Raw genomic sequence first — 117672 nt, 5'->3', positions numbered from 1 at the left:
AATTAGAAAAGACGTCAATTTTTTGCAGAGTTCTTCGCGAAATCCGGGTATATCAACCTGCAAGGAGAGATTGTAAAGTAGAACCAATAGACATGCACTTAATCCCCAATAACAGAGACCAAGAAATGGCATACAGCGTCGAAACAGGGTTCTGCACCATTGTATATCGCTTCAATGTACTTCATTATAAATACGCCGCAATCAACGCCATTATCGTGTAAAGAAGCATGGTATGTCGTGCGATAGATCCACTCGCTAACATCGACTCCCAAAATGACTTTGAGGAAACCGATCTGAGAATAATGCGACCGACAGTAAATTCATGACCCCAGTACATGACATGATACTCATATAGATGGAATCTTACGAGATTAGATATGTCTAGCCGTAAACCACTGTCAACTTCCAACGAATTGTAAAACCATAGTTGTTTTTCGTGTAAATCCATCACGTATAAGACCCAATGCTTTTCAGATTGCCAGAGTGTAGGAATCAATATCTGCAAATAGATCGAAAGAATGTTGTTAGCACTGTTATGTTGTAACCTTGCAAGCTAGGTTTGTTTGCTTACCTTTTCACATGACAAAAGGTCTCTGCAATGATTACTGTTAACCTAATAAAATAGGTCATCTTTGAATCCACTAGAGTATGGCAAACGCTGTAAGATCGTCTGCATACCGAAACATTGCTAACATTAACGTTAACATACGAATCAATTGGACTAAATCAATAACCAAAAGCAACATAAAATATAACTGAGATACCATGAAATACGGGCTGACGATGCTAATAGTCTGGCTTGGTGCGTTGCTTTTAATATAACTGACGAAATCGGCTATAGTCTGTTTGCAGCAAATATGGTGTTGTTAACACACCTACACATGGCTTACGAATATAGAAAACTCCTACTGGTTTCATACGAACAAAATTACTGATCATGTTGCTTTGTGAGAATTCATTGTGCATTCATTTCAGGTCCTCCAGGAGTGATTCACTAAGTTTGCGCCCAACTTCGTCGATGGATGTTCTACTGAAATGAATAAGGACATTAAAATTACGGGATTGAAATTAAATTATATAGTACACAACACAAATCGCAAAAAACGGAATGAAAGAGACGATGTGTAGACAATATACGCATGATTCGCCATTGTTGGTCGTGTAGCTGTCTTCGCCTGCCTCACTATCCACAATTTTCTATGTGGGAGCGAGGAACTCCAGGTTTATGACGAAACCGTCGGTTTGATTGTTGCTGGTTCACGAAGTATAAAATAATCACACCGTCCAGTACCTGTGCGACTATTTATGACCCAAAAGATCTACTGCTCAACCAACATGATCAATGAATAATGTACGGCAACTAAAAATTTTATGGTTATCCATTGGAACTTCATAATTCGACTACATATTCGGTGCATAGCGAGTTGTGGGTATCGCGGGAAAGCGATTTGTGCTGTAATACTCGACCTTTGTAAACGGTGTTAGTCAACACCGAATCGCGCTGTCAAACGATAGTAGTATAAAACGCGATTGTTAGAAATTGTGGAGTACCACTCATACTTGCACTTTCACTGTTAAAGCGAACAAAGCTCCCCTTGTAACAGATCAAGAGGTTTACTTACCGCTTAAGAAATGAAGTGAGGAAGAGAAAAGAGACATTGATTAGCCTTTTATTTATAATATATGGCTACATGTTTTCACAAGATAACAATAATGATTTCAAAAGGCAATCAGTGGTGTTGGAGAAGAAGTTGAATCGACGCTACGTCATAGCTTTACCAACTAACGTCGGTAAATTGATCGGAATTCCTTCTTTGTTCCATGGTAGAACTCTCTTCGTCCAGGCATGGCGCCGAAGAAGTGTAAGCTTCGATTAGTGCTTATCGCTTGGAGCTGTGTAAGTTGACTTCGTATTTGTTGCATAGCCAATTGTGGAAGTCGATTCCTGACATCACTGAAAGGCGATTTGTGGTTATTGTTGAATAGCGATTTGTGGCATCGCAGCATAGTGATTTGAGGGTATTGTTCGACTGTCAATCTAAGCGGGATGAGAAACGTTGTTCAAGTAAGATTTTTTGGGGCATTGATCAAGGTTGCGCTTCATTTTATGATCTAAGTAGGCTATCACCTGCGCGGTGATAGCTTACTCAGATCATAAAATTAATCACAACCTTTATCAATGCCATAAAAAAACTTACTTGAACAACCTTTCTCAGCCCGCTTAGCTTGACATTCGAACAATACCCTCAAATTACTATGATGCGATGCCACAAATCGCTATTCAGCGATAACCACAAATCGCCGTTCAATGATGTCAGGAATCGACTTCCAGCGGAAGCCACAAATCGCTATCTCTCGATTTAAGCAAACCCAACAACGGACCGCAAGTCGTCAATGACAAATCGCTATAAACTCTTAACAAATTTGACACTGTTGACTTCGGGTCATGCAAAGACGCATGACAACTACATTAATAGCCCACACGGGATTCCTACATCCCATACCTATATGTCGAATGCATCAGAGCATGTCATGAAAGAGAAAATATAAGACATTGTATTAAGTTTCACAACAAAAGCATACCTCCTCACAACATTGATTACATACCAAAAGACTTGTAAAACTCAAGCGATCTTTGCCGGAAATCTGGTCGGGAGGAATGGAGGTTTCAACGTTTGATGGTACTTCTGTAGGGTATTGCTGCATGTTGGACATTACACGAGTTAGATATTGACAAGCTTCACGTAATGGGAAGCAATATAATGTCTTACATATTTGTTCATTCGAAGGGCTTTGTTGTTTTTTATTACAGGTTGGTTGTTTCTTAGTCCTTTTCTTGCCAACCAATTCTAGTGCACCCTTTGCCCTCCGACGATTGCGATCAGAGGCATGTTTTCTTTTGATGCCCTTCGCTTCATGAATATGTCCATCATAATCAACAACGTTCACTACTGACTTGTTGAAGATAATGTTTACGCTTCAGTGCAACTTCTTGGGAGTGCCAAGAGAAACATTATCTTCACCTACGATGTTAGTTCCCATTATCTTCGGCTGGTATTCATTCGCTGCAACGGACTTAAGGTGAATTAACTCCACGTTTTCAAGTAACTGCATTGCAGCTTTTCTCACACATATATAGCCTTCTTCACTTCTTGATGCCAAATCTGCAACATGCACGAATGACCTATACAGTTGTTGGTAACGAGAGGCTATGCGGCACTTCTCGTCAACACCAGATTTGCTCTTATTGTCCATAACGAGCATTTCAATCTTTGCGCGTCTCTTCCATCTTCGCATTACTTAAGACTCAGGTATTTCTTGTATCTTCTCTTGATTGAGTGTCTTTAATGCATGACAGCATAGAATACCTTTGAATTCATACATTTTGCACAAACATGCAACTCTTCTGTTGTCAACATTGTATGTGACATGTGCTTCTTGCCTTTCGTGATGCTTTTCGCCCTGCCATAAAATATGGTATTTGTGCATATTATCGGTTTGCACGAGTCCTTCTATTTTGCAATTCATGATATATAACACCTTTTTCTTGATCCATTCAAATACAGTTAGTGTATACAGAGCTGCAGGTCACCTCAATATCTTCATGTCAAAAGTTAGAAGTTGTGTATTGAAGCATTTCACGTCTTGTTCAAGCTCAATCTGTCTTAGACCGTCTACAAATAATTCATATTGTTCCATGAAACGAAACATTGTTAAACATGAATACAGGGTTTTCTTCAACGTGGCATGCATAGATTCAGCTCTTTATGTGCTTATCATACATGCACAAAAGTATTGTCTTCCATATGCCAATGCCCACTTCTTTTTTTCTGCATATAAATTTTGTAACCACAGATAGTCAATAGGGTTGTATGTCTTAATCATTTGCTCCCAATCTGGCTTAAAGGTGACCTCGTCTACGCTATGAAGTACACACCTTGTAAACTTTTTGTCAAACTCTGTATTCTGATTAAATATGTGTCCTATGTTCTTTGCTGCATTTTGAAAGATATGCTACAAACATAGGCGATGATGTGCATCTGGCCACACCTGAAGCACTGCAGCCGCAATTGCGTGATCACCATCTGTAAGTACAGTTTCAGGATGCTTCCTATTCATTGCCTGTGTAAATACTCTGAATAAACACTCAAAGCTTTGCTTGGTCTGGTCCTACAAAAACGCACCGCCTAATATACAACTATGAGCGTGATGGTTCACTCCGACAAACTGCGCAAATGGCCACTGTTCAATATTAATCTTTATTGTGGTATCAAACACAAGCACATCATTGAAGCATTCATAATCAACTCTTGACTTTGAATCTGCCCAAAACATATTCACAGCATATCCATCTTCGTCCACTTGCATTGCACTAAAGAAACCATGTTCATTGCTTGATTTATTTTGTAAGTAATGAACCAAAGAACATATTTCTCTGTTCTTCATGTTATCTGTCATATTCCTTCTCAAGTGGTTTCTTAGATCCAAAGGTGTGAATGACACATTTTCGCGACCACCATCTATGCGGGTAAACAAATTGTATGTCTTCCTTGGTGCAATGCCGGCGCTATCGGCTATTTCAGCCATTGCAGCATGCGCTACAGTTACTTTGCGATGTGACCTTAGCATAGGAGTCATAAATGATGCAGATAAATCATGATTATGATCACTAATTAAAGTGCGCACGACAAATTTCCCATTCGGATGTCTTCTCAAAACCATTCTCGCTTGACATCCACATCTTGATTCTGGCATGCTCCTTGTTGGATTTCCCATTGATTTCTTCCAACCTTGCTTGGAACAAACATATGTCTTTCTAACCAAGACACCCTTTGCATTTTTTAACCAAGAAAACCTTCTAACACTGAAGCCAACTTTTAAGGCATAATCATTGTAAATTTTATATGCAGCTTCCTCATTATTAAACTGCATTCCTTCTACGGGAATAGAGTCAAGTGTAATTCCATGTGAATTCCCAGTTCCTATGCTTTTATTGTGTGTACTGACATCAAAATCTACCTCATTATTGACTTACATTTCTTCTGCTGGAACATTCAAGTCAAGTGTACTTCCATGTACATTACTGGTGCCTAAACTGGAATAATTGTAGTCTACCTCACTATTGAATTGCATTTCTTCTATTGGAACATTCAAGTCAATAGTGGGTCTAATGCCTGCACCATTCTTTTCATGTGCATTGTTAGTGCAGATGTTCAATTCTTCAGTTGCATCATTAGTATAGATATTCAATTCTCCAAATCTTTCCATTGATTAAGCTACATCATCTTCATTATAACCTGATGATAAGCTCAACAATGTTTTAAGCAATATATCAATTTGTGTTTGCAGCAAAATAGCAAACAAATCGATATTAACTACCAAAAATGTGTCTCACAAAAACGGGAGTCTGTTATTAATACAGGGGTTTGACATACAATGCATATAATGAGTGAATGTAGGATACCTGATGGGATAGATGCCCTTCCTAGCATTTGTAAACAAGCATTCTTGTCAACAGGTCCCAGCGTCTTACAAATATCGATAAGTTTTCAACCATCGTAAGGAGAAGATCTACCTGCAATAAACAAACAATGCCTTAATGGCACACAACACGACATGCCTTCTTCCTCGATAGCATGATGAGATGGAAAGCTACTCACGCCGCCTTAATGGCATTGGTTGGAATGTTTGTGCATCATTGCTTTCTTCCATAATGCCTAACAACAACGAAAAAGAAGAGAAGATAGTGGAATGTTTTGTAACCAATATATCAATTTGCGTTAGCAAGCACATACGTTTACTACGATTTAATCAGGATGCATGTAACAACGGATACCGATAAGGTTAAGCAAGTCAAAACAACGATTTAATGAATGACAGTATGCGATTTGATGTTTGCTTATAATGAGCATCGAGTTGTCGCTTACCATGCCAATAGAATACTCATGTCGTACATGTGTGTTGACGATAACGCTCTCATTATATCCACGAGGCTATAACGCGAGTTCAATAGAAGTCACTGAGAGAGCAGCGATATGCATGCGAAAATCACCCCCCAATGCGTGTAACGATGTGTTTCTGCACGCACATGTTTTCAAAGTCTATGTACAAATATCTTACAAATACATATTACAAAACATATAATATTGAATAAATTGATATACTAATCGATTTGTAAGATATTGAAAATCAATACGACAGTTCAGCATAATAACTTACAACTCGACAATACAAAACCATATTGTTTAAAAGGTGGATAAATATATCGCACAATAAATTACAAATCGATAAGGAAGAAATTGAGCATAATAGCAAACAAATCGATATTAACTAACAAAAATGTGTCTCACAAAAATGGGAGTATGTTACTAATACAGGGGTTTGACATACAATGTAGGATACCTGATGGGGTAAAGGCCCTTCCTAGCATTTGTAAACAAGCATTCTTGTCAACAGGTCCCAGCGTCTTACAAATATCGATAAGTTTCCAACCATCGTAAGGAGAAAATCTACCTGCAATAAACAAACAATGCCTTAATGGCACACAACATGACATGCCTTCTTCATCGATAGCATGATGAGATGAAAAGCTACTCACGTTGCCTTAATGGCACTGGTTGGAATGTTTGTGCATCATTGCTTTCTTCCATGATGCCTAACGACGGCAAAAATGAAGAGAAGACACGGGAATGTTTTGTAACACAAGGCAGGCACGAGAAGGAAACAATGTGTTGTAAAACAGGGTAAAAAACAAGGCGGAAAACTCGACTGGAGACGAAGGCAAAGTTTGGGTTGATAATGGGAGCTACTGTTACAGCAGATGGCGCAGGAGTTTAATGAATAGGGAACGTCTCCACTTTAAATAGTTAACATCAAACTTTCTGGATGGAGGACTTTTTTGTTTGCTTCTCGAACCGTCGTTTGACAACTTTTGAATGGAGGATATTTTTGTCATTTCCTCGAACCGTCGTTTCAGGGCATGATAAGCAAGTAAGGGTGATTAGGTCTTTGCAACAACACCAGAGTCTGATGCAAAGTTATGTCAACTTACACGGGAATACGAGACCCATGTGCATGAATACGTGGCGCTTATTCGACCCCCCAAACACAGACGTGGGATTTAGTGAATCATCGGGGGCGAACATAGAAAGGTGTAACATGTTCATAACTGAGAGGAAGAAGATAGATTTCAAATCAAGGGATTTAGTACCAGACCTTGGCAGGCTTGTCAAAGGTTCTATAGAACCTGTTAAAGATTTGGTTGCAAATTTGAATCAGGCATCTAGGGTTCTTAGTGTTTTATTGTCTTATATGGATCTGCTGGCAGGTAAAAGCAATTATGGTAATTATACTCTGCATCCATTTCAGCCTCTACCACACTATACTTTTTTTATATATAGCATCCACTGTATTCCCCCACTCCAAACACCATGTCACAAATCCTCTGTTGTCACCCCAGTGCACTCCATGTATATCACAAGTTCCCCTCTGCACCAACAATGCTTCATTCTTTGTATATACCTTTGCACCATCACCTTATTTCACAGTACCTCCAACACTCAGCTCACCTTAGCAACAACATTTGTCCTCCCATTGCTCCATTGTCATCCATTTGAATTTGCTAATACACGCGGAAGTTGTTTATTGGAATTGAATAATGTTTGAGATTTACTTGAAATATGATGTAGACACCTTGTTCGTTTGTTTGTGTTATTATAAATTGTTGATTTTCCTCCATCAAGATGGCTGATGGAAGAGATAAACTTGCATTCAGGGATGGCTCGTCAATGGGTGATAGGTACCAGAATGATTCCATATACATTCAATTTACTGACAAACTCTCTGATAAAATTTTTGGTTTTCTATACATGGCCTGCTATGAGTTAGATCCATCATGAATTTTTTTTTTCTTTCTTTTTTTGCTAGATGTTCTCTCCTGCATATGTGTCGATATTTAGTCTCGTATAAGTTATGAGCAATTAACCTGTTGTATGTCCTATTGTCCCTCTTATCTGATGTTCTCATTTGATGGGTTATAGATTTCTCGTTTTGACTTGTTGTAAAGACTGGTTGTTATCACCAGAATATTGTGTGACAATGTCTCTTGGACATAGCCTTGCTAGAAATTTTTTATTGCAGTTTGGTGGTTTTTCCTCTTGAAGAATAGATTGGCACCTTCATCACGCTTTTCCTGCCATTCCAATTCCACCATCTAAGTATTACCCACAGCTGCTGACCTTAGAGCTTCGTTGCAGTTCTAATCCGTGGATATGTATACCATGTTGAATGTCTTGAAAGCACAACGGAATTGACAGGTACGACCACTACTATTTGGTCCACACAAGTGAGTAGTTGCCTCTGAAAACACCTCCAGGAAAGGCATTGAGGGTTATGTTAGATTCAAAGGGGTAGATATAAGCCCTCAAGGATTGGAGTCGCAGATGGTGATCTTGAATAAGTCCCTTTTTTCTGGGCCTATCAAAGGCTCAAGGCATGAAGATCCATTGATGCCAATGAAATATTGTATCACCAGGGCCTGTAATCCTTCTTGACTACACTAGTTCATTAAGAACTACTATAGTAGTTTTTCTTTCACAGTGGTTCACAATGAACCACTAGATCCCTTCTTTCCTATGGTGGATCATCAGAAACTACCATATTTCATGTTGGACCGCCCTGGTTCTTGACTTCACCCATTGTATATGCCTTTCTCATTCAGCATAAACATAGCATCTGGCATTACAATCAGTACAATCACATGCAATTTTGCTATCAACAAAGAATTTTCTTCTGCATTATGCTGACTCATTTCTTTGCAGGGAAGTCATGTAAAATTTTCTCAATGAGAATTTACATTTTCAGCTTTTAGATAGAATGACTAAGCATTGTTAATCTCATAAAATCGCTTATTTTCATACATTCATTTTCCAAAATCTCACGATGGTGAAACACGAATGGCACGTGCACCATTTCGTAAGAGATAATTAATCCTAAGTTGATGATTTACATTAATGGCCATAGTCAGGATGTAAACAAAACTTGGTATTTTTATCTTTTACAAAATAACACTGGATCCACACCGAATCCTTTTCAAAATTCATCATGTTTTCTTTAAATATTTTCCTCTTTTATCAGAGTTCAGTTTAAAATTAATTCAATACGTATATCAATGGCCATAGTCAAGGTATATTGAGAGTTAATTTCATTCTAAATAAAAGCACCAAAATATGTTTGATTCTTCACTTGAATTTAAATATGGTTATTATATAATACATTCAATGACCATAGTCAAGGATGTATTATATCTTCAACCTCATTCTTAATTCATTTAAGGAATGAAATATGCTTTTCAAAATCCAATTTTAAATTCTTTAAATTCATTCATCATTTAGGATAGAATTGCATCATATTTTCAAAAATTCCCTTTTTAAAATTCCAAGTGATTCTTTTCTTCATTTCTCAGATCAAATCTTATTTATAGATTCAAATTCAAATCTATCTCATTTCAAGATTCAAAAATTCAAAATCCCATTTGACTTTGAAATTTTAAAAGATCATTTTGTATTCAAATCTCAATTTCCAAATCAAACATCCAAACTTCAAAGTTCAATTTAACTTTGAAGTCATCTTCTGTTTCACAATCAAGTTTATTTTTCTCATCTCCAAATTCAAAATCAAAAGTTTGAGATTGATTTTTGAATCTCCAAACTTGACTCTTCTTAAATTTTAAATTCAATCTGGGTTTTCAAAACCCAAATCCATCTTTAAAAGTCCTATTTGGACTTTTCAGAATCCAAATCAAAAGTTAGACCCTAATCCTAACTTGGATCCAGATTTCCAAGTATAATCTCCACTTTTGGATCTCAGACTTCATATTCAATCCCCATTGTGGGATCCAGAGTCCAATCTCATCTCGAATCTCAGATTTCGGATCCAAACTCCATTCTAGGATCCAGAATCCAATATCATCTTGGACCTCAGACCTTCATATCCAAAATCCCTTTTTAGGATTCAGAATCCAAATCCATCTTGGATCTTAGACTTCAGATCCAAATTCATTTAGGATTCAGAATCCAATTTCATCTTGGATCTCAGATTTCAGATCCAAATTCCATTTAGGATCTAGAATTCAATTCCATTTCGGATCTCAGATTTCAGATCCAATTCCCATTTAGGATTCTAAATCCAGAATTCAATTTTGATCTCAATTCTATTTAGGATCCAGACTTTGGATTCAAAATTCCATCTTGAATTCTAGATTTCAAATCAAACTTCTATTCTCCATTCCAATTCTTAAATCCAATTCCATTTTCATCCCAGATTTCAAAATCCAAGTTTTGATTCCCAAAATTCCAAAAACCAATCCCGTCTATCAAATCTATTTGGATTTCTTAAACCTTACTCTGATTTCAAACTTTAAAACTGAAATTCAAATCACATTTTCATCTCTATTCTAATTCCAAAATTCTAATTCAAAATCCATTTATGACTTTGAATTTTCCTTTCTTCTCCCCTTATCTCAACTTCAAAATCATTCATTTCGAAGTTCAGATTTAGTTTCCTAAGCTCTGATTATTCTAAAAACTTAGAACTTTAAATCTTAAGTTCTAAGTTAGAAACCATTTCTTCACTTTATTATCAAATTCATCTCAGAAACACTTGAGAGATTTTCAAAAAAATCATTTTTAAAAAAAAGGAGCATACATCCTTGCATTGCACAAGCATGATTCTTTGTGCATTTAGACTTAGGATAAAATTCTTAGATAATCTCTTAGAAAAAGCAAAGAGGCATAAATTCGACCCTTGGTTCGATTGCCCCTGGTAAAGGCGCCAGGAATGATCAAACCTCGTACCGACGAGCGAATCCCGTCTCCCGATTTTCCCACAAATATTTCAAAACAGAGGCGAGTTATTTTCTTAAATACTTTCAAAATTAAGGTCATGTGAGACCCCGCAAAAGAGTTCCTTTTTTCTCTTCTTTCTTTTCTTTTCTCTTCTCTCTTTCTTTCTGTCTTTTATTTCCTCCCTTCAAAAAGGAGGAAATAGAGGTTAGAAAGGAAAAAGAGAAGGAAGAGAGAGAATAATACAAGAGAGGAAAAATTTTGCGATGATCACACATACTCATGTAGAGAATACCTTCTAGAAAGTTGTGACTCTTTGGAAGATCTTTTCAGCTGGGGTTCTGGAGGAGGTTGTTCTTCAACTTCTTCCTACTCAACATGGCCTGCAGGTAAATCAATATCAGCCTCTGCATCATCTTCTTGCACTGCTCTTTCTTCAACTTGTGCCACTGAAGAAGTAACTGGATCCAAGTGGATAGATCCACCTGCAAAAGTCTGAATTGGCACATCTTTTTTGATATCTTCAAGTGTCTGGTTTTTAAAGAATACCACGTCTTTGGATCTGAATACCTTTTGCTTCTTTGGATCCCATAGCCTGTAACCGAATTCAGCATCACCATATCCTAGAAAAATGAATTGCCTCGTCTTATCATCAAGCTTGGATTTCTCCTCCTTGGGGATATGTGCAAATGCTCTGCATCCAAATACCCTCAGGTACTTATAGGACACATCTTTTCCTGACCACACCCTATCTGCAACATCATTTGCTAAGGCATGAGCAGGAAACAAGTTGATCACATCAACTGTTGTCCTTAAAGCCTCGCCCTAGAATTTCTTTGGTAGCTTGGATTGTGCAAGCATACACCTGATTCTCTCTGCAATTATACAGTTCATCCTTTCTGCAACTGTATTATGTTGTGGGGTACCTGGAACTGTGAACTCATGGCGAATTTCATGAATTTTACAATATTCATGGAATGGACCTATGTACTCGCTATCATTATCTGACCTGATGCATTTCAATTGTTTTCCTGTTTTCCTATTTTCCTCTCAACCATAGCATGAAATTGCTTGAATACATCAAGAACCTGATCCTTGGTTTTTAGAGGGTATGCCCAAACCTTCTTGGAGGTCATCTATAAAAGTAACAAAATAAAGTGCATCACTGAAAGTTTTCACATCAGTAAAACCATTAACAGTTTTTGTTCTCAGAGCACCATAAACATCAGTATAAACTCGTTTCAGAATGTGAGATTTTCTATGGAAGGCATTTCTAACAAAAGATACTCTATGTTGCTTACCAAATAAGCAATGAACACACGGGTTTAGATGTGTACCTTTTAACTCTGGAAGTTGTTCCCCCTTAGCAAAAATCTACAAGCCCTTCTCACTCATGTGGCCTAATCGACTGTGCCACAAATCAATAAAAAAGTCCTCAGCTGTATTTAACTGTTCCTTACATACCTTACCTTGCATCTTGTAAAGAGTACAACATCTCTTTCCTCTGGCCTGAACCAATGACCCGCTGCTAAGTTTTCACTGTCCTTGGCTAAAAACACTACTTCTGCTATCTTCATCAAGCTTTCCTACTGAAAGCAAATTCAACCTCAAGTCTGAAACATGTCTGACATCCTTGAGCACCAACATGTACTCAAGACTGGTTTGAAGATGAATATCTTCAATCCCTATAATTTTTAACATTTATGTATTTTTCATTCGGACAACACCAAAATTACTAGTCTTGTATGTACTGAAATACTCTCTCCGTGGTGTGGCATGGTACGAGGTTCCAGTGTCTATGACCCAATCTGTATCCTGGCACACACAGATACATGGATTATTAGTAGTAGACAAAATCACAAGCTCATCTTCAATTGTGGTTGTGACATCTTCTTTGGCTTCTGATGATTCTGTCTCTTTTCCCTTTTTCTGATTTTTCTTTAAGTCTTTGCACTGATTCTGGAAGTGCCCTTTCTTTCCATAATTGTAGCAAGTGTTGTCCTTCCTTGATCTGGACTTGCTCCTATATCTGCGGTCATTTTTTTGTCCTTTGACCGACCCCTACCTTTGGATGAACTCACCATCAATCCTTCACCAGAATCCTCATTTGGTGGTGGTCTTCTCCTAATTTCATTTGAAATGAGTATACCTGTGACCTCTTCCATATCCAATATTTTTTTAATAAATTATGATTGTCACAAGATGCTCATAGGACGGAGACAATGAGGTTAGTAACAACAAAGCTTTATCCTCATCTTCAAGTTTAACATCCAAACTAAACAGACCAGCAATAATCTTATTAAACACACTGAGATGGTCAAGAATGGAAGTACCTTCCTTCATACAAAGACTATAAAGTTGTTTTTTGAGGTGTAACTTGTTGGACAAGTTCTTGGTCATATAGAGGCTCTCTAGCTGCAACCACAATCCCGTCGTTGTTCTCTCTTCCATCACATTACACATGACTTCATCTGATAGACATAACTCAATCACATCAGCGGCCCTCAAGTCAAGATCATCACATTCATCATCGGTCATGGTATCTGGCTTATTCGCCTTCCCAACAAGAGCCTTGTGCAACCCTTGCTATACAAGTAGAGCCTTCACCCTTCTTTGCCATAAAGAGAAGTTTCTTTTGCCATCAAACCTCTTTGCCTCAAACTTGGAGCATACTGACTTAGAAGACATGACTTTCTACAAACTAGCTCTGATACTACTTATAGAGAAATGAAGATAACAAAAATATTCACGCAAAAGCAATATAAGATCTAATAAAGGCACAATCAAATCACAACACAAGGGTTTACGTAGTTCAGTCAACACGACCTACATCCACGGGGCACAGAGAGAATAATCTACTATAATAAGAGTAGGGAGTACAATATAGAGAATACAATGTTTAATAGCATTCCCAAAGCTAAAGAGTATAATAACAAAAGAATCAAAGGAAGAGAGTGATACAAGATTACCTCTCGGGTGCGTAACCCGAGTCAAAACCCACACCACAACCAACACCTCTCTTTGAGGATCAATGCGTAGTGATGAACCTTCTTCCTTCCTCTTCTTCTTTCTACTCTCTCTTGCTTCTTTTCTCTCTGCACACTGCACACAATCACTCTGCTCACAACACTCTTCTCTTCTCACCCTAGCATACAGCCTTTGCACCCCTATTTATAGATGGTATAGAGCCTTCTAGATATGAGTCTTCTAGACTCATTTCAGAAATCGAAGGGGTTTTGGCACTTCAACTTCTCATGCATTAATGAGAAGCAGTGGGTGGCTATTCCACTTCCCCATATCATTAACGAGGGATAGAGCTGGACCCAATCCGTGCCTTGATGAACCACATCAAAGTAAGTCTGGGCAGTATCTGCATTCCTTTCTAGATGCAGATGCACTGCAATCTATTCATTTTTCATGGAAATTGTCTGACGGAAACTCCCATTCTTTGATGATGGTTTAGATGGCTCTATGACGTCCTCCCTCGTCTTCATCTTGCTCGCTTCTCCTTCCAAATTTACTCTTGTTCCCCGAACTTTCACAATGAACTCACAGTTCACATATTTGTCACTGGATATCGGCCATTAAGTCAGTGGTTTTTCGGCAAGCATGACCACCAGAGTTGAATTCCACCTACAATTTGTCAGGAAGCAGCCAACTGCTTCACTTTCCAGTACCTCTATATATCTGTGGAGCCCAGTCCACCACCTTCTCCCTGCATCCGACACTCTCTACGAACCCATTTGGCAGAATTGCTTGCCATATTGCTCGTAACATCCGCATAAACGGCTTACTCAATGCTTCCAATGCCATTTCTAACTCAAGTACATGGTGTTGTGCTGAGAGGCTAACCCAACTTCCAAATGAGAGAGAAGTCACTGAAACAGTACTCTGCTTGGTCAACCAACCAATGCAACTGTCATCTTTAATTTGCATATGTCAGGATTGTCCTTGCTGTGCCTTGTTTCTGGCCCTACATGGCATAGATGTGGAGCTGGTGAAAGCATTGTGTCCACAAGAGTGATTGAAGGTTGTTGGTAACCTTAGTTTTCTTTCGGAAACGAGTCACTAGGATCCACTGTAGGGATGATGCCCTTTGAATGGTACCTAACCAAAAACTTAAATCTGAAGAGTCAGGAAGTTGCATTCCCAACTAACCACGGTAGGTACGTAGGCTGAGTTCAACATTGGTAGATAATAAGGTATCTGACCATCCCTTCTATTATAATATAGGTGCACCTTAATGGAATAGACAAACACACAAGTGGGTTTTCACTTTCTTAAATTCATACAAGAAACTTATTTCATACAAATCAATCGCATCTGCTGTGTTTTTTTTTTTTAAGAAAATCACATCTATGCGTTTCAACTCATTGACACAATACATATGTTCACATAAGAGACTTATCTGAGCAGTAATAATTTTTTTCTTTGGTTCAAAAAAAAAAAAGGTGCCGATGATGCAAAGTACAGCTATGATTTCATTTAGGCATCCACCTCTACACATGATTAGATTCAACAAATGAACTACGACAAAATCCTATAGACAAGAAGCTACACTCTAAACTTATTCTAAGAGTTAAACTTATAGCACGTGAGTGGGCCGGTTTTGGGTTCAACTCGACCCAAAACCCCATCAGAACTTCTAAAAAATGCTTGGAAAAGTTTTTGAAAAATTAAAATTATTGAGAAATGACTCTGAAAATCATTCAAAATCCTGAAAAACTCGAAATTCTAAATAAAAAACTCTAAATGACTTGAAAAATCTTTTGGCATAATAGGATGAGTTCAACATTGGCAGTTTAATTTTTTTTTTTTTTTGACAAATCCCAATAGTAGGTTAAGAAAACTTACCTTGGTTTTTCCCTTTTGCCTTATAGCAATATTTTAAAGAAGAATTCACAAGAGAAGAGGATGTATACTCGGGCTTTTGACAAGACCTAACCCCTCCTTGTGGCAGAAATTAGATAGAGTTTCCTTGCATGAGTGTTGAGGATGTCAAAATGATTTGATTTTTATCTTTACTCAAAAGCTAAAACCTTTTAGTTTTTTATGAAAAAACTTGAGGATGTCATTTCATGGGTCGAAATCTAATTAAAACCAAATCTTAGCTTAAAAGGAATGCACTAGGATGAGCACCTTCCTTCCAAAAATATTTCGAATACAAGTGCTTGAAATATTTCAAATTCACACTTGAATCGTCTAGAATGTGAGCAAGCATCTCAAATTTCGACCTGTCATCTATGTGACTTGGTGTTGAGGCCAACAAGCTGTCGGTTGAAAAACCCAAAAAAAAAAAAAAATCGGGTGTCTAAAATACTAAACTTTTCCTTTATGCTATGATGTCAGTATTTCTCATTCTTTTTAAACCATATTCGATCATGATTTGATGCTTTTGTCATCAAGCCCTTATCTTGCCAAAACACTTTGGCTAGTCTTATCAAGCAACTCATCAATTTTGTAGTTACATTATCAAATTTGATACAATCTTTCTTATAAAAAGGATCATTTTCAAAACTAGAGATTTATCGTCTTGTCTAAATATCACATCCATTTTAAAATCCCACTCACCATTTTGTTTGTTGATCAACAGGCTACTACTTTTTATATTCAAATCATAGAGTTGTTGCTTCCAATAAAGCTCAAGAGATTTTAACATATAGGCTCTCTAGCTTTTTCACAAGTCTTTCGCATTCTCTACCTCAAACACGTTATACACCACTTAATTCGTAAGGCATAACAGGCTCGAGCTCGAACTCATAGAACGTTTTTGACTTTAAAGGAAGAAATGTGAAATATATAGAGGTGGGATGAGACAACGTTGCTCCATGGTGATACGTACGGACTCGACCTGCTCCTACCCCGACCCCGGGGAACCATAGGGTGTAGGGGATATACTGGACGTAACAACCCCCTTGGCAGCTGTGCCTCTAGGGGTGGCAATGGGGTCGGGTTGGCGGGTCAGCATACCTCAACACCAACCCGACCCATTTATTAAACGGGTAACCCGACACGACACGGTTAACCCGACAGGACACGGTTAACCCGTTTAATAAACGGGTCGGGCCGGGTAAACGGGCTGGCGGGTCGGGTTCGTGTTATCTGGCGGGTCAGGGTCGGGTTGACCCGCTCGCCTAACCCATTTATTAATTAAACGGGTCAGGCGGGGTGACATACCCCTAACACGAACCCGGCCCGTTTAATAAACGGGTTAGGCGGGTCGACCTGTTTACGACACGAACTCGTTTAAGCCAAACCCGAACCTGCCTAAGAAGCGGGTTGGCAGGTCGGGTTGGCGGGTCGTGTCAGAAATTGCCACCCCTACGTGCCTCCCTGTGGAGTCTATGTTCCCAAGGCTCCACTTGACAGCTTTTACTTTTTCATTGTTTCATAATCCCCTCGATTCTTTAGCATAGTCCGTGGGCCATCCACAGCAGAGCATGGCAGCGTTCTCGTCTGGCGCCATTCCCGGACCTAGCAGCAGATGGTCAAGCCAGGCCTGAGAATTCAGACAGACCGGACCAACCGTCCCTAGCAGCTTCGGGAAACTTGTAAGGTGGGAGGAGAAACGTATATGTTGATTCGTGCCTACACATTCACTACATATTGGTGAAAATGTGGAGGGCCACACAAAACACCTGTGAAGAGTAAAATGGTAAAAATCAACATTTTTGGATAGGTGGAGAATTTTAGCAAATTAAAAGGTCTTTATGCGAGCAGGCCAACAATACCATCATTTTCTATTGCCTTTATATATATATATATATATATATATATATATATATATAGAATGAAAACATATGTCTCTTTCTTTCTTTCTCCGTTAATATTCTCAATTGCAACCTTGCATGACCTACCAAAGGTCACACCCGTCTTACTTTTTTGCCATTAAATTAATGATAAGTTACCTTCTTCAATTACAAGTGGTAAAAAAAAAGTTTTTTTTGGCTTTAATATTTTTTCATAATACATTTTTAACAAAATTTATTTTGTTTTGGATGATTACCTATTTATTAATTATATATTTTTCCATAATAAAAAAATTAATCTAAACTTATTTATTTAGAGCCGGAACACATGTACGGGCTGCTGGAAAATGATGTTTTACTGGCGCAATAGTCATGCTGCGTCAGTAAAACATAAGATTTCACTGTCCGTATCTCCGAATATGATAATAGGCCAACGTCATAAATTACGTGAAACTGTGAATCCAATAGGAATCAATGAACAAAAGTAAATAGGGAAACCCATATGCGTATAGGATCGATGAAGCCATACATACATCAGAACGGCACTGCCGTTCTTTTATTTGTTCAAGTCTCAGAGAAACAGCACAAGCATAGAAGCAAAAGAAAAGAGTTGGATGCCAAGATTGCAGTACAAAAGAACGATTCTGGTTGCTTTATTCCTTGCAGGCCAAGATGGTTACGTAAGAACGATCTACCAAGCTTAAAACTTAACAGGGCTTTGTGCAGATGCACTTTCTTAGGAAGGCACTGCAAGCTCCACCCTCGAAGTTTTCGTAGCGGCAGATGCTTGCACAGTTGTTGCTACTGATACACAGCCCAGTGAATCTTTCGCTTCTTGCTGAGCAGTAGTGATCTTCATTGATTGCTGCCCGGCCTGTTTAAAAGTTTGGGAAAAGAAAAGTTCATATGTTTATATGTAAATTAAGCAAAACAAACAGGTGCAATATAGCCTTGCACATTCCAATTGTGAATCAGAATGGGATGGGGCCTAGGCCGTTTGACGAGGCGCAGTCTAGGCTCAAATCCCATGAGCGTCACCTTCCTGGGTAACCTGAAGCTTGGCGACTATCTGGAGCTAGTCGAAGGGGGGTAAGCTTTCGGAGTTTTACACTGACAGAATAATAAGTACGACTGGCTGAGCCAGCGCGGCTAGGTCTCTGCGGCCTGGGACAGTTTCTCAGAGTAAATTTTTTTTTTTAAAAAATGGCCAGCTTATTACTCTTTTAACAAATTAAGTAGAGAGAGAGAGAGAGAGAGAGAGAGTACCAAAGGCCGGTAGCAGCAAGAAGAGCAAGAGGAGAGCAGGGAGGAAGCTTTGGTTCTTGAAAACCGCCATTGATTTTGATGAATGTGATGGATCAAATCCCACCTTCTTACCCTTGTTTTATAGGTAGAGGAGAGCCATGTGCAGATCAACACAAGTGGTAAATTACGAAACTATCTTATCTCATTTACCAAATTTATCACCAACTTATAAACAACCTGTATATTTGTTAACATCTTACGCGGTTTCCAAATTCTTCCCTATCTTATTAATGGTTCTCATTCCATCCTACCTTATCCTTTTTTCTTATTCATCCTTGAAGGAAAAATGGTCATTTTATGAATTCCGATGGTTTCAGCTCGCGACAGTAACCTCACGCATGATTCATCCTTGAAGGCATGATTCTGTAATGACTGATGAAGAACCAGACATGAATATGGAAATTACTATAAGGAAGGGATGGATTTATCAGTATCTCAAAAGTTTTGAGTGAAAAAACGGTTTGCATTATTTCAATTTTCACAAAAATTAAAAAGTAAATGTTGGGGATCAAAGAGTAAATGTCCCATGCTGACTTCAGCATGACATCACATCACATCACAAGAGAGAATTCTCTCTCTCTACGTCGATGGGGGTGGCCAGCTCTTTTACAGGCCCTAGCTTCCACCGACAACAGAATTGTCCATTGTCGATGAAAGCCATGGAAAAATTATAGAAAAGTTTACAAAAAGATCTTCAACTTTGGACTTATTTTACAAAAACATGCTTAATACTTGAAATTTTACAAATGCCTGCCTGAATTAGCAAATTAATTTTCAAAGACACACTTCCCTAACTCAAGTCTCAAGTAGGTTCGGTCATAGTTAAGCTTAGTAAAAGTACTTGACAACCCCCGCACTCTCTTTTACCATCTACTTACAAATGATATTGTCAAACATAGGGTTTACTCTCTCTCTCTCTCTCTCTCTCTCTCTCCATTCAGACGCGTCAGTGGATCAGTGGGCAGTCAATTGGTGTCGTCTGAGTCGTCGGCTACAATCCGGGATCGCTCCCTCCTACTTCTCCTCCTCGCCCCCCTCCTTTGGGTCTTCTCTCTCTGGTGTGCTCTGCTGCCCCACCCACCGCTCGTTGGCACCACCTCGTCGGCGTTCATCTGGCCCGCCGCTTCTTGCTGGTGTGCCCTGCTGCCCCACCCTTGCTCGTTGGTGTCCCCTGCTGCCCCACCCATAGCTTGGCAGCACCACCTCGTCAGCGTTCAACTAGCTTGCCCCACCCACCGACCGTCGATGCCATCTCATTGGCATTCAATCGGACCACCTTTTGCTTGGTGTTAGAAGGACAACAGGACCCTGATCATCACGTGTTGGCGGTTTTGGGGATCAACGGAATGGGTTGCTTCTGCTGCTCCCTGAGCTTCTTCTCCTTGTCGTCTGGATGACCCTCTCCATCACCAGCTTGTACTTGTACTTCTCGTAGCGGTGCCTCTTGCTCTCGCACTTTCAAGGGAGGTAGATCTCTTTGACCCTGCTTTTGTTGAGGGGGATGAGGAGGTGGGCACTCTAGTCTTTGTAGGGGATAGGGACCCTGGCCTCCACCATCTCTTCCTGAGTTGTGATCATCTTCTTTGATTATCTCTCCACCTCCATTCTCTCTCTCTCTCTCTCTCTCTCTCTCTCTCTCTCTCTCTCTCTCTATGTGCCCCTCGGCGGCCTGTTTATGGGGCCTCACTCCAAATCGCTCGTTGGGCTCGAACCAGTGAGCCATTCATTTCATCCAGGTTGCTATCAATGACTGGGGGGTTGCCTTTGCTCTCCGTCGGTGGAGTATCAACGTTGTACTCCCTTTTAGGCTCAAATATAGATTTTTCTCTTTGCTTTCGACGTCGTTGTGCTCCTGCCTTGCCGTGAGCTCGCTTCTCATCTCGGTCGTTCAACATTTTCTACGTGGGGTAAGGCTGGAGCCTCTCATCGCATGCTCTGCTCAGGCAACACTGGTTTCGCCATTCTTCTTCTGTGTGCCATCGGTTCGGGCGACGAATAAGTCATGGCAGTAGGTTCCCTCTTCCTGGCAGCGTTCCTTCCATGCCCTTCGCTCTAGATCTCAGTTAAGCCTTGCTAGGTCGGGGGATTCGTGGTGTGTTGCTTGTTTCTCCCTGAATTTTCATAAGTGTCTTCACTGCCACAAGTGTGATTCCGCTTTTTTATCTCGACGTCACCCAGTTTAGATGTGCAGGCATTCTGCCTTCTCGCCTCCGCTCTCGGTGGGGTCATCATTTCCTTCCCAAGCCCCCGCTGGGTTGGGGCATTTTCATGCTCGTCGGAGTAATCTTCGGCCAATCAGACACCTATCTTTCTCATCGTGGGTGCAAATCAGTGATCTTCAGCAGCCGACGGATTCCTTTCTCGCAGTCAAGATTGGGTCTATCTGGGTCCCAGTCCGGCTGCCGCCCATTGCTAAGGATTCTCAGTCCTCATCTTTGGCTTCTTCTGCCTCTTCGTCGATGAAGGATACCCTCATTTTGACCTAGCTTCTCGATACATGTGTCTCCTAATCGTCGGTTGTTTCACGCAAGTCTGGTTTTTCTGGCACTCTTTACCGAGTCTCTTTGGCAGCTCTTCTAGGTATGCTTGAATGCAATGGGGAATCAGACCTTCATCATTCAACGCCATCGCTTGTGCTGCCTGGTATGGGCTCGCATGCCTATGACCCGACCTACATTGATTTCTCTGATGCAGCTCATACAGTCAATTTGTCTCCTTCTTGGGACCTGACACCTTTTTCATCCCTCTCCAGGACGTCGGTCGTTCCGCATGGGGAAGGCCCCATGCTGTCTGACCCTTTCAATGATTTCTCTTCTCGAGACCTGACACTTTTTTCTTCTTTTAGGCACACTACAAGAAAATCATGGATTAGTGACGGCCTCTATCCATCGCTTATCCGTCGCTAAGCCGTCACTAAACTGTTTAGCGATGGATAGAGGCCATCACGAATTTTTGCTCCCTGATTAGCGAAAAAACTTATCTGTTGTTAATTCTGTCGCTAATTTGCGACAACTTAACGACGAATATTATCCGTCGCTAATCTGTCGCTAAATTTAAAAATAAAAATAAAAATAAAAATAAAAATTTGATCCCTGTCGAGCGGTATTCTGGCAGCAATAAGCCAGACTTATACCGCGCTCAACAGGCATTGCACAGAATGAACGCATTGCCTCGTCGTCGGACTTGTATCGTCCTCCGTGAACTGGTGCTCTCCAGCGTCGCCGTCCTCCGTGAACTGGCGTCGTCGTCCTCCATGAACTGGCGGCGTTGTCCTCCGTGAATCGGCATCGCCGTCCTCCGTGAACTGATGCTCTCTGGCGTCACTGTCCTCCATGAATCAGCGTCGTCATCCTTCATGAATCGGCATCGCCGTCCTCCGTGAACCGACGTCGTCATTTTCCGTGAACCGGCGTCATCGTCCTCTGTGAACCGGCATCGCCATCCTCCGTGAACTGGCATGCTCTCCGGCGTCGCCGTCCTCTGTGAACTGGCATGCTCTTTGGCATCGGCGTCCTTCGTGAACCGGCGTTGTCATCTTCCGTGAATCGGCATCGCCGTCCTCCGTGAACCAGCGTCGTCGTCCTTCGTGAACCGGCATCGCCGTCCTCCAGCGATCACTCTGCATCATCGCTGGTTGATATTTTGAAATGATCTTTTTAAAACAATTATTTTCAATAAAACTTTGGAAAATCGTCAACCAAAAATATAAAAACCGACTTTCCACAAAGTGGTAAGTACGGGTCGAATCCTCAGGGAACAGGAATTAATCAAGATATTTCTAGAAAATTTGATTTATTAATTACAAATATCAATCTACAATTATAAAGTTACTACAATTACAATTAATCACTAAAATGAAAATGAAAAAGCAACTAAATCTTCTGCTCCACACCAAGGGTATTTCTGTCTTTTCGTCAATTAGACAATCTTCGCACTTGAACAATAACCCTGGAAATTAAATATGCTTTTCAACCTAAAAATGCAGAAAAATATAGAGTTAGTATTCTATTCTAACAATGCAAACCATAACTAAAACTAATTCTAGTTTTACGAAAATAATAAAACAAATGCTAATTATCAATCAATAATTAAATAAAATACTAAACTAAGTCTAAAATTAACTAAGTTAATTCTAATAATGCTGTATGATGATTATGCAACTCCTAAAATGCAGAAACTACTGAAAACAGGTCTAAATGCCGAAATTAAGAAAATTACGAAACTGCCCCTAACTAGTGTAAAATAGAATTCTGATAGGTTATCGGAAAACCACTGTTTGACATGGCAAACGAGGTCCGATTTTCCCGAAATTTGTTCTGTTCTGCAACTGACAGATTAAACAAACTGACAGTTTTTACAGAATGGAAAAACAGTATCTGGAACTCTAGATATAAGCGTTTCAAATCTGGGAAAATCAAGATATCGAAAGCCCTGTAATTTGAAATCCAGAAAAAGCGGTTTTCGCAAAACGCTTAAAAATCAGACCAAAACAACTCCGAAAGAGCTGAAATTTGGTATGAAGTCAAATAACACATCAATAAAGTGAATAGAATAATTTTTTTTGGAAAACACAGAATTTTTTCACAGAAAATAATGTTGGTGCGACAGGGCAAAAATCGGGTTTTTATTTGAGTGCACTATTCACTTTATAAATCTATTTAAACACTAGAAAATGTAAATTAAACCTAATGCAGTCTAAATGACCATGTATAACAGTGAATATGCAGATGAATATTACGATTATGCTAAATGCATGACGAATGAAATACACTAAGCAAGTTATGACTAAAACTACGTTAAATAACGATGCAAATGCAACTATGCTACGCGATAAAATGCAATTCGACTACTAAGTTAAAGAATAACTAACGACCCATCAAACAATCACCAAACACATCTCACACACCCGAAACAAATACGATATACGCACACACACTTCTACACTATACCAAATCAAATAACTAAACTACTTAACCTAAAATCAAAATAAATAACATCTAAATGACATCAAATCCACTAAAGAACAAAGGCTTGGGATAGGGTTCACTCGGTTAATTCAACTAGGCTCGGTTTGGACTTGGGTAGGTTCGAGCTATGTTTGACTCGACTCGGACTAATGTGGACTCGACTAGGCTTGACCTAACTAGTTGGGTTCGGTTGGCTTAAGATTGGGTTCGGTTTTGAGTTGACTTAGTCAACTAGATTCGGTTGACTTAGGTGGACTCGGTTTAGCCTTAGCTAAGGTTGGGTTGACTTGGCTAAGGTTAACTCGACCTCGGTTTGGTTTTGACTTTGACTTAGGTTAGGCTTGGTCTTGACTCACCTTAGGTTGGACTTGGACTTGACTAGGGTTAACTTAGTCAACTAAGGTTCGGGTGGACTCACTAGGTTCGGCTTTGGTTAAGTAGGGTGAGATAGAGTAGGTTGACCTAAACTTAGGTTAGGTTTGACTCGACTAGGCTTGGCTAGGATTTGGTCTTAGTCTTGGACATAAGCTAGACTCGGTTTTGGCTAGGTTAGGTTGGATTTAGACTAGGGTTAACTTAGTCAACTAAGGTCGGTTGACTCAAGCTAAGGGTTGACTTGACTAGACTCAAGTGGGTTTAGACTAGGGTTTGACTCGACCTAGGCTTGACTAGGGTTGGGCCTTGGTCTTAGACTCGACCTAGGTTTGGTCTAAGTTTTGACTTAGACTAGCTAGGTTTTGACTAGGTTAGGTTTAGACTAAAGTAATAACCTCTTAATTCCTACAATTAATTCAAAGTTAACGATTTTAATGGAGAGGGTTGGAAAAGGAATGTAATAATTACCAATGTCCAAACTTTGAAATGCTTTGGATTCTCAAAAATCGCCCCATTTAAAGAGGGGGTTACACTCCTTAATTGCCTTTAAAACTCATTTTGGAAAAATGAAAAGGCCAATCTAGAAATCCACGATTTTTGCTTTTCAAGATGGAATTAAAGTGCTTTTAATGCTCTATGGAAATCGTGGAGCCTAGATTGGAATTTTTGTTTAATTCTAAAAACACTTTCCAAAGTTAAGGAGTAACTCCTTCTTTAATGCCCATTCAAAATTCAAATCTTCCTTAAATGCTTCACACGATTTTTGAAGAACCTCCTTTTTCCAAAATCGCCAACTTCAATTGGTGCTACTTTCTAAACTAATAGAATTAAATCTACCTAGGGAATAAAATAACTTAAATGGAAAATTGATTTCCTAGGAGTTAATACTAACCTAATTCCCAAAACCTACTTAATTGACCCCTAAAAACGGCTAGGAGAGAAAAGCCTAATACATTGAACCTAGACACCTTCCTAACTCAACTAATAGCAATTAAGACTTTCTAAAAAAATCGACCTAGAGCTCAATAGGAGCTCTAATGGCTGCCGCCCCACCTTGGGGAAGAAGAAGATCCACACAAAAATTAAAAATAAAAATATAAATTAACAAAAAAACAATAAAACTAAATAACCACTATTTTGATAAAACTAAATTAGAAAATAATAAAAAGGACTCCTAATTACACAAAAGCAAACATGAACAGCAATATGCTGGAATTTATTAAAAACATAAAGAAAATAAAAATTCGACTTTTGAATTTTTGTTTTTCAATAGATCCAAAACACCAAAAACACAAAATGCTAAAAGCGATTATTTAGAACTATCCTAAACGAATGAAATGAATTAACACAACTTTATACTGTTGTTAACACCCAAAACACACAGCAACCACACGATTTACCAACATCAACACACACATTTAACGAAAATACAAAGATCGGCTAGAATAATCCTAGCCGATTTTTTTTTCTTTTTCAAAAATAAAATCAAAACAAGACGAGCAAAACCCACGAATAAAATGAATTAAAATGAACTTTTATAATGAGATTTTCAGCAAAACAACTCAATACACATGCTGGACATAAAAAAAATCAAAACAAAAAGTTATTTTTGTAAAAATCAAGAATCGACTAGAATAAGTCTAGCCGATTTTTGGATTTTGCTTTTCAATTGAACAAAAAAATCACAACACACAAACAACCGACTAAGGTGAATCAAAATGAACACTTTTTTATTGGATTTTCTGTAAAACAACACCAAGAACACCTATGACAAACAGGAAGAATCGGCTAGATGAAGATCTAGCCGATTTTAATGAAAAGGATGAAAAATCAACAAAAACTCGATTCAAATGAATCAATCAAACAAATAAACCTAAGCTAACGTGCTGGCCTATGCACGAACTCTATTCTAAGGTTGAAAACAAAAAGAAAACAAGAAACACTCAGAAAATAAAATAAAAAGAAAACCAACACCCAATTCGGTTTTAGCTAGAAGAGAAGGAAGAAGAAGACCTACCTTTTGGAAGATCCGACGACCGGGGGGATGAAGAAGAGCGGACCGTGGCTGGAGATGGACGTCCTACACAGTTCGAGAATGCTGGACTTCACCAAAAAATGGCACCTTTGCAGCTGCTACACGTTGGAGATCCACCGAAGATGGATTATGCGCCGATTCTCGATCGGAGGGGGTAGAAAGCCGGATGGAGGTAGGGTCGGCTCACCTTGTTGGTGTGTTTCGCACTCCCGCACAAGGTTAATGGTCTCCACCTCTGCTACACCTGCAAAAATACAGAAAAGTAGTGAAAATACAGCAAGGAGAAAGAAAGAAATGGAAAGGAACACAAGAGAGATCGAAATTATGCTTAAAAATCAAGCATAGACTGGTCTTCAATGGCCAAAACATGGGGGAGATGGAGAGGAAGGAGCTGCTGGAGTAGAATCACTGCAAGGGGCGTCCAAACACAGCCAAAGACGCCTAGGGTTTGCTAAAAAAACTATTTATAGTTTTGCCATTTTTCAGAAAGAGGTTTAAAAAATAAAATATTGCTAGGCGCCACTTTCTGGGGGGTTTTCTGCAAAACTTTTTGAATTGGGTATGGATAGGCGTGTGGGCTGGGTTTTGGGCTTTCTAAGGGTTGATCCAAAGTCCAAAGAACCTAATTGGGTCGGATATGGATTCGATCCACCTCGAAATCCGTGCCCAAACACTAAAATAGCCATAACTCTCCCATTTTAACTCCGGTTTTTCTGAAATTCGAACCATAACCCCTTAATATCAAAACACATCTAAATATGGGTTTAAAACCTTAAACTCATTACAAAATGCATGAAAAACTTGTTAACATGATGTGCATTTCATGCATCATCAATCGTCGTCCACCATGAACTGACTTGCACAGCGATCACTCTGCATCATCGAAGTCAGTTTAAATCGAGCACGATCGATTTAAATTTCGAATGGGGAGAGAGGGAAAATTTCGCGCTCGGTTTAAATCGAAAATTAGTGAGGGATTTAGCGACAGATTTTTTTCGTCGCTAATTAGCGACAGAATAGCGACGGAAAAAAATCCCTTGCTAAAATGTTTTCTTGTATTGAGAATTAGCGACGAAAAAATCATTGTCGTTAATCCGTCGCTAATTAGCAACGGATTAGCGATGAAACAACTTTCATCGCTAATCCGTCCTACTTAGCGAAGGATTCATTAAGAAAGTTTTCTCTAGCTAATCTGTCGCAAATTTGCGACAGAAAAAATCTGTCGCTAATTAACAGTTTTCTTGTAGTGGTGGGGCCCTTAGCCTGCTTATTCTTTCATGCCTTCCCAAGTCTCGTTGGTGACGCCTTCAAGTTTGCTTGCTCGAGGTGGGATTGTGGTGCTTCTGCCTTCTCCTTTGCCCCTTGTGCCATCAAGTTTGGGCTCGCAGTCCCATGCCAAGGCCTGCTCTCATTTCTATTCTCAAGGTCAGTCGGTCATTTCTTCGCATCCTTGGGACCTGGCATTTTCTTCGACCTTCTCCCTTTCTAGTTATTGCTCGGTGGCGCGGGTGAACAATCTTGCTCATGGTGGCCTTAGTTCAATCTCTTCCTTTATTCTCTTTACATTCCGGAATTCTGCTTACCCTGTTATCCATATTATGGTGATTCATGCAATCTCCAACCAGGCCAGCAACTGCATGGTGATTGATTTCTCAATTTCTCATCCTTGCCCTTTTCCTATCGTGCCCCAGAGATTATCTCATATTTCCTGCAGCCAATTTTTTCTCCTATCATTGGCCCCGACGGTGGTCTGTCGGGGTGTGTGTCGACTCACTTGCCTTCCTCTCAGCTCCATCTGCATTCCAGTTTGCACCTCCTGGGTATTGAGATCGACGACGCTGCTCGATTGCTGGATATCTCTTTTTTCGCATCTCAGTTGCTAGCTCTATCGGTTGTCATGGATTCAGTTGTTTTTGGTCTCCACTCTGTTTTTGGGGATATCCTTTGCCTGCCCCCTTTTATTTTGTTTGGTTCTTCGTAGGATGACTCTCCCATTGAAAATGTTTAGTGTTCCTCTATTGGTAACCGTAGACGGAGGAAGGCTATCTTTTTAGATTTGGTTTCTCCTAGTTGGTCTTCTTGTAGATCACCCAGGTTGCGGCAACCACTGGTCTTTTCAGATTTTGTGCCATGAAGCTTGTTTGTTGGAATATTAGGGGCCTCAATTATGCCTCTAAGTGCTTCTTTTTGGTGAGTTAGATTAGACAGGCTAATCCTGACCTATTTGCCATTTGTGAAACTAAAATGGATGGCTTCTCGCTTGCGATCGCTTCTTCTATTTGGCAGGATGCAGATTTTTTCTTTAAGCCAGCGGTCAACCATGTTGGTGGTATCCTCTTCCTCGGTAAGAAGACTTTAAATTTATCGCAGCTGGACATGGGTATCTACTCTTTGTCTATTGCCTTCAACATATAGTCGGTTGGTCGGAGAGCAACAGTGTTCGTGGTTTATGGCCCCAACCTTGCTAACATGAGGCTCGTGTTTTGGGATGACCTTGATAGGGTGGTTACTTCTAATGATTTGTGCCACCTTATTATGGGCGATTTCAATTATATGCTTTCTTCTCATGATTTCAATTCTATCGTCCTTCATAATCCCTCTATTCGAGGCTTTCAAGACTTTGTTCATCGGCATCTCCTTTATCCTCTTTCTCTTACCGACGAGCACTTCTCTTGGTCGAATAGGCAATCGCGCCCGTGCGGTCAGGTTCTAGACAGAGATTTTGTCACCCCTTTTTTGTTAGACCTCATCCCTGACATTAAATGTGTCTTGCTTAAGCCCTCTATCTTTGACCATGGTCAGCTCATCACTCTTTGGGGGATGACTTCTCCTTCTTCAGACGCTTTATTTTTGAGCAATGGTGGCTTCAGGAGCTAGATTTCAATTCAGTTATTTCGGCCTCTTGGTTTAAACCTTCTGAGCACTAGGTTGATCTTCGGCTTATTAGCAAGCTTTCGCGTCTTGCTAAGGATATCAGGGCTTGGATCCATAATTACGACATTGCGAAATTTTAGCATATGGATGCCTAGGAGCATGAGCTTTCTGAATTGTACCAGTTTATGTCTTCCCCTGACGCTTTTTCTAAACCTCAACTTTTGACTCTCCAGCTCAGGTCCATTAAGCTATCTATGTTGTTGAATAACTGGAGAGTCAGGGATGAAATCCGTTGGAAGCAGCGATCCAGGGTGAATTGGCTCAAAGTCAGTGATGGTAACACTAAATTTTTTCACTCCTATACGTCCCACCGTCATCGGAGGAAGGCCATCCCTTCTATCTCCATTGAGGGCATCTCTTTCTCTAATCAGCTTGTCAACCAGATTGTCACACGTTATTTCAAGTCTATTTATGCCTCTTCAGTGGTTGCAGAGGAGAATATTGGGTCTGTCATGCTATGGGCGATCTCTCATGACCAAGCCTGTGCTTTACAAAGAAGATTCTCGAATGTTGAGATCCTTCGTGCTATCAAGGATCTGTCTGGTTAGAAAGCAGCTGACTTTGATGGGTTCTATGTTGACTTTTTCAGGATTTTTTGGGATTTTGTCAAACCGAACGTGGTTAGCCTCTTCGATGAGTTTTATCGTAATTTCAGGCTGCCCTACCCTTTTTATTTAGCGATTATTTTGCTTATTCCTAAAGATGTCGATGTTTCGAATATCTCTCGATTCTACCCGATCTCGGTGATGAGTGATCTTTACCGTATGATTGTCAAGGTTTTAGCAAATAGGCTGATATCAGTAGCTCAACAGATCTTCTTGGGCTCTCAGTTCGCCTTCATCCATAATAAGAGGTTTCATCATTTTTTTATCATGGCAACTGAGGTTGTGCACTCTTAGCATCTTTGCGGTCAGCCTTCTTTTGTTCTTAAATTAGATTTTCATAAGGCCTTTGATTCTTTTCAATGACCATTTTTATTTCAAATGTTATCGAACTTCGGGTTTGGTCGTTGGTTCTCTGGTTGAGTTAGGGAACTAGTCTCGAATGCTCAGGCTATGCTGAATATCAACGACACTTTCGGGGAATGGTTCAAGCTGGAACGAGGTATGCGTCAAGGTTGCCCTCTTTCGCCTTTATTGTTCAATGTTGTCATCGAGGGTCTTGTTGTGATGCTTAAGCGGGCCACTGCCTGCAATTTTATTGATCTGTTACCGATCCAGGACTTTCATGCTCATGCTCTTATTTATGTTGATGATATGATCATTTTCGGTTGCGCTAGTGTTCAGCATATGCTTCGGTTCAAGCTCATTCTTCACTTTTTTCTCTCTCTTTTCGGCATTTTCTCAATGAGCAAAAGTGTTCTCTTTCTATGTTCCACATTCAGCCCTCTATAGTAGCTGCTGGGGTGAAAAATTTTAATTGTGTTATATTTGAGCTGCCTATGTTATACTTGGGTTTGCCGTTACAAGTTAAGTGCCTTTCCTCTGTGGCTTGGGCTCCGATGTTTATTAAAGTTAAGCGCAAATTACTCTCATGGTAAACTTCTTATCTCTCGTATGATGGCTGCCTAACTTTAGTGAAGCACGTTCTCTCGATCATTCTGGAATTCTTCATGTTCATGTTTATGATGCTTGTAGGTGTGGAGAAGCAGCTGACGCGTCTGGTGGCAGGATTCCTTTGGTCTAGGTGTCATCTCAAGGGTAAGTGTCACCTGGTTGGTTGGCGTTCGGTGGCCTTGCCGTGTTCTATGGCCGGTTTAGGTGTTTTTGCACCTAGACTCAGGAGTATTGCCCTGATCTCTAAGCAATGATGGCTTGCTCATCAATTAGATAATCCTTGCGCTACTTTTTTTCTCTCTAAGTATGAAGCTCCTTCTCTCCTTCTGGTTTTCCTATGCTTGTGGCATGAAGCATTTTCCCATCTGCGTAAGTCTTGGTTGTCGGCTTTAGCTTTCTTCAGCCATAATTTTGAGGATCCTGCCGATATTGGTAACTGGGTGTATTGGGCTATTGCTCCTACCGGGAAGTTTCTGACCAGCAAAGTCTATAGATCGTTGCTTCTCCTGGGGGCGTCCTGGTTGTCCGAATCTGCGCTCTGAGCAAAGGGCCCTTCACTCCATTTTTGGGTTCTGGCTTGGTTAATCTTGCATGATAAGGTCCAAACTCACTCTAGCTTAAAGAGGTGGGGCTTTCAGCTTCCGAGCTGGTGCGTGCTTTGTCATGCTGCTGAAGAATCCTCGTTTCACCTCTTCTGGTCTTGCCCTACCTTTGTGGAGATCTTTCTTAGGACTTGGAGGCACCCGGAGGTCTTGGTTATGGAGGAGTTTTTTGCGCTAGACCTCATATTGGGTCCGGTCTGCTTTTGGCGCAGTAAGCGGTGGTGGTTAATCTGGAGGTCGTGGTTTACCACTTGATGGTTCGTTTGGATGACGCGCAACGATGCTCTTTTTCGAGAATATCCGGTCGACATTAATCATCTTGCTTAGAAAATTCTAGTGGACATTTACGTGATTCTGCGTATTCATCTTTCAGATCTAATGTTTCCTCCTATTGTCGCTCCCCTCCCTCCTAATTTTATTGGTTTTGTGGTTCCTGCATGAGCCACTTTTTTTTTGCTTGTTTAGGTCGTGCTTGTTTATGTTTTGTTTTTGTTTTTTTGCTTTTTCTCTTTAGGTTCAACTCTCTCTCTCTCTCTCTCGCGCGCGCGCGCGCTCTCTTGCTGATCATCAAAGCTTGAGTTGTTTCATCGATTGCGATGGAAGCTGTTCATCATTCTTGTGAGGTGCGTTCTCATTGTAAACTCTGTTGTTAGGTTTCTGATTGAAAATACCTCTCCATCGTCACTTCAAACCACACCACCACCATGTTGCGAGATAAGGTCATCTTTCAAGGTCCATTCTCACAATATCCAATTAGAATTAGGGATTGCTCAATTGAAACGCCTCTCCATTTTACCGCACGTAACCACATCACCACCAGCTGTCAGCAATCATCTTTTGCCACACATTTATGTAGTCAACAATTAAAAAAAAAACAGGAAACCTTTCTTTCTCACCAAAAAGAAAACCTTAATCCTGACATAGAACCCAAATTTCATCTACGAAAGAAAAACATCATTTTCTCTTAAATCCAAAAGTGAAAAGATCTTAATATCAATTGAAACTAGAAAAAACAAAAAATCCACAAAATCCAAAGCTTTAATGTAAAAAATATTCAAGTAATTTTAGTCATCTTAACCATGGGTAAGCATTATTTTGCTAACCCAGGAGGGTGTTTGTAAAACATCAAAAGTTATATGAGTTTTTGTAAATAGGTTAAAAGTTAGGTGGATTTTATAAAATTTTCAAAACTATATTCAATCCTAATTCTTCTAGGTCACTTAACGTGGACCAACCAGTAAAGGCATTTAAAGAGACGATGGCAGAAAAGGTTGAATTATGTATACATTATTTTATATGCAACTTGCAAAGAAGAACAGTTATTTAAAGGAGCAAGTGGGATCGGCTCTTTTAGGTAAACGAGCCGACCTAAAAGAGCCGTGCACCAACATCTCTCTCATATATATATATATATATATATATATATATATATATATATATATATATATATATATATATATATATATATATATATATATATATATATATATATATCGGAGAATTAGAAATATCTATATTTTCAACACTTTATTTGTAAATCCAACCATGTGGGTGCTTAGCATAATGAATTTGTTAGGAATGAAACATAGGATTATGTATTTTTGATGAAAAAATGTGTTTTTTGAATGCTTGAATATTTATGAAGATTAAGAATCATTGATTTTAAAACCTTAAAAATATCATGTTTATGCATCAAAATCGGATGATTCAAGAGGAGGTTCTTATAAATCCAAGCATGTAGATCACATCCGTATGGTTAGATTCAAGAGAAAGGACAAAAAATTAATGTATGAAAATAGTTGTTCCCAATTATATATATATATATATAATGCGCTCCTTCTGCCCACCTTATCATTTTGCTTCATTTTACCCCTTTAAAAATTATCGTTTTTGGTATTTTTTCTCATGTCTAACACCATAGACGAGATTTATAGGTTTTGTTTGGTGGGAACCAACATTTGGATCACTATAATGAAATTTGATCAGTATGCTGGTGTTTCTGGTGATCCAAATTCAATGGCTATGAAGGTGCCAGTTTTTCCTGGCTCATAAACATATATTTTTTTGTCCAAAAAACATAATCCAAGGGCCGATTCTCACTAAATCGAGCATGCTAAACATAACTAACGGTTCAGATCTATCATAAAAACACTTAAAACTTATGGGGCAAAATGAGGCAGAACCAGAAATGGGGCCTAATATGTTCAGTTATATAAACATATTTGACCCTCTTTTTTTTGTTAGGTCTCATTAGGCCCCATAATTTGAAGTGTTTTTATGATTGATCTGAACTGTTAGATGTGTTTATCATGATCGATTTAGTAAGAATCAACTCTTGGATTATATTTTTTTGATGAAAGAAATATTTTTATGAGGTAAAATATGTGGTGCCTTTATAGCCATTAATTTTTTGAAACACCGAAAAAAAACCTGTATACACATCAGATTTAGGCGATCCAAAAGCCATTTCCCACTAAACAAAACCTATAGATCACATCTATGATGCTAAATGTGAGAACAAAATACTAAAAACTATAATTTTTAAAGGGCCCTAACAAGAAAAAAGGGCCTAAGGTGAGAGAGTGGATCTTGTTAATCTCACCCATGCTGGGTGGGATTACTAATCTCACCCAACGTTTTACATGATCAGCTCTCGCCCCGTGGCATTAAGGGCATTCGGAAGTTAAAAAATAATAAAAAAAGTGTGGAGGATAAAATATTTAATAACAATTCCATCCATTTCAAATAAAAACAAATTGAATGGATGCTTTTTTTTTTAAAACATAGATTTTTGATGATTAAAATTCCTACCCACTGTGAAGAGGACTTTTTCTTGCATTAGGGCAACCATTTAACAAAACACTCTCGCTACCTTCCTCTCATTCTCCGTCAAACACCCTCATTTCATCTGCTGCCTTTCTCCTTACTCACCTTCTTCCCTTGTACTGTCATTTTCAGGTCTAGGTCACTCTTTCTTATATATATATATATATATATATATATATATATATATATATATATATATATATATATATATATATATTACAAATGATTGTACCTACAATCTAATTTGAATATCACGATTTGAGTTGTTTTGAAAGAATCCAGCCTCATAAATGTATTCAGGATGCTCAATTAGTAGGAATTGATTCCAATAAGGTTTTTTCTGTGATAAACCATATTTTATGAGTTGGAAAAAATTGATGCCTTTACAGCTGTTGATTTTTGGATCGTCGAAAAAACCATAGGAATTTATAAAATAACTATTTTACCCTCAAGGATGAATAAGAAAAAAGGATAAGGTAGGATGGAATGAGAACCATTAATAAGATAAGGGAAGAATTTGGAAACCGCCTAAGATGTTAACAAATATAAAGGTTGTTTATAAGTTGGTGATAAATTTGATAAATGAGATAAGATAGTTTCGTAATTTACCACTTGTGTTGATCTGCACATGGCTCTCCTCTACCTATTATAAAACAAGGGTAAGAAGGTGGGATTTGATCCATCACATTCATCAAAATCAATGGCGGTTTTCAAGAACCAAAGCTTCCTCCCTGCTCTCCTCTTGCTCTTCTTGCTGCTACCGGCCTTTGGTACTCTCTCTCTCTCTCTCTCTCTCTCTCTCTCTACTTAATTTGTTAAAAGAGTAATAAGCTGGCCATTTTTAAAAAAAAAAAAATTTACTCTGAGAAACTGTCCCAGGCGGCAGAGACCTAGCCGCGCGCTGGCTCAGCCAGTCGTACTTATTATTCTGTCAGTGTAAAACTCCGAAAGCTTACCCCCCCCCCTCGACTAGCTCCAGATAGTCGCCAAGCTTCAGGTTACCCAGGAAGGTGACGCTCATGGGATTTGAGCCTAGACTGCGCCCCGTCAAACGGCCTAGGCCCCATCCCATTCTGATTCACAATTGGAATGTGCAAGGCTATATTGCACCTGTTTGTTTTGCTTAATTTACATATAAACATATGAACTTTTCTTTTCCCAAACTTTTAAACAGGCCGGGCAGCAATCAATGAAGATCACTACTGCTCAGCAAGAAGCGAAAGATTCACTGGGCTGTGTATCAGTAGCAACAACTGTGCAAGCATCTGCCGCTACGAAAACTTCAAGGGTGGAGCTTGCAGTGCCTTCCTAAGAAAGTGCATCTGCACAAAGCCCTGTTAAGTTTTAAGCTTGGTAGATCGTTCTTACGTAACCATCTTGGCCTGCAAGGAATAAAGCAACCAGAATCGTTCTTTTGTACTGCAATCTTGGCATCCAACTCTTTTCTTTTGCTTCTATGCTTGTGCTGTTTCTCTGAGACTTGGACAAATAAAAGAACGGCAGTGCCGTTCCTGATGTATCTATGGCTTCATCGATCCTATACGCATATGGGTTTCCCTATTTACTTTTGTTCATTGATTCCTATTGGATTCACAGTTTCACGTAATTTATGACGTTGGCCTATTATCATATTCGGAGATAAGGACAGTGAAATCAAATGTTTTACTGGCGTAGTATGACTATTGCGCCAGTAAAACATCCTTTTCCTGTAATTATTATTGGTATTACAGCAGCCAGTACATGTGTTCCGGCTCTAAATAAATAAGTTTAGATTAATTTTTTTATTATGGCAAAATATATATTTAATAAATAGGTAATCATCTAAAACAAAATAAATTTTGTTAAAAAATGTATTATGAAAAAATATTAAAGCCAAAAAAAACTGTTTTTTACCGCTTGTAATTGAAGAAGGTAACTTATCATTAATTTAATGGCAAAAAAGTAAGACGGGTGTGACCTTTGGTAGGTCATTCAAGGTTGCAATTGAGAATATTAAGGAAGAAAAAAAGAAAGAAAGAGATGTATGTTTTCATTCTTATATAAAAAGGTAATAGAAAATGATCATATAGTCCTCAAAATTTGGGCCGTTCGCATAATTAACTTCTAATTTGCCAAAATTCTCCACCTATCAAAAAAAAATGTTGATTTTAACCATTTTATCCTTCAAAGGTGTTTTGTGTGGCCCTCCACATTTGTACCAATATGTAGTGAATGCCGTGTAGGTACGAACCCCGCATACAGGATTCACAGTTTTACGTGGTTTACCTGTGGATGTTTGGAGACCTGTGGAAACTACATGTGCATCTTCCTTCGAAAGTTAGACAGTCTTTTCACTCTCAGACGTTCGTCATTCATAAGTTCTTCCTGTGAAGGTCAGTAGATTCGCACATAATTTATAACAATTTATGACTCTCTTCCGCTAATGCGATTTACCACTTAGTCTAACAAACGTGTGTGATTTCTTAGTGTTTTACAGCGAATGTCATCTGATTTACGAATAATATAGAAAAACCAGCAAGCCTCTTCCTCTAACATGTTTCTCATCAGACATTTGTGCTTTCTTAGGGTTTTGCTGCGAATGGTAGAGAATTCATGAATAATTTAGAACAACGAGCAAGTCTCATTTCTCTTGCAGCAACCATTGAATTATCTATGTCCGAAATTTCATCTTATTTTGATTTGATTGTCAATATTTTTATTTTAATACATTTATTTAATTCTAATATGTCGGTCAATTGCTAAATATTTGTGCAAATGTCTAGGACAAATCTGCTCACTATTTTATTTTCTCTCCCATCAGCTCTCCTCCCACCTTACAAGTTTCCTGAAGCATGATTAGTAGTGTTGTGACAGGGACAGTTGGTCCGGTCTGTCTGAATTCAGGTTCAGCCGTCTGATGCTAGGTTAGGGAATGACTCCAGGTGAGGTCACAGCTATGCCCCCACTGCTCTGTTGTGGCTGGCCCACGAACTATGCAAAATAAAGAATCATGGGGATTACGAAATAACTAAAAACACTACAAGAAAAATGTGATGTAGCGACGGATATTAGCAATGGATTTTTTTCGTCGTAACTTTGCGTCGGATTAGCGAGAGAATCTAATTCGTCGCTAAGATTTGTAATATTGATGAATGTAGCGACCGAAAACCTTCCGTCGCTAAATCCGTCGTTACGTAACGACGGATTAGCGATGACACGTTTTTGTAGCAAGAAACGCGACGATTGACGCGAGAAGATTTTTGTCGCTACCTAGTGATGACATCAGCGACGGAAATATTTTGTCGCTAAAGGCTCCTGTAAATTTACGATGGCTTGGCGACAGAATAATTTTGTCGCCAAAGTCATTGCTAATTTTCGCGTAAATCCCTAACTAAAGCCCTTTTCCTTCTTTTCTTGTTTCCGCTCTCCCGCCCTCTCGACGTCGCTCGATGCCTTCCTCCGCCGCCCGGCCCGCCGCCCGACGCCTTCCTCATTCCGCCCAGCCCGACGCCTTCCTCCGGCGCTCGACGCACTCCCCGACCCGTCGCCCCGCGTTCCGACCGACCCGTCGCCCCGCGTTCCGACCGGCCCGTCGCCCCGCCGACCGACGCACTCCCCGGCCCGCCGCCCGTCGCTCCCTGGTGTGCCGCCCATCACCCCCCGTTCCGCCGCCCGTCGCACCGCGCCCGCCGCAGGTAAATTTTTTTTCCCTCAGCAGGGGGGTCGCCCCCCGCCTGCCCCTTCTATTTTTTTTCTGGCAGGGGGGTCGCCCGTCGCAGACCGCCTGTCCCTTCTATTTTTTTTTTCGGCAGGGGGTCGCCCCCTACCGCGTTCTATTTTTTTCGGCAGGGGTCGCCCCCTGCCGCGTTCGTTTTATTTTTTCCGGCAGGGGGTCGCCCCTGCCGCATTTGGTTTTTTTTGGCAGGGGGGCAATCCCCTGCCACGTTCTATTTTTTCGAGCAAGGGGTCGCTCCCTGCCGCATTTTGTTTTTTCCAGCAGGGGGTCGACCCTCCTGCCTTGTTTGTTTTTTTTTTCGGCAGAAGAGTGACCCCTGCCGCGTTTTGTTTTTCCTGACAGGGGGTGTGGACCCCCTGCCTCATTGTTTTTATTCTGACAGGGGTCGACCCCCCTACCTCGTTGTTTTATTCGAGCAGAGGTTTGCCCCCTGCTTTTCCGGCAGGGGGTCGCCCTCCTGCCATTTTTTTTTTCCGGCAGGGAGGCGACCCCCTGCCTCATTTTTTTTTTCGGCAGGGGGTTGCCCCCTTGCCTCATTTTTTTATTCGGGCAGAGGGTCGCCCCCATGCCTCATTTTTTTTTCGGCAGAGGGTCGCCCCCCTACCTCATTTTTTTATTCGAACAGAGAATCGCCCCCATGCCTTTTTTTTCGGCAAGGGGGCGACCCCTGCCTCATTTTTTTTTTCGGTAGGGGTCGCTCTCATGCCTTATTTTTTTATTCGATAGGGGGACGCCCTCCTGCCATTTTTTTTTTATTCGGGCAAGAGGTTGCCCCCCAACCCCCTGCTTTTCCGTTAGGAGGGTGACCTTGCCTCGGTTTTTTTTTCGGCAGGTGGTGACTTCATTTTAACACAGGGTTTCTTGCAGATTTTTCAACGGAACCCGCTTGTGTCCCGTCACCCATGGTAAGTAAGTGACAAAAATAATGCAAATCGGGTAAATATCGTAGTGTGTAAGTGATGCAAGCGCATCACATGTTATTTAATTTATTGGATGTAACACTTTATTGTTCACACACGCACTCAGTTGTTGATATCTAGGACTGTTTTGTTGGCGTTTGGAGATCATGCTGAGCATGATTTTAAATTTATGAGAATAGAATTGTTCTTATTTTTTGAGTACGGATTTCATGCTAGGCATGGTAGTAGTTAGTGGGATATTGAAGTGTGTTTGTTGCAGGTACATGTTTGACATTTTTTTGATATGAATGATTTCGATGTATTGTAATGTTTGATGTGATTGTATTCATGCTTGCATGTAGTTACTTTCAATTTGATTATGACTTTCATGTTAAATTGTATAATGAAAGCATGCTTCAAATAAATGTATCGTGTCATGAATACTTTGCACATGAAAATATTAAGTTATCAATGCATGCATCATAATTCTTGTGATTGTATGACATCATATATTGCATGATAAATTTGATATTTTCTTCATCATAGCATTCTAATGGTTCTCTTTTAACTGGTTAGGATACTATTTGTAACATCATACGACAAAATGACTGCAAATCGTGAATGAATGTACCATAAGATAGTTGACAATGAGTTATCGCATGAATATATGGATGGTGTTGAAAGTTTTATTGAATTTGCAACGACAAGTGTCAGTACAGTGGATCCCACAGGTCGAATTAGGTGTCCCTGTAAGATTTGTAAGAATAATCGATTTGTAGAACCTCATAGCATTAGACATCACCTATACAGAAAGGGTTTTGTGAGTGATTATCAGAATTGGACGTTTCATGGAGAAGAATTTAGAAACAATTTTGATGCACGGGTAAATGTAGTGCACGATAATCCATATATGGATTTGATATTTGATGTTGCAGGAACAGAACTGGGTTCTACTATGAGTCCTGGGGATGTAAGAACTGCAGTAGATAAAAAATCACCAAATGATGCAGCTAGTAGATTTTATGATTTACTTAGAGATGTTGATGAGCTACTTTGGAACGGTTGCGAGAGTCACACTATCTTGTCTGCAGTTCTTCAACTAATGAATTTGAAATCCAAGTATAATTTGAGTCAATTATGTTTTGACCATTTGTGCATGATTGTGAAGAGTATGTTGCCCAAAGATGAGAAATTGCCACAAAATTTCTATCGTGCGAAAGTTATGGTCAACGCTCTAGGTATGGGGTATAAAAAGATTGATGCTTGTCCAAATCACTGCATGTTGTATTTCAAGGATCAGGAAAACAACATATCATGCCCCTCATGTGGGCATCCTCGGTTCAAGCTAAAGACAAGAGGCAATGGTAGCACGAGATCAAAGAAAGTTTCATACAAGTCGTTCTGCTATTTTCCTATCACTCCTAAATTGCAACGATTGTATATGTCTTCAAGGAAAGTTCAACATATAAGATGACATGCAAATAAAGTTTGACACGATGAAGACAAGATCACGCATCTTGTTGACGCTGAAGCTTGGAAGCACTTTGATCGTACTCATCAGAACTTCGCAATGGAAGTGAGAAATGTTAGACTCGGTCTATGTACATATGGATTTAATCCATTTGGGGGTAGATCAACTCCATACTCATGCTGGTCAGTATTTGTAACTCCATACAACCTTCCACCAAGCTTGTGCATGAAGCGTACAAATCTTTTCTTATCTTTGTTGATTCCTAGTCCGACCTCACCTGGCCAAAATCTTGATGTATATTTAAGGTCATTGATTGATGAATTAAAAGTACTGTGGGATAACGGTGTTACCACGTATGATGCCTACAAAAAACAAAATTTCAATATGAAGGCCACTGTTATATGGACAATCAGTGACTTCCCTGCATATATGGTATGTTATCTGGTTGGAGCACACATGGGAGGTTGGCATGTTCGTACTGCATGGAGAATACAAAAGCTTTTAGATTGACGCATGGAAGGAAGCCTTGCTGGTTTGAGTGTCATTGTCGATTTTTACCTAACGACCATCCGTTCTGACGATAAAGGAATGCATTTAGCGCATACACAACTGAAATGGAAGGTCCATCCACAAGATTATCTGGCATAGAGATTTTAAGAAGATTGTGATACTTTCCAGGTGTATTAACAGATGCCCGCAGTCCGACACCCTTCCTTGGATTTGGGAAGGATCACAATTGGACAAAGATCTATTTTTGGGGAACTACCATATTGACCGACCCTATTAATACGACATAATTTGGATGTGATGCATGTGGAGAAAAATGTGTTTGATAATGTGTTGAATACAATAATGAATGTTAAAGGAAAAACGAAGGATAATCCGAAGGCCCGTATGGATTTAAAAGTAATATGTAAAAGACCATAATTGGAACTCAAAGAGTATAATGGCAAAGTACTGAAACCAAAGGCAAAGTACGTGCTTGAACCTGATCAAATAAAGCATGTATGTCAATGGTTGAGATAGTTGAGATTTCCATATGGATATGTCTCTAACATTGCTCGGGCTGTGAAGATTGACGATGGACACTTATATGGGTTGAAGAGCCATGATTGTCATATCTTTATGCAACGATTGATACCCCTAGCATTTCATGATATGTTAGACAAACCTATATGGGGGGTATTGTCTGAGTTGAATGGATTTTTTAGAACATTGTGTGTATTGGAAGTCGTAGTATCTGATGTAAAGAATCTCGATGACTCTGTCATCACCATTGTTTGTCTGCTAGAAAAGATTTTTCTGCCAGCATTTTTCGATGTTATGGAACATTTGATCATACATTTGCCATATGAACTAAGGGTTGGTGGCCTTGTGCAATATCGATGGATATACCCATTTGAAAGGTATATGTTTTCTTATATTTGTCTCTTCAATGACAGATATTTCAAATTTGAAATATATATTTTTGACAGATGCATGTTTGACCTCAAAAAAAAGGTTCGTAATAAAGCAAGAGTAGAAGACTCTATTTGTGAGGCATACACTTTAGAAGAGATTTCAAATTTCTCATCTATGTATTTTGAACCTCACATTCTAACACGTTACACATGTCCGCCTCGTAACGATGATGGAGAACAAGTAACTATAGCTGACAAGCTGTCGATATTTCAACCACTTGGGCTTGGGCATGCATTTGGTAGTTGCCGATCAAGACTCTTGACAGATCGAGAGCAAGATGTAGTACATATCTATATATTTTTTAATTGCTCAGTGATCGACCCATACATCGAGTAAGTATATATAGACGCAATACAATTATAAACCCTTTTATGTTATATATATGCATACATAGTTCGGTAATATAAGTATTTGTGGTTTGCAGACGATTTGATCTGGAGTTGCGAAGAGAAGTTTCACATCTCACTGATGCAGAAGTACAAAAAGAACGTGAAACTAAGTTTGTGGAGTGGTTGAAACAGTTGGTAAGGACGCTGACATAAATTGTGTACTTGTAAACAACACTAAGTTACTTAATTGGTCATGATCATAATCATTGTGTATGTTTGTGTGTAGGTCTGCCATGGTGATGTTAAAGATCAAGGAATATGTGATTTAGAAAATGGTCTGACCAAAATTGTGCAATATTACAATGGGTACATCGTAAATGGTTATCGATTTCATACAAAAGATTACGGTATAAACAAATCAACGATGAATAGTGGCGTGTGTGTCAAGGGTAGCAGCTACGGTGAAAATAAACATGATTACTACGGTGTTATAGAGGAAATAATGTAGTTGACTTACTTAGGCATAAATAATAGGGTAACTTTATTCAAGTGTCATTGGTTTGATCTAACTGCAACAAGACTCGACAAAGCCTCAGGCATTGTGGAGGTGAATCATAAATCAAGGTTTGAAACATATGAACCATTCATATTAGCCTCGCAAGCTCAACAAGTTTATTATACTTTATATCAGAGTACAAAAAAGTCAGATAGAAATGAATGGTGGGCAGTTTGCAAGGTGAAGTTCAAATTATACCCTGAGTATGATCAGTTACAGAAAGACAAGTTAGTTGAAGAGAGTGATTACTATCAATCAGATGATATCTATGACTTCTCTTATGGTCACGATGTTGCGCATGATATGCATGTCATATCTCCATTGGTCAATGAAACATTCATAGAAGAATGTGATCTAAATGATATACCAAATGGATGGGCAAACAATGAAGAAGAAGAAGAAAAAGAAAAAGAAGAAGAAGAATTCTCAAGCTAGTGAGCAAAATCTTATAATACAACCCTCTATTTGAATGTATTGCAATACTCGATATGAATGATTTGAATTATTTGAATATATTGTAATACTTGATGCGAATGAATGAGTTGTATTGCAATACTTGATGTGAATGATTTGAATGATTTGAATGTATTATAATACTTGATGTGAATGATTTGAATGTATTGCAATACTTGATTTGAATGTATTACAATACTTGATGTGAATGATTTGAATTATTTGAATGTATTGTAATACTTGATGTGAATGATTTGAATGTATTGCAATGATGTGAATGATTTGCAAGTATTCCAATGATTTGAATTATTTGAATGTATTGTAATACTTGATGCGAATTATTTGAATGTATTGTATGACATTTTTTATTTGTTAGAATATGGTTCGTGAAGCTTACAGTGGTCGTTCATCCAGTAGTAGTCAGGCCAAACCTTCATCTTTACGGGCGCTTGTGATAGATATATCATTTAACTAATTCGATGCTTGATTAGTTGAAATGCGGATTCTGAGAATTTCTAACGTATTTTTTTACAGATGATGTTTCGCTTGTACATGACCCACCTACATCGGTTGATTATACAAGTCAGGAGCCAACATAGGATGCAGAGTCTTCTCAGTCTGGCACAAGAAGACTCATTCGAATAGTGTATATCGATAATCAACCGTAAGTATTTCGTTTTTACTTATTGCATATCTTATAAATATTTTATATTGATATTTACTGTGTACCAATTCATGTGCAGCACGAGGTTTGAGCCACAAGAAGTAGTACGCGAGATTAGAAATTCACTTCTTCAACATCTACCAAGACCGATCGTTCAATGAAAACAGTATCCAAAAGATATGATAGACAGATTGTGGTCCTCATTCACGGTATACAGTTGTTTGTCATAGTTAATATGTTTCATATTTAATTTTTTTTTATAGTCATGTCTACTAACTTTCTGAAAATATATATAGGTTTCGAATCGCTTCGCGACTACGGTGGAGGAACATGATGCAAGGAAGGTGTGGCAGCCAATCGATTTGCAGACATGCTGCACAATATGAAGACTGCAGCAAAAAAAGCATCTGGGGAAATATATGATCCACTATAGTGGAAGGGCCATGACTTTATTACTATCAGGAGAGATTATTGAGATGGAATGTGCGACAAGTGGGCAGGAGATGCATTTCGAAATTGATCTGCGAAGGCTGCACAAAATCGAGCGAAAATGCCCGAAGTCCATCTACACACAGGTGGATCTAAGACTTTTGGGAGCCACCTGAAGAAAATGGTAACGCATCAATATATATATTATCAATTTTATAAGTATTGTTGTAAACCTGTTAACTAAATCTTTTATCATTTAACTTCGCAGGAAGCAGAAAAAGGAGGCATTGTACCATATAAGGATGTGTTTGTTGAAACACATAAACGGAAGACCACGAGAGACTTCGTATCAGAGAAGGTGAGAACGACAATGATATGTATTTATTCTATTAATAATCATTGTAATATACAAGTTATCATAAACATTGTAATTCTTAATTATTAACACATACTGTAAACATTATTTTGTAGGAGGCATATGAGCAACAGATGATAGAGCGATATGACGATGACTCTACTCAGCATCCATCATTTGATCCTGCAGCATGGGTGACTGCAGCAGGTGAACCCAAAAAGGGTTGTGTGTTCGGGTTTGGGAGTAATATGAACACCTCACCTGTCGTTGCTTCCTCCAGTCACGGCTCACATACTTGTTCCGTCGATATAAGCTCCAAGCATCCTATTTTTTCTGGTGATGATGTATGTCAAATCGTTAAGGACACAATGCGTGTCTACTTCCATGAAACCATCGTCGACGTTCTCTGAGCTGAGTTCAACAGTTTTTTGTTGAACAGGGAAACTTCGATTGCAGGTGTCTCTCAAGTATGAAAGTTTTGTGTGATATATTGCATGTCGTTAGATTTCATATAACTTTGATTGTCTTAACTTATGTGCATTGAATATAATTTATTTCAGTATAATATTTTTACTGTCTTTGAACACATATACAGCACGAGCATGGTAGAATCACATATACAATTTTTTATTGCCTTAGAGCACATATGAGCATGGTAGAGTTACATATAAAGTTTTTTTTACTGCTTTAGAACACATATGAGCATGATATAATCACATATACAGTTTTTTGCCTGCTTTAGAACACATATGAGCATGATAGAATCACATATAAAGTTTTTGCCTGCTTTAGAGCACATACGAGCATGATAGAATCACATATACAGTTTTTTTTACTACCTTAGAACACATATGAGCATGATATAATCACATATTCAGTTTTTTGACTGCCTTAGAACACATATGAGCATGACAGAATCATATATACAGTTTTTTTCTGCCTTAGAGCACATATGAGCATGGTAGAATCATATATAGAGTTTTTCTGACTGCCTTAGAACACATATGAGCATGATATAATCACATATTCAGTTTTTTGACTGCCTTAGAACACATATGAGCATGATAGAATCACATATAAAGTATTTTGTCTGCCTTAGAGCACATATGAGCATGATAGAATCACATATAAAGTTTTTTTGACTGTCTTAGAATACATATGAGCATGCTATAATCACATATTCAGTTTTTTTACTGTCTTAGAACATATATGAGCATGATAGAATCACATCTACAGCTTTTTGCTTGCCTTAGAGCACATATGAGCATGGTAGAATCACATATAGAGTTTTTTTTACTGCTTTAGAACATATATGAGCATGATATAATCACATATACAGTTTTTTGTCTGCCTTAGAACACATATGAGCATGATAGAATCACATATAAAGTTTTTGCCTGCCTTAGAGCACATATAAGCATGATAGAATCACATATACAGTTTTTTTGACTGCCTTAGAACACATATGAGCATGATATAATCACATATTCAATTTTTTGATTGCCTTAGAACACATATGAGCATGACAGAATCACATATACAGCTTTTTCCTACCTTAAAGCACATATGAGCATGGTAGAATCACATATAAAGTTTTTCTGACTGCCTTAGAACACATATGAGCATGATATAATCACATATAGAGTTTTTTTACTGCCTTAGAACACATATGAGCATGATAGAATCACATATAAAGTTTTTTGCCTGCCTTAGAGCATATATGAGCATGATAGAATCACATATAAAGTTTTTTTACTGTCTTAGAACACATATGAGATGCTATAATCACATATTCAGTTTTTTTACTGTCATAGAACAAATATGAGCATGATAGAATCACATATACAGCTTTTTGCCTGCCTTAGAGCACATATGAGCATGGCAGAATCACATATAGAGTTTTTCTGACTACCTTAGAACACATATGAGCATGATATAATCACATATTCAGTTTTTTGACTACTTTAGAACATATATGAGCATGATAAAATCACATATAAAGTTTTTTGCCTGCCTTAGAGCACATATGAGCACGATAGAATCACATATAAAGTTTTTTTTACTGCCTTAGAACACATATGAGCATGCTATAATCACATATTCAGTTTTTTGACTGCCTTAGAACACATATGAGCATGCTATAATCACATATTCAGTTTTTTGACTGCCTTAGAACACATATGAGCATGATAGAATCACATATACAGCTTTGTGTTTGCCTTAGAGCACATATGAGCATGGAAGAATCACATATAGAGTTTTTCTGACTGCCTTAGAACACATATAAGCATGATATAATCACATATTCAGTTTTTTGACTACCTTAGAACACATATGAGCATGATAGAATCACATATAAAGTTTTTTGCCTACCTTAGAGCACATATGAGCATGATAGAATCACATATAAAAAAAATTTGACTGCCTTAGAACACATATGAGCATTCTATAATCACATATTCAGTTTTTTGACTGCCTTAGAACACATATGAGCATGATAGAATCACATATACAGCTTTTTGCCTGCCTTAGAGCACATATGAGCATGGTAGAATTACATATAGAGTTTTTCTGACTGCCTTAGAACACATATGAGCATGATATAATCATATATAGAGTTTTTTTACTGCCTTAGAACACATATCATTCATGATAGAATCACATATAGTGTATAATTTATTTCAATATATTTTATTTATCAATACTGACCTTTCTTTTCTTGTGTAGGTTGTTGGCGATAATCAATGTAGTGGAGCTGAAGGGACAGATCAAGGGAATGAACAAGAAGACCCACAAAATCTTGGCGAATTTTAATGTGTTGAATTTGTTCTACTTTTTTTTTGTTTTGAAAATGTAAATGTTGAATTGTAAATAATTAAAACTTGCGAATTTTAAAGTGGAACGATTAATTGTTTTAGTTTCCTTTTATATGTATTTTTATGTGTACTTTGTTTTTTATTCACAGGAAATATAAATTGTACAGGAAATATAAATTATAGCACGGGAAATTTTTTCTCGATATTTAATTTTCAAATATTTTTTAAATTTTTTTCCTTGTTTGCGACGGATTAGCGATGGATATATCCGTCGCTATTTATTATTACCGTTAAAGTTAGCGACGGAGTAGCGACGACAGTAAATCCGTTGCCAAACTGAAGTCATTGTTTAGTAATGACGGCCTTGCGACGAAAGTTGCCATTTGTTATTCTGTCGCAACTTAGAGATGGAACTGACGATAGATACAGTATGTCGCTATGTAGCGACAGAACTGGCGACAGACATATGTCGTCGCTTATTAGCGTCCAAAAAATCATGATGGAAGATATTCATCGCTACTCTGACGTTAAGCCATAGCTAATCTGGTTAGCGACGGATTAGCCGCAGATTAGCGACAAATTTAGGTCGTCGCTAATCCATTGGTTTGTTGTAGTGAAAGTAAAAGTTGTCAAGTAGAGTCTTTGAAACGTGACTCCACACAAAGAGAGGGTGATGTGTGTGTTGGGTCCAGCCCTATCCCTTATTAATGGTGTGGGGAAGTGGAATAGTCACCCACTACTTCTCATTAATGTAGGAGAAGTTGAAGGGCCAACCCTATCCCTCCATTAATGATGTAGGGAAGTGTAATAGTCACCCACTTTCCATTAATGCAGAAAGTTGAAGGGTCAAAACCCCTTCGGTTTCTGGAATGAGTCTAGAAGGTTCATATCTAAAAGACTTTATGTCATCTATAAATAGGGGTGCATAGGTTGTGTGCTGGAGTGATAAGAGCAGAATGCTGTGAGCAAAGTGGCTATGTGCAGCGTGCAAAGAGAGAAGAAGTAAGAGAGAGAGAGTAGAGAGAAGAAGAGGAAGGAATAAGGTTTGTCACCACGCATTGATCAGAAAAATCAGAAAAGGGGAATGAGACAGAATTATCAAAAATCAAAGAAGATACCACAGCCACAGTTGAAGGTGAGCTTGTGATTTTGTCTACTACTAATGATCCATGTATCTGTGTGTGCCAAGATACAAATTGGATCATAGACACAGGAGCCTCGTACCATGTCACACCACGGAGAGAGTATTTTAGTACATACAAGATCGGTAATGTTGGTGTTGTCCGAATGGGAAACACAGGAACGTCAAAAATTATAGGGATTGAAGATATTCATCTTCAGACCAGTCTTGGGTACATGTTGATACTCAAGGATGTCAGACATGGTCTAGACTTGAGGTTAATTTTGCTTTCAGTAGACAAGCTTGATGAAGAGGGCAAAAGCAGTATTTTTAGCCAAGGACAGTGGAAACTCAGCAGCGGGTCATTGATTCAGGCTAGAGGAAAGAGATGTTGTACTCTTTACAAGATGCAAGGAAAGGTATGCAAGAAACAGTTGAATACAGCTGAGGACTCTTCTATTGATTTGTGGCACAGTCGATTAGGCCACATGAGTGAGAAGGGCTTGCAGATTCTTGCTAAGAGAGGGCAACTTCCAGAGTTAAAAGGTACACATCTAAACTCGTGTGTTCATTGCTTAGCTGGTAAGCAACATAGAGTATCTTTTGTTAGAAATGTCTTTTATAAAAAATCTCACATTCTGGAGCGAGTTTATATTGATGTTTGTGGTCCTCTGAGAACAAAAATTGTTAATGGTTTTACTGATGTGAAAACTTTCAGTGGTGCACTTTATTTGTTACTTTTATAGATGACTTATCCAGGAAGGTTTGGGCATACCTTCTAAAACCCAAGGATCAAGTTATTGATGTATTCAAGCAATTTCATGCTATGGTTGAGAGAGAAACAGGAAAACAGCTGAAATGCATCAGGTCAGATAATGGTGGCGAGTACACAGGTCCATTCCATGAATATTGTAAAATTCATGGAATTTGCCATGAGTTGACAATTTCAGGTACCCCACAACACAATGCAGTTGCAGAAAGGATGAACCATACAATTGCAGAAAGAATCAGGTGTATGCTTGCGCAGTCTAAGCTACCAAAGAAATTCTGGGGTGAGGCTTTAAGGACAACAGTTGATGTGGTCAACCTGTCTCATGCTCATGCCTTAGCAAATGATGTTGCAGATAGGATGTGGTTAGGAAAGGATGTGTCCTATAAGCACCTGAGGGTATTTGGATGCAGAGCATTTGCACATATCCCCAAGGAAGAGAGGTCCAAGCTTGATGATAAGGCAAGGCAATTCATTTTTTGGGGATATGGTGATGCTGAATTCAGCTATAGGCTATGGGATCCAGAGAAGCAGAAGGTATTCAAATCCAAAGATGTGGTATTCTTTGAAGACCAGACACTTGAAGATATCAAGAAAGAGGTGGCAATTCATACTTCTACAGGTGGATCTATCCACTTAGATCCAGTTACTTCTCCAGTGGCACAAATTGAAGAAAGAGCAGTGTAGAAAGATGATGCAGAAGCTAATATTGATTTACCTGCAGACCATGTTGAGCAAAAAGAAGTTGGAGAACAACCTCCTCTAGAACCCCAGCTGAGACGATCTTCGTGAGAGTCACAACTTTCTAGAAGGTATTCTCCACATGAGTATGTAATGCTTACTGATGCAAGTGAATCAGAGAGTTACTAGGAAACACAAGAGTGTGAGCAGAAAGAGCAGTGGCTAATAGCTATGCATGATGAGATGAATGCATTGCAGAAGAACCACACTTATGACTTGGTGGAACTATAAGAAGGCAGAAAGGCCTTGAAGAACAAGCGGGTTTTCAGGTTGAAGACTCAAGAACAAAGTTCTCAACCAAAGTATAAATCCAGATTGGTTGTGAAAGGCTTTGGTCAAAAGCAAGGTATTGACTTTGAAGAGATTTTCTCTCCTTTTGTTAAAATGTCTTCTATTCATGTTACTCTAGGTATTGCTACTAGCCTGGACTTGGAGATTGAGCAATTAAATGTGAAGACTGTTTTCCTCCATGGTGATTTGGAGGAGGAGATATACATGGAGCAACAAGAAGGCTTCAAAGTCAAAGGCTCAAGAAGAAACTGAGTAAGACCTTTGCAATGAAGAACATGGGGCCAACAAAGAAAATATCGGGCATGCAGATCTCTCGTGATAGAAAAACCAAGAAGATATGGTTATCACAGGATAAGTATATCGAGAAGATATTGAACAGGTTCAGTATGAACAATGCAAAGCTAGTTGGTTCTCTTTTTGCAGGTCACTTTAAGCTAAACTCAGAGCAGAGTCCATCAAATGACGAGGAGAAGGAGAAAATAAAGAAAGTTCATTATGCTTTAGCAGTCGGAAGCTTGATGTATGTGATGGTATGTACGAGACCAGACATCGCATATGCAGTAGATGTTGCTAGCAGATTTCTTGCAAATTCAGGAAAAGAGTATTGGACAGCAGTAAAGTAGATCTTTAGATATCTTAGAGGGAGCTCCAAAGTTTGTTTAAGCTTTAGGGGTGGACCACCTGTCTTGACAGGTTACACAGATGCAGATATGGCTGGAGATATTGATACAAGGAAGTTCACATCAGGTTTTGTACTCACTTTTGCAGGGAGAGATGTATCATGACAGTCAAAATTGCAAAGGTGTATTGCTTTGTCTACTACAGAGGCAGAGTACATTGCTCTTACAGAAGCTTGCAAAGAGATGCTACGGATGAAAAGATTCTTGAAAGAGTTGGGTTTAGAGCAAGACAAGTACTTAGTGTACTGCGACAGTCAGAGTGTCATTCATCTTGCCAAGAATCTGAGTTTTCACTCAAAGTCAAAACATATAGATATCAGGTACCATTGGATCCGAGATGTGTTTGAGAAAATTTTACTTCATCTTGCAAAGATCTCCATAAATGATAATGGTGCAGATATGCTGACAAAGGCCTTATCGATGGAGAAACAAAATACATGTCGGCAGCTGGCCGGCATGAACTTGTGAACACCCCAAATTTTCCAAAATTTTGTAAAAATGACCCTTTTGCCCCTAACCCCGTTTTCTGAGAAAATCAAGTCATTTCTTCAGATTCTCTGAATTAAATTCCATAAAGCTATATTCAAAATTAATTCTGGATCCGAATCCAGTGCTTTAAGTCCATATTTCTTCAAAATCCGGATCCAAATATATTTTCTGAAGAAATTTTCTCAAAATAGCTTTTAAATTCTAAATAGCTTTTAAATCCTCAGAAAAATTCCCTTTTGTAAATATTTTTGCAAAAACACAAAAAAAAAATTAGTCTTAACCTTTGTTTTCTCACAAACTTTAGGATTTTATTCTAAAAATACAAAAAAATTGAAAAATAAACTAAAAACCAAAAAAAAATTGAGAAAAGCTATAAAGAAAATGGATGATTCGCAAGCTTTTGAAGCCATTTTGCTGAAAACCTCATTTTTCCTAACCATTTTTACAAAAATTTCTCAAAAGGAGTCCTCTTATTGGAAAATGAGGAAAGCTTCAACGGATTCCCCCCCCCCCCCCCCCCCCCCGCATCTCCCTCCTCTCCTCTTTCCATCGTTGATCTCAAAACGGCCTTCGTCGCCCTTCACCCTCGATCCTCAACTAACCTTCCTCTTGAACCTTCGTCCTTCCCCTTTAAGAGCAGCACTCGGGGAAGAACGAGGGGATCCCATTTTGTTTCGCATCATCAACCTTCTCTAAGTAACACATCATCCACAATCGGGTTTTCTCGAGAAGAAAGGATTTCAATCCACTCTCCATCCAACAAGCTTCCCCTCCAGGCTACTGAGGAAAAACCTCCTCCTTCTAGAGTTCTGCAGCAAGAACACGGTGGGTACCCCTCTCCTTCTTTGATTTTCCCTAAATTTTCTTGTAAGATTTTCTGTTTTAGCCTCCATTAAGGCACAAACTTTAGGATTTTATTCTAAAAATACAAAAAAATTGTGTTACTTAGAGAAGGTTGATGATGCGAAACAAAATGGGATCCCCTCGTTCTTCCCCGAGTGCTGCTCTTAAAGGGGAAGGACGAAGGTTCGAGAGGAAGGTTAGTTGAGGATCGAGGGTGAAGAGCGACGAAGGCCGTTTTGAGATCAACGATGGAAAGAGGAGAGGAGGGAGATGCGGGGGGGGAATCCGTTGAAGCTTTCCTCATTTTCCAATAAGAGGACTCCTTTTGAGAAATTTTTGTAAAAATGGTTAGGAAAAATGAGGTTTTCAGCAAAATGGCTTCAAAAGCTTGCAAATCATCCATTTTCTTTATAGCTTTTCTCAATTTTTTTTTTGTTTTTAGTTTATTTTTCAATTTTTTTGTATTTTTAGAATAAAATCCTAAAGTTTGTGAGAAAACAAAGGTTAAGACTAATTTTTTTTGTGTTTTTGCAAAAATATTTACAAAAGGGAATTTTTCTGAGAATTTAAAAGCTATTTAGAATTTAAAAGCTATTTTGAGAAAATTTCTTCAGAAAATATATTTGGATCCGGATTTTGAAGAAATATGGACTTAAAGCACTGGATTCGGATCCGGAATTAATTTTGAATATAGCTTTATGGAATTTAATTCAGAGAATCTGAATAACTGACTTGATTTTCTCAGAAAACGGGGTTAGGGGCAAAAGGGTCATTTTTACAAAATTTTGGAAAATTTGGGGTGTTCACAGAACTCCAGTTGATTAGTTGAATTGGAGTATCCCCTTGGGCTGGAGGGGGAGATTTTTGGGTCCAGCTTTATCTCTCATTAATGGTGTGGGGAAGTGGAATAGCCACCCACTACTTTTCATTAATGCAGAAGAAGATAAAGGGTCAGCCCTATCCCTCCATTAATGATGTGGGGAAGTATAATAGTCACACACTTCCCATTAATGCAGAAAGTTGAAGGGTCAAAACCCATTCAGTTTCTGGAATGAGTCTAGAAGGCTCACATCTAGAAGACTCTATGCCATCTATAAATAGGGGTGCAGAGGTTGTGTGTTGGAGTGATAAGAGCAGAGTGTTGTGAGCAAAGTGGTTGTGTGCAGCGTGCAGAGAGAGAAAAAGTAAGAGAGAGAGAGTAGAGAGAAGAAGAGGAAGGAAGAAGGTTCGTCATCGCGCATTGATCCTCAGAGAGAGGTGTTGGTTGTGGTGTGAGTTTTGACTCGGGTTGTGCACCCGAGAGATAATCTTGTATCCATCTCTTCCTGTGATTCCTTTGTTGTTATTCTCTTTAGCTTTGAGCAAGCTATTGGACGTTGTACTCTCTACATTGTACTCTCTACTCTTATTATAGTGGATTATTCTCTCTATGCCCCGTGGAAGTAGGTCGTGTTGACCGAACCACGTAAACCCTTGTGTTGTGATTTGATTATGGCTTTATTAGATCCTATATTGCTTCCGCGTGAATTTTTGTTACCCTCATTACTCAACAGCGTGTGCACCCTCGGAACACGCACTGTAGCTACAGTGCATGTTTTGAGTCCCCGTTGAGCGTTGTGTGGCGCTAAGTGAGGTGTATGGGGAGTCGTGCACCACCGTACATCGGCATGCAGGATGTACGGCGGTGTACAGCTCCCCCGTACACCCCACTGAGCGTCACGCCACGCTCAGCGGGGACCCAGGAACATGCACTGTAGCTACAGTGCGTGTTCCTGAAACATATAACCTGCCCGCCTCCACACAGGGCGGCACAGCCACCAAGGGGGTTGTTACATCCAGTATATTCCTTCCCCGGCGTCGGGGTAGGAGCATGTCAAGTCTGTATCACCATGGAGCAACGTTGTCTCATCCCACTTATATATATTTTACATATCTTCCTTTTCAGTAAAAAAACTATATGTGAGTTCGAGCTCGAGCCAAAGCAAAAACTCAGCTTGTTTTGTTGTTCGAACTGCTCATGAGAAAAGTACGAACAACTATTGTTCGTGACAGATCCGAGCCGAGCTAAGCTTGTTACGAACATGAGCTGAGTTTGAGCTACTCCAATTATTTAATAAGCTGAGCTCGAACAGATATTCCAATTATTTAATAAGCTGAGCTCGAACAGATATTCCAATTATTTAATAAGCCGAGCTCGAACAGCCCCTGTTCGGTTGGTTGAGCTCGTTTACCAACCCTAATCACATTACACCAGAAAGAACATGTGATTCCCTTGTGTTTTACATAAAACCGTTTAATGGGATCTTCCCTCACATGGTGCCACTCAAACAGGTACCGAGGAATGTAATGCTCAATCATCATGTAAGTGAGGCATTTGATACCATCCAGTCTTAAACAGGAGGTTGCCCTACAAGAAGTTCCATAAACCAATGTCATCTTAGGTTTCATGATGAGATCACAAGGTGGTCTCAATGGTCTTGATCTTCTTGAAAACTTCTTTTTTAATTTCTAATAATATTGTCATACTAAAGTAGGAAAAGGGAGGTTTTGTTCAAAATTGACTTTTTTGAAGAGGAAAGAATGTCATGGATGGAAGAAGCAAGTGGAAGACGCTGATAGGTCTTTGAACATTCTTCACGTCGGGAGATGGTGGAAGAAGCTGGACTTCGTGGGATTCTGCATGGGGGTCCTTCTTCAATTCCTGATTCTCGGAGGAATAGACGTCTGGTATCCTTCGATCAGGGAAGAATTATTGTTCAGTGTTGTGAGAGGCGTACGCCTCAGAGGCGAGGTGCACGCTCAAGGTATTGAGGCGCACCCTCAATACCTGAAGCGTAAGGTTAGTTCAGAGTGTGGCAGGTTTTTTTTGTAGTTGGGTCACGTGCGACGTTGTACAATCAAAGGCTTATTTGATCATTATGCTCCTGAGAAATAGAAAAATGTCATTGACATCCATCCCCTGCTTATGAGTACAGGTGAGAGGGTGGTGCGGTGTTAAAAAGGAGAGGTTTGTGGTTTGAGAACCTGTCGACCGTCCATCTTAGAGTTGCTAAGATGGATGGCTAGGGTGCACTGGCTCATGCATTGTGGGGGTGTTGGGGGTCCGTTATCCTAGATCTTGGAGGGAGGTGGGTTTTTGGTGGGCTCTGATAGAGTTTCTGCTCAGCTCAGCCTGTTTGCTTGTAAATTTAGCCTAACCTGTCGATTCTGACGTCACCTCCATGTCCGACCACGATCAGTTAATGGCCGATGCAGAGATCGGTGATGAATCTAATGATGGCAAGATTCGATATGGACTCAAGTTTGGTCTTGATGCAAACAGATCCGGTTAGATAAACGGTTAGCCTTCATAAGCTCAAAATTTAAAACATTACTTTAATATTTAATATGATTTTAATGTTTTTTAATAGTGTTTCACTAAAAATGTAAGTTTATCTATCAAATATCAAAAATAAGTTTTATTAATTAAAAATAAAAAATCAGTGTTCTCTTACAGCTTACCTTGCCTTTCTTTAAACATCTTTATTTTATTTTCTTATGATTTTGTACTAAAATAACTAAAAGCAAATTAGTGGTTCTTATTTAAAATTTTTATTATTTTATTAATATTATATATTTTATTATTTTGATCATGAAGCTTACCCTTCAACGCCTCGAGGCTTACGCTTCATAATATGCTCAACGCTTTGCTTCGCCTCATCGCATTTAACAACCTTGTTATTGTTCGCTTATTGGAGATTCTTCAACAGGGTAGCGATAATGTGAATGTAACCAGGAAAGGCAGCAATCAACCAATCGAAGCGGAGGTCTGCTCCACTACAACGATCTCTGTTAATGATATTGCAACATCTGAGGGAGCAAGGCTGGTATCGTGGTCAAGATCGTCAGCGAAGAAGATAAACCTGTGACATTGAGGCCTCGTCCGAGGGAGTCCATTGGCGACAATCGAGAGATGTCAACCTGGCTTTCCTCTCCTCCCGCAATGACAGTATTTTACGCACAAACCAGGAAGCTTTTAAAAAATCATGGCTCCCGTCGCTGACTAGCTGCGTGCAATCCGGTGGCCTCTTATAGCGAGACGGACTGCCGATCTTGAGAAACATAGGACTTGTCAAAAGTAGGACCTCCCAAGCTGATCCCATGCACATGGGACATGGACTAACTGAGAAAGCCCAATTACAAAGATAAAAATAAAATAATGGCATTCTTCATAAATAACACTGCAATTAATGATCTTTATAACATTATTCTACAGAATCTTCATTCAGGACCCAATTGATTGAGCATTGATCTTTTACATTTCATTTCCAAGTACAAGAGAAGTATCACAACAGCAAGGGCTACTTTGATATTATTGCTGTTTCTTTCATGAATGAACAGATAATCAAATTTAAAAACAAGAATACAAGACATTAGTCAAAAGATGTTAACACCTAATATGAATAGTCAGTATAGAGAGATAGCATTAGTTTTTCAAATGATCAAGAGAGGAGAGTACCTCTTAGAATCTCAAAAACCAGTTCTTCAATCAAAGCAGAAGCTCTAACATATAGTACCAAAATGACAATTGAACCAGCAGCTTATAAATTGCACCAGTAAGTAAAACAAAATCAGCCTGCATTATATGACAAACCCATCTAACAATCATACACCCACACCCACAGTATGTGTGTGTGTATATATATACACTACTTTTTCACAAAGTTTTCATTTTTTTAGATCTAACTCTTGAAGTGATATAACATAGATTGTTTAGTTAAAAACAGGTTTTGGATCATATGTTTGTAAGATGTGAGTTGGTTTCCCAAGGGTTTCAAAAATGTCATGCCTAAAAAAAAATCATATTTTTACATCCAAAAATACAATTTGAGGTGTGATCCTAGCAAGCAAACCAATATTTGAACATAATTATGAGATCAGATTTGAGTGGATATATTTTTTACCTATAATTTTCCAATTATATTATATATGCTTCTATCTAGCCACTATGGAGGTTGAGATGGTTAATACGGAGGAAGCAAGCATCTCGTTCTCAACATTCCCTCTCCATTTGTCTTCCTTTCTCTTTTAACTTTAATAAATTTCTCTAGTTTTTCTAAACCTGGTGCATCATTAAAATGATCAAAGGAGGATTACACCCATGTTTCCTAGTTACTTACGTAAAACCTATGTCACATATGTGCAGGTGCAGATACGGGTGCAGATGTGGTGATGCGGTACTTTAAAAAAACTTGGGTGTGGGGTTGCGGGGAGGGTATATATATATATATATATAATTTTTAACAGTTTTAAGTTAACACTACATGTATGTGTGTGCATTTATGTATTTATATATATAATATAGATAAAACTGGACTTGGTTAGGGTTAACTGAATCTATTTTTGGACAAAAATGGACCTCAGTGTGGTTGACTTCACCCGACACAAATGAAGCCGTGCCTAAGTATCGCACTAGCATGAGTGCCTCGAGGGTGCGATGCGGGTGTGGTGCCCTGTTAGAAGAGTCCGTGTTAAAACTAAAGATTGCAAAATTTTTAATGCAGTGAGCACATCAGAAGCCACACAAATCTTTCCTCAGCTATCAAAAGGACTTGGGCTGTAAAAATGACTCAGCCACTAGTCATTTATTAATGTTTGATTTACTTTATATAGAACGACATAGCTTTGTAAAATGTAGATTTTTAGTCGGCATTTGTATGTTTTTTCAACAATTGTCCAAGAACAACCAGGATATAATCTACTCATATACATGGCAGTTACCTATTATGCTTTGATAAGTCGAAAATGTGAGTTAACATTTGATAGTACCAAACTAAAACAAGTCTACATATTAAACTCAAATCAGCAAAGAAACACCTCCATCATGCAAAACATATGGAAATCTAATTCAATACATGGAAACAAGAAGTAGAGGACATAAGAAAATATCATCAAATATTAAGAAAGAAAACAAAATGGCCAGATTGATATCCAGAAGGAGCAGATCTTCGAAGGCTAAGTGCAAACTATATCAGATTGCAGATCATTTCCTCCCTTCTCATCTCTCTAATATGAGCTGTTTTGCCTAATTTTTTTAATTTAGAGTCCATGTCGATGGAGAATAATGTTGTAGAGTTCAAGAGCCAATAGCAAGGGAAAACACGAAGGTTACTGTTCCACAACAAAATAAGTATAAAAAAATCTAGCCTAACCTGTATATGATGGATACTGTTCAAACTTCAATCGGTTGTGCTGCAATGACCGTTAAAGGTCAATGCTGCAGTTTGATTATAGCTACAGTTGTCGGTTGTATCTGGGTAGCTATGGTTTGGGCTAGATAAAATGACGTACTAACCAGATCCAAGGAATATATGAACTATAAACAGAAGCAACCTGAAGGGATAATGTTATTGATTTCACTTTCGAGGGTAAAAATGAAAATCCACTTAAATGTTACCAATTTCTATCTGTATGTTTCGATGTAGGTTTGGAAAACAAGATGAGCTGCTCATGGTTTGGCTCAAAGGTTATTCAACATATGATCACTCCTTTGAAATTCTTTTGGGGTCTTTGAGACTAAAAAAGTGAAAATTTTCATGTTACCCTTTTTTTTTGAATTATTTGTTTTGGTCATTTCTCGTGTTGCATCTGAGGATTGTTTTTCATTACAGAAAAAACAAACAAGTTCAAACTTAAATCACACAGTTCACCATGTCATCAAACAGAAGAGGTAAGAGATCCAAATGAATAGTATTACAAGTCCATATGCCAAAGTGAATATCAGTACATACATCACACAAAACATATGAAAAACACATGCAAACCACGCGGAAAATCTATTCAATAGATGGTGATGCATAACTTTTCAAACATATTATCATATTCTTTCACAAAAAAAAAATCAAATCACTATAAAATCAGTCAAAATCAAACAAAAAAGAAAGAAAATACTACCAGTCATACAAGTAATGGTGCATTACTCCAGAAGATTTTGAGGTATTTAGTTAAAAAAGGAGAAATTCAAAGGGAATGAAAAATGACTCAAAATTTAAAAAAACAAAAGGAAAAAAAACTAGCGATCACCTAGCACAATTTTCAGATCTGCAGGCCTTCTTAGAAAAAAAAGAAGAAAATAAAAGAGAGAGAAAATAAGAGTGTGAATAACAGCAATTAGGGCATGGAAACGAGACAAACGGCATGAGAGAGAGAGAGAAAACTCACCCTTGACTCAGTCGTTCATGAAAACAGTCGGACCGAGCCAACTCATTTCTGAGAGTTGAATCTAACCCTTGGACGAAGAAAAGAGTTAGACTCACCCACGCAGGCCCTACAAAACCAGTCTCTCGCCGTTCGAAACCGAAGAAGCTGCTAGAACAACACGTCTTTGGACCTCCATTGAGCACGGTGTGCCATTTGTTACTCTGCATGAGTCTCTGTCTCCTCGACAGTAGTGCACGTAGCCACCCAGTGAAGGATGCTGGGGTGTGTCAAAACCCTGCAAGAACTCATGAAGTCTAAATCCTGTTCCGCGACAAGAAGAGCGTTAAATTGATGCCTCCCCTGAATCTGTTTTTCCTTGTCGTATACTTGCCTGTTTGGCTATATCACCAGACCGGGGGTTTCTACAAGCTCCCACCTCTCTCTCTCTCTCTCTCTCTCTCTCTCTCTCTCTCTCTCTATGTGTGTGTGTGTTACCGCTTAGCAATCAACAAAACATAGTGCCAATGTTGTTGAGAATGGTTGGAGACGATTTCTTCAGATTTAAGCAACGGCAGCCTCGAGTACTGCTGTTACCATGGCTCGCATACGGCCATATCTCTCCCTTCCTGGAGTTTGCCAGGGAGCTCTCTTGCAGAGGGTTCACGACTTACCTTTGTTCAACGTATGTCAATCTCTCCTCCATCAAAGAGAAGCTTCAAGAAAAGAGTTATTCAAACATTAGAACAGTAGAAATCCAACTACCCTCGATGCCTGACCTCCCTTGTGACTACCACGCAACGTCGTCGCTCCCTCCCCACCTCATGCCTCTGCTGAAAAAGGCCTTCGATTTGTCGAAGCCAGCTTTCTTGGACATACTTAACGCTTTCAGCCCTGACTGCGTCATTTACGATTTCCTACAACCATGGGCTCCCCTGGCAGCCTCAGAACTCAACATCTCAGCCATATTGTTTCTGTCAACCAGTGCTATTTGCTTTTCCTATGGTCGTTCCCTCTCTGAAAGGGATCATCAGCAAGATGATCACTCCTCCCTTTTCAAAACCATAAGTCTCCTGGAGCACGAAGCTCTAAACACTGAGAGGATGCTCCACAAGGAAGCAAACGGCATCACAGATATAGATAGAGTGAATCAGTGCGTGAGTGCATCTAAAGATGTGATCCTCATCAGGAGCATCAGAGAAATCGAAGCGAAATTCATCGATTACCTCGCGGTTTCGACTGGTAAAAGGGTGATTCCGGTAGGCACCCTTCTTCGTGAACCGGCAGAAGACGGCTCTGTGACATCATGCAAGTTCACGCGGTGGCTGGGAACAAAGGGAAGTTCTTCCGTGGTTTTTGTTTCCTTTGGTACCGAGTACTTCATGTCAAGGGAGGAAATCGTAGAGGTTGCACTAGGTCTGGAGTTATCTGATCAGAACTTCATATGGGTGATCCGCTTTCTGAGAGAGGCCGAGAATGGAGAGTTGAAGAGGGTGCTGCTGCCTCAGGGCTTCTTGGAGAGGGTTGAGGGTAGAGGGATGGTCGTCTCGCAGTGGGCCCTGCAAACGAAAATATTGGGCCACCCCTCAACCGGTGGGTTTCTTACCCACTGTGGGTGGGGATCCTTGATCGAAGGGATGGGGTGTGGGGTGCCGTTTATAGCCCTGCCCTTGCATTTGGACCAGCCTCTCAATGCAAAGCTGGTGGTGGGAAAGCTGGGTCTTGGTGTGGCAATAGAGAGAGAAAGAGATGGAACGTTTAGGAGAGAGAAGGTGGCAGCGGGTATCAGAAGGGTGATGGTTGGTGAGGAGGGGGAAGGGATCAGAAGAAAGGCAAGGGAAATGGCAAAGAAGATGAAGGAGGTGAGTGAAGGGGAGATGGATGTGTTTGTTGAGGAGGTTAAGAGAATGGGGAGGAAAAGGAATGAGGGTGGAGTGAGAGAGAGATGAAGTCTTGAGGAGAGGGAAAAAGCATGCAGCCTGCTGCTCTACTGTGGCTTCTTTCTTCTTCTTCTCCTTTCACAGGACTTTTCCGTATCTCTTTGTTGATCTATATATGCAAAGCTTAATCGGCTGATCTTAAAAGTTAAAAAAAAAATTGCATTAAAACCTTCTTGTTTTCTCTATAGTATAACTACAAGTCAATTATTGGTTTGGTTGGATGCCACCGTAGGTACTTTTAACCCGATGCGACAACCAAAGTGGCTTTCAATTTCACTCGGAAAACCTTTTGCTCACCGTGGAAGATGCACATCGATTAGGTAAGCCTGCTGAGCAGACTCTCGCAAATCCAATGAGAGGGCTTTTGGTGCAGTATATAAGACGGCTAGTACGAAGACGTGCTTACATGATAGACATGCATACGAAGTAGCTGCTAACAAAAGACCCTAAAAAAAAGATTATTAAAGTCTTATCTTCCAAATGTATATATAAATATATAATACTGAAAATAATCGTATTGTATTGTATGATAAAAATGATGTGCTTTTTCAAAATGTTCTACAGTTTTTTAAATCTGCTTGATATTTATATTCGCAACTTTTTCACTATAAAAGGAACTTTTTACTTTTAACACAAGCTAATTTTCTCAAGATATATGAACTTCCTCTCAAATACACAAATATATAAATTTTCTCCCCATATTTGTGAATTTTTTTCAAATATGTGATTTTTCTCTCATATATATATATATATATATATATATATATATATATATATATATATATATTCTTCTGTCTATGCCCTAATGTGATTTTATTAAAATGAGGCTTGTACATTTTAGGGGTGTTCAACGGAAGCAAATCATGTCATGCTGAAAACGAGCGTTTTTGCTCATGCGGACATCGTGGCCGTCTGTTTGCATTTTAGATGAATGCCGCGTGGTTTTGTTGACTTTTGAGCTTTTTAAAATGCAAATCGGATGGCCACGATGTCAACATGAGCAAAAATGCTCATTTTCAGCATGACCTGATCTGCTTCCGTTTGCAACCACGAGTTGTGAAGGTCTTTAAAATGTATGCACGTTAGTAAAAGGAGTTTGTTAAAATAAATGACTTAACACACTATTGATGAATCGAACAAACAAAAATGAGAAGAAAAAGAAGAAGAAATCAACCACACAAAGAACAAGGTTTTTACGTGATTCGGCAAAAGATGCCTATGTCCACATCTACATCCACAGTCGCTTACCCTCCAAAAATTCTTGATTCCTCTATCAGAGTTCGCACATTTTGGGGGCATTTGCAACTAATGGTTGTTAATGTCGTACAATATTTGTTTATGCTAGGACATGTCAGGCAAAGTGCATCTTACCTTGTATTTGCAAAAGTGTCATTACAAAAAGAAAAATCTTTAGCGACAGTTCAAATGCACAAATGACCTTGAACAACACTTAAAAAGCATTGCTAAAGCCTTTAGTGACTCTTCAAATGTGCATATTTGGGAGAAAAATTATAAAATCTAGTATGACATTCACATATTTGAGAGGAAAATCGCATATTTTTGAAAAAAAAAATCGCATGTTCTCATATTTTAGGAAGAAATTCACAAATGTGTGGGAGAAAATTCACATATTATCATATTTTGAAAGAAAAATCGCAAATATGTGGGAGAAAATTTACATATTTTGAAGAAATTTGAAATATCTTATATTTTGAAAAGAAATTCACATATCTAGAGGAAATTCGCTTATGGAGGAGGTAAAAAGGTTATTTTATAATTAAAAATTGTGAATTTGAACATTGGGCAGATTTTCAAAAAAATTATGGCATTTTGAAAAATGCATCATTTTTGTTGTACATCATTTTTCTTATATATATAACATATATATATATATATACACACGTTCAAAACAAGAATATATATATATATAGAGAGAGAGAGAGAGAGTAGGGTGTAACATTGAACTCATTAAAAGTTCAATGTTATATCAGACGCGTGCATTATATAAAAAGCAAGTCTTTAGAGGCAGTTGTGACCACCACTAAGTTGTTGTTTTGACAGACCCTTTAGCGACAGTCAGAAACTGCCACACAAAAGTCCTTTTTTTATGTGATAGATACCCTCGTTCGTGTGTGTATATATATCATGCACTGGCATGGCATTCAAAAATCCCTCTTTTACATTTAAGTGCTAGCAAATTAAGTTTATGTGTACGTGTCTGTATGTTATTGTGGATTTTTTATTTTAAAAGGGGTTTTGAAATGAATCTTTCAAAATGGATGTTTTGAAAATGTATTCAGCTGAGAAATTCATAAAATAATCGTATTGTACGATTAAAATAATGTATTTCCCAAAAGAAGGATGATTAATAAGAGAGAAAACAATTTCTGATGCAGAAGAATAAAATAATAATAACACTAGAGAGAGAGGAGACGCGACCCTTTTTTTTTATTAGAGTGCGATTAGCAAGAAAAGTGCCCTATTTTAACTTAAGGTGACGTCTTGTCCTTTTTTTTAGTAAGAAAACCATTCATATCTGATCTAGTATGAAAAATAAGGAAATCGATCGAATCTGATGCGATATGAAAAAGATTTTAAGAAAAAACAAAAAAGATTTGAAAGAAATAAACTTATCTATTTTTTTTATGAGAAGAAAAAGGAAATTGATCTTATTTTTTTATATTAGATCTAGAGAGAGAAGCTGACTAAGATGAACATGTCTAATTTTATGAATCAGATCTAATTAGAAAAGAAGAGAGGTAAAAAGACACAGATCTAACTTGGAGGGCAGATCTACTTGAGAAGAGAGAAGAGGAGATGTGCAATCAATTTTTTTAATGAGACTTACCTTATTGTCGACTTTGATACCATGTCATAACGCGTTGTAAATATAATTCCTTGCACAAACAACAAAACAAGAATAAAGATGGAAGATAAAGTGAGGAATCCCAAAAGATGTTTCACCTTAGGTGGGTGGCTTATTTTTCTATTTATATGACTCTTATGTTAAAAGTATATAATAGGTATTTACGGTATGGTATGAATCTGAATCTGAATCTAAACCGACCCAATCCATTAGTGTACATATTTGTACATTTTTTAACACCATGAGCCGAGCTAGCTCGGGCTCGACTCGGAGCTGTTCGAGTAAGTAAATGAGCCAAGCTTGATCAGGCGTTCAAACTTGATTAAGCTCGATTAGCCTGATTAAACTTGACTATTGGGAACTATTTTTAGGATATGTAGTAGTTTTGTCGACTAACAATTGCAAAACCTGCCTTTAGCCAAGTGGGTAACGTATTTGCTGTCTATTCTAGAGGCCTTGGGTTTTAAATTTGCCCTCTGCAAAACTATCAAATAAGGTTTTTTGTTTTTAACTGTAAGTTAATGCGGCTCTAGCCGAGCCCAGCTTTTTTAGCCTGGCTCGTGTGCACCCCTAGTTAAAGTTGACTCCAACACCACATTTTGAAAGCAACCTTATCTTCATGCACTGTAACCTGTTGAATTTTATGATATATTGGCCACAATTAAAATAATATGATAAATAAACATTAAAACACTTATGGATGGTAAGATCTAACATTTGGTGGCTATGTAAACAAGAAAGCGTACCATCTTACAGTATCATGTTCCATAACAACGATAGTCTTTCTCTCTCTGACACATTAAGATACACTTTATCAATGCTCTGGAGTCAGTGTTCATAGCAATTTATTCAACGTATCATGAACAAACATTTTCCCATGAAGGAAAAGCAATGCCTAAATGCTCAAGCTTCAATCACTTTCACAAAAAGCCATTCTTGGCTGGACCTATTTTGCTATTGGCACTTCTACTATTCTTTATTGCATTTCAATAGGTGTGATTCTAGTTTTCCTAGCAAAAGACATTATTTTAAACAGTACATCACAATTTTGCTCCAAGTAACATGATTTTGATGCTTCGTTTTTCATCCATGCAATAAATGCACAAAGGGCGCCATCCAAGTAACTCCATCAGAACCACAAAAGGAACCAACATTCTCTAGGATAAGTTTTCATGCATGCTTATACAAAATATAATTTGAGTCTTTCAACATATTGCATAGATCTTTACTGCAAAACAGCCTTTGAATGTTAACATCTAAAGATCCTAGATAGTCAGTATTCGTGGTAGTGTTGAGATTGCAAAGAATTCAACTGTTGATTGCCCAAAGTTTCATGCCAACTTGAACAGAGGAAGAAGGCCCAACCAATTTTTCTGTAGTAGAGCATGTAATAATGTACAACTGAAAAGCGAAACACATCATATTAAACATGAATTAGAAATTTTCAGTCGGTCTCTGCTTGAATCTCAAACTGTCCTGAACCTGTCACTTGGGTACCGGTATGGAGGGTACGGCAATTCCAAAAAAATGTGGGTACGGAGACATGGCTATATATATTAAATCACATAAATATAAAATAAATTCAAAATAAACTGAATATAATCTATATATATTATATCTAAAATATATATATTATATACTGAAAATATAAAGTTATAAACTAAAAATATAATTATAAATTATAAATTGAATACAAACTTGTATGTACGGAGGGTAAAATGATGCGTCCAGGTGTCGACGTGTGCCAACACAGGGACACGCATGTCGACACGGGTACAGAGGGAAAAATGGAGTGTCCGTGTGGCATAGTCCTGAACTGAAACAAAACAGAACTAATTTTGTAGGTCTAATCAGAAATGGAACCATAAGTAAGCACCTTCTCCAAGATTGCTTGCTTGTGGCTGCAGCAGAGGTGCACAATCCAGCAAGCCCCCTTGCCAGTTAAGCCAATTATGCGGCAATACCAACATCTTAAGCCTCCAGAAACATATACACATACTAATGCTACCAATTGTTGTTATTTAAAAATCATAAAAAATGTTAATACATGGTCAAAACAGAGGTATGTGCCGCTCAAATAATTGGAACATAGCACCAAAATTGCCCAGACAAAGGGCAGTACAACTAAGGCGCATGGCAAGACAAGGATAATAATCTGAAGTATTCATCCATTATTACGAAAATGAGAGAAGAAACAAAAACTAGCAACGCCATTCTTCACACAAATATCAGTTTCCGTTATACAAGAAAAAGAAAAATCACTAACAAGAAGCAGTAATGCATTAATATCATCAAGCCACCCCAGTCAGACTTGCAAATGGTGAAGAATCTGAGTCTTTTGGTAGTAGAAACATATCCTGAGTGCTGGCTGACTCCAGTCCATCTCTCGCACTACCAACTCTGCAATGAGTAACAGAAATATCATAGAAGGGGATTCTCAGACCACAAACCTACGCTAATCTGTCATATCACCAACATGATTCTGAATAGTAGTATTTTGCAGAGAATGAATATGGAAAATAGCATAGCAGTATTGAGGGGGAAAATAATCTTGGATATACACCTTTACTGTTAAACATATCTTCAATTTCTACATGGCAAATAAAGGACTGACAATTTTACAGTATAGCTCTTCATACCGTTAATCTCATTTTCGGTTCCCTTCCCTTGGCATCTCCCAGAAACTAAAATACTTGATTCTTCTTTAAGATAAACACCAGTATGGCAAGTAAAATGACAAAAACAATACCCGGAAAGCTCAGAGCTGCAGAGAATTAGTAAAAACACGAGTGAAACAAAAGACAAGAAATATATTAGAAATGGCACATAATAACCAAATAGCGAAATACGAACTGCTTTGTTTCTTGTCCTCCATCACTGTTACCCTTGCACTTGAGTCACCAGATGCAGAGATCAATGCCCTGAATTCATAAATAAACCACGACAAGAAAATATGGATAATGTAACAAAAGTATAAACTTCCTTATGCATAAAATACACGATAGATGAAACCTGGAATCGTGCGAAAATTCCAATGCTGTAACAAACACTAGGTGTGCCTCTTTGACTTTTTTCTGGACTCGCAGTGAGAGTGCATCAACTACCAGAATATCCCCTTCTGCTGTTCCACTGCACATAGACCACAGGGGTAGTCAACAAAAGTTAATGCATCGGCAACAATGAACAAGTAAATACAACTACAATACAGCAATAAATTACGCCACAAAAGAATAGTTTCATAAAGAGACATTCCTGACACATTAACCTTAAGAATAGCTGAGCCAGCCATAAAAGATGCAGATTGCCCATTCGAGCAGGGCTACAGCTCCATTAGTAGTTCATACTATATGTGTGTGTAGACTGTAGATAGAGAGAGAGACCCAAACTAGAGTATAAACGTTGTTATTTAATGAAAGTTTCCAATTGATCCTAATTTAGACCAGTGAAGATACAGAAAAGCAACTCATGATGGGAAGATGACTGAATCATATACATTGTGGCCCTAGTTTGATGCATAGAAGCCTCCGTTCTATAATCTACACCCATCATTTCCATTTCTCCATTTCATAGTTTTTCAGTAAACTGGATTTTATATGTTTCAACAACTACAAGATAGAGGACATGGAAACATCTATAGATAACTGTAATCTTCAACTAAAACTAGCAGAAATCATGTTCATTACAATTCAGATATGTACTCGGAACACATGATAAACATTCTGATAGGCTTCTATTGGAATTTCTACATGTCACAGGTGATAATGTCGCCTAGACCCAAGTATGACAGAAATAAGAAATGGAATCCTCTTAGTCTTAACTATAAGCTTTGAAGCATTTACATTGCAAGAAGCTTTCCATCAGGTGAAACATTAAAAGAAGAAATTGGGTTTTGCACAATCTGCTTCTCTGTAATTCTCTTCCAAGATGCTGTGTCCCATGTCAAAATGCATCCATGTTCACCTAAATGAAGAAAACAAGAAATACATAAAAAAATTATTGATAAGGATAGATATTATATTCGTCACTTGGAAAAAGACAAAAAATAAAACTAGAACTTTGTAGTTCACCTTTTTTTGTGGTCATATACAGCAGTTCACTTTCACTTGTTCGAGAAAATTTGCAGAAGCCAAAAATTTCACCCTGAAGATCACACACACCAATAAGCTCAAGTTAAAATTTACCAGCAGATTAGGTCTTCCTAGAAGTGCTACTAACCTTGTCTCTTGATAAAGAGGCTACAGCTGTTGATGAAGCAAGGTCCCAAACCCTGCAAGGGCCATTATCCCCTAAGGAGACGAGCAACTTCCCATCAGAACTGCACAGAGCAATACAAACCGAGCCATCCAATATAAAAAATAAATTACAGCCCCAAATATAATAACTTTCATCTGCTGCTTAGAGTGATTATACCACAGGCTTGTGAAAATTGCTCTTTCTTATGTACCTGAAATTTAGATTTTTGACAGATTCATGTGCATCTGACTGGTCAAGTACCATTTCCATACTTGGCCACTTAAAAACTCTCAAATGACCATCCTGCATTGAATCCAAGGGAGCACCATCAGGCATGAGAAAAGAAGAAAAGAACATGTACATGTCTCTCAACAACAAACTATAATGTGTGTGTAGTTCTACAAAAATTTCATGTCATATTCAGTGTGTCCACATAGCCCATGCCCCCGTCTGCATCAGAGTTGTCAGTCGGGGAAGCGGGAGCGGGAAGCGATTCAGGAAGCAAAAGCAGGAAGCGAGGCACTTCCAAAATTTTAGGAAGCAAGAAGCGTCGGACGACTTAAAAACGAACCAGGAATCGTCTCGGAAGCGACCTAGAAAGCGAACCGGAAGCGACCTAGGAAGCGAGGGGGAAGTGAGGAGGAAGCAAAAAAAGAAAGAAAAATAAAAATAAAAATACTAAAAACATGAAAAAAGAAGGGGAAGCGCACTTCCCAATTTTTTTTGGCGCTTCTCAGCACGATTCGGAAGTGCCACGTTTCGTGCTTCGGGGAAGTGCGCTTCCCCATGCCCTATAGCGCTTCCAGGTGTGCATAGATGCACACATAGAGCCAAAGATGTGTAACACCTGAAATGTCGTATTGAGGCATGTCATATTCAGTGTATCCACATCGTGACCCATGCCCCTGTCTTCACAGATGCATACATAGAGCCAAAGATGTTGTGTAACACCTGAAATGTTGCATTGGGGAAAAAAGACAAACTGTATGTTTCTGCTGAAATTCCCAGTACATCTAGCTCCACAAGAGTAATCCTCAAGCAAGAAAATATACCCATACATCACATCCTAGCCAATTCAAAAGACCAACAAGATTTGATCAAGAAATTAATGGTTGGCTAGTGTAACATTGGCAGTCTCTACTTTCTCCTTCAATATCACCCACACCCTTCAATCTCCTAGCAAGATGACTTCCCTTCTCAAAAACCATAGTCAAATCCATGTTTCAAAGTGAATTGACCGAATTCAGTTCAAAAATCAGTGGAAGATCATATAGCATGCGGTTACCATGATAAATTGGTAATATAGTATGGGGTCCCATGAAAAAATAAAAACAGCTAGTACAGGATAGGCAAATCAAGCATCGCCAGTCGATCTATCATGGAAAATGTAGCAACCTCACAACTTCTACCATGAATGAGACCTCTGCGTTAAGGGTACCACCGTACCAGCAGTTTCATTCTAGTTTTGAAAATAGTTTCCAATGGATACAAATATTAATACTGTCCACAGCATAACCTAAATATCTGAAACATATAAAAAGAATTCCTATGAGGCACCCCCACAATATTTACATTTTTTAAATATTCATTGTCCGAAGCCATCAACATGAGTGTATCATATAAATAATCCAGGTATTACAGATATAAAAGCTCAATATGTATGAATGATTAAACATATTTTGCATGATCAGGCTTTTCCTAACCTTTTCAAAAATAATTTTATCATGATTTTACAATTTGCTTTATTTTACTAAAAAATATTATAGATCAGCTTTTGGAGTTTATGAAATAGAAAGATTTATCCTTTAAGAGATCTATAATTCACATAACATTTGTTCAACTAAAAGCTACAGTTCATACCCACAAGCAATGTTGTTAGTATCATTCTTATCGGTAGAAAATCGATTCGCAACTGACGCGATTTAGGTTTTTTCAAATAAATAAAAAAATCCTAAAAAATAGTTTTTGAATATTTTTATGACGTGCTGCCTGCTGGTTAAAAGTTGGCCGATTCATTTAGATTCAGTTGAGAATCGGTATCAGCTGATTCACCTGAATCATTGGTCAAACGATTCGATGGCTGACACGATTTTGACAACATTGGCCACAAGGGCCCCGTTCATCTGGTAGAGGTGACTCGTGAACGTTGTCAAGTTGATGGGTATGTGTCCTATGCCGCAAGGCTGAAGCTGGGTGTATTCCCTGGTGGGAAAAGAGAACCCAGGATTTTACATCAATTAACTCTGTGAGAGAGGCGGGTTTTCCCCAGTTTTACAGAAAAAAGGAAAAAAACAAAAACTACATCTCATAGTGGTTTGTCAACAGGGATTAGAGCAGTCCCACTGTCCTTAGGTGCCTGGATTGAGCTGCTCACTGGTTCTATTAATAGCAAATGCCACCAGGAAATTAACGAAACAATTCAGCATAGAATTAATTCTTATTCTTTTAATATGAACCTGGGCAACTGCCTAGGCTACTTAGCAATGTTCCATCACTTAGTAGAGCATAGATGACGCAACATAAGCTCGACAAATATGCAACCGCACAGGTTGACTAGGTGATGGCATAGCTTTACCTAGCCAACTAAGCAGACAACCATGATGTTATTAAACTTTTGGCGGTTTACAATAAGTAGGTATAGTCTCAGTGACCACCCAAGAAAGTTAAAATAACCCATGCAATTAAAAAATATTACCTCACCACCCGAAGCAAGCATGGATCCCTCAAGGTTAAAGGCTAATGTTATCTGCTGCCCAACATCTTCCAACTTGCTTAGAATTTTTTCAGAAGATCTCAAAGCCAATTTATGAGTTTCTGCATTTTTTGAAGTATCCCACTCAAACCACCTAATTTCACAATAAAGAAAAAGTTCTTGAACTATTCACTAAATGCTGAAAGCCAGAAACTATCATACAGTTGCTCAAGCAAAACAGAGATATAAAAAAATGGCTATTAATTAATTTTCTTCTAGAAGTTGAAGCCTTTTTGTTTTCCCTAAAAACCAGAAAAGAAACTCAAGATTAGGGATGTAAACGGGTCAGATTCGGTTCAGGTTTACATCCCTACTCAAGATACCTCTACATGTAACAACCAATAACAATATCAATGATTATACAATACAGGCAGCAAGCACAAAATTCAAACCACTAAAATTGGATAATGCTATGTGGATATTCAAATGCTGCATCCATAACCATATTTCTGATTGTTGCCTATGCTGTTTTTTCTCAACTTAATTTCCTTCTCAAAAACTTATTGCACAAACTGCATGTTGAAGCTTTTCAGTAGAACTATCAATCAAGATTATGCAAAACAATTATAAATACCTTCCAGTACAATCACGAGTACACGTTCATGCATAAGCCCTCAGTTCAAGGTATTAATTCCTAATGATCACAACCAAAAACTTGATTTTTTAACCATTTTACTCATGAATTCATGCAACTGATATGAATATATGATAGTATCTGACAAACTAAGAAAACATTTAAACAGAAAAAACTGTCCATGTTCTAGGTTGAAATCTTGATGCAGCTTTTACATGCTAATGCCACATGTTATGGAGCCACTGAGAATGTACCACAATGTTAAAAAATTCTTTTAAAATGATGAAAGCAACATTTTACAGGTCTTTATAAAAGAAAGTGTCTAAAGTAGTATCTCAACATCAAACTCTTTTTGCAAACAGGAAACTATAACCAGGACATTAGCATATTTGAACAAATTTGACATGTTACCATGATGGTGATGTGGTCTGCTGTGGATATGGGCAGCATGTCATGCAACTTTTAGAAAGTGATACGGCACAAAAACTCAAACTATATATATATATATATGCATGGTGGAGGAATAAGGCAAGATGAATGATGATACTGATCCAATTTATTGACTATTTATTTGTATGACAATATAATCCAATTTATTATCTATTTATTTATATGACAATCAGTGTTGTGAAAAGCGTTGAGGCGTAGCGAGGCGCTCCACCAAAATCTGAGGCGAGGCGTAAAGCGTAAGCCTCAAAGTTTTTTTTTTTAACTTAAAAAAATATAAAAAAATATCTAAAATTATAAATAAATAAAAAAAACTGTATTGATGAAGTAACAACCAACAGGAAATAAAAATTCTCAAATAAATACTGAAAAAATATGAGATTAACATGTAAAAGTAACATTAATGCAACAACTTAATCTATGTAAGTATCTAAAAAATAAAACATGGGCATTCATTAAATTAAAAATCGTTTCACTTTCTACAACTGCATGCTTTCTTGAATTAAAAAAAATAGAAAAATTTAAAAAAAAAGATAAACATCGTACATCTGCACATGAACTGCAGCATAGAATATCAGTAAGCATCCTTGTGGACAAAAAACAAACGAATTATTCTTTTCTAAAAAGAATCAAAACTGCCCTGGAACTTAACACATAGATCACTTTCTGTCAATGTGCTTAATACAGAAATTCAAAACTGTCATTAGGCTTAATACATCTATATCATGTCATGGAACTTAACATAAATAAATTTCTGTCAATATCCTTAATACAAAAATTCATCAAAACCGAAAACATGCAATCAATCAAATAAATCTAAGTTGAAAAATGAAATCCTACGTAATCAACATAGAACACTTTGTTTGCTGGGACCCAAGAATGCCAAAAATAAGAATGCACGAGAACTGTTTGTTGAAGTGTGTTACTCTTGGTTCTTTCTTATACCAGGTCTTTCTGACCCAGTTTAAACAAATTGAAATATTATGAACTGTATTTTGCAGCTGCTGTTACTTCAGAAATAAGTCTGACACATTAGAGGAAGCTGAGAGAGCAATGTTGGAGACATATTGTGAGAGAGCAGATGTAAAAGATGAGCAGACAATTCTGGATATTGGGTGTGGCTGCGGATCTCTTTCTATATACATTGCTCAGAAATACAATAATACCCATGTCACTGGAATTTGTAATTCTGAATTGATGCAGGCCTTCATTTGGTATGGTGTTACTGAAGCCAGGAAAGGCAGATAGTTGAATGAGCACTGGTCACCTCCCCAATAGACAGAGGTGGACTAGGCATCACCAGGTTAGATGTCTTCAACAGAGCCCTGCTAGCAAACTGGGGGTGGGTGTGACGCACTGAAGACAAGATCTGGCATTGGGTGGTTTCCAAACATGCCTTATTAAGTGCTGAGACTTCCCCTAGAGCTCGCATGTTTTCATGGTTGGTCTCTCTTGACAACCCAGTTTAACCTTAAAAAGAGAGATTCATGTGGCCAGCAAATGCATTATGTGTGAACACGAGGTAGAAGACTATGCAGAGATCCTACCTTAATCGACATTTGGGGTTGTTGTTGTTGCGAGAAGGAGGTCACCGGCGATGGTGGTCCTGCTGTCATGCACGAAAACGAGAGGGAGATGGGAGGCAGAGGGAGATAGGAGGTGAGAAAAAAATAAAAACACATAAAAGGGGTCGGTAGGGCTTTGTTTAAGCCCTATTTTTTTGGTTGAATGAGGGTTTTGACCCTCATTTGACCAAATAAATCGAGGCGTGTACGCCTCAGTCCGAGGCGCGCCTCGACTCAAGGCGTGCACCTCAAGGCCTATGAGGCGCACGCCTCAAGGGTATTGCGCCTTATGCCTGCGCCTCTGTAATGAAAAGAGGCGGAAGCTCCAATGGAGTAAAAAGCACTCTTTAAGAGTGACCTTAAGAGCCAAGAACACAAACACTAAAAGTGCACACACAAAACTCTCAAAAGTAGAAAATGACTTAAAGTCATAAGTTGGATTTATTGAAGAAAGGAAGAGAAGAGTGAAAACCCCATACTTACAAGAGGAGAATACCTCCTCTATTTATAGAGGAGGGAGGCTCAAAGAAGGGACCACAAGGGGCTCCCTTGTAGTCGTTGGGAGCCCCAACGGTCATAAATCTGACCGTTGGGGCCCCAACGACTACAAGTGTGGGGCCCTTGTGGTCTTACAAAAAAGTAAAAAGAAAAAGAGAAAAAGGAAAAAAGTAAAAAAGAAAAGATACATTGTGGTTTTACAAGAATACCCCTATCGGGTATTTCACTAAAAAGGAAACCGTACATATATACATATATGTATAAATATACTTATATATATACGAATGTATATATATATAAGTATATGTGTATATATATATATATACATATTTTAACACGCCCCCTCAAACTTTACGGAGAGAAGACCGAAAGTTTGCTAAGAAGAAACATAAATCGTGGAGTTGGGAGCGCCTTGGTGAAGAAGTCAGCTAGTTGATACTCTGAAGTAACATATGGTAATGAGATAGTCCCTCTGAGATATTCGTCTCGAACATAATGGCAATCTATTTCAATATGTTTGGTTCGCTCATGAAAGGTGTGATTGCTGGCAATGTATATTGTACTTTTGTTATCACAGCAGAGCTTGGTGGGAGTGGAAATGGGGACGCCCATGTCACCAAGGAGACTCCTGAGCCATACGATTTCCATAGTTGTCATTGCCATGGCCCGATATTCAGCTTTATTGGATGACAGTGAAACCTTCTGTTGCTTCTTGCATCTCCACGAAATGAGGGATTCACTTAAAAAAATACAAAGACCCATTATTGAGATACGATCATTGGAATTTCCTCCCCAGTCAGCATCAGTAAAAGCAGTTAAGTCAAGAGATGAGGAAGAGGATAAGAAGAGTCCCTTGGATATAGTATTTTTGATAATATCGCACAATTCTCATTACGATCGCCATATGAACCGAAGTAGGTGCATGCTGAAACTGACTTGCTGCATGAACCGCATGAGCTAATCTGGACATGTGATAGATAGATAGGTGAGAGATCCGATTAATTGACGGTAGGGGGTTGGATCATCAAGAAGAACACCATCTCCAAGTCTCAGTTTTGCATTAATAACTTCGGGAGTCTCAACTTTCTTTTCATCAGATATTCCTGATTTGGTACAAATTTCTGCAGCTAATTTCATTTGAGATAGGATGTATCCTCGCGGGGAATAAGCCACTTCAATCCCTAAAAAATATCTCAAATATCCAAGGTCAGACATATCAAAAGTTTCTTTTAACATAGACTTTACATCATTTACTCCCTTTTTGTCATTCTCAGTGATGATCATATCATCAACATACAGTAGAAGCATAATAATGGAGTCACCTGTCCTTTTAACAAAAAGACCAGTGTCAGTATAGCAAGAAGAAAATCCTAAATTGATTAATACATTACTAAACCTATCATACCAAGCTTTAGGAGCTTGCTTAAGTCCATATAAAGCCTTTTTTAATTTCAAAATTTTTCCATTTAAATTCATACCTGGAGGCGGTTCCATATAAACTTCTTCATTTAAATTACCATTCAAAAATGCATTTTTGACATCAAGTTGAAAGATTGGTCATTTTTTAACAGAGGCTATAGCAATAAGAGCTCGAACACTAGTCATTCGAGCAACTGGGGCAAAAGTTTCATCATAATCTACCCCATACTCTTGAGCATATCCTTTGGCTACCAACCTAGCCTTATATCTTTCCAATGAACCATCACTCTTAGTTTTTACTTTAAAAACCCATCTACATCCAATGGGTTTCTTGCCATTGGGAGGATCAATGATTTCCCAAGTTTGCACCCTTTTAAGAGCATTAAGTTCTAGTTCCATAGCTTCATTCCAATGAGCAAATTGTTTAGCATCATTGTAATGATATGGTTCATGAAAGGAGTGAAGAGCAAGTAGGCATGCTCAAAAGTTAGGAGAAAAAGAATCATAAGAAACAAATCTATTGGGTATTTTGGAAATCCGATTTGATTTTCTTTGAGAGGTCTCTTCGATTGACTCACTTTGAGAAAAATTTTCAAGGGCACAAGGAGGATTTCTTTCATTCCTTCTAGAGTAGACTTGTATTTGTCTTGAAACAATTTCTTCTAAGTTTTGATCATCATTTGGATGTTCAAAATGATTTTCACCAAGGAGTTCACTAGGATCAAATTGATCATCTATGATGTTTTCTTGAGGCAATAAGTCAAATAAAAAAGAATAATCAATATTTTCATTTGGTTGGTGCGAAAAACCATTTTCTTCTTCTAGGAATGTGACATCTTTTGAGATATAAAGTTTGTTTTTTAGTATGTCAAAACATCTATAACCTTTTTGTTTTTCGCCATATCCCAAGAAAATACATTCAATAGCCCTAGGAAAAAGTTTATCATTTTTGTGAGTTAGAACAAAGCATTTACATCTAAAAATCCTTAGTCTTTTATAATCGGGAGACATATTGTAAAGTTTTTCAAATGGAGAAAGATTTTTCAAAGAGGATGAAGGGGTTCTATTGATAAGATACGTTGAGGTTAGAACCGCTTCGGCCCAAAAGGATTTTGGGATATTTTTTGAAATTAATAACGTTCTTGTAGTTTCTATTATGTGTCTATGCTTTCTTTCCGCAAGACCATTTTGTTGCGGAGTGTTGGGACAAGAACGTTGATGGCAAATTCCATTTTCTTTAAAATAGCTTTGAAAATCATTGGACATATATTCGCCTCCCGAATCGGACCTAAGAATAGATAGATTTCCCAAAATTTGATTTTTAACCATTGCATGGAATTCTTTAAAGAAGGAGAAAACTTCGGATTTGCGACTTAGGAAGTAAATCCACGTGAATCGAGTGAAGTCATCAATAAAGACCACATAATACGAAAATCCTCCTTTAGACAAAATAGGGGAAGGTCCCCACACATCGGAATGAACAAGTTCAAATGGCCGAGTGGTAAAGTAACTTCTTCGAGGAAATGGAGTAGCTTTAGATTTCCCAAAAATGCAATCTTTACAAGTCATGTGATTGTCTTTACAAGTATTGTTTAAAAACGGAAAAAGAGACATTTTTACAAAATTTGGATGACCAAGTCTCTCATGCCAAATTCCAATACTTTTATCTTTTACAAGATTTCAAGATGATTTAGATGGAAGAGTCAAAAAGTCCATAAAATAGAGATCACCCCTTCTATGGCCTTGCCCAATCAGCTTCCCTGACTGGAGATCTTGCACGGTGCAATCTTTAGGTGAGAAAGAGACTTGACATCCATGATCGGTGATTTGAGAAACGGAAAAAAGATTTAAATTAATTTTTGGAACGATTCTTACTTTAGGAACGAAAAAATTTTGAGAATTTTTAAAATCAAGCGTTCCAATACTTTTAATTTTCAATGATGTTTCATCGGCCGTTGAAACATAAGAGGATATGGGTTCGGAAAAAACATTTGAAAGAGAGTTTTTATGAGATGTCATATGAAAAGAAGCACCGGAGTCTAGTATCCACATACCTGGAGGTGATGAAGAATAGGCGATGGCGGCTCCGGATGTTGAGGAAGAAGTCTTGAGAAGATGTTGGAGAACTTCGGAGATATGATTAAGGGTCTCTTTGATATCTCCCTCTTTGGCATTTTCTTCTTCCTTCTTTGGAGAATTTTCTCCAACCGCGGCTACTTTTCCTTTAAGTTTGAGACAAATCGGTCTAATGTGTCCCGGTTCATTACAATAATGGCATATTATTCCCTTTCTAGGCCCATTACTATTTTTGTTAAAGTGAGGAGGTCTATAGACTTTAACATTTGATTCGGGCCTAGTAACGGCCAAAACTTCATCATTCTTAATGCTTAAGCCAAGTCGAGTTTCCTCTTGGCATATTTCGGCGAGGGCATCTTCAATAGGTAGGGCTTTGCTTCTATGGAGAAAAGATGCCCTAACTTGTTCAAATTTTGGGCGAAGACCATGAAGAAATTGAAAGAAGTGTTCCTTTTCAATTTGTTCCCTTCTTAATTCAATATCTTCCGAAGCCACCCATTTAGGCTCAAGAAGAGCAAGTTCATCCCAAAGAGGGGTTAGAGAGCTAAAATAGTCCCGGACACTCATATCCATTTGTTTGGTGGAACGGATTTTTTCTTGACAAAAAAATTGTTGAGCAAGATCCTTCTGGGTATACATACCCTTAAGGAAAAACCATGCCTCATTGGCCCTTCTAAATTTGGCAATATTAGCACAATTTTTAAGGTCGACATTGTTCATAAACCATGCCAAAATTTTGGCATGGTTACTTTCCCAATCCTCAACTTTGGATTGATGGTCATTGATAGCTTTGATGCGCTCATCGCCATCTAAAGCTTTTTCAATCTCATTTTCGATTTTAGTTAGAACAAGAGAGGGTTCGGGAGTAGTTCTCATAACAAAACCCCAAAGTTTCTTACCTCATAGATGATTTTTCATCGCGGAGGCCCACATGAGATAGTTGGACCCATTTAGCTTAAAAGAAAACTCCACCTTAGAATCACGTTCCATCGGCACCAAATCCTTCCTTTCTTCTTAAAAGTTGAGAGGCACACGTTCCAAGATAATAAAGAGAAGCCCAATCACCAACCGAGCTCTGATACCATGTAATGAAAAGAGGCGGAAGCTCCAATGGAGTAAAAAGCACTCTTTAAGAGTGACCTTAAGAGCCAAGAACACAAACACTAAAAGTGCACACACAAAACTCTTAAAAGTAGAAAATGACTTAAAGTCATAAGTTGGATTTATTGAAGAAAGGAAGAGAAGAGTGAAAACCCCATACTTACAAGAGGAGAATACCTCCTCTATTTATAGAGGAGGGAGGCTCAAAGAAGGGACCACAAGGGGCTCCCTTGTAGTCGTTGGGAGCCCCAACGGTCATAAATCTGACCGTTGGGGCCCCAACGACTACAAGTGTGGGGCCCTTGTGGTCTTACAAAAAAGGGAAAAATGAAAAAGAAAAAAAGTAAAAAGAAAAAGAGAAAAAGGAAAAAAGTAAAAAAGAAAAGATACATTGTGGTTTTACAAGAATACCCCTATCGGGTATTTCACTAAAAAGGAAACCGTATATATATACATATATGTATATATATACTTATATATATACGAATGTATATATATATATAAGTATATGTATATATATATATATATATACATATTTTAACAGCCTCAAGGCACAAAGCCCCTCGCCTTGAGGCGAGGCGCGCTTTTTGCGCCTTGAGGCGCGTTTTTAATAACACTGATGACAATATAATTCACAATGAATAAAATGATCCTTCTGCCATTGCTTTAATAACTCTAGTGTTATAATAAGCATCATAGAATATAAACGAGCTATATAACTCAGAAATCCGAGTTAAATCTCAATTCTCAATTTACATATTAGCACAGGAAACATTTGACATTCTAATGTAATCACTGAAACCTGTCTCATGAAATGAGAACAAATAAATGATTATGGTTAAATACAGTTTTCAATTTTAGCTTCTGACATAAGCTAAAGGTAGTGACAGTATCCAGAATAACAATGAAAAATCCAGCACTTGTATGTCATGGGAGTACTATGCTGTGTCCTATGTTCTGTCTTGCAACACTAGTAAACAGATGAAAATGGATGTCCTCATAACATAGCTTTAAATTTTCCCAATAAGACGTGATACAAATACAAAAACTCCACTTGTCTTTGCTGCACCACAAATTGTCTACAGAACATTAGATATCTGAAAGACTTTTCCTAAGGTACCAGTGCATTCATATTGAAGAAACAAAGAATAAAAACTTAAGCAGATCACTCTCTTGTTATGACAGCCCAACCATGTGAAAATTCACTAAAAAATGGAGAAGCGACAAGGAAAATAGGCAACCATTTGTTACTTGATATACTCATATGTTTTTATTTCCAATAGTGATATTATTTCTCTTATCTCAAGCTGCTCAATCAAATATAAATATGTGTCACAAATATTAGCAATCATTGCAATTGGGGCATTCTCACTTTACCTAACAAAAATGTATAACTACAATCTTATCTTCAGAAGAGAAAAGAGTTAAATATAAAATCCAAATTCCATTGTTTTCAATTAAGCAGATCAATATAAATCTCTGTTGTAGGATAACGACAACAAGATAAATTCAACACATCAAACACTGGGTTAAATTCAGATTGAAACTTGCAGAAGAGTTCTTGCAATATATGTGATTTGCAAGATAGCATCAGCAACATAATTTTTTCCAAAACAGGCTTCATTTGACTGTGAGATGTTAATACTTGTAACCTTTGATAAAAGTCCAACAACAACTTTAATAAAAATACAAAGATAATATTGTTTATAGGAAGTCCTAAAAGAATTTATTCGGCAGATTAAGTCATTTATACTTCACTTCATCAACTGCATGTTTTATGTCAACCAACATTATTCAAAGCAAAAAAATACCTGCAACTTTTGGGGAAGGAACAGATCAATCCTTCACCACCAGGATGAACAGCTGTTCTATAAGGTAAGTCACCTTCAGTGCAGAATTCATCCACCTGTTGTTTAGAATAGATTCAAGATTGCAATTGATGGAAAATACTTTGAATGACTACCAGTACTTGTAAATCAAAAAATTAGTAATGAAACTTTCAATTGTAATTGGATAAGATACTTTATCAGCGAGCCTTCAAGTGGATGTCAAAACTTAAAGGATACCAGAGTGTCATATGACACAATAAAGGAAAGAAAAAGAAAAACAATATTTTTACAATGATATAAACTTGGAAGCAACTACAACAACCTTATCTTGCAAAATAATGCATTAAAGTCATCAAAGTGACAACCCATCAAGATTAGGAAGAATCCTTGGGTATCATGGTGAAATTGTGCCTAGAACTTAGGGAGATTGTATGCCTTCTAATAAAGGCTAAAACAAAACTAATAACTATCCTCAAACTTAAAGAGCATTGGGTGGTCAGTCTTGATTCATGCAGTAACAAAATGGCTGACGCAAGTTACAAGGACTATCTAGAAAGATTAGAGCTCAGTGTAGGAGATGAAATTTTCAGTGATTAAAAAACTAAGTCATTAATTAAACATTATCACAGCTTTTATTTTCTTTTGTCAAACAAAAACTTTATTGATCATGAATATTCCAAGAGATTCTCTCTGGTAATCAATATCATGGATGTAAACGGTTCAGACTTCAGATTGGGGTCAGATGTCATGTAGCCAATACCAAATCTGACTAATCGGATATTGGCTAACCGCACTCGGATACTAATTCAGATTCAAATGAGAGAAAGCTACTACAGAAAACAAAAAAAATACATGTAATCAGATCAGGATATCCGTCGGAATCGGATATCCACTGGATTCGGTCATGAAATCCTTACACCGAATCCAAATCCAATTACTAATCAGATCAAGTTTTCATAACCAAATCCAATTAATGGGGTTCAGAATTGGATTGGATATCGGATATATCTGACTTGTTGACATCCCTACCCAATATTGCCAGGGAAAGAGAAGAAGAGTGGTGGATTGTTCCGTTGGAGGCAGAATTTGAAATTTTACTGAGAAAATTCCCCTGAGCACCAGATTTTCATGAATTGGAAAATGCATGCAATCCTTAGGATCCTACTTAGTATCAAGAGAAATAGGTTGTGTAGCTTTAGTGATAGATCGTGCTGCATTTCCCTTCTTGAGCAAAGGGTAGCTCCATTTCCAAAGAAGACTAACTGGGGAAATGGTCTTAGTCAGTGACAACAGTTTTCTCCTGATGATTTCATTGGGCAGCATGTTGATGCAGATCAACCCAAAAAAGAATGAATTCAAAACTGCTGGTTGATGCTGCCTTTTAAGACCCACTGTGCACTTATTTTGGCAATGTTTCTTTTTTGATAAACTTCTAGAATTGGCCTGGAATGACTGGGATTCAGACATCAAGGGGGTGGATAACCTGATGAAGATATTGTTGGCACCACAGATTAAAATGAATGGGATGAAATGCTTGTATTTTTTGGAAGTGGTGGCTGACCCTTGCATGGTGGTTCTCTTGGTTGGAAAGGAGTCAGAGAACCTTTGACAATGAGGAAAATGATGGTTAGTTAAAAAAACCAGTATGGCATTTCATTATGTGCACAGAACAAATACGGGGATACAATCTGGACTCAGTAGGTCACAGGAGAGTTGGCTGAACAAGGACTTGAATCTGTTTGTCATTTGAGCTTCAGGGTGACTTTTTGTCACACATTTTTTGTTGTTCTTTTGTTCAATGAGACTTTGCTTTCCATTCAAAAATCACATCAATGTCACATTCAACCACAAGGAAAAGAAGACCTCCACAGTTAGTCAGCCTTTTATGTATGGGAAACCAAGCTAAAAATATGAACATCCAACCACAAGGGAATTAGAGAAAATGATTTCTTTAATCCTTCATTGAACATCAAAAGGCCATTTCTTCCCCTCTGGCGTATGACAACTACCTAAGACACTGGAAATCTGCAGAAGCAGGCAAAAATCAGAAGCCTCTGAAGGGGTAGTCCACTTTAACTACTGAAAAATGGACCACAAGTAAATCATGACACCATCTGAAAGGTGATGTACTGAAACTATAAAATCCAGGTAGCTCCTTATCCCTCTGTTATTACCGGAATTCGTGATATTCATGAGACCAGATGTCTTTCATTTATCACCAGGCACCATCACATGACACGACTATTTAAGCTGTATCAAAAACGCTAGTTATTCATCAAGGCAATTAGCTTAATTGGAAACCCCTTTTTTCCAAGTCTTCACAAGCACTCTGATTGAGAATAGCTGGCAGATCACCTCTACTGTCTCCTAAAAGCATACCTTTCTTGCACAAAACTTTTTGATTGGGTGAACTTGACTTCCACAACTTCCATCAAAAAAATTCCTGCACGGCTCCCCATCATTCACATCCCCGCCCATTTCACAGCAACCTCCTCTCAAAAGTGCATTATAATTCCCACTAAGCAATTTATCTGAAATTCCGCCTGTGAATTCAGTCACGTTTTTATTTAATACATTCAACTAATGCCCCACAATTCGATTACGTATTTACATAAAATCTATATTAAGGTTAGTCATTGATCCACTAACACAAAGCCCAAATTCTAGATTTTGGGTGTTCCTCAAAACCATCATCAACCAACTTCTAGATTTGGGTGTTCCTCAAAACCACCACTCTATCATCAAGAGAAAAATTGACAAATATGGGAACAGGAATGAGATTCAAAATATGAAGAATTACACGGAAAAAAGAAAAAAGTAATGGGAGAAAGGGGAGAGGCTTACCGGTGGGGAGAGGTAATTGGTGGCAAAATCGAATTTGGAGATGAAGATGGAGTTCTTGACGCCGGTTTTGCTATCCCCTCCACCACCACTTAGCACCAAGTAACCGACGGCGGTAGGGGGGATCCCACCCTCTTCTCTCTCTTTGCTCCCTACTTCCTTCTCCACTTCTTTGAAATCTATGGCGTGGAGGGGGACCCACGAGGCGGAGAAGAGAGGCTTCCCGTACTTCTCCGAGCACGGCGGTGGTGGTGTCCTTCTTCCCCTCGCCATCCTCTCTCTCACTCTCTCACAACTCGTCAGCACAGCAGAGGGAATAAAAGAGGCTCCAGCGATGGAATTTGAAACAGTTGACGCCGAAAACACCCAACTGTCAAGTTCACTACTTGTTCTGCTGCCAGTTTGACGTTATAAGCAAAAAGCAAATTTAGAGGGGAGAAAAACTCCTCAATTTATAGGGTGGCAACAGAATAGCTCAGGATTCATTCTTCAATATTTTTCTCTGTCAAGGTATTATTTTCTCTCGAAACCGTCGGAGAATATGAAACTTGGAGACCTTGAAACATATTTCTCTCTCTCAACCAAAGATTTAACCTTAATGTAGCCACCAGGGTCCTAGCTCATTTGGTAGGGTCGACTTGTGAACTTCACCAAGTTGACCTAACATTACAAGGTCTAAGCTGGGTGTCCTCACCGGTGGCCAAGGAACCTCACCGGTTGTCAATGTGCGGCTGGTGATAGAGTTGGGGTTAATGCTAAGTTAGAATTATGGAGACAGACATTGGAAGCTAGAGGTTTTAAGTTGAGTAAGAGTAAGACTGAATATATGGAATGTCGGTTTAGTAAGCAACGAAGTAGTGATGGGAGTGTAGTGAAGCTTTGTGAGCAAGAAATACCGGTGAATGATTATTTCAAATAGTTGGGATCCATCATTCAAAAGTACGGAGAAATTGATGGAGATGTAAATCATAGGATAAAGGTTGGGTGGATGAAATGGAAAAATGCAACTGGAGTGTTGTGCGATCGTAGAATGTCATTGCGGTTGAAGAGAAAGTTTTATAGGATGACTATTAGACCCGCTTTACTATATGGTACGGAATGTTGGGCTGCCAAGAGACATCATATTCAAAAAATGAGTGTAGCTGAGATGCGGATGCTTAGATGGATGTGTGAAAATACAATAAAAGATAAGATTCGGAATGAGGAGATATGTAAGAAGGTAGGTGTTGCACCCATTGAAAATAATATGCGAGAGAATCGTTTACGGTGGTTTGGACATATTCGGCAAAGGCCTAATGATGCTCCAGTTAGAAGGTTGGAGAAATGAGAAAATATATTAGTTAAAAGAGGTCGAGGTAGGCCTAGGAAGACTTGAATGGAGATGATAGGAAAGGATATGAATGCTTTGAACCTCACCGAGGACATGGCATTGGATAGAAATGATTGGAGGAAAAGGATTCATGTGGAAGACCCAAAATGAATTTCTTTTTTGGTTCATATCGCTGACCCCAATTGTTTTGAGATGAAGGTGTAGTTGTTGTTGTTGTATCCAGAAAAAAAGATTTAAGACCTATATCAAGTTAGGGTTTAGAGTTGACATAGATCAATATAAGATCTAGGAAAATTCTACCAAAACTATAATAAACAGTAATTTATTTAGAAAAGCAGAAAATTAAAAAAAATGCATAAAATAAAGAAAAAAACAAGAAATTAAGAGAAAGGAGAATAACTGATTTATCTAATTCAACTCTGATTTGACATCTAACCTTCTCATCATTTTTAAATACAAAGGTTTCCTAATTTTAATCAAAACAAACTACCTATTCAGATAAACTTAAGTATTAAACATACCCTACAAATGTCAATCAGATGCCATGATCCAAATACAAGAACCAAAATAAATAAAAATTCAAAATACAAATGGATCCAAATGGACCTTTAGGAACACAAGTCTTTTGCTAAAAACTTTCCCTCAAGTATGGTTCTCGTTTTAGATTTTTCCAATTTCGCTCTTCTTTGTAGGTTATGGGATCACAATATAAAACTGAATCTTTACGCTTCTCTGAAAGTAGAATGGGTCAAACTGTAGAGTCTACAATTTTTCTAGTTTTTTCAAAAATGATACGGAAGTATTCCTGGTATTTTTATGAGAAATTTGTCAACCGAAAATAAATCGATGAACTTTTGAAAGTTAAAAAGGCATATAGCTTGAACAAACTTTTTAAGGATATAGATCTCGATAAAAGATCCACAAAGATTGACACCCATGAAACCCAGCCCCAACAGTACATTTGTCAATTATAGGGTTCACATAATCTCTTAATTATATATGTTAGGATCCAATATAAATTCAAACTTGTAGAGCTTTATGACAAGGACTCATATCTATTTAAAAGACCCAGTCCCTGGTTCAGAATAATTCAGAGCCGAATCACTAAAAAAATCTGGGAAACTCAAAACCTTTAAGGCAAGAGATTGAATCCGTTAAACATAAGATCCAATCTCATAAACAATTTAGACCCAATAAGGATCCATAAATAGATAATTTGACTCAGAAAAATGGATCACTTCTCAAAAACATATATATATATATATATATATATATATATATATATATATATATATATATATATATATATATGAATGCTTGTGCTTGGATCTGAGATCCAAACAAGATGCAAGATGGATCTCACATGAGAGAATTAGGAATTTAAATCCCCTCGGACCCAAACTAACAAAGAACGCAACACTTAAACTTTAAAATTGAAATTTGGATCCAAATCTCTCGACTCAATACACTTCACCTTAAATAAGGTTTGAAATGGAATTTTGAATCTAAATTCAATTCACAAACACACTATATATAAAATACATATACATACTATAAATGGAGTTTGGTCCAAATAGACCCAACCCAAATCCAACACCAACAGACCCCCCCCCCTTATTTTTTGGGTTGAACTTGGGATTGGATCCAACCCAGATCCAACACCCACTGCCTCTCTCTCTCTCTCTCTCTCTCTCTCTCTCTCTCTCTCTCTCTCTCTCTCTTATTTAAAACCCCCATGACATTTTCTCTCTCCCTCTCACCGCCTTTGCCCTCTCTCTCCCTCACTCTCAGATCCCTCTCCCTCTCTGCTCTCCCCCTTCTTCGTGGGACACCACCCTCCCTGGTGAGCCACTGCTGGAGCAGTGCCGCCACCATCACCACATAGGTGAGCCCCCATGCCTCACCTCCTTCTTCCTTCTCTGCTTTTCTCAAAGATCAGCAACAACAACTGGTGTTGCTACCACCATGGTGGCCGACCATAGGTCACCCGAACATAGGGTGCCCTCCACTGCCCTCAGTCAACCCCTTCCCTTGCCCTTCTGCTAAACCCATCGGCAACTAGAGCCACCAGCAGCGATGGCTCTGGCTCCCGGAGCGGGAAGGTGCCTAGCATCCTCTCCTTCTCTGTTTTCTCTGGAAAACAACAACAGCTGGAGGTTGTTGCTTTTGGTGAGACGGTCGGGAGGGGTGGCTGACGCCGCTCCCTCCCCCACCGTCGCCCCTCTTTTTCTGCCTCAGCTTCCAAAGGCAGTCGTGGTTGGCATGTTGTGTCCGTCGGGGTTTCCACCGTGGGTTCGGAGTCGTCGGCGTCTCAGCAACCATTAGATCCGTCGAAGCTTTGCAAAGTAGAAAATATAAAACGCAGCAGCATACCTGAGGCGACCATTGCCGGAGGGCGGAGGACGTTTGCCGGAGAAGAGCGATCTTCAACTCAGCCGGTCTGCAGCCACCACAAGCGCAGACTTCTGAATACAGACAGTGAGTCGACCTTCTTCCCTCCCTTACTGTTTTTCTCACAGTTTTGCACTATCTTACACTGTCCTAGGTTGCTTATGAAACCCTGTATATATAGGCATAGGATGGGAACGGTTTGCATAAACGTTCCCCTTTATCTATGCCAGTTTATCGGGATGGATCATCCCTTGATGTGGGGTGTTTCCACATCGTGGATAACCACCACGTTTTACGTGGTGGTTAATCCAACATTCTCCCACTTGATCCGACGATAAACTCTTTAACCAGAAAACCTTATGGGAATAACTTGATGAATAGAATGGTCTTTTTTATTCTATTTTATAGGTCCTTAGTTGAATCTATAATCCTTATGAGATTAATAACAACCATAATGAGAATCAAGTACTGAAAGTGATCACTTTATTTATATGCATATATCAAAAAGAGTTTAACAATCGCATCCTTATTACATGTTCGGAATATAATCCCGGTGCTAGCCCTTTAGTAAGAGGATCAACAATCATCTCTTTGGTACCAATATTGACAATATGCACTAAATGATTCTCCGTCCTTTCTTGAACAACAAAATATTTCAATTCAATATGCTTACATGACGTAGTACTTTTGTTGTTGTTCGAAAAGGACATCGCAGCTTCATTATCACAGTAGACCTTCAGTGGCTTCCCAATGGAATCGACCACCTTTAACTGTGATATGAAGTTCTTTAACCATATAGCCTGCGAAGTAGTCTCGTACAATGCTATGAATTCTGCCTCCATGGTGTGGGCAGCAGTGGTCGACTGTTTTTCACTCCTCCAAGAAATCGCGCACCCAGCAAGTAAGAAGATGTACCCAGTAGTAGACTTTCTACTATCAAGGCATCCTCTTAAATCCGCATCTGAGTAGCCAATGACCTCGAGGTGATCAACTTTATGATACGTTAATATATAGTCTTTTGTCCCTTACAAGTACCGCAAGACTTTCTTGGCAGCCTTCCAATGAGGTAAACCTGGGTTAGACTGAAATCTGCCAAGTACTCCTACTGCAAAAGAAATATATGGTCGAGAACATGTCTGCGCGTACTGCAAGCTGTCAACAACTGATGCATATGGATAAGCACTCATTTGTGCTTTGTCAATATCGTTCTGTGGACAATCCTTTAGGCTTAGCTTGTCACCCTTTGATATGGGTGTAGAACTAGGAGAACAATTCTCCATCCTATATCGCTTTAACACATTTTCTATATAGGATCTTTGGGAGAGGCCTAGAAAATCTTTTGCTCGGTCTCGATGAATCTCAATGCCAAGAACATAAGCAGCCTCACCCATATCTTTCATATCAAAATGTGATGCAAGAAACTATTTTGTCTCTTAAAGTAACTTTATATCGTTGGTTGCAAGTAAAATGTCATCCACATACAACATCAATATAATGAACTTACTCCCACTTTCCTTAAGGTATATACATTGATCAATAATGTTTTCTGTAAACCCGAAAGTTATAATGACTTGGGAAAAATTAATATACCACTGTCGGGAGGCCTGTTTAAGTCCATATATTGATTTGTTAAGCTTGCAAACCAAACAATCATCTTCAGAGAAACCAAGAGGTTGTTTCATGTATACCTGTTCATTCAAATCCCCGTTGAGGAACGTTGTTTTCGCATCCATCTGATGTAGCTCTAAGTCATAATGAGCTACGAGGGCCAAAATTATCCTCATTGACTCCTTAGTTGAGACAGGAGAAAATGTCTCATTATAGTCAATGCCCTCCATCTGGGTGAATTTTTTAGCAACCAATCTTGCTTTATGTCTCTCTATGTTACCTTTGGAGTCCTTCTTGGTTTTAAAGACCCATTTACACCCTACGAGCTTTACTTCTTTAGGTAACGTGACAAGATCTCACACTTGATTTTTAGCCATAGAGTTTAACTCTTCTTTCATGGCTTCTATCCAGTGCGAAGATTGTTTGCTTTCAACAGCTTCCATAAAAGTCAACGGGTCATCATCCATATCTATGAAATCACCAGGCTCCTGAAGGTACACCACATAATCAGGATGTATGGCAGATCTCTTAATCCTTGTGGATCTCCAAACAGGTTGTTCCTCAGGCTCAGATTGAACCTGATCATCTTATTCGTGCTCTTCCGCATTGTCCACAATAGGTTCACTTTGGATTTGTGCATTAACAATTGAATGATCAACCACACCATCATTAGGAATAACAATGTGGTATCTTTTGATGTTTTCCTTAACAGGTGACGAAACTAGATCTTGTACTTCCTTAAAACCAAGGCTTTGAAGTGCACTCAATCCTACTGAACCATCTTCTAGGAATTTTGCCTTATCTGTTTCAACAATCTGTGGTGAGTGAGATGGGCAATAAAACTTGTACCCTTTTGATCTTTCTGGATAATCAATGAAATATCCACTGGTTGTTCTTGCATCAAAGACTTTAATGTGAGGGTTATACAGTTTAGCCTCTGCAGGACATCCCCATATGTGCATATAAGACAGTGATTGTTTTCTACCTGTCCACAGCTCCTAAGGAGTTTTAGGCACAGATTTCGTAGGAACCTTATTCAAAATATGCACAGTAGTTCTTAAGGCTTCACCCCACAACTTTATGGGAAACGTTGAATAATTCAACATAGCTCTGACCATTTTCTTAAGCGTACAATTTCTCCTTTCAGCTACACCATTCTGATAGGCACTACCAGGCATGATATATTGAGGCACAATGCCTTCCTCTTTGAGAAATCGTGTTAATGGTCATTCCATTTGCCCCATCTCAATAAATCTACCATAATATTTGTCACCTCTATCAGACCTGACTATCTTAATAACTTTATCGGTTTGTTTCTCTACTTCTTTCTTAAATTTCTTAAACATCTGAAAAACATCAGATTTCTCAAAGATCAAGTAGAGATACATATACCGAGAATAGTCATCAATAAAGGTGACAAAATATTTTTCGCATGTGTAACAAGGGAAAAACGGTCCACATATATCCGTATGGACTATCTCCAATATCTCACTGTTGCGTTTGACACCCTTTTTATATGTGTTTGTATGGTTAGCCTTTATGCAATCAACACATTGGTCATTGTCGGTAAAATCTAGAGATTTCAAGATCCCTTCATTTACGAGTCTCTTTATTCTCTTTTCAGAGATATAACCCAACCTTCGATGCCAAAGCATGTAAGATTTATCATTTATCAAGCTACGTTTATTTCTAACCAATGCGTATTTAGAAGTCAGAGACAACAGAGTTTAAATCTTCACGTTCAATCTATATAAACCATCATAAACTGATGCAGAACCAATTTCAATTGAATTTCTGAATATGAACAATTTGGAATTTTCAAACTTAAAACAATATCCAAATTTATCCAACTTTGAAATTGAAATTAAGTTTCTACTACATGATGAAATATAAAAGATATCATGAAGATCTAAAACTACGCCTGTATTTAGAGTAATCCTGCATGTTCCAACACCCTTCACATATGAACACATCTTGTTTCCCAAATAGATCTTTTTTCCATGCATTATTGGTTCCCTTCTGCTCAGGAACAGTTGTAGACAGTTGAAAATATGAACAGTAGCACCAGAATCAATCCACCAGCTATTTTCAGGAATTTGTAATAAATTATATTCATGAGAAATAAATGACAAACTACATCTCTTTTTCAACCACTTCTTGTACTTTATGCAATATGCTTTTATGTGTCCATTCTTCTTGCAAAAGAAGCACTTTATGGGAGCAGAGTTTGATTGCTTGTCTTGGGATGACTTATCCTCAGTTGGCTTCTTTTTAGCATTTCTCTTAAATGCATTCTTCCTTGGTCCTACCTTGGATGTATGAGAAGCCATATGTGCACTCTGCACCTTCTCCCCTTTCAACCTTTCTTCTTCTTCAACACACTTGGACATAAGTTCATTGAACGCCCATTCATCATTGTTGTAAGAGATTTTGAAAGGTCTCTATTCCAAAGGTAAGGACGTTAGAACTAAATGCACTAGGAAAGAATCAGAGATGGTAAGTTTCATGTCATTTAACTGAGACGCTATGTTCCTCATCTCCAAAATGTGCTCGCGAATGTTTCCTCCTCCAGTATATTAAATAGATATGAGTTTAGACATCAAGGTACTAGCTCTGGCCTTGTTTGAACTCACAAATTGTGCCTCAATGGCATTCATGAATCCTCTCATTGTTCTGCATTGTGGGATAGCACTGCGAATATTCTTAGCTACTTTAGATTGCAGAAGCAACAAGTTAAGCCTATTCGAGCGCTCCCACTTCTCAAAAGTAATCTTTTGATTAGCAGTGCTCTGATCAGTGAGGGCAGCAAGTTCATCTATCCTTAGGGCCAAATCTAAATCCATATATCCTAATGTAAAAAGAACAGTTTCTTTCTAATCACTAAAATTAGATCCATCAAGAAAAGGTATAGAGCTTGAGCCATTTAAAATCACAGAACTAAAAACTGCATGACAAAAGACACGTATCAAGAAGCATTCGCACGAGACTAAACTTTAATGGAAAAAGCAAAAGAATAAAGGCCCTTGATATATTTATTTCCAGGTGAGTGAAGGGGGTCATCGGAGTCCTACTTTGGTAAGAGCTCTGACACGCGAAACCACTTCGCCTACCGACCATATTCGGTAAAATTAAGGTTCTTGTGAAGTAAACCATCAACACAAGGTACCTTTGGATACACATTTGTGATGTATCTCAACACATTTACCTTATTTTACCCTACTTAAATTCCAAACACGATAAAACTACCTTTGGGTCATTTATCGTTTCATGAATATAAGTACAACAATAATATTGGGTAAAACTATATGATTGTATAATATTTTGACAACATACATGTATTCAGTCACTTTGGTGACATAAATACACTAAGTTATCAAACTATCCTTGATGCCAATATTATATACACATTTATACATGCATAATTACAAATAAATGCATAAGCAACAACCCAAGCCAAACTTAAATGGGTAAAACCTTGGGTCATCAAGCAGGAACCGATTTGAAAACACTCTAAACCGGTCTGAAGCAGCCCCGAACTGGTCATCCAAGGGTCTGAACTGGTTTTGAACCTTATAAATCGGGTTAAGTATGGACAAAAGTTCATAAAAACCCTATAATCGTATGCCAAAATCCCTATATTTTCTTATATTTAAGAAAACAAAGTCTTAGCATCTCGAAACCGGTGAGAAACTGGAAGGAACCGGTCAAAAACGGCTCTAAACCGGTCTCGGAAGGGGGGGGGCTGAATCAGTCCCTGATCCGGTTCAGGCCAAATAGTGCCTGGACCCTCCTGGATCCGAGTCAGACCCGACTGTAACCGGATCCGGGTCGGACTCAATTGGAACAGAATCTAGGTCGGACCCGGTAAGAACCAGATCCGGGTCAGACTCGGTAATATCTGGATCCGGGTCAGACCCAGTAAGAACCGGGTCAGATCCGGTATTAACTAGATCCGGGTCAGACCCAGTTATAACCAGATCCGGGTCTGCCCGGGGTTTACTGGATCCGGGCCAGACCCGGTAATAATTGGATCCGGGTCTGACCCAGGTATAATGGATCCGATATTAACCAGATCCGGTCCGAACCGAATACCAGACTCGATCTGGTTCCAGTCGTTAAAAAAAAACTGAAAAGGGGTAGAAAACCCCGATTTTCTAAAAAGAGGGATTTTTTCCCTCTTGCAGCCGACGACTGATGTCGCCCGTCGGCGACCCACCGGTGACCAACGTCGCCTGCCGGCGACCCACGCAGAAGCCCTGATGGCATTTCTTCTCCGGCAAAAGCAGCCATCCGCCGGCAAAAATGGGAAAATCGCAGAAGCCTGTCTGTCGCCCAATGGCGACAGTCGTCGGCTTCCGGCGACCAGCAGCAGCGTCACCCCACGATGACCTGCTTTGCTGGACAACCAAAAAGGCACACCCCGCAGCGGAAGCAGGGTGTGGGCCCATAACCCCATTGTTGTGTCCATCAGGGTTTCCACCATCGGTCCGGAGTCACCGGCGTCTCAACAACCACCAGATCTGTCGAAGCCCTGCAAAGTAGAAAATATAAAACGCAGCAGCATACCTGAGGCGGCCATTGCCGAAGGGCGGAGGACATTTGCCGGAGAAGGGCGATCTTCAACTCAGCCGGTCTGCAACCTCCACAAGCGCAGGCTTCCGAATGCAGACAGTGAGTCTACCTTCTTCCCTCATTGTTTTTCTCACAGTTTTGCACTGTCTTACACTGTCCTGGGTTGCTTATGAAACCTTGTATATATAGGCATAGGATGGGAACAGTTTGCATAATCGTTCCCCCTTTATCTATGCTAGTTTATCGGGATGGATCATCCCTTGATGTGGGGTGTTTCCACATCGTGGATAACCACCACGTTTTACGTGGTGGTTAATCCACATGGCACCCCTCTCCCCTCTTGTTTGCTTCAATCGGGAAACTAGAGCCACTAGAGTGGTGGCTCTGTTCCACCATGCCTCCCCCCCTTTGCTGTCTTCAGCTCGGCCATGACCGAACCGAGCTCAGTTAAAATCGAGCTCAACTCGGTCCCTGGTTGTTAAGGGGACCGAGCCTAGCTCGATTAGCAACCAAGCTCAGCTCGGTTCTTGGTTAGTAAGGCGCCTGGCTTGGTCTTCATGTTCTCCTTGGATCAAGTCAAGCTCGGTTGGAATCGAGCCTGACTCGGTTCAGTTGTTACCGGACTGACTCGGTTTTCCCATGCTGAGCCTAGCTCGCTATCAGTTTCTGACCGAGCCTGGCTCGATCAAGGATCCCATGAGGGGCCCCCCTTTGTCCTTTTAGGAACCAAGCCGACTTAGCCCTTGGGCCCAGCCCCTCCCCTTCTTGTTTCAGGTCTGGCTCGGTTAAGGCCAAGCCGGTTCTGTCATGAAATTTGTTCCATATTAATCGAGTCAAACTTGGTTTCCTCGAAATCGAGCTTGACTCGGTTCACCTTTACCAAGCTTAGCTTGGTTTCTCTAAACCAAGCCCATCTCGGATCTTTATTCCAAAATGAGCCCGGCTCGATTTGAAGTGCTCAAATTAAGTTCGGATTAAACCCGATGATGCGGTAATCGTCTCCTTTCGCCAGAAAATAGTTTATAATGTTCTTCTTTATGCAATTTGATATAAACCTTTTAAGCGCACCACATAGGCCCAACTGACAATATTTGTACCTCCAATACTTTTTATGAAGCACGAGCAAGCTTACACTTGTGCTCAGAATTGTTGAACATTCAGACTATCTTTGAAGTAGAAAAAAATGCATATGACGATGACAACTGAACATTTTTAATATATGTATTTATATTTACATCAAATATATATATATATATACATACATATATATATATATATAAAATAAGTATTTATTTAAAGCATGCGGTTTTACGTACCTCTGCTTTATTTATGGTGGCCTTTTTGACAGACGATGCTTTCATATACGTGTAAATATCTATGTATATATCTATACAAAGTATACAGTTTTGTATATTCTTACTCTATTTACATTACACGAGCATTTTATTTAAGGTATGTGGTTTCATGTACCTCTATTTTATTTACGATAACCTTTTTTGTAAACAATGTTTTCATATGTAAATATATAGGTATATATTTATACAGAGTGCGCAATTTTGCATACTTTTACTCTATTTATATTACGCGAGCATTTATTCAAAGTACACAGTTTTACATACCACTGCTTTATTTATGATGACCTTTTTTGGCGGACAATGCTTTCATATGTATGTAAATATATACCTATATATCTATACATAGTGCACAATTTTGCGTACTCTTGTTCTATTTATATTACGTGAGCATTTATTTAAGGTATGCAATTTCACGCACCTTTGCTTTATTTATGATAACCTTTTGGCAGACGAAGCTTTCATATACATGAAAATCCATAAGTATATATCTATACAGTGTGCACAATTTTACATACTCTTGCTCTATTTACATTACGCGAGCATTTATTTAGAGTACGGAGTTTTGCGTTCTTATGCTTTAATCTATTTTCAAAATGCTTACATATGAGACTTTAAGTCTGCATGTCCCAATACTCCTGAAAATCAAACAAGAGATTTTTGTTCACTCTCGTACGAGACTCCAAGTCTGCATGCCCCGAGGTTTTGCAAAATAAAATTAATGTTTTTACGTCCATATGCATTAGACATCTGCCAAGTGATTGAAGTATCCTTCGAAACACTGAAAGTCAAAAGGATGAGACTGTCACGATTCAGACATTCACAACTAAATCTACCCTATGAACTGGTAAACGCGAAACTTTAACTACGTAGTCTTTGTTGTACTTATGTCAAGTACTTCTCTTTGCATTTGGGGATGACCCGAGTATACCCCCGACTTGAGGTTCGAGAAGTAGTGAACTTTCAGATTGTTTAGTTGGTTTTCTTTTTGAGAAACCAGTTTAATTCTCACTGCAATGGTACATGCGACATACACGACACGCTTATACATCGATGAATGATTGAAGGTTTGTAACAAACCTCGATGTGCATTAGTGCACAATATTATGGAATAATCTTGTACAAATGCATAAATTGCCATCACAAGCAAAATGTTTGATTTAGTTTAAAAGCAAACCCGACACACCCATTAATTCTTCAGGAGATACAACCTCTGATGGACAAAGTTGTTAATAACTACTCTCCTCGAGTGGCAATGACTCAGCATTTCCAGTTATCGAAGTTAGGGGACATAGCTATCAATTATTATCCTTGTTAGTAGATTCTACAACTTTTGTAAAAGTTGGGATGTATCTCCTATTTATTCCTACCTCTGGGGAATTTTCTCTCCATCTCAGAAATCATCTTCTTTGGAACGAACTACGCTAGCCATTCAGGTTATCAATTCACATAGAATAATAAACCTCTTAATAGTCTCAGTTGTTTCTACGAATTTATCTTGTGAGTACCTACATATAAATAATTATCAAAATAAAGTTACGAGGTTCACTTTGCTTCTCCAAACTAGAAACAATGCACTGCCTATACCAATTCGTAGTTAGTTCATTTATGTATGATCCAACGTTTAAAGTATAATAATGTGTATGTTAGCCATGTTATTTTAGTTAATATCGTTGCAACTACCAAGCTTTTATGAGTCTGACTTGTTTTATGGGATATAGATAACGATTAGACGTATGCTGTAGATGATAGCACGATGGCGCGATGATATCAAGAATTTACTTTCTCTGTTGTTCGCTTCTAAACACGTTTTTAACATTTTGTATAAAGATTTTTTATAATACTATTTCTATATAAAACCTTGTTTTAAATCTTCATAGTTTTAATGGATGTATGAAAATGTAGGCCCAAATCCAAAATATTTGGAGACAAGTCAATGTTGAAATTTTTGCCTATAACCTGCTCAAAGTTCATCGACTTGTTCTTTTCAAGCTATTATTTCCGTTGAACTATCATTTGAACTCTGAAAAATTATTAACTATTAAAATTTTAATTTTTTTCTAAAATTCTTAAGTTAAAGATTTTGGGCTGTTACAGAAACAGAGACTACTCCAATATATACTTAAAATCCTAGGATGTTCTTCTCAAACCATTCATAGTCTATTGGATCTCTATATTGATTTGGATCAAAAGGATCCAATGCTAGTTTGATCTAGAGTTGAGAAGTTGATACGCCAATTATATGAATCTCCCACTTTATCATCCCATGCTCCACATAATAGTAGTGACCCACTCCAAACAAGCTTAGGCTCTAGGAGAGGTCAAGTGTAGGTAGGTCAGGTATGAGTAAGGTTTGGATATGGGTATTTGGCTTTAGATCCAAAATAGATTTGGGTCTAAATGGGTTTTGAGGAAGTTCACTTTGGGTGGGTTCAATTGGGTCTGGGACTAAATCTAAATTGGGTTTATGTTGGTTTAGATATTTAGGGCTTAAGGCGGGTTCAGGTATATCCAATAAGATAGGTTTGGATTCTCACTAATTACTTTTGAATCAAAATCTTCTTTGGCAGGATTTAGGTTAGGGATGGGCACTGGGAGAGGTATCTAATTGAGATTCAAATGGAGCTCTACTATTTGGATATGGGTAATTTTGGACATGGGAGTGGAGACAGATGATTGGAGATCATCATATGTTAATATGTGTTCAATATGCAATGCCACTTGAATTGAGCATTCCAAGGATAACTTTGAAGCAGTTCGGTTTAATACCTGGTGATCTGCTTAGCCTCAATCTCTTTGAATTTGAGTTTCTAATCTAAGACGATAAAATTCTTCAGTGTAGTCTGAAACAAATCTAAAACCTTAAGAAAGTAAGCAGTATTCCACGTAGGCTTGATCCGTTTTAGCGTCTCAGTAGGTCTTACATGTATGTGGATCCCCCTTCTGCATGGAAGGAGCCTTGGTGGGTTTGGATATTGAGACTTATGGATTGTTCGGGGTTTGTTTTTGGGTTTCGACTGATTGTGGATCTTGGGTTGGGCAATGGTTTCGGGAGGTAAGAGAACAAATCCAGTTGGGCCAAATAGTTATTTGGGTCATACTGGATATTTGGATGGAATTTGGGTTTGAAATAAGGTTAGGATAAGAGGAGTTGGGTTTGGATTAGGGATGGCAATGGACCGGGGTGGGGGCAGAGGACAAGGTCTCCACCCCCGCCCCATCTCAAAATCCTAGCCTCCATCCCCGCATGGGTTTTGATTTTAACCTTCATCCCTTCTTCCATTCGGGTTTCATGTCCTCCATCCTCGGTTCAAACAGGGCAAGGCTGGGCGGGGTCCCATTTCCCCTCGGTCCACTGCCATCTCTAAAAAAGGATCGGGTACGGGACGGGGCGGGGTAAGGCATGGGGATCGACGACGGGGACGAGGCAGGGCGGGGGAAAGCTTAAGTTCATTCCCGCCTCCATCCCCACACGAGTTTTGATTTTAACCTTCATCTCCGCCTCCATCCTCGTTTCATGTCCTCCATCCCCAGTCCAAACGGGGTGAGGCGGGGCCCCATTTCCCTCCTGTCCACTGCCATCCCTAGTTTGGATAAGAGTTTGGGTCACACTGGGTCAGTTCTGGGTTTGGATACAGGGAATCCACTTATAAAGGTTGAGAAACGGCCTTGAACTGTTGTGAACTGGCTTATTGGGTTTAGTGCGAACTGCTTCGAGCATGAACTAGTTTGCCCAGCTTGCTCCACAATCCATCATTGGGGTGGTCTAGGGTAGGAAACACTCCCACCTGCATCATCAGTCTCGGATCTATCTAAAGGAAAATTTTACCCAAACTACAATTATCACTAATTTTATCTTAAAAAAAATAGAAAATTACAGAAAAATAGAAAACAGGAAATTAAGATAAAAGAGAATAAATTATTCATCCAATTCAACTTTGATTTGACATCTAACCCTTTCATCATGTTTAAAGATGAAGGTTTCCTAATTCTAATAAAAACAAACTGCATATTAAGATAAGCTTCTAAAAAGATTAAACACCTCCTAAAAATTCGGATCAGACACGGTGATCCAAATACAAGAACCAAAATAAACAAAATTGGAGAATACAAATGGATCTAAAAATAGACCCTTATGGACCCGGGTCTTCTGCTCTACTCCTGCATCAAGAGTCCAACGGGATCATGTACGATTTGGATTATGCCAGATTCAATTCCAAATCTGAAAATGCAAACTATAGGGATAAATCTTAATTTGGATCTGAATGATATCTGATAAGATGGGTTGAATCCGGATTTGAAATATATGCAATAATACTCGGATATGGTAAGAAAAATTAAAAGCAATCCTTGTCATGCCAAAAAAAAGATGCAGCGGCTAAGATTTTGATCTGAATTCAAATTAAATATTTAGGCCCAACTTAAACAAAAAAATTTATGACGAAACCCTAACCAATCCCAATGACCACATCGGTCTGACAAAAGTCACCTCAACTTTATTCATATATTTCATCTTAGTTGCAACTTTTAGACCTGATCCAAAATTATGACGAAACCCTAACCAAACCCAGACCAACCTGACCCTCTCACATTCCTACTAACTTTTATAATTGATGCTACCTCTGCCCATTGCAGATGTTCGTAGCTTGGATTTGGGTCTGATGTGTGCGTCATTGGATTCTAAGTATTTCGATATCCATATATGAACGAATCCAGATCTGTGCCAGATTCAGATGCAGATAAGTTCCAAATCCAGGTCCATTTGCTAGATGCCATTTTGCAATTCTACACTTAGTTGGGATTCAAACGGTATGATCATTGGATTGTTTTCCAAAGTTCCGAGGTAAAAGCCTAAAAGCACGAGTCTATGGATCGGATCTTTCTTTTTGACTCTGTGTTTTTTTTTTTTGCATTAAGATGGTAATTCTTGGATAAAAAGTTAATTGTTATAGGAAAACTTATTATATATAATGTGTAGGGTTATTTTATTACTTTCTCTGCTCCACCAATCAGTTTGGATAGGGTAGGATACGGATCTAGCCATTCCCAAACAGGTTCAAATATGTTAAAACAGGTCAAATATTAAAGAAGTGGGGGCCGGTTGGATACAAGCAATAACCAAATCCGACCTAACCTGGTGTAAGAATGTGGAATCTAGTTTTGGATTCAAGAAGTCAGGTTATCCTGACACATGTTGGATCAACTTGCAATAGCTAAGTCAGTTCAACACATATATCTTTTCTTTTTTTTTGCCATTTTTCAAAAATATGGATCTGACAATTTGTCTAATCGGATCCGGTTTCCAGATCTTATTAAAAGGACCAATCAATCAGGCATTTGGTTCAAATTTTATCATTCATATTACTTAATACTTTTCAAAAGAAAGGTTTGCGTTTTAGTTTTCTCTTTTATTATTATGGTCATGATGATGTGAGAATATCGAGTCAAGTTCAAGCCAAATTGATCTTAACTGACTTGACTACTCAGCCTAGCGAATCAAACTGGCAAGTCTCTTTTTGACGAAGTTCGCTGCTGAAGAGAGTAATCACCCGGTGCGGTTAAACACCCAAGCTTTTACAGCGCCCACCAAGGAAAGGCACCTGAACACCCGGTGAGAGTCGAACCTGAGACAAAGAGGTCAGCACCTTCTCTCAGGGCCTGCTACCACTAGGACGACCTGGGCGTCATGAGCCAAAGATCACCTTAAAACCCAATAAGCCGAGCCTTATCAGGCCAGAATACTCTAGTTCAAATTAAGAAAAAAAGGGACAGACTATTTCTTTTATTTTATTTTAATTTTTGAAGAAACTACCCCATGCGCAGAGACCCAGCCGCACTGACTTAACCTGTCATACTTACGGTCATTATCCTATCATCGTAAAACATCAAGGGCTTACCCCTCGACCCCAGGGAGTTGCCAAGCTTTGGCTTACACAGGGTGGTGACACCCATGAGATTTGAACCTAGACTGCCTGTCAAAGGGTCTAGGCCCCATCCCACTATGCTAAACCACGTGGGTCTAAAAAGAGGCAGCTTAATTACTCCAAAGACAAAACCATATGATTTTTTTTTCAAAATAACTTATATAGGATACATTTTATCGAAAATGACTTTATTGTACAACAAAAATGATGTGTTTCTAAAGTACCTCATAATTTACCAAATATATGTCAAAATGAAAAATTTTGCAAATTCTCACTTCATGCTTTTACCCCTCACATCTGCGAATTTTTTATTTTCATGGGTCACGATGCTAAAAGTTGATGAACCCAAAAAAATCATCAACACAATCCCATCTAAGGTTATGATATTACAAAAAAGATTGTGAAATTTCAAAACACTTATGAAACTCGTGATGAGTATCACAAGGCACATTGTGAAAATCTTTAAACTATTGCAAAAGTTCGTACCTTGCGAAATTTCAAAAGAATATCGCATAAGGTATTGAGAAATTATGAAAAACTTATGAAAGTCTAATATTGTGAAATTAAGACGAGTATCGCACCGGTATTGCAAAAAAAAAATCTTGTAAAATTTCATTCTATATAAATGATGCTTCATTTCTCAACTCCTTATTTGAATCTGAATGCCCTGTTTTCGCAACCCTATGGCTCTTTTGGTCCCCAATAGGTGGACATTAGTCTTTCTGGTGATCTATCGACGATATTTCGATGACATTCAAGCTTTGCAAAAATTCTTCATCGATGGTTGTTCATCGATGGTGGTAAACCCTGAAAGCATAGGCGACACTTTATCAACGGTGAGTTTTTTCGGTAAAAGCATGGGCGACACTTCACTGACGGTGAGTTTTTTCAGTAAAAGCACTGATGGTGAGAAGATCAAGACACTTCATCGACAATGAATTTTTTCAATAAAAGTATCGATGGTGAAAAGATTGGTGGCACTTCATCGATGATGAGTTTTTTCGATAAAAGCATTGATGGTGAGATCTTATGATATGGGTGGGATAGAAAACCAAAAGTCTATGAGTTATTCGTGAGTGTTGCAGTTGATCATCTAAAAAATTGTTCTCATAATAGAAAATATGAAGGATGATGATGCAGAAGGCCTCTGCTCTAACGAAAAGATGTGTTGAACGATGATGATATAGAATTGATGTATCTCACAATCAGCATTTGTTCGATCAAATGGTATGGGTGGGATATAAAAATTAAGAGAACAACACGGAGTGTAGAATCAATGGTGGCATTATGTGTTTTCCCTCCATAAAATATCCAGTGAAATATATCATTCTTTAAGCCAAAGAGATGGAGGTATCTCTTCACATACTTTGTTTTCTCTCTTTCAAAGAGGCAATGAAAAGCAATATTCTTGTAAAAGAATGCAATTGATGCAATATATAAGCAACTTCATTTTGTAAAAAAATAAAAAAATTGCACTTATACATGCGAGTTTTCTTTAAAGATATGTTGGACGATGATAATGTAGAGTAGATGTATTCCACAATCAACATTTGATCACTTGTTATGGGTGGAATAAGAAAAATCATTTGATGAAAGAATATAATAAATGCAAAATGTACGAGCGACTTCATTTTGTGAAATAATGGAATAAATGCAAAATGTATGAGCGACTTTTTTTGTTAAAGAATGAAATGAATGCAAAATGTATGAACACCTTCATTTTTGTGAAAGAATAAAATGAATACAATGTATGAACGACTTTATTTTATGAAAGAATGAAATTGAATGCAATGTATAAGCAATTTTATTTTATGAAATAATAGGTATACATACGAATTTTCTATATAAATTCGCACGTATACACAAGAAAGAACCTGCAGACTATAGTTGATTGCCCTTGAATGATCCACTGCACAAAGATGCACAACGCACTGTTCTTTCTAGTGAAGAAGTATGAAAGGGAGCATACATGTGGTAGAGCAGTGGGCAACCTCATAGTGGAAAAAATATCTTTCATGTAAGTAGTGCATTGTCTTAAACGTCGATATGAAGCCTGCGGCTAATTTCACAGTTAAAGTGTTGATCTTGAGAAGTAAACATGCTCTTGTGAAGAGTGACAGGTTATCCAGATTCCATGTTCACATGTAATCTCATGTATTTTGTATGAGGGCAAGCTATCACAGGATTACTGCAACAAGTTTTTCACAGTTGAATCATATCGAGCTGCATATAGTATATATTCATTTTTTTTTATGGTGGATAACGTCTCACACGTTGCTCCTCTGACCCCTATTCATGTGTACCTACCAAAAGTAAGACATAAAGCAGGACGACCTAAGTTTAAGAGACGAATAACAGAACACAATGATGTTGTGCCATACAAGTGCAGTGTATGTGGTGAGGTTGGCCACAACAGGTGAAAACACTGATAAAATGACTAAAAATGATACAACATTTATACCGACTAAAAATGTCCAATTGTACAAGATATTTCTAGCCAAACAATCGCATAATTACTTTCCACATGTTTGTTAACTCAATTCGTATATATACATATTTTTGACTTGGTATACAATTATTACATGTATGATTGTGGAATATTTATCGTACATGCAATATTGGGGCTTAAGCAAATAATTAAATTTCACGAAGGTATGTTGCATGCTAGGTTGTGTTATTTTTTTATGTAAGCTATTGTTAATTGTTTACTAATAACCCTTTTTTAAAATGATATATCTATTTATAAAAAATATATGATAAAATATTATAAACGTGAGAGAAATAAGGTGTGTTTACAGTGGGTTAAATAGATGGCTGAGAGAGTGGAAGAAAGGGTTGAAGGGGAGGAAGAGAGGTCAACAACCGATGAGGTATCAGATGGTGAGGATAAGTTAACCGAGCTCTGGACAATCTTGGAGAGTATATATTGATGATTATGTATATTATATTTTGACAATAAAAAATGTGAATGTAATGTATGCAAATGGATGATGCGACAAACAAAAGTTACAAAATTGTCTCATTTGCTTATTTTGTTACTGTTTCTACTTTTTTGTAATGTTTTGTATACAAGACTTTTGAATGTCTTAAGAGAGACCTTTGAATATTTTGTATACAAAACTATTTTATTACTCTTGTTTAAAATGAGATATCCATCTAATAGGTCATATCATTTTGTTACTACTATGTTAGGGAATTAACAAATGTAAGGTCCCTTTGCTATGACTCAATACCACTTGAATTAAGAAAGATCAAGTCACTCACAATCTCACAAATTCGAGTCAAGCTTATACGATCTCATATTTAGTTCAATTCGTTCATGAGACGAGTACAAGTTATTCTAAGAGTTTAACCAGCCAAGCCAAAACACCTTTTGTTCAGTTTTGTAACAATAAAATTTAAAGCAAAAAATATCGCATATTTGATGAAATTTCATATATAAGTAAAAAATTTGCAAATTTTAAAAAAAATCGTGAAGAGCTCAAGGAAAATCACATATATACAAAACATTTACATAAAAAATTTGCATGTATACATACGAATTTCCTATCCTATTGTAAAATTTGCACGCTAAAACAAAATCTTGCATTGCTTAAAATCGATGGCATGCAAAAGTTTGTAAATTATGCAAAGTTTTCATGATTTTCGTATCGAAAGTAAATTTTCACAACCACCAAAACAAAATTCTTGACGAACTTTGTATCCTAATCACCTATATATATATATACAACGAAATTGCTCACATCTCTTAAAATTGACTACATATGAAAGTTTGTGAATTTTGTGAACTTTTCATAATTTTCACATCAAAAGTAGACTTTCATAATCACCAACGTAAAACTTTTGACAAAATTCGCATGTAAGAGATTTTTGCAAGCAATGTCATGATTTTTGTATTATAGATGCAAAAAATATAGAGCTTTTGCAAAAGTGAGTAGTCGTTTTTGCTGCCGTGTATTATAAGAAAATCATGATTTTCATAAAAATACCGTGCAAGATCTGAAGAGCGTCACGATGTAACACACAAAAATCGAAAGATCCGCTCATGCTAAGGGTAAAAAAATCCTAAAAAAATAAAAAAAAACTACAAAATTGAACATCAGGTGGATTTCAAAATTTGCAAAGCATATGAAGAGTATGAGCCAAATTTACCATAAAGCACTGTCATTTTCCAAATATATTTATCAGAGCAGATCGTCATCATCATGCACTTTTCAACACTAATACAAATTATATATCCAACAAAACTGGCCTTAATTAAACCAAAGCCGGGTGTAATGATGACCATTACCGAACAGATGATCTTTGTTTATTTATTTCTTGGCAGCTACTCTTGTTCACCCATTTTCCAAACAGGATCACCATCTACGCTATAATAAGCCCCCATATTTTGTTATCATAATTGGAGAAGCATTCGTCCGGATCCTACAATTTCCATTGCGTCCTTGTGCGTTTGGATAAATTCTCGAAAATTGTAGTGAGAATGAGAATTATTAAGGCAAAGAATTCCAAATAAAGAACCCCCTTTCTTTTGGTGAAAAGATCAGGTGAAATATGATGGAACAATTTTTTATGCATTAAGCACCTGATCACCCTCCATCTCGGGGACAGGGCCACTTAGGTGTGGACCCCTGATGGATTTGTGCAATCATATTGCACCGGATCCCCTCTTTTTTCTGTGTTTTTTTCAGAAAGTCACTTGACAATTCCAATCCCTTAATAAGACATATTTTTAACTCTCGCAATCGGGATTTGCCTGGAGTTTTATGATAGATGGAACAACTTATCTCCTCATAACAGCTTCCTTATCTGTAAATATTCATGGCTTTTTGAACAGATTTAGGCACTGCTATCCATTTGGGAGTTGGGTGTTTCAATACATACATTATCTGTTATTACCAAAAGCTAAACAAGTTGCACTATCTAGCCCCAAGTGCTTTGGTGCAGTAGAGGGGGCCTTGGTCAGGGTTCCATTCCCATGAGCATCATCCCTTGCATTATATGAGGGCATGGGATAAGCCCTTGCTCAAGCCGAAGCTTGATGAGTCCCTGAGGGTTTGCCATGGATTTACACCGTCCGGACAACAACCATAAGTATGACAGGCTTAGCCAGTGTGGGAGGTATCCCAGTCTTTCATGGAAAAAGACAATAAAACAAGATAAATTACTACAGTTCCGCAACATAGCAGGAGACCATATTGAGTTCCTGAATAATGCATTCCCATGAATCCTCCATTTTACATTCCTCCACAATCTTCCACTGGTCTACGCCCATCACAAGGTTTCCTATCAGTATCTTCCACTTTTTCTTTTGATCTTCTCATCCAGGACAATGATTTACACATTGGCAGATTCTGCATAATATCAACTCATCTGATATACTTATTTGCTACACATGCTAAGCCACATCATTTTTTAAAAGATTTTTTTCTTTTTTGAAAAGACAGAACCATACATCATGAATCTCATTTTCTTTTTTATGAGCCAGAAAGGAATACACAGGCAGCAGCAAACCAGATGAAAAACAAGCTAAGCCACATCATTTTTTAAAAGAATTTTTTCTTTTTGAAAAGACAGAACCATACATCATGAATCTCATTTTCTTTTTCTTGCAAGCCTTGATCTTCATGCAATGTGTTTGATCCAACTATATAAGTGTATGAGCCAGAAAGGAATACACAGGCAGCAGCAAACAAGATGAAAAACAAGGATACCTACCACAAGTAGAAGGCAACCAGCGAGACATGAATCTTCCACACTTGCTACACATGCTAAGCCTCCTTTCAGTGAGAAATCTGATTTCCACCATCGAGGAATGACATTATAACCAAGAATCTAAACATCAATACAGCCACATACCATTTTTTAATTTTTTGCTTTTTTCTTTTTGAAAAGACAGAGAACCATACAAATCAACTTTATGAAAGAGAAAAAAAAGATAAAAAGGCAGAAATTTTTCACATCTATACACAATTTTTTCCTCTCAGAATGATGAATTATAATGCACCAACCTTCTGTACATTCTTGGTGTCCGAAGGCAAAGCCTGCCAGATGCATCTTAGCAACCAAAATACTTTGCAACCCATAATCAAGCATCTTAGATGGAACTTGATGATGTTGAAATAGCAACTAAAGCATACCTGCTAATAGACCAAACACACCCCAACAATAACTCATGCTAAGAATTGAATAATCTATCAAATGCTGGTTAGACATGAATGACAAAAAATGGTGAAAATACAATCCATCTTTGTGAGAGTGCAAATAAAAGACTATACTTGGACAGAAGACCATCTAACATTCCATTTCAATACAATAACATTCAATACTTATGAACCAGTCTATGTAGTCAAAAGCGCTGTGTCGTGCTTAGTTAGTAGACCCCCTAAAAAGACTAGTTGGGGACTATGTGGGACTAATCGAACTAGTCGGTACCCTAATTAAACTATAAAAAAGTATACAAAATATATGTAGAACTATGTTTAATTCTTTTAGTGATAACTAATAAGATGTTTTCATCACACAAGTACAAACATGCTTTCATAAAATATATTAATGTACATAACTAGAATATATATATATATATAACTGTACACACACAGAAATATATACATATATTCAGTATAATCAAGAAAATATGCTTTCAACCTGAAGCACAATAACACATACATATATAAATAATATATTACATAATCCATAATACTAAACATGCTTTCAGGTTTTTATAGAAAAATTCATCAAAAACAAAGTAACACACACATATATAAAAAACATAATCAATTAAAATTAACTGTGCATGCTTTCTACATTTCACAGAAAAATTCCCAAAAGCAAACATATATATAATTAACTAGGCATGTTTTTTCATCATTTCACAGAACAAATCATACAAACACATAAACATATATATATATACAAAAAACAAAGTATATATAATAATAATAAATGATTAAACTGTCATTACAAAATTGGCATCTTTTAAGGTCCACCCACCTAGGAATTGCAAAGCCTAGGTGTTTTACTTACGCCTAGGCGGACTAGTCGGTGCCTGTATACAATAAGGTGGAGGCTTTAAGAAGAATATCAACAGAAAGATTGGTGAAAGGTAGACGAAAATAAACAAACTGGAAAAGTTTGCAATAATGTGTTGTACAACAAAAGGAAATAACAGGTGATTAAATTACAAATGTTTATTTCTATGCCCAAAGTGACAACAGCGGAATTGGAAGGAACACCACAGAAGTTCAGGGCCATGCTTAGAAAAGTTGTATAGAATTAGTTTGCACATATTCCCGTTCATAATTTTTTCCATGTGAGAGCCACCTCTGTACATATATCATAGTTTGCAGGTACTTATTACATCACTATCTGCACACCATCCAATTCCCAAAACGAACTTAAAAATCGGGGATACCTTAACTAGGTTGAGAACAGAAGAAAATTCATTTTTTACACCAAAGCACTGGCAGCCTTCTCATTAAAGTTAATATCTATTTGTTAAGCTATGTCGCATAGGTGTAGCTCTGGATGTGGATGCAAAGGGTGCGACACAGCAAATTCAAAACATTTATCTCTCAGACTGTCACAGACCCCTTTAAAAAATGTAGTTGCATGTGTTTTTTGCCTAATCCAAACTTGTTGATGTGTTTATCATTGCTTATTTATTAAAAACCATGCTTTGAATGAAATCAATTTAACAAAAAATCTTGATTTCTAGTTAATCAAGTTTTGGGTGAAAAATCCATCTATTTTTTTGTTGAGGTAAAAACACATCTAAACATGAAAAATGTTGAACTAATATATATTGTCACATAGGTCATAGGTGTGATGCAACACGGGTGCTTTGGAGATGCAGAGGCACCCATGTTACACAGTTGTTGAGGCATTATAAACGGACAACAATATTAAAAAGATTAAATGGGAAGGAAACCACCTCAGAATCTTCATCAAATTTCAGCCTAAGGTTCAAGAATAACATCCTATGTCACATCAACACGTATAGGACATGAGCAAACGTCACGCAGACATATACACATAGATATATGAATGTATGAAATGTACATATGCAACAATCTTAGTCTAAACCACTAATGCATGATGAATATCATCTTAAGTTCATACTCTTGGACAATAGCTCTAAAACATATAAATTCAAGTTGAAAATTGAAATGTAATTTAACAAATGACAGATATTAAAAGGAAAAATAAAAAGTAATAACATGAAACAAATGATCAAGATCATAGAAAGAAATAGATGCAGTTACATATATGGTCAAAACCATGTCCAACACAAATTGACCATGTCGATGAAGTGTTGTGGCATGTTCAGTGATGTTGACAAGGGACACATATGTTACATGAAGTGTCCTTTTCGTATAGACATCAACTAATAAATCAAAAGGTGCCCAGAACTATCAAGTTAATTACATAATCAGTTCCGTTTTCTGGGCCAGAGTAGAAAAATGACTTTTCCAGTCATCAACCAGGAAAAATACCTCTCTCACAATTACAGAGTAGAAAAGCTGACCTAGGAAGATTCAGAAGGCTCATTTAGCTTGAGAAACAAAAGAAAGAAATTCTTAACTAAATAGAGGATGGGCACCTACATCCAACATATTAGATGCTAAAAGGATCCAACTTCTCTTTTTCACCCAAAAGCTTGAAATGGACCCAAAAAAAATGTTTCTAAACATTGAGTATCCCAAAGCAAGTTCCCTGTTCATCTGTTGAATACTCAAAAAACAAAAACAAATTCCATTACTATTTTGTTTATCATTATATCAATCTACAGGACTCTCAGCTTTTCCTCCTTGTTGAAAGTTAACAAGGAAGCAGCATATCTTATTCATTACTACCTTGTGACCACTTCTCCTACTGAATTTGCTCCTTAAAATTTCTTTGGAAGGGGAAAAACAGAACACAAACCCATAATTTCCCAATCAGGGAGGGAAGTGGTTCACCTATTAGCTACACTTGGCTGAATTACGTATCCAAAATTGTGCAGAAGATGAAGACTAAAGGAAAAACACAACCTTGAAGTCCCCAAGATCAAACATCAAATCCACAACTTTCCAAACTTATACTATTTTAAAAAAGTTCACAACATTCAATGCATCTTATAATTCTATCTTATTAATAACTACTATGTAATACTAATTCCCAATGAAATTCCAGTCGGAACTCCAGAAACATGTAGCATAGTATTTGAATTCTCAAACTTATTTCCTCAGAATTTAGACCACCAAGTACTGACAAAAATTACGCACATAACATTGATACAATAAGAAGCACAATACACAAGAAAAGTCGATTAGTCCCAACCCAACATTTCTGGTTCTTGAATGCAACTGAACATGATTATCCGATGATAGGATGAACATCATAACAGACATGAATGCATTTGAATAAGAATCAGGTATCCTACTCACCGGCATGTACCGATGTGAAGCATGCAAAGTAGTGCCTAGTAGTTATACTATGATTATGTACTTCAAAAAGAAAGATAATCTTTTAGAAAATAATACATTAATAAAACAAGTTATCAGGTTATAGCACCTAACCAAAAAAAAGTACAATGAAGGAAAAGTCTTACACGTGAACCTTAAACTTTACATATCCAAACTTTCAAGCATCAGGGAAAGATGAAATGATGAAATAGCTATGATCAACGAAACTGAAAAAAGAAAGGAACACGTAAAATTGCACAGTGATTAACCACAAAATGAACAATCTAAAAGACCAGAAATTAAAATTCTTTATAATCCAAACCCTCTTGTACCTCGTTGTGTGCACTTAGATTAGCTAGGTTGGTCTTACTTGCAGTAGCATGGCTAACCAAAAAATTCCCAATTGCATGAATATATCAAATTCCCCAACTACAAAAAAGGAAGTTCAACATAAAGATGAAAATAAGAAGCATACATCAGTTTAAAAGATCAGCCAACAAGACTACCTTGTATGACACAACCACCATCTTATGCATTCTATGATTCTTTTAAACAAGATAAGCTCTCATAGTAAGCCATAAAAAGTACATCATCTAACCAAGGTTCTCTTAATGCAACCCAAATTCCATAAATATATACACTTAATATAACATTTTATCTGATTCAAACTGGATCACAGAAACCATGTAACTGACGTTGGAATTATTGGTTCACTCCGCAAAAATATCTATTATCACTATTATATATTCACAGATTGTTCAAAACAATAGAGAACACCTACATCAACATATGTACCATATAGAATAGGAAATGAGATTATATAAGAATCCTCTCAACCGTCTTCAAGTTCCTTCAAACCTAGACTGTAGTCACATCTTTGTGAGAACACAAGACACACAGTATCACATGCACATGCAGCACCACTACAAAAATAACCAAAGACAGAGTATTCTATGATCTCATACGCATGCTGCAGGAACGAGAGAACCATATTGGTGGCAGTGATCCTTTTGTGCCCTCATCTACAGGAACGTACTCCTTTCTACAGGCAGGGCACCGTCCATCTGCTTCAAGGATCCTCTTGTGGCAGAAGAGGCACAGTCGGAACCCACATGAACATGGAAGGAAGCTCGAGTCTGTGAGATCTAGATCTTCATAACAAATGGGGCAACTGGATGGTTGCGGAGAAACAATCACATGCCCACCCCAACTCATAGATCCCCGAGAAAGATGTCTCTCTGATTGGGTTGGGAAGCTCGTCTGCTTAGAAAGTGTTGGTAGTGAAAGCGGACGGGAAGCATCATCCAGACGCCATGCTCGACATGTGGTAGCACGATCAATCTGGTTCTTCTCAAAATTACTGGGATTCTCCTTATATTCTGGTCTAAGAATCCCTTGAGATGCAACCTCTGTTGAAAAGCATGCCGAGTTCTTCGGTAAATCTATGTGCTCTGGGACAGGGTGTACAATTTCACCACCACGTACTGAAGGCTCAGCGAATGGCTTCTGCAAATCCTCCATACTAAGCGCATCAGCAATGGCCTCCCAGTCATCGAAGCTTGCTTCATCATCTTCATCGCTCACATCAACACTCCCCGAGAAACTACCACTGCTGCTGCTCGTACAAGGCCGTTCCGGCCTGGAGCCTGTGTTACCGACCACGCTATTCCCCGAGCTATTAATCGGCGATTCCACGTGGCTGTCATGCAAATCCAAACTCTCATTCCCGTCCCTCACAGACCGGTGGTCCGAGTTCTCAGGCGATCTGCTTCTCTCTGTTGAAGGAGAAGAATCGCCATTCACATCTTTCTGCCCCTTATCCCTAACTGCCCAAACAAATCGTAGAATTGAGATATACAATCCTCTCCCAGAAAAAAGCCCCAATTTTCTTTTAAAAAAAAGAGGATAAAAAAAAACCAATGCTCGCACCTTGAGAAAGCCATTGTTCCCTCTTCGCGTCGAGCTTGCATTGCTTCAGTTTCGCCGACCGGTTAGTCTGAAAAAACGAAAAATTCCCGTAACTAAAAACGCAAGAAAGAAAAAGTAGCTTCACCTCAAAACACAACACAAAATAAACCATAACAATAGAATAATCCTAACCAAAAACAACGGCGCACCGAACTCCACCTAAAACCCTAGCCACAAATTCTAGGACCAAAAGGAGGATGAGAAAACGCAGATCGAAGGAAATAGAGAAGCCTCACCCTCTTCTTCCTCCCGAGCTCCCGCCCGGCCACGGCTCCCCCCTCGCTCCGCGCCTTCGTAGCGTTCCCGGCCTGCTTCGACCGGAGATCGGCGGCGTCCACGGGCTCCGGCGCCACGCTTGCTAACTGAGACACCATCGCGACGGTCGGAAGCGGAATATTCCGGAGAGATTCGGAATCGGGGAAACGATGAGAGGGGAGACGAGGAGGAGAAAAGGGATAAAGACGACGAAAGCGCAGAAAGGCGAAACGGACAGTCGCTCGCTTTTTCTGAAGACGCGAATGTAACGCCTCGCCCGCCTATTTATAGGCCGTCGCACCCAATGTCAAGAATCACGGAGCACCAGATTCCGTCCACGTGTAAGAATCTAACGCTTAATATTGGTTCGTATTTGGTTCGTGGCCCAAGCTGGTGCTTTGGTTGGCTAGACAAGGAAGGCTCGGCTGGCGAAGCCAAATATCCCTGTTGTCTGTTTCGAGGGTATTTTGGGAATTCAGATTTTGGCTTTGGGGGTGTGGTCAATGTGGTCGGTGGACGAGTTTGATCTCAGCCTCTGGTTCGGACCTGGGCCCGATATTATGAGTCCGGGTATGGATCTTAGGGGGTTTTCAGGAACTTAATCCCATTGGTGGAACGGACCTTTCCTTTGGTTATACATGGAAAAATTAGCTAGGCTGGCCTGACTCTAGCTTAGTAATAAATATGGGTAATATTTTCAAAACCTTTTTACTTTTTTATTTCAATTAAAAAAAACCCATCTCATGCACCTAGAAGGTCCTTGGTGTACCTCAGTCCCTCTTTCTCATTTTTTTTTTAAAACTAGGTTAAAGGGAAAACCTTCCATCATCGACCATGCATTCTCTGCGCCCTAATTTTTTTTTTTTTTTTACAGGCAAGCTGGGTTAGGCATAGTCGTATCAGTTATACAACTGTATTATTGGGTTTTGAACCTGCAGCATCCTAACACAAGTAGGGATGGCAATGGACCGGGGGACAGGGTCTCTACCCCCGCCCCGTCTCAAGATTAAAACCTCCATCCCCGTAAGGGGATGGATTTTAACCTCCACCCCCGCCTTCATCCCCGTTTCATGTCCTCCATCCCCGGTTCAAACGGGGATGAGGCAGGGTGGGGCCCGTTTCTCTGTAGTCTATTGCCATCCTTTAGAAGGACCGGGGATGGAGTGGGGCGGGGCTAGGCAGGGATCGGGGCGGGTCTGGGAAAAGTGTAAGTCCATCCCCGCCTTCATCCCCGAACGAGGATGGATTTTAACCTTCGTCCCCGCCTCCATCCCCGGTTCAAACGGGGTGAGGCGGGATGGGGCTCCGCTTTCCCCCGGTCCACTGCCATCCCTAAGCACAAGGTGACCTGCACTAGCTGCTCCTACCAGACAAGTGGAGACTCCTATTGGTACTGTCTGCCTCCCAAGGTTACTAGAAACACTATAAAAGAGTGGAAAATGTGTTTTTTGGAAAAAAACATTTCAAAAAGAAAAATATTGCATTTTGAAACGTTTGAGAAACACACCAACGGGTGGTCGTCTCTGGCTTCGGGCGAGGATTCCTTGTCATGAAAAAAAAGAGAAACACACCAACAGGGGGCTCTATGTGGTTGGTAGGAGCTGTCAATACACAGTTTCCTTGTGGTAGGAGGTTGCAGGTTCAAAACCCAGTGGTACGATTGAATAATAACTGGTAGGGGTCTGCCTAAGCCCAGCTTGGCTTTCAAAAAAAATATATTTGGAAAACACCCAAAAAATCATAGAAAATGTGTTTCCCATGCTATGGGAAATGTGTTACCCATACTATGAAAAACTGTTTTCCATGAGTTTCCCCACGTTCCTAATTGTTTTCTTTCATGGGATATATATATACATATACAATTTTTGTTTTATTAATTTATTATATTACTTTTTTTTAAACGTTTTTTATGCATTTTTTATTTGTTTCCTGTTTCTCGTAGCAAGTGCGCCTGAAAAAACTTGTTCTCATTTTCGTTTCTTAAGATGTTTCTCGTTCTCATTTTCCTTTGTAACAACCTTGGGTAAAACTCTTGGGGTCCCCTCACCTTTATGAGAGTACACCTAGTTTCAACCTTGTAGCAAGGATTTTCCCATGGTTCGAGCTTGTGATGTTCCTTCAACTTGATGTCATTCACAAGTCACCTCTACCAGTTGAGCAAAGTCTTTGTAAGCCCCTAGAGGGTATGTTTGAATCGCGGATGTCCATGGACAAGACATGTCCAGGTGTCCATGAACAAGGCAGGATGCACTTTTTTGCCATGTCCATGCACCCCCCAAAAAATGATTTTTCTTTTTTGTCTGAGATTGTCTGTCCAGCACGATTCTGTGTGAGGGGTGGGGGAGGAGGGCACATGATAGTGGCAGATGCCAAATAAGCCTTCCTGAAACGCACCAATATTGCGTCTGCACTCTCTGCATTTGCATGGGTGCAACAGACGCTCGTGGGGCCGTGTGCATCCCGCAGACGAGAACGACTGGCTATTCAAACGCGCCCTAAAGGGTATGTTTGATGACATGTCTTGTTCATCCTGCAAGACAAAAATCACAAAAAAGTTCATGTTTTTTAACAAACATGGGATGCGGCCGATGTGCAGAACGCCGTCCGTTGTATTCATTATTTACTATCTTTTTTGTTCAACATGCCCTCCTATTACAAAAATAACAAGGACAGGCGAAACAATTAAAAAAAACTCATCGACGAGCGTGTTGCGCCCATCGAGGCGTCTCTCTCTCCCCACCCAAGGAGCTCGTCCGACCAGTCCCATTCCGACACAAGACGGCCTGGAAATCGCCAGAATGGGGGACAATGATCAACTGGAATCAACCCGGAAAGGGGGATGGCGGAACAGTTCTAGCACAAGATGGCCCGGGAATCGCCGAAAAAGTAGGACGGCGACCCCGTTCCGGCATAAGATGGCCGAGAATTGCCGGAAAGGGGGACGGCAGCCCCGTTTCGGTACAAGACGGTCCGGGAATCACCGAAAAGGGAGACGACGATCGACTGAAATAAATTCGAAAAGGGGGATGGCGGCCCCGTTGTGGCACAAGACAGCCCAGAAATCGTTGGAAAGAGGGGCAGCGGCCGACTGAAATCAACACAAAAAGGGGGACGGCGGAAAAGGGGACAGTGGCAGACTGGAATCAACCCGGAAAGGGGGACAGCAAAAAGGGGGATGGCGGCCCAGCTTCGGCACAAGACGGGCCGAGAATCGTCGCAGTTGGCGACGACAATCTCGCTCGCCATCACCACAGTGACCACTGTCGTCGAGCCGATGGCCTCGTGGTGGGGCGTTTCAATCTCGCAGTGGCACGCGTTTCTGGTGGGCACCTGGCCTGAGACCTCCTTGTCCATGCGCAAGAAGCTCCGCTTGAATGCCTTATTCCATCCCAAAAAATCTTGATCGTTCTCGGCTAACGGCGATAGAGCGTCTTCCATTTCCCTTCTCCGGCCACAAGCGGACGATGTCCCGAACCTAAGGTGCCTATCGTCAACCTCCAGCAGACTGGCAGGATTTCTCCCGGCGCTCATTGTCTCCTTGCTCGTAATCGTTGTGGCGTTCGTCCTCTTCTCGCTGGAAATGGCATCGACGTCCTCCCTTCCCTCTCCGACAGGGTTCCCTCGTCGGGGCCGATCTTCCAACGGCTCCACCCACTGTCGTTCGTTGGGAATCCAGACCTGTGCAGCGGCATCCTCCTTCGGCCATACACCGGGAGAAGAAGACGGTCGGGCCGTTGGTATGGATTCTCATCGTCGGGATGTTCGCACTGATCGTCAAAGTAATTAGACCCATTATCCATGACTGTCAAGTTATCCGCACATCGTCATCAAACAACAACAGACATTTGAAACATAGCATCTGAGAACGGTACAAACAATCGTTAAGACTTAGAAAAGTTGTTACAGAACAAACAAAACCAATGTTTTATTCTGTACCCTAAGTCCAACCTTGGACAAGCCATGAAACGTACCCTAAGTCCCCCATTTCTCACTAAAAAATATACTCAGCTTTGGCTCCATGACAAGGGAGACCTAAGGTTTTGAACTGGTAACGTCCAGTCAGTTTGATGGCTTTCACGAGTTGCACTTACCTAATAAGGAGAACTCTCGTGTGCAATTGACCTTTAAATATGGTGATATTTTTGAAATATCACATTTTCATTCTGATACTGAAGCGATAAAATCATCTTCTTAAAGGGTTTCACCAATCGGAGGCCATCAGGTGCAGCCGGTGATGGAAGGGTTTTTCCTTGGTTTAGCAGGAAAAAAAATCACTTCTCATATTTATATATTTTCTTTGTTGATATATATTTTGTTAATATTTTTAAATTTTTCAAAAAATTGTTTATTTATCACAATATTTTCCTCATAGACGTTTTCTTGATAATGAGATTTGTGACAGTAGTTCTAAATCAAACTTGTTCACCACTAAAGTTTTGGTTGGGTCTTGATTCGAACTTTATGGATCCAGTAATGGATTCGAGAAGTATTTGGAAGTAGGTCCTACCCATGGAGTGGACCAATAGCCATGCATTTTGTTGATTGGTCCCTATCTTTTTTTTTTCTTTTTGTGTTCCGGCACAGGAAGCACTAGCTAGGTGGCAAATATGACTGATTTTTTGAAATTATCATGCAAAAAATGCAATATTCAAAGTCACTATTTCAATTGGCAAAAGATAGCCCCCAAAGGGGTTTGGCATAGTGGGATGGGACCTAGGCCACTAGGCATGTAGTCTAGGTTCAAATCTCATGAGCGTCACCCCTTGTGCAAGCCAAAGTGTGGTGACAACCTCGGGGCAATAGGTAAGCCTACTGAGTTTTACACTGTTAGGATAGCGACCATAAGTACGGCAGGCAAAGTCAACGCGGCGAGGTCTCTGATCCTGGGAGTGGTTTCTCCTTGTAAATATAAAAAAAATGGCCGAACATAGCCATGATTTCAAAATATCATAATGTTTTTGTTAAAATGTAAACATCACAATTTTTTCATGATATTTATCTTGTTATATAGACTATATTTTATAAAAAAACCCTATAAAAAGGCGACTATATTCATAAAGAAAGCTAATTTGAAAAAGACATTTTTGTTATATATATATAATTTTATCTTATAAGTATGCATGCTTTCTTTTTTTTTGAATTTTATAATAAAAAAACCAAAATTATGAAAATATCAATTTCTCATGAAGTTTTCACAGCTGTAATTTTATCATTTCAAACGTTCAACACTATTGGTGG

General features: G+C 38.6%; 3 protein-coding genes, 2 long non-coding RNA genes and 1 pseudogene across 5 annotated transcripts; 2 read left to right on the top strand and 4 right to left on the bottom strand.

Annotated features, from left to right (window-relative positions):
• Positions 1–18081: 18081 nt before the first annotated feature.
• Positions 18082–18989, bottom strand: LOC149818544 (uncharacterized). The gene is made up of 2 exons (XR_016427149.1): positions 18857–18989; positions 18082–18464 (listed from the first exon to the last, which is right to left on the bottom strand). It is a non-coding gene; the product is annotated as an uncharacterized LOC149818544 (long non-coding RNA).
• Positions 18990–20210: 1221 nt separating this feature from the next.
• LOC149818543 (NADH dehydrogenase [ubiquinone] 1 beta subcomplex subunit 7 pseudogene) lies at positions 20211–20500 on the bottom strand (annotated as a pseudogene).
• A 14359-nt stretch (positions 20501–34859) lies between these two features.
• On the top strand, positions 34860–35750 carry LOC149818542 (uncharacterized). The gene is made up of 2 exons (XR_016427411.1): positions 34860–34960; positions 35365–35750. It is a non-coding gene; the product is annotated as an uncharacterized LOC149818542 (long non-coding RNA).
• Positions 35751–59986: 24236 nt separating this feature from the next.
• On the top strand, positions 59987–61396 carry LOC149818541 (UDP-glucosyltransferase 29-like). Its single transcript, XM_089986240.1, has one exon. It carries the CDS (start codon positions 59987–59989, stop codon positions 61394–61396), a length of 1410 nt encoding a protein of 469 aa, XP_089842366.1.
• Positions 61397–66403: 5007 nt separating this feature from the next.
• On the bottom strand, positions 66404–83880 carry LOC149818540 (SEC12-like protein 2). The gene is made up of 11 exons (XM_089985676.1): positions 83592–83880; positions 80730–80824; positions 71182–71332; positions 68698–68789; positions 68469–68568; positions 68321–68393; positions 68093–68213; positions 67266–67382; positions 67107–67174; positions 66893–67017; positions 66404–66653 (listed from the first exon to the last, which is right to left on the bottom strand). The coding sequence occupies exons 1-10, from the start codon at positions 83859–83861 to the stop codon at positions 66938–66940; spliced, it is 1167 nt and encodes a 388-aa protein (XP_089841802.1). The 5' UTR covers positions 83862–83880; the 3' UTR covers positions 66404–66653; positions 66893–66937.
• Positions 83881–110916: 27036 nt separating this feature from the next.
• LOC149818539 (uncharacterized) lies at positions 110917–112681 on the bottom strand. The gene is made up of 3 exons (XM_089984911.1): positions 112416–112681; positions 112141–112207; positions 110917–112037 (listed from the first exon to the last, which is right to left on the bottom strand). Exons 1-3 carry the CDS (start codon positions 112551–112553, stop codon positions 111163–111165), a joined length of 1080 nt encoding a protein of 359 aa, XP_089841037.1. The 5' UTR covers positions 112554–112681; the 3' UTR covers positions 110917–111162.
• Positions 112682–117672: the final 4991 nt, after the last annotated feature.

This window comes from Nuphar pumila, chromosome 13 (assembly GCF_984573655.1).
Source record: "Nuphar pumila chromosome 13, dmNupPumi1.hap1.1, whole genome shotgun sequence".
NCBI classification, from domain to species: Eukaryota; Viridiplantae; Streptophyta; class Magnoliopsida; order Nymphaeales; family Nymphaeaceae; genus Nuphar; species Nuphar pumila.
The sequence above is the reverse complement of the archived record's forward strand: the minus strand, read 5'-3'. Positions and strand labels throughout refer to the sequence as shown.

What these genes read in the sequence shown, in the direction of transcription:
- LOC149818541 (XM_089986240.1), top strand. Translation starts at nt 59,987, where the DNA reads ATGGTTGGAGACGATTTCTTCAGATTTAAGCAACGGCAGCCTCGAGTA.
- LOC149818540 (XM_089985676.1), bottom strand. Translation starts at nt 83,861, where the DNA reads ATGGCGAGGGGAAGAAGGACACCACCACCGCCGTGCTCGGAGAAGTAC. An exon ending in GATGGAAAGCTTCTTGCAAT is followed by an intron (nt 67,383 to 68,092) that starts GTAAATGCTTCA and finishes GTCTATGTGCAG; the next exon opens with TGGAACAGCAGAAGGGGATA. An exon ending in GGAGGACAAGAAACAAAGCA is followed by an intron (nt 67,018 to 67,106) that starts GTTCGTATTTCG and finishes AATTCTCTGCAG; the next exon opens with CTCTGAGCTTTCCGGGTATT.
- LOC149818539 (XM_089984911.1), bottom strand. Translation starts at nt 112,553, where the DNA reads ATGGTGTCTCAGTTAGCAAGCGTGGCGCCGGAGCCCGTGGACGCCGCC. An exon ending in AGCTCGGGAGGAAGAAGAGG is followed by an intron (nt 112,208 to 112,415) that starts GTGAGGCTTCTC and finishes TCGTTTTTTCAG; the next exon opens with ACTAACCGGTCGGCGAAACT. An exon ending in GGAACAATGGCTTTCTCAAG is followed by an intron (nt 112,038 to 112,140) that starts GTGCGAGCATTG and finishes TTGTTTGGGCAG; the next exon opens with TTAGGGATAAGGGGCAGAAA.